The sequence below is a fragment of the Colossoma macropomum genome, unplaced genomic scaffold (genome assembly GCF_904425465.1).
Source record: "Colossoma macropomum unplaced genomic scaffold, Colossoma_macropomum, whole genome shotgun sequence".
Lineage (NCBI taxonomy): Eukaryota > Metazoa > Chordata > Actinopteri > Characiformes > Serrasalmidae > Colossoma > Colossoma macropomum.
Genome location: NW_023494803.1, coordinates 16,374,798 through 16,518,976, shown reverse-complemented (window position 1 = coordinate 16,518,976; position 144,179 = coordinate 16,374,798). Strand labels below are relative to the sequence as shown.

Here is a 144,179-nt window from a genome sequence, read left to right as displayed (position 1 = left end):
GCATTTATCCAGTTTTGTGAAGGGAACACCATTGACGACCAAATAATGGGTGGTGTTCCCTTCCTTAGAGCAGCTTTGTTGGTGTGGAGGTGATCGGAATAAAAGAGAAAAGGACTAACAGGTGCATTGAGCGTGTTTCGTGACCGCTGCCCTTCATCTCCCAAAAAAAAAGGTCTTTTTTTCATCCTCACCTTTACATGGAACAAAGGAGGTTCTCTTTTTCCCTCCCAGTTTGTTTGTTTTTCCTTTATAATGTGCTTGGCTGGCTCTAGTTAAAGAATGTTTTCACTGGAGAGCATGGAGGCAAATCTCCCTATTAAAGCGATGACAACAGTTTACACCCCATTGTCACTGGACTTGGTGAACGAGTCCAAAGTTTATTTGTAGTGGCAAATGGAGGGCGATTCCCAGGACGGACTGGGGAGGCCTCCCAGTGAAAGAGGTCCAAGATAGCCAAATATTATGACTGACTGCTTCTTAAATCCCCAACCTCGTTCTAAACAGATGGATATCGCGGATGCAGGGTATATTTGAGCTGCTTCTTCCTCACTCGCAGCAGCCTGACACAAACTGTGCACTGTCGCTAAACATGTCTTTGAAACAATTACAAAAACCGACACAAGACTGAGTCATTCATGTTGCTTTGTCATACTCATATTTAAACATGGCCAAAACAAAGGAGCCCATTCATTAGGGACCTTGTGGTCTCTTTTGTAACAGCTTTCTGAGCCTTCAGCCTGAAGAGCTAATTATTTGCACTGTAGACAGACATCTTGCACAGTCGTTGTCTTGCTTTCCTCTCTATTTTAGTGAGGTGCATAATTCAATCTGTTGTTAACTAGCTTAAGTTAATGCCATGCACACCTGACTGATAAACTGTAATTAGATATGCAGTTTACAGCTGAGTTATTCAAAATTATGCTCAAAACTGGGTGAAAACTTTTAGAACTTAACAATGTTCTCAATGAAAGTTTTGCATTACAAAATGTGATGAAAGTTAGGCCTCATTACAAACACAGTGGATGTGAGAACTAAGATCCTTCATCTGTATGACAAATTAAACAGTTGTGCAAAGCTGAGAAGCCCTTTGGTGACACAAAACTGACAGGAATCTTCAGTCTGACACATGCAGCATTAGTAGACTCACCTACAGAAGCAACGACAGGCAGAGACAGCTCTGTCATGTCAACACCACTGGCTACTTTTCTCTTCCACAGGGGGTGTGCACGTCATAGCTGAAATGACTTTGCATGTGCCAGTGCTGGCAGTCCTAAAGCAGAGTAAATCAAATATGAGTGTATGGTTTTGGATGATGTGCTGTTTTTTAAACCCTAGGCTGCTAGACCTAATCTGGTAAGCTGGTAGGTTTTGGCATTCAAACAACAACGTAACAAGGGCACTACATTAGAGGTACAGCATGCATCTTTAGCATATCTTCTATAAACAAACAAAAGCCACTCATGGGTTAGCCATAGTGTTGTTTAGTCAACTTCACAGTCCAGTCACAATAAAAAGTGCCTGAGCATCCATTTTGGTCATCTGCCTCTCAAATAGTTTTAAAAGGACTATTACAGCGATGTCTATTCAAAATAACCACAAATAAGCATCCAACATGGAACTTGACATTTATTACTGAGTGTAATGTCTCCTGCTTAAAGAAATACTCAATCCAAATTGATAACAATTAATGAAAAATAGTAGAAGCCAGTTAGGGTTATGGGAATGAGGTCATGCTAAAAGGTTTCCATAGCTTTCTTTCAGTGGTAGCTAGGCAAAGTTTTCCACTAGAAAACAGCTAGTGCTTAGAGCTGGACTTGCTGAAGCAATTCATCATGTGTCAGAGAGGCCATTCCTCTCTGGAAGGCACAGGTACGGAATGTGGGAGAGGGCGATCTCCCGTTGCCTCTTATCTCTCCGTTAACACGTCTTCATTTCAGCTGAGTGCTACATGATAACCCAAACTTTGCCCCAAAGTTTGCACACATTCCACAAGGCTTTTTAGGAGAATCAGGACACCTCAGCTGTACGTAATGGGTGAGATGGCTGGTCAAATGTCAAGCCCCGCTGATGGGATGTTTTGTAAATAATGTGCAATAATGACTTTAAATACTCTCAGACAACAGTTTTACAACGAGGGTACTTTTTCTATGAAACAAGAGGCTTTCTGGAGGTGCCTGGAGGCTAGGCTTGTCATGGAGGAGTAATAGGTCTCTTAGTTCAGCCTTGGCACTTGACAATGTTGCTGCTGCATTGAATTACAAACAGCCCATGGACAAGCCCTTCTCTTCTTCATGGATATTTAATCTGGTGATAAATTGTTTTGGAATTCAAGGCCTCATTGAACAGGCTATGTTTTCTGTTTTTTTTTTTTTCTTCTTCAGGCAGGGTTCTCTCCTGGTCTGCTCAAGGTAGAGTCTGAGGTTATGACAGCCATCCTATCTGTCAGGCTAAGCCCACTTAACAGAAAGAAGCTTGTAGGGACTAAGTGGCTGGACTAGACCTTGACAATAGTATGCATCGTAAAAGCAAATACCGCACCGACACCATTTAGAGTCATAAGGAGATAAAAACGCAGTGGCCATTATGATAATATCTACAATACTTCCTGCAACCATTACCCAGACAAAGAAATGCAGAAACGTTGAGCAGTCATGTCGAACAGTGCCTTGTCACTCAGTGCAAATAAGTGAAAAAGCACTGATTTGTGGTAAAGACTAAAGGCGAAGATGGTTTTTGCAAAGTTGAGAGCTGCTCAGTCGGCTTTGCCACTATTGTCACCAGATAAACTGAGGATGCAGGGGAAGACCCTGCCTAGCCACAGATTCTCTGACCAGATGGAGGGGAACAGGGAGAGAGAGGAAGAGAAAGAGAGGAAGAGAGCACAGTAGAGCCAGGCTACAGAAAAGGGCCATGTGGCTGAGGCGCGATAGGGCAGAAGAGGAACTTGACTCATTTGCCAGACTTTCTCCTCTGTCATGCTGCAATCACAGGAGTGAAAGTGGAATCAAAAGCATGGTCCGTTTGGTTCCTTAGACTTCGCCCTTCCACTCAGAAGCAGCCTTAACAAGGCAAGTTCTGTATGCTACTACATTAGGTCACTTTTTCCTGTCATTATCTTAATTAGTGCTGGGTGGAACAGAGGGATTCTGTGTCTTTAAACACAAGTTAATGTCAATGTGCGATAATGGCAAAGCAAAAACATATGAGGCGAAAAAATCTTATTCACGTTCCTGCAGTAAATTTGCAGCTCATTAGTGGTGAGCAAGTGAAGTGACCATCCTGGCATGTGATGACCTTGGATCATTCTGAGTGTGGGGCTTTTGGTAATATTTCCTCGTTTGTTACCAGACAGATTGGTGGTCCCTTGTCCTCCCTGGCGGCGTGTCAATGTTGTCATTCCTCGCTCGTGCGCTTGAGTAATTCTTTGAGTTTGAAAACAGATGTCAAAACAGTAACAATGGCGTGACACAGTTTGCTATCCTTTTAAGCCAACTCGACTGCTTGCACCGAAAGCACTTGGCAAAACTTTATGACGAGCGGACACAGGAGAGAGAGGCTGCACTGCTTTTACGAGCCTACTTTAGCGGCTTTCGAAAATACTTGGCATTTACACTGGCATTTAGATTTATATATTTATTTCGCTTGCATGCAATAACATTCTGTGCAGGATGCAAATTTGGTTAGTTCTTACGAAGCCATGACATTTTAAAATGTGAAATAAATTGATATGGTCCAATTAAATTCTAACTGTTAGAGAGGAGGGGGGTGGTGGTGGGGGGGGGGATCTCTCCAGCCTTTGCTGGGGCCAAAATTGCTTTGTGCTTTTGCATTTCTATTTAATTACGGCGGGCTTGAGTGTTAGGCGATAACAGTGAGATCCCTCTCACTCCTCAGCGAAATGCTCCAAGCGCTGAAATTGTGGCTGAGGGAAAGCGGTCCCACTAAAATGGCTCGCACCGCTGTGTAAAAAGCATGCCGGGGGCCACCTGCAATGCCACGGTTTAGCCAAGCCACTGTAGACTCTATTCCGTATCCTGCTATAGATCTCACACTCAGCTTGGCCAAAACACAACACACACTCTGCTGCTGGAAGGCAGTGAGATTTGGTACATTGGTAGACTTTTTGAGGTGACCTGGCTTATTTGGCCAGTGCGCAAAACCAACTACACTCAACAGTCATGCTGTTATAGGTGATAAAAAAAAGGACCAGAGGCTGGGTGGTGGTTTAAGCTTCTTGGTACAATTTAGTCATCTAACCCCCACCCAAACACCAGCAGGCGCAAAACAGTGTTGAATCTTCCTCAAACCATCTCTCAGAATTCACTCCAAAACCGAATAACTGTCCCTGTTCCCCTGACAGATGGGTTTCCCAAATTTGCAAAGACATACAGTCCCTAATGTGTGTCACATCATTTCTTTAACACAGGTGGATATGATGTGGGGTGAAAAAAGAGCGTCTTTCTACCAGGCAGGCTCCATAATAGCTCGTACTAGATGCTGGTGATGAAAGGTTTGACTGAAAGGGAGAAGCATCTGAAGAGGATGCTTTTAAAGGAAAGCCTACAGGGTAATATGTAGAGATCTTTTACTAATACCTGTTACCTTTGGGGAAAGAACTAGGTGTCAGTCTCACTTATTGTGGGGAAGGGGTTAGAAGTGTAGGGGGGGCATACACAAGCACTCATCAGAGGACAGAAATGTTCCTCCAGCCTAATGCTCTATCACCCTCATGGAAAAATACCAGCGGTTTTAAAGAATGCTCAAATCTACAGAACAAAGCCACTGAAAAGCTTGTAGAACCTGCAGAAGCCAGGTAGGGTCACATAAAAGGATCTTTACAAAATCTTACATGCAAGCTATGAGATTTAAAATACCTATACAGGTTACTGTTAGATTAAGGCATGACTTATAGAACACAGAACTTTAAATCCTTCAAAAAATAAAGACTGCAAACTTAAAGATGATGTTGAATATACCTGAAGTGGCAAACTAAATAGTAAGCAGAACTGCATTAATTTAGTCTTAGGGCTGTGATCAAAATAAAATCTTATTATATATTTTCCAGTAGAAAGTCCACATACATTCCAAGATAGATTGTTTGGATTGTAGATTTCTTGAATTAGATTACATTAGATTGGATTAGATTAGATAGATTACATAGATTTCTTGGATTTATGGAATTTTAAAAGGCCAGTGGCAAGCGCTGAATTGACTGAGAAATATTTGGGTTTCAGTGTTCCATGGTGACACAGGTGATTAACACCTTTCCCGCAGAAATGTCATTAACGTGTTTGTTAAAGTAAACAGCAAAAATAGCAGGGAGCTGCGCTGAATGGTCAGTGAGCTGACCAGCTAGGGATGAGACCAGTACAATTCATAATGTAATTAAAAAGGTCTCTTCTTTCAAGCTGAACTTCCTAATTAATGAGCAAACATGTTGCAAATATTTGCTGGACATGCACTACTGTTCAAATGTTCAGTCATTTGTGATATTAGAAATTGCTGTTATTTTATTCCATAATAACCTTAAAACAGTATATACTATAAATACTACAAGCTAGACACCAGAAAGTATGTTAAGATGTTTTATTCAATATTTTAGTTTTTGAGGGAACATCAAGAAGATAAATAATATTTATTAACAGAATAATAAATATTATTATTAATTATAATTATTTTTCAAATACAATGCATTCCGGATATTAACATAATTGTAACTGGATTCTTAATGTTATACACATAAAAAAGTTTCTTAATTTCTTACAGCTTCCTGCCAATTAGTTGGAACTCAAGAAGTTGTAGAGTAGTAGCATCTTAACAGAATCATTTGATATATCTATCTTCAACAAACTGGTCTTGTATTATTTTGAATGGTGTATACCATTTATACTACTACTACTAAAAAAATTAATAGTAATGATAATAATAATGTTACCAGATGTAAGTGTGACACAACAAAAAAGTCAGTCAACACAATAAATGTCTATACATATCATAATAACAGAAATTGTAGTTTTATTGCAGCATATTTCATGCTGTGCTAAAAATATTCTTCAGCACTGTTGTGAAAATCATAACACTGACAGTATGCGACATTATTGTTTCTTTACTACATACACATTAAAGTTTGCTTGTTTTTTTAATCAAAAGTCAAGTCTAAACAATAAAACAAGTCAATTAAACAAGTCTGCTTTGCACAGCTGATATAAACACTGCAAATGTTTTGTCTCAGCATAATTACCAGATGTTTATGATACCTGCTGCATTTTCTTGTGTCAAAATCATAATCAAACACTGGCAGCACAGTAATATTTAGAAAACAGCTTGACACCTTTTGATTTGTCATGAAGATAATGATTGTAATTAATTGCAGTTCCATTTTGTGTTTTTTCCCCCTCCTGCTACTTTTTCCTTTGTTATTTTGATAGTCACAGACAGCTGGTCCTAATACAATGGGGAATTAATAGTTCATTTGTAAAACACACTGAGGGTGTGTCATCAGAAGGGCGACGTATAACGCCTTGTGTCAAGGACTCTGGTAAAGTGCCGCCCAGTCGGGTTAGGGTGGCCTCTGTAAGAGTACTAAGAATTAACATATTCTTCTCTCGCGCCTGCTGCCAAGGCTTTTATTTTGCTTACGGCTGACAGCATCCTGGCTGCTACCGGCTTGCGTATTTGGGCTCCGTCTTTCTTTGTTCCTATCAAAACAACACGAAAGCTCTTCTGTTCCTGGGAGAGTTGTATAGAATCACGAGTATGCATCAGCTTGGGGAGACAGAAGGAGCGAGAGAGAGGGAGAGAGAGAGAGAGAGGGAGAGAGAGAGAGTAAGAGAGAGAAAGAAAGAGAGAGAGAAAATAAAATTACAGTCTGAGGTGATGCAAATGATATCCTCAGTGTATCTTCCCCAAAGCTCCTACCAGCACACTGACAGCTGATGCCAGGATTAAACAAAAAGATCAGGAACTTATGACTAATAGCTCAAAGCAATCATCTCTCATTATTTCAATTACATGGGTAAATGCATGCAATCATGGATCAAATTGCTGCTCTGAAGAGGGTCTTTTCAGCCACGCATCCCTGTTAGCAACAAAAAAGAGACCAAATGTGCAAATATTTGCATTGATTTTCCTTGTGAAAATACACCTTTGTTTGAAGAAAAAAATGATCCTGTGCTTGGAAATTGTGCCTTTTAAAAAATGTCCAAAAACACAGCAAAGAAACAGTACACTGGTCAGCACACACTGGTCCAGAGTTGACATGCGAGAAATATAGAGGACACTGGCAGAACTGGAATTTCGTGTCACTGCAGCTATCTGAGGTGAAGGGCTTCGTAAATGGCAACCATTTCCCCCAATAATAGTAGCTGCGAATGCGGCTGGGCCGGCCGATTCTGGGGTCCTCAGCAAGCTTGTGATTGATGACTCACAGACTGAGAGAAAATTGCCTTCTTATGCATAATTCATCAGGCTATCTATTTGCTGTTAAAGTAGCTGACAGGAATGTTTCTGACTGTCTGGGGGCACAATCCACTTTCAAATCACTTATAAGGAACGGAATATCAAAAATAGCAGAGTAAGGCCCAGTATCAGGTTAGGGGTTCCTTTCTTCTCAGAGATACGGAGAGTACATGAAGCAGTCTCCAGCCTTTGTGTAGGTAATGGATGAAATGCTTTGAGGACAATTCTACTTCATTTCACAACACCTGGCTGTACAGATGGAGAGAAATTTATCTAACACTGCTTATGTGTTAATCAGAAAAGTATTGCGTCTGCTACTGTGCTTTCTCTTAACTCATTTAATTGTTCTCCAATTCTGCAGGCATGCCAATGTAAAAAGAAAAAAAGACATGAGGCTGTATGGCGCTCTGTGAAAGATGGTCAAACGGTGGCACAGCAGATAAGGTCTTGTCCTCCCAGGGGCGATACTTGAAAGGAATCTGTTATAATACACCAGACTGTGTTTACAGACAAAAAGAGGGCCGGAGCAGTGCGTGACATTTCAAAAACTTATGTAAGAGACTTCTCGAAATCTATTTTGTATCGACTGGGTGCCACGGAGCTGGCCTCTGTGTAACTGAGCTCTGCCTTTGTCCCTCTGTAGTCACCCGCAACAAGCGTCCCACAAACCCCCCCACCAGATTCAGCCCAATCAGGCAGCTTGGCTAAACTCCTGTCCAGCACAAGACCCCAGACATGGGACTGAAGATGAAGAGAGGGGGTGCTGTTAGGAAGAGGGAGGGGGTGCAGCAAGGTTTGAGGGCAACCCGTCCCAATTCACTCTTCCCTTCCCTTGCATTAGCTCTTCCTGCGCGGGCTCCATCGACCTGTCACAGACGTCAGTGAGATTGACTGCCAGGGCAGATGCGCAGCTATAACAGGTAACCCGATCTTCCAGTCCCATCTGGCTCACAGCCTTCCTCAATTCACACTTTGCCTCAAGAAGACACATCAAAAGAAGAACGCTCTTTGTGCTCTGGGGAAACATTGTCACATACTTTATATATATATGTATATATATATATATATATATATATATATATATATATATATAAGATACGCACACATGTACATATGTATATATATATATATATATGTATATATTAGATATACACACACATATGTACGTGTGTGCGTATCTAATATATATATATATATATATATATATATATATATATGTTAGATACGCACACACATATGTACATGTGTGTGGGTGTAGATATGTATGTATTTGAATGTGGCCCACCTTTCGCGTGAACATAGAAGCATGAGGAGCTGCTGAGCTTTATAATCAGGAGAAAAATGGCATCCCAAAGGGACGATGAGAATTATGCAGATTAGCATCTTATGGATTAATCATCAATTAGCATGTTTTTTTTTCCCTTTTTTTCAGAGAAGGGACTTTGAAATTGCATGCATTGTGTCTTCAGTGTAGCGCTTGATTTCTAATAAGAATTGCAATTAGAAAAGGCTGTGAAAGCGCTGGGAGGACGAAGGCTTCTCAGACAGATGGAGTGTTTAATTGCACAAAGCCTGAGAAGCTCGTCCCCTTGCCCTGACAAGGAGGGATTGGGGGGTGGAGGGGGTCGGGGGGTGGGGGGGATCTGTGAGCTGTTTTGGAGAGGGGCGAAGAGGGAGGGAGTGATGTTTTTTTGTTTCACAGGCCACCTCTTGGCTGGAGAGAGAGACAGAGAGAGAGAAGAAAATCTGTGAGAGTGGTGCCCAGCAGAGTCTCTTGCAAGCATGGACAGATCACCTCATCCCCCTACTGATCGATGGAAGTGCTGTTGTCTGCCCATCACTTGTGCTGGTAATGACTTCTTCCCTACCAAAATATTTTGTCAAGCTTCAGTGCAGAGAGTCCCCACTCTCTGAATCAACACCTCAGAAATCCATCAGTGAGCTCACAATCCTGCAGGCTTTTTCTTCCAAAAGAAGGAGGGGGGCATTAGTAAGAAATTCTCTGCCTGAACAAACTCAAGCGCACATCAAGAACAAGATCTTGGTCCAGTTATGTGCAGCCAACATTTACGAGAAAAGGAAAACACAGGCGGGGGAAAGAAGAAACTAAGCCATCGTATACAAGGAAAGGCCGGAGATACTTGTCTCATAGACAATTCACTTCATTGTTCTTTGAGACACACTAACTACCCTCCCACCTCATGTCAGAGAGAGATAGTATGACACAAACAAAGTACACTTTTCAGGTTTGCAAGTTTTGTTTAAGATGTTTGTTTCCCCGCTATATTAAATCCCACATAATCCCTGCACATATTTAGGGATTACAGGAAAAATACATATGTGACTGATGTATTCTGCAAGGTTTAATCTTAATTGAAACTAAAAAAATGACAAATCAAAATCTTTTATACAGCTGGACTACAAATCACAGTATACAGAGCTGGAGTTCCGAAAGTCTGATGATATTCCTTTCATATCTGTAGATTGTCATATGGGCCAGCCTGATGACTGTGACCATAATCAGTGGTGATACTAATTATCTAATCAGCCTTATCTGTGTGAAGCGTGGAGATGTGTGAGCCTTGAATGTAGACAGTGAGCTGCCTAGCCCAGTGACTGCAAGTGCTCCATCTAATGGTGGCAAGACTACACAGCAGAAGTAGGCTCTAAGTCTCTCTCTCTCTCTCTCTCTGGAGAATCTATCTCCCCTCCCTCTCACAGACAACCAAACCTCTGCAGATCCCGCCCCCTTCAGTCCCACCCAGCCAATCCTCCCCCGGGCTCAGGGTTGTCCGCGTGCTCAGGCGTGTTTGACTGACATCTGCTTTTGTTATTGTTTGTGCTGGGGTAAAATTAATATTTGTTTTGCATGTGGGCAGTGCGTGTGGCAACGTAAGGAGCCAGGGGACCTGAGGCCCGCCCGGCGAACAGAGCAGGAAGCCTTTAATAAAGGAACCGGCTCCATTACGTAACCCTTTGGAACCGGGGCCCCGCTTCCTGAAACACTTAGCCATATCAGTGTTGTTTAGGAGTTAGCATATGCTGCCAAATGCCCCCATCGTGATGGGTGCGTCGCTGCAGACTTTGGCATTTAGCAGGGAGGACTAATTATAAAAAAAAAAAAAAATACAGGGCTGTGGGTGAGAAGGGAGCCACACTCCGGCAGCTAATGGACATACGGATGCCACTTAGCTCCTGGTCTCAGGTCAGAGAATAGCGGGGAGAGAAATTAGCGTGCCACTAGTTGACAAGGCCTTTGAATAATGCCAGATAATTTCAGGCTCACTTTTCCCTTTACCTCAGGAGCCACTGAAACGTGCACACAACACAAACCAATCTAAGATGTGTGGCGTGTAACATAAGTGTCTGATCTCTGGAAGAGAGGGAGGAGAGAGAGTGAGTGAGTGAGTGAGTGAGTGAGTGAGTGAGAAAGAGAGAGGGGAGAGTGAGAAAGGGAAACTCTAGATCTGAGCCAGTGAGTCAAGTTGAATAGGCAGCCAGCGATCGCGGTCACCATGTCAGGTCACACAGATACGCCTCGGCGAGTGACATCGGAGAACTGGCCGATAACCAATCCACAGCAGCAGCATTGCATTATAGGATTAAAGAGGGATTGCCAGGTCCCCCGGTTTTCATCATATATCAATATAACAATTTGCTTAAGCCGCTTCAAGGTGCCTCCGAGGCTCACTTTAACACATGGGGACTTCCTGAAGCGATCGACTGAAGCTATCCACACAATCTCACCTCTGAGACCTGACATTCCTCTGGTCTGCTTGAGTGCGAATGGGCAGATCGGGACAAAGCGGCCTCAGTGCTCTCGTTTGCGAAGCAGCGGCCGAAGCCTTCATCGCTGACAGACGGCCCACCTCGAGTGCCACACGAACTGCCAGTCTGGAAGTTTTTCACTTGCTTCTCCTCAGCAGAAACATTCTCAGTGCCAAACAAGGGCACCTGAGAAACACCACAATGAGTTATAGCAAGAGTTATGCAAGTGGCCACTGTGTGGGGTTACACAGTCTTCTCTGCAATTTAGAGTGGTCGCATTAAAAACAGAATAAAAAAAAAACAATAAAATAGGTTAGTAGGTTTACATGCAATTTGTTGTTACACCTGTCCTATTTTAGATCACGTGGATGAATATTCGGTCCACTGCTCAGCATTACACAAGTGTGCCGTAGACAAGATGAATATCTTCAATGTCTCAAATGTCCTGTATCGACTCTTGATCTTGAAATAAGCAATTAAGAATTAAAGCCCAGGGGAAACTGAAGGTGTAGATAGCAAGTAAAACATACGTCCCCCTCTACACAATCTCTTGCAAAAGGCCTCAAGGCCAGATTAGGCCAGGGAAAGAAATGTTACTCGCACACATTTTCAGGAAGCTGTTTTTCCTGGTGCATTCACAGCAATGCAGGTCAGGCCCATGCTACCCCTATAGTTGGGGCTGCTCATCCATGACTGAATGTTTTTCCCTCCTTGTGAGAAGGTAGACACTTAAGCTTTAATGTAAACATTCATCATTTATTTAGCAGGACATCTCTTAAACATGAACGGGTAAATGTTTTGAATACCGGGGCTTTAGTCCTCAGTCAGGGCCAAATGTGTCCCCTTGACCTTGCAAATTCAAGCGGGCGCACACAAACACTTACCTGTCACTCACCACCCCTGACTTTTACACCCGGTGGAAAATGGTGGTCTACGAAAGACCCTTGCTCTTAGCAAACCTTTGAAAACACACATAGGAACTTCATAGGGTTGGCTGAGAGCTGAACAGGCGAGAAGAGCCTGGGTTTAGAAGGGGAAGAAAGACAGAATAGACCAGCCAAGGAAGAGGAATCCTGGAGACAGATGTCACTTTGCTGAGGAGAATCAACGGCCCCTCGAGAACTGAGGCAAATCATTCAGTTGAAGGAATTAAAATATTTCTGGCGCCGAGCAGGGGAGAGGGGCTGCGCAGACTCAGGAACGGTGTTTGTCTATGTATGTTTACAACAACTGTCATTAAAGGCACAAGAAACAAGATGGCTAATGTAACGCGATCCCTCCCCTTGGCTGAATAATTAATGCCAGCTGCAAGGAAGAGAGATCAACGCATATTCTTCCTTCCCCATCGCTTGCCTCTCTCGCCCTTCTCTATGTGTCTCTAGGGATGGATGGGTTTCGTTCCTGGTCACGATGAGTAGCCATTTACCGCCTGATCTGGCCTTCTTAGTCCCGACTCTCTTCCTGTCTCCTGAAACCAAATTTGCCTCGTTTTAGTCACCTCGAAGCAGACTTGTGTGTGTATATATTTTCAGAGAAATTTGATTGTCGATATCGATTTTTCAATCGGCCCTCAGCTCGGGTTCAGAAATATGTAAACTGTTGTGTTATTTCATCAGGGCCTGGCTGAAGAACACATACCTCAGATATCGAACACCCAATACGGTGGAGGGATCTTTAAGCAAGACAACTCAGAGATAAGTAGATTAAAAAAGCCATAATGGGGAAACAAGTGCCCATTTCAAGTGCAGTTGAAGGAAATTTAAGACCTGGAAAGTTGCATTATAAATTTTTGATCAAATTGAGGATATTTTCACACTGGCTAAAGCCTGAAACCTGAACCTATATTTTCTGTCTTTGGTTTCCTTTCTTGAAGTACCCTTAATGTGCCAAAGATGTACTACTTAAGCTCGGGTTACTGTTGTTGGTTTGTACGTTAATGTCTAAAAAGTTCAGATTGGATTTGAATCGACCAATATGCATTAAAACCACTGTTCTTTAATCAAAATCGTATATGATCTGAAAGGGAGAGTAACAAAAGCTTCCCATTCTTTCAACATCCTGCTCTTTTTGGCCTGTCTAATCCAGTTGAGGTTTGAATGTGGTCTTTCTTCTCTTACAGCAGTGGAGGGTTACTGCAGGAGATGGACAAATTAGCCTACACCTCCATTCCTGAGCGAGGCTATTGTATATCGCCGCAGTCTGTTCAGAGTCTCAAAAAGAGGGCTGTGGTTCACTTGCACTTATTTGACATGTAAAAAAATTCTGTAAAGGGTGCAAAAATAAACTAGTAATGCTGTTTTAATAACTTCACCATTGTTCTGATTAGAAGCTGTCTTTAAAAAATATTTAAACATTTATATATAAATTATATTAATAATGAATTATACATTAATTTATAATTATTAATTATAAAAATAATGGGCCAGAGATACTTCATTAAATACAAATAAAAATAAAAATAATACAAATAAAATTTAAAAACTTTTCCTTCTCCTATAAATTCACAATTTTAGAAATATGAGGTTTTGTTCCAATAGTGACAACAAATATGTAGTACCAACACTATGTATTATTGATGCATCTTAAGTGAACAACTATTAAATGTAAAAACTAAAACCAGAAGGTGCAATATACAAACAAAATTATATCATTCATTAAGAAATATAGTTTCTTAATAAATAATATTAACAATATATATATAGTATAACCTGAACAAAACCTGGTATCTCCAAAATGGTAATTTTATAGTTTTTTAAAGGAAAAAAACAGCCTCAACTTATAATAGAAGTTAGTGTAAAAATACCTTTTTACAAATAAGTTATTGTGGACCATTTCTGTAAGTCCATCAAGAACTTTTCACACAATATAAAGGTCAGCTGTTTTATTTTTTTTAATTATGTAAAAGAGCAAACAAAAACAAAAATGAAGATACAAAGTTGTGTTCAGCATCAACATATGTATCTGCTGTGAAAACTACTTTGTCAAAAAGTAATAGGAGGGTTTCAAGCTATCAACTCATCACCATGATGTTTTAAGATGTAGTGGTATGAGATCAATATTTTAAAACAAACTCTCTTGGAACGATCAATTAAGATGCCTCCCAACAGCACTTAATTTTCATAATTCAGCTGCCCCGACTTGAACTGCAGTCAATGTTTTGCTCAGGCCTCCAATGGAATAAGTGTGTTGTCTTTCAACAGATGTGACTGAAAGTGTATCGGGAACACTTTGTGCATTAGGCTCAGAATTCTAAATGAACGGCTGGCTTCAGCGATCCAGCCCAAGCAGACACTTAAAAACTGACACACAGGAACCCAGAGAAATTACTTAAAGGATCAGTTACATCTAAAATGATGGAATCAATAACAATATTTTCCCTTGGATCCTATCGCACTGATAAGCAAAAAAACCCTCCCTTAAAAGCCACATTAAACTTTAATCGGGTGCAGTTTGCTCCGGCGATTAGTAATATCTGGACAGCTGTCTTCTGACGTGTTTAAAGCTTGTTTCTTTTACCATTTCAGTGTCATCTACTAATTGCCTTTTCTTTGGGACACATGATCCTACTGAATTGAATCATAGGAGTATGAAACAGGGAAAGGCTTTTTGGGGGCTTGGGTCAGAAGAAAACAGGCTGAGATGCTCACTGAGTCTTGGCTACATTTGTAGGCTCTGTCCCAAGTGGCCTCACTTAGCATCTAATTTCAAGCCATCAAGGAGTAGTTATTTGTTTACTAGCTGCTTGTGTGAAGTCTTTGCATAGCCTCATCTTAGGACAGGGCCTTTCTTTACCATTTTTCCACCCACACATAGGCCAGCTTCCCTCTTTTTCTCAGTAATCATGATATACAGTGTAAGCAATTCCAGAAAATTTTAAAATGCATCTACTGCAATTTACACCACACATTCAATTCACCTGACAGCGAGTAACTTTTTTTTTTTTTTGGTATTTGTATTGTCCTGCAGAGCAGAAATATAGAAAGCATCGTTATCAGTTACTATACATTGGGATTTGAAGCACAATAAATGACTCCTATTGTTGTGAGCAGTGGAGAACGTATGTGAGAATCCTGTAGCTGTCTGCTGTGAGGAGGGTAGTAGCTGGTTTATGGAGGCCCCAATCAGTATTTACTTGAAAAGAGAAACTTAGAAGAGGTTGGTTTTAATATCTCCTTCAGGTCCGGGGCCAATGCGGGCTGTGATTTCACAAGTGCAACCCGAGCAATCACCGCTATCCCCCTGATTGCCTGGCCTGCGTCTCCGAGGATGCAAAGAGCGAAAGATTATCTTTCCCCTGAACTTCCTCTGATTACCGACTTTGAGAGGCATGCCTTCATCAGCCAACACGCCAGCAGAACCTCACAGTCATAATGTAGTATTTATTAAAGACAGGGCTATTTAAGCCGATCGATACATTCAATCTCTGTCTGTGTCTCTTGGCTTTGAGGGTTAGAATAGCTGACACAGGAGACATCCTATATTGGCTTGTGGTGAAACATTCCTTACAAAGTGTTTTAATGGGTTTATTTGAGCCAATACTGCCAACATTTCAGAGAGAGGTGTGGTAACAAAAACTGCAAGCCCTATTCGAAGACGGTTTTGGAGTGTTCAAGGTTTTGTTATTAAGCTGTCTATGCAAAAGCCTAAAGGAAATGATGTGTATATCCTATGTGCCCATCATATAAAAATAAAATGAACAATAACTTTTAATTGCTTTAAAGACATATCTTTATTTTTTTAAACAAAAGCATCATCCAAAATTTTAACATGGCTAACAATTAATGAATGTTAACAATGCCAGTTAGCATAAGGCGAATGAAATCATGCTGATTGATCACAACATGCCTTCATTTACTGTTGTTACCACATTAGCAAATTTTGAGTCAACTATTCCTTTAAGACATGTGAATACAGGAGTTGGAGGCAAAACAAAGAGACTCCTCAAAAGAAAACACCAACGAAAGACATCTCAGGTATTAAGTGCAAGTCCATCTAATTGGCCTTCCAGAGGCACCCTGAGAAACCTGTCTTTTTGGACTCTTTTTCCACCCTCCATGGCAGGCATGGGGCAAGGTTTGATGGATTGCATTCCCTGTCTAACTATTGACTGCTACTCCAGCTCTAGCCAGGTATGAAGATCTTATCAGTTCCAAGGCCTATTGCCCCTGGCCTTTTCAGGCTAGCATGGCTTGGTTTACGGAAATATCTTTGGATCCATGCTGATGTACTGTATCAGTGAACAATAGGAAAAAGTTACACTGATTGTGTAACTGAACATTTCCACAATTAAGACAGCCAAACTTTTCATGCATGTTATCCTTATTCAAACTGATACGACACACTTGATTGATATAATTCTCCTCACAAAGAAGATTGTTATCAACTGTTATTATCTACTGATACAATTTATAAATAGTTAATATGATCTGAACTGATTTATATGATCTATATCTAAAATAAAAGACAAAGGATACATTACTGTTCTATTAAGGTTCTATTAAGCTGCAGTTGGATGACATACATCTGCGGCTCCAACTACACAAAGCTCTCTCATGGTGAGATAACTTCCTCACTGACCCTCACAGGACAGCTCACAACACATAGCTCCAACATAGCCACATGCACCTGCTTTAACTCCAACAGGAACTTATCAATTAATCTCTCTTAGAACTGCACAAGTGGGGGTAATCCTCCCATTGAATTGTTTCGACTCCTCTGCCCATAAACAAAGACGGGATAATGGCCTTGTTGGAACTGTCTTGTTTTGGTGGAGGACATTCAAGAGGCTTAAGACCAAGCTCTTTGTAGCTGCTATTTGTCTCTCTACACAGCCAATAATCCTGGCATTTGTCAGGCCATTAGGGCAAACTTAAGCTTTTGGAGTGCCGGCTTCTTTCCACCCTCAACCACACTTGAAATGTGACTTAACCCTAGAGTTTGCATTAAGCCAAAGATGTTTCCTTTTCTTCACCTGCCATCAAGGTGTAATGGAAGCTAGGCAAAACCTAGGCAAAAGCTAGGCAACACTAACACAAGCTAAAGTGTGAAACTTATTTCTCTACGGTTTATGATCACATATTGCTGTTTATTTACAACAAAAACCATGTTTATTTCTGTCTTGAACAAGTGACACTGAGCCATCAGTAGCTCCATCACTTTATGGTCTCAGGCTCTCATTAAATTAACTAGGTGTTTAACAGTTTTTAGTCTGGTGGCAAATTAGCATTCACAGTGGTATCAATTGACTTATTTCTACTGTCTTGTAGTGGGTGACTCTAATAGTAAATGAACTATAGAAGCCAGAGGAAGCCCCCTGCATGCCAGCTGTGAAGGATTTTTTTTAGGATATATTCCAATACATCATCCAGCCAGAACGTTTCAGAGTTTGAGCTGAGAGGCAATAAAGTAATTAAAGCACCAGGGGTTCAAACATTCAATATCATTTTCCAAAATGTGTTTAATTAAAATTAATCATGAGCTGCATTATATCGCTACCTGTGGTGAAAAGTGGTGCGCTGGTTCTCACTCTAGTCAAGCTTTTCTTTGAAGGTTGGAAATTGGAGCAAGCAGCGATTTTAAGACGTTGCCAAAGACTTTGAATTACAGCAATCTCTTTGCATTTCCTCTATTCCACATTCTCCATTATGGTATGTCTTTTTAAATTCCTCCCCTCTTTCAAATAATTCCTCCCAGTGGGGCAACATTAAACTCCAAACTCTAATCAAATTCCATCACTGTTTCTATAGTGCGCTTTCAGATTTCAATACTCATTTCAAGTTGGCCAATAGCTCCTTCTACAAGCACATTAAAACAATATGTTACAAATCCTCGCCTGGTCTATATGTTAATTACAATTTTTCATTACCCAAATTGTAGGTTGTTGAATCAACTGTGGAACATTTTGCACACTTCTATGAAAATGTATTGCAATTCATCTAAATCTAAATTTAAACAGGACTAAATTTATAAAAAAAGCCACATACATTTTTTCGAAATATATTGTTTTCTGTTTTTTTTTTATTATTATTTCTAAAGAACCATGTGTTAGCTCTATCTCTTTGTAGCTCAAAGACCTGAGGCAGGCAGACTTTTGGGCTTGAAAATAGCTTGTGAATCATATTGTGCCAATTAGTCCTTGTGTTTACTTGGTACAATGACACTCACAGTATTTGCTGCACGTAATGGTGTAGTAGTTGAATAAACTGTGGGAATTAAATTTGCGGCATTAGATGACCCCAATTAAAGTTCTAAAAATTTTAAACATATTACATGTGGTTCTACACAATATACAAAGAATATTCATGTCTACAGAATGCAATAAGTATAAATTATAAATTAGCCCTGCATAGAAACAGCCGAATTTCATTAGATTTTAATTATATTAGGCTATTTAAACACATATTATTCATGAGCAAAACCAGCAGACGCCCAAATAAACAAATAAATAAATAAATCATTAAATAAAATATGTGAACAATATATAGTAAGAGAGAGGGAAATAGCTGCCATACAATGCTTATTTCTACAGAAATTGAGACCTGGGAAAAATGCCCAGAACAAGGAACATTAGAACATATTGTAGAGGTTAAACATGCTGCTGTAAATTTACAGTTAGCCAGAATTTCTTCTCATTTGTGAATAGACTTCAATGGAGAAACAAGGTGCCTAGCACCATTTTCTACAGCATGCCATTTCTCTGCTAAGAGTTAGCAACCTGAAAAAATGTTCATATAACAGTGCAGACCGCAAGCAGCATGTTCAGCATCAGATTGGTTAAATAAATAAATAAACACATTTATTTTAAAAAAGGATCTTTAACAGGGCCCACAGCCTAAACGTTTCTTGGATTTTATTTTTCCCCTAAGATTCACTTATAATGCTTGGGTGGTTTTATGTACAAAAAACAGTCACAACTGCATTTTTACATGATCATTTTTAACTTCTCTTTATCCCTTAGAATTAAACAGGGTGTTTTTGTCCCTGTGCCTTTACAAGTGATGTATTTAAATGAATTCGGTTCTAATGTTGAATGTCCTGTATTGTGCCTCATTCAAAAAGCAGAAACGTTCCTTATAACTTCAGCGTGATTGGGCGGCACTAAACTACGGTAGGCTGAATAGGTGGATAGGTGTAAATGATTTCTTTCATGACACCACAGAAAAAAATTCATTCCAAAAGGGCTGTTTTTGCAGCTTAGTTTCCATCTATAGTCTGTACGGACTGGGGTGTGAATGGTATGTTTAGAAGCTTAAACAATGTTTATATACTATATCAAACTCTTTTATTAAAAAAATAAAAAAACACAAGGAAAATTGGTTTTCCACGGCATGGGCCATGATTACATCTCTACTCCAGTGGATAACATTTGACTGTGGTTCATGGCTGACGGAACTGCTTTGGTGTTTATTATCTCCCTCTTTCATAGACTGGTCATAACATAGTTGCAGAACATGATGCTGGTGTTTAGAGTAGGGACAGAGAACAGTGGGAGAAAAAACATTTCAGTCATAGTATAGATTATGTTTACAATTAATAAAAACTAAACAAACAAATAAACAAGCAAATAAATGTGTTACAAACCACCCTACTTGATTTAATTTCCATCAAAATGGCAATTAAGTACAAGTTATTCATTTTTCAAGAGAAAAACTTTATTACAATTTCCATTCTTTTTGGGAGATGTGTTCAGTTATGTACCTGCAAAGTCCAGTCTCAGGATTTGGTTGCATTTTGTACTTCTCAAATTCCATGTAATCCCTAACACATTCAGTGATGTTGAGGTTGATGGCCAGTCCACGGTTCTGAGAACACCAGCAGCTTCTTTTGTTTGATCTGCAAATTTTCTTTCTTTCCTTTTCCATTTCCTTTTCTCAATAACAGTTTCTTGACAGCTACATATCCTTTCAGACCCATACTGTCTTTTCACAGTGGAAAGATGGACAGAAACACCTGTGTATTTTCTTCAGATTAAAAAAGAGTGGTGTTTGATTTTCACCTCTCTCAAAGATAAAAGCATTACGTACTGTTTATAGTTACAGTTTTGGTGGTCTGCCAGGTCTTGCACTGTTACTGGGAGTTCAATTTTCTCCATATCATTTACTCAGTTTTTCAAGCCCAGTTTTGGAAACTCCTGTTTTTTCACTTATTTTCCATTATCTCCTTAAAAATGTCTAATTAATAACTTGTACTTAGTGGCCATTTTGATGGAAATTAAATACATGAAGGCTAGTTTCTGGCTTTTGTTCAGCACTGTACATAAGTACATACAAACTTCCAACAACATTTAACTAGCTGCACTACTTGCTTAGCTTCTGGGGGCATACTAGCTCTTGCTTGCTTTTGGGGGCATACTAGCTCTACAATTGAACAAACCAGTGGTTAATTAGTCAGTGACATATTTAGGTTATAGAGTTCAAGATTCCATTAATGGGCAATCAAATAAAGCAATGGATTCCTCTAAACTACTTCCTTCTAGGTACACATGGTTGGTACCATACACTCATGGTTGTTATCATGTTAACTCAATTTTACCAGCATTTCACCTGCATGTGCAAAAACAGTTGCAAAAATACTACAATTAGTTAGTTAGGGCAGGTCCTGACTTGGCACAAAGAGGTCTGATGAACTGACACCTGACCTATTAACAGTTCATTAGGGAAGCTTAAATGATTTTGCCACTTTTGCTACCTACTTCCTCAGACTGGACCCTAAAGGTGTCTCCTGCCAGCAAAGGCTGTAGGCATTGTGTGTTTCTGAGAAACTCTGCCTCGTCCTAATGAGTGCCTTTGTTTCCCTCCTGAGGAGGTCAATGCTGTGAGGCAGCTTAGAGCTGGCTAGAAGCCCCCCAGCTACCCCCTCCACAAGACTGGGAATCTAAGCTGCCAGCAATCTTACTTTTATTTTTATATAATCTCCACTTCAGGCACAAGTCTTCTGTCACAAATTCAATTTAATTAAGTACCTATTTTCATTTTGTGGATGTAGCTGCTAGTGGATATTCTAAATTACAGAAACCCAGAAAGAAGGGAGGTTTAATTATATTGAATTGTTCATCTAAAAGGGAATAAGGTCTGGTTCAACAGTCTTTAATTGTGACTGTACATGTGATTATCTTGAAATAAAACTTTAACTAACAAACTGATGGCTTACAGCCTTAAAATGAGTATACTGTACACAAGTTCCGCCTATATTGTGTTTTATTCAACCTTGTCCTTGCTGTCCACTTTGTGTTAATTAAGTGGATTTGGTTGCCGCACATTTGAGAAGAAAGGCTGCCTTGTTGCCAAATGAGACTCTGCACGTGTCCTGTTCTCTCTCGGCTCTACTGTTAGTCATGGTTTACTCTCCAGTCTAGCACTTACAGATCATTAGCATGTGTAACTTCCTCCAATGAGGACAAGGCCAAACACGCCTGGGTACATGATGCAACTGAGAGCCTCATGAATAAAACTGAGAAGTCCAATGAATGTCCATTCAGTCATTTAACACAGCAAGCCACAGCAAGAAACTGAAAATACACAATGATGTATAACAATCATGGACCAAATCAATGGTTAACATGATCAACAATCAATGAAATGTAAAAAATTTGGCTCTATTTTGACATTGAACAATTGTCAAGCTATAAAGTATGTTAACAGCAGGCTTATAGTAGGTAGGGCCAAAGCTGAAAAACCTAGTACTTCAAACTTTGACAAAGGTACCGGAATCCTGCAGTGGATTTCTTTCTGAGAGGACTTCAATCAACCAAAGGGACACCACTGAGCAATAACTTTCTGGGATGAATTCAGGTTGTTTCAGTCCCACTGAGTGCTGTTTTAAGAAATAAGATTGTTGTCATTGTCATACTGGGCTCCAGCACACAAAGATCATCTGGTAGAGGAGCAAAATCAATGATTTTCCCCAATCTAAAGCATGAATGCAGGAGAGTAGAAAAGGATAGCAGGCCATTTGACCTTCTCTGTGTATTAAACAAACACCAGATGGTGGACATTCACCAAGTCCATTATCTGAGGGCCTGGAGTGTTGTTCCTGCTGCTAATTCCCACAGAGTCCCTCTCCAAGCCTGCAACTGAACTGCATGCATGGCAGCAACTCTTAGACAATGAATAGCTAAGGCTCCATTCAGATTCACCTTCTAAAGCAACAAACCCGTTTCCGAAAGTAGAAAGAGCAGGTAATATTTTTGAGCTCTTGCGAATCTAAACCTACCAAATACACAAGATGTCTATCATCAATCCACATTGTTCGTAGAACCCAAGGTGTGACAACAGATGGGTGACAATATGCCACAATGCTTACTATAGGATTCTGCAGAATACTTACACAAATTTCCTGGAGATGATAGCTTGCTTCAAAGAAAATATGCAGGAGTGGGAAAGGAAGAGTAGGACCTTGGATGAATTGGGGAGAAAACATGCTGGGCTACCATTGTGCCTGCACAAACGTGGAAGGAATGCCCAGTGTGGTGATGAGAATTCAGGCCACAATGGTACAGCAGGGTGCTGATGTGTGTGCTGAACCGGAGGCTTGACGAGGAAGTCATAGCTGGCATCAGACACAGGAGTTCATTCATACATCACTTGTGAAAGGAGACGCAAAGGTGAAGGCAAAGCTATGTGGTCACTTGAATGACAGGTGCTGTGTTTTCTTTCAAGTAGCAGAAAGTTTCTAATTATTTACAAATGGTGCATTTATAATTTCATGATGAAGATTCCCACAAAATAAAGTGCCATAAATTAATGGCAAAGGCCATTAACTAGGAAGTGATCAGTTAAGACAGTACAACCTGAAAGCTTATAGTTTTATAAATGTCAGGAGCAGGATGTCGCAAACGGTACATGACTGAACTTAAAGCAAGTTCAGTGTCTGTTTAAACTAATGAAGTAACCAAGATTCTACTTTTACATGCCGTTTTTGGTTTACAATTTATGACATGAAACAAGTCACTTTAACTTGTATGATTACAATACCTGTTTTTAAATTTTGAATGTACTTAATGGTTCTAAATGTTCTAAATATACTGGTCCACTAAGAAATCATTGGTTCTAATATGATGCACAGCATACATCTAGCTTATCTATAAAGCAAAAGTTCATCCAAAACTTAGAAAGTAGTCAAACAATCAAGACATGTTTGGTGTCAGAAGTTTGCTTCTTAATTTGGCTAACATAGCTAACAAGTAATGGATGCGCTTATTAGACATTAGTTTAACTCTGTGCAAACTGGATGCATCAGACATCTGCCTTAAACCATGTTGAGTTGTTATGTGATTTTTAACAGACTTGCTTATGTGGTTTCTAACACTACATGACATACTGTTATCTAAAATGGAGAACAGCACACTGCAGAGCTGAAAACAGTAGTAGCAGCCAACAATAAGCCATAAGCTGTCTGAAACCACATAAATAAGTTTATTTGAGATTAACAACCTAATGCAGCTCGAGGCAAGTACATGATGATTCAGGCATGCAGTGTGCATAATGCTAAACTGGTGTCTACAAGATTTTACTATTCTTATTAGCTACATTAACCTTGTAGCTCTAGTGCAAATCAAGAAGCACATTGTGGACACTAAATATCTTGGTTTATTAGCTACATTTAAAATAAATTGTGCAAAATTCTATGCATGTGGTTTTTCATCATTTTTATCACACAGATTTTTAAGGTGATTCTTTATTTAGGGTGTTTATATAGGATACAAGTTGCCTCTGTAGGACACAAGATGGTTAATTGTTGAATCAGAACATGTTTTAGTTTCTTTACTTTTCCTCATTTACCAAGTACAACTATTATGCTGTGTAAGAGGATTTTTCTCCAGTGTTTGTAAACAAAAAAATAAACAATTTAGAGCCCAAAAATATAGCCCTTTGTCAGTTGCTAATGAGGATCCTGAACGTTTTACAAAACTCAGAGCCAACTCTCTGGCCAATTTGTGCAAGCAGATATAGCATATATACATTGTACAGTTTATAACCCTACAGACCTTTAAAATGAAACAGATAACAGAAAATACTGCAGACAAATTTCCCCAGAGTTCTCACACAATCACACACACAGTAATAATAAAAATAACTGACCAAAGCCTAGATAAAAAAGTTCTAATTGTCCCTGTCATTAAAAGCACGCACTAAAAAATCTTCACTTTTTAGTAATTGCATAGTGACCTCTCTGGGTGTTTGTTGCTTTTTGATAATAATGCCTAACGCTGGACATTTGAAATGGCATAGTGGTAATTACAGCCATCTAATTACACAGTGCCTGATGCCTGCCTTCAAGAGGTTAGTGCACAGAGCCCACTGACCCGTCAACTCGCTCTTTAGAAATGCAGTGAGAGCTAAATCTCCTGTTCTAATTTACTGAGCTCCAATGTGTTTATAGGGGTGAAAAACATGACATGATTCTTTGAAAAATAAGTTATTGAGATGGTAGCCTCAGACAGTTTCAAACTGAAGCCATAATTTACCCAACATGTACAACTGTGAGCTACAGTGTGTGATACAATATTCATGATCAGATGACAGGTAGTGGTGGTAATTTAACTGACCATGAGCTGAATGTTTGCAATGTCTACAGTAATTTCACTGCTGTAATTCTAACATCCTGCCTTAAAATTTTGTAATGTTAGTTCCAGAAATATTAGTTACTTAGTTTTAGCCATTTAGTAAAAGATTTTAAAAGGTTTCAACTTTAAATAGCCTCAGCTGTGTGATTCACCAAGCACAAATAGATGTGCAGAGATAGAATTTCAGTGGAATTTCAAAGGAATTTGGTCTGGGTCCCAGGTATGCTATGTATAGCTAAGGAAGAGAGAACACAATTATATACTTTTTAAATGAAGGACAGTGGATGTGAATGCTTTCCTTCAAAGTTTGACAATCGTGGCGCAATGAAAGAAAGTCACAAATATGTTAGAAATTGACCATTACTAAACTGAGAAGAATAAAAAGACATTCAATAGTTAAACATACTTTAAAGTATTTATAATTTGATTACATCAAATCCCAGTCCAATCTGAGGCTCAAAATGCAGCGGAAGAAAGCTTGTACTCATTTTGGTTAAAAAGCTGTCAATGTTTGAGACTCCGGTTTGTGCTTTTAACTTGTCATGATTTCATTATGAAGCTCATTTAAGTTGAACAACTGCTTACCAAAGAGGGTGTACTCAATATATCACTCACTTAAGTCTTTAAAAAGCTGTCACTATGGCCTAATTATGTCCTTATCAAAATAAAACAGCAGAGACGTGCTCAAAAATGACGTATGGCTTTTTAAGTGGGCTGCAGGAAATAATCCATTTCAAAACAGTTTCATTTATAAGGATTATGTATCATTCTGACTCTCATGACACAGAATTTGCCTCAAAAATTAGACAACCAGTCACAGTGTGTGAATGTGAGAAGGGAGAAAATCCTCCTCGATTCTCTCAAGTTTCTACGTTTGGAGCTTGTCCATCAACAGTGCCCAATTAGACTAAGGCTGTCCACTCACTTATAAAACAAAGTGTTTACACCAGTTTGGCCAGTGTTTACACTTGGTAAGACCCAAACATAATTGAAACACAGAAACCAGCTATTATGTAGACTGAGAGAGTCTGTTCATGTGTTTCTTGCTAGTAGAAGTGTACTAATACACACAGTTCTGTCTCTGCATTTTGTAATTCTGTATACTAGTTGCATCATTGCTAAGGGTATGTTATATTTTCAGTGATGTTCAGATTATGGATTGGCAATATGGCAAATATACACTCAAAATGAATCAACAGGGTCGTTTTGACTTACAAACTGAAAATATTTGACATTAAATAAACAAATTGTGTTGTCTTTTAATTGGTAAACATAAAATTAACAAAAATGAATGAAAGTACATTTCAATTAATTATAACTGTTTGTTATAATAATATAATAAAACATAATTTTATTCCAATGAAACCCAAATAAATTGCACTGAGATGTTTCAATTTTGTTCTACCGACATTTGAACTTTATGTTGAGGCAACAAAGTATGTGTATTCTGACTCTGTTTGATTAAATGGAAATGTGTGGCATAACTGAATACATTTAGTTCATAATATTTTTTTAATATCATAATACTTAGTCATTTTCACCATACACAATATGTAAGACAATATTTTGACATGCAGACACATAGCACCAGCAGTGCCACAATTAAACTGGCATCAAAAACTTTGCGTACCGTTAATTTTATGAAGCATTTCACATACTACACTGCTCTAAATCCATTTAAAGAAGACTGGTTTTGTTCTTTATGTAATGAAACATTCAGTTGGTGAGTGTTCTTTAAATACTGACAATGTCCACAATAGGCTCAGAAAAGAATATTTTTATCACCATAAAATTTATCACAATAACAATAAAATATCATCATACTGCCCACCGCTAGTTCAGACGTTGCTGTACTCGAGGTTATGTCATAAGCCAGCATAAACGGTACGCAGGAATGGAAAATATGGCTTGAAACACCTTCAGCACTAAACAACCTGACATTTTTGGTTTCCATTATCACAAGTACACATGGCATCTGAAAGATACTGAGATCCACAGACTTGCTGGGTGGCCAAAAATCAGTCTTAAAATGTTTTAGGAGGTTTCCCTTCTTGGTAGATGCAAGCATTTATAACTGAAACCTCTGAAGTACATTGTAGGTCCATCTGCTTGGCAGAGAAGTGAATACTAAACCATCTGGGCTTCTACTTGCGCCAGAAAAAGGATATGGATAGGTATTGTCTGACATGGATCACCTCAGGGGGTACGTTATTCCACTAAGAACACACACGCTCAGAGCCACACATACACATAAATAAACATAGCAACTCCATTCGTTTGTTTAGTAATATAGTCAAGAAAGCCTGCAAGTTTGAATGTCCTATTGCTTACTACTCTGCACTATGTCAAACATTTAATCTCCAAGTGGAGCAAAAGGCTTAAATCTCATCTCAATGACAGATCAGATAATGCAGACTTCTAATCTATTACCTATTCAGTTAGGGACTATACCCACAAATCTCTGGGAAGTTACTTATTCATGACAGTACTTAAATCCATTTAGCCCACATAAGAAACACTTACTTGTCCTCTAATATCAGCTAACAAAATTAAGCACTTGAGACTGCCATGTTGAAATGGAAGATTGTATCTTTAAGACCCCCCCATCATCTCTGGAGAGGTCAGGATAGTAACACATGCTCAAATAAGGAGCTTCAGTTGTGATTAACACTGTGACTATTTTGATAAATACGTTGAAGCTTTATTTTCTTAAGGATATGTGAGCTGGCGTAAGTTTTGGCAAGGCTGGAATGTTTGAAGTGGTGTAAGCCAGCTGCTCAAGAGGGGGGATACTCACTGAGGTTTGTTTATTCACAAGCTTATAACCATTAAGCACCATCCTTTCAGGTTTGCCCTCCCCTGAAAAAAATAACATTGGAATCATTTTCTTAACCTTCGCCGCAACTTGCGTCCCTCCATCACAGCAGTGGCGAATCCGAAAACCAGTCATAGTTTTGACAGGAGGCGAACAACTCTTCTGCAGCACAGGATACATCTGTAAACACTGGCTAAATGCAGCTGGTGGGGTTCTCACAATGAACACTCCCCTCCCTGAAACCCACACACACATACATGAACACGCACACACTCCAAAGCTCCTCCATCCATTTCTGAGGGGACTGCAGACATCCAATGGATGTGCTAAAATTCCCTGCTGTGCATGGTCCGTTAGTGGCGGACCTGTGACAAAGCCTCACACCTCGTGGCCGGCCCAGCGTCCCATCTCTGGCTCTCTTCTCTGACATCTGCTCAGGGTTGGGGTTTCATTCAAGAGGGGGGCAGAGGGAGTCAATCTGCTCTTTTTTAAAAAAGAGCCTTACAGTGCCCTGGGTGCTGATAGCGGGGTGGGGGGTGGGAGAGATGAGGAATCCGCACCATTTCTCTTGCTGGCACCACTGGTGTGCTTTTCTGCAACCCTTCCCCATCAACGCCGCCACAACTCAAAGCCGTCTTTCATATCCTCCCACGGCTCCAGATTGACAGGCCTCAGACAGTTCAGGTGATGAGGAGGAGAGGGTGCGAATGGAGATAGAGAGGTGCCATGTTTGAACACTTCCTAAAGAAGCAAGGCTGATACTCTGCAAAAAAAAAAACCCTGCTCTTTTTGGCAAGTCAACCATCATGACTATTTGAGGACTCTGACAGATTGTGCTAATGTGTTTATTTAGTTGATCAAAATGTGGACTGGAGCCGTTTTCAAGCTTTATTTATGTCGCTGACTAACTCGGTCATTGACAGAATGAGGCAACATCAATCATCTTGTTTTGATTTGAGGGAAAAAACACGAAAAAACAAATCTTTTTCCTCAGGTAGACATCCATACATTTTACTCAGGTTAGCACTGCTGAAAGCCAAAAAAACAAACAAGTGGATATCTTTTTGCTTAGTTTCTGTGTTTCCTAAGTGAGAACTCTGAGCGTACTTTTCCATCATTGCATTTAAACAGAGTTTACAGTAGAAGAAAATGACTGCACTTTTCACATTTGCATAATAATTGAAAATGATCCTCTTTTAGTAGCATAGCATAATTTGCATTCTATCAGCAAACTTTAGAATATATTGTAGCTCAAAAAAGATCTATATGTAGGCTTGCTTTATAGTTGTATTATAGTTGGTTAAGAAGCAAAGCTGCAGGAAAGGGGATCGTTTCTCTGTGTAATTCCAGTCTTAGTTGCTACTTTACCAGCTGAACACAAGTGGCATTCTTCTCCCAGATAAAAATCACCTTAGCGCATTTGTAGGACATGTAGCCACTTACTGCTCGCAAAGATTAAGACTCACACGCGCATGACTTTTAAAGGTGAGGGCCATTATTACTCTGTGTACTACACTAAGGAAGAGAGGAGCTGCAAATACGAACATGAGATTTTAACCTCAGAAAAGTGTCTGAAATCCAGATGCATTTGTATTCACTGTCACAGCCTAATACTGTTGGTAAAGTAACACCACAGCCCAGTATAGAACAGTTTTGTGTGGACAAGCTGTGACTTAGTGCTTGCACCAGAGCTGATATTGTTGGTTCAGCTGAAGAACGACTCTTCCCTGTGGGGGAGAGACCAGGCACGCTCGCAGTAGCAGCATGACAAATGCAGCCAGAAAAATCCATTAGATAAAGCTAGTTAACTGCCTAATTATTCTCAAGATAGAATTATCTGGGCACTAAATGTTCATTGAATGTACAAGAACTAATAATGACATTCATTTTCATTCTCCTCTTACTAATTAGAGTGAAAGGGCATATCAAATCCAGTTAAGAATACATCTAGATTAGTTGAGAGAATACAGCAGCAGGTAATTATGAAGAATTTATTACCCTGTTCAAAAAGTGTTATTTACTGCGCGGCAGAGTAAGTTTGGTTATTAGGCAACTGACTGTTGGTGATCAATTACAAAACTACTTCAACAAAGGGCTGAAATATTTCTTGGGAGTCATTAGACAGATCATGCTGGGATTTCCAATTGAACTGTCAATTCACCTACCCTGGTACAGCCAGCACCACTATGTTGAGCCTATTCAAGTCAGTAATGCAATCTACATTTAAATTAATTACTACGTGACTTTGACCAAATGCCAGTGATAGTCCTCTGAAAAGAGACAGCAATAACTTATTAGTGGAAAGAAGGAGATCGTGTTGGTAAAAGGATTGCATGAATTCAGTGAAAGGACTTAAGTTTTAATGGTTCAAAGGTCTTTTGCTCTTTGTTTTATTACACACTGACTGCTTTACTGTATCTAAACCACTGGACAGCTATTAAAAAAAAGATAAAAAATGTGGGGTAAAGACTTGCTTGGAAACTGAATTAAATTTTTTATTTGGAAAAGATGAGAAATAGGAAAAAAATTTGTTTTCACTAGAGGAATTCAGAAATAAAAAAACCCATATTTTGTGGGTGAACACTGATTTGATTTTAACAGCCATTTCAATAAGAGGTGCAATTATTTTTGAGTCGATCTATCTACTAATGTTATCAAGATATATATTTTCATAGAGCAGTAATACCAAAATAAAATGCATGTTAAAAGTGTATTACAAATGTATAAATTCTGATTATAACACAGCTTAACCACAGCAGGGAGGGTTAACTGGCCCTGTAATGTTCCTCAGATAGTATCCTCACTCTGCCATAAGGTTTGTAACCGCCACTAACAAACCTCAGCAGTATGTCTAGTTTAGAAAAACAATTTGAATAGCAAGCTAATTACTTTGTAACACATAATAGTTCTTTGGCCCCTGGTTTTGTCAGGTTATTAGAACATACATTTTTGCACTAAAAATATAGACTTAAATTCTGAAATTACCTCTAATGCATCACCTTTTTTCCTTTTGAATTATGAATGTTGTTTCATTGGTAGCCTTAAGAGAGGTAATCTTATTATTTTCATATTAATACCAGTTCTTTGTTTCATTCAGCAATTTCTTCAACAGTGAGGGTGCGAGACAAATAACAATACCACCCTCTGGACTGTGATTTTTGTAAGACCCGAGGTGAAAAAAATGAATCAGTGCCCATTAGAAAGGTTTTACATGCTCCAGTCCCACCACTATTCTAAGCACTTATTTGTAGCTTCCTTACAAGGTGACTTTTTATCAATATAAGCAATTCAAGCTAAGATGTCTTTCTGTATTTAGATGGGATTTTGCAGAGGCTGGTCAATAATTCTACAGAGCACAATTTCATTATGGCCTGTTTCACATCAGAGGCAGGTACATGCAGTGTTGGTGTGAGCAAACTAAGAGGGCTATGGAACCATTGCCCTCTAGAGGCCACTCCCCATGTGAGTCTACTCTCCCGAATTATGACTGGAATTTTTTAGTATTAGGAAATACATCTGGACTGAAATACGGCAGAAGCCTGTGTTTGCTTATACTGTACATGGAGATGAAACTATGGTTATTCATCACTGATAACGAAACACTAATCATCATCATGTCCCAACGTTTTCTAAGCTTCAGACTTTCTACAAATAACACTGTGTCCAAACAGAATGTCCAGCGACAAGATTCTATCTATCTATCTATCTATCTATCTATCTATCTATCTAATACACCTTTCAAGAGCAGTTAATTCATCCTGTTGGAGATTAATCACATAAGCGCCATGACGAATTGTTTTACAGTCTCTGCCTAGATGCAGAAGAAAATAGGTAGCAGGACAGGAAGAAGAATGCACCAGCGTCCACGTTTAATTAACAGTGCCTCCTTTACGATTTGCTGCCGTGAATTTGCCTTGTTTTACGAAGTGAGATCCTGTTTTTCTCATTCTTCTCCTTTTGTTTCTAAGACAGGGAACGGATCTGGCTCTATGGGACGTTTAAATAGAGAGCTAATTCAAGCAGAGGGGCTCTTTCTCGGCTGAGCTAGGCTCACTGGGCCCTTTTGTGTGCTGCCCCTCACTCCATGTGTCCTCGCTTTCCTGGCTGGTCAGATTTTTTTCTCCTTTTTTTTGTCTGCGCTGGATAATCAGCTTGGACCGTTTGAGTCAGATGTGGTGGGAACTGGGCCTGCTTGGGGCTCCTCTCTGAAGGTGTTTGTTGTTAAATAGAACAATTCGGCTGTCTCTTTAGAAAGCCTGACAAAAGCAAATACTCCCCGCTGAAAATTTTCTTAGCCCGTCGCACAAAGGCTCAAGTTTGTTTAAGAAATTGCCGCTAAAGAAAGCGTCAACCCATTAAGGTAATTATATGGAACCTGTGTCCTATAAAGGCTTAATTGATGTTAATGTTTGTCTAATTGGGGATTCAGGGAGAGCAAAGGACTAAAGGTCTTCATAGCACTTTCAGGCGAGGCTCTGAAAAGGGTCCTTCTGGTTTTCACACTTTCCACAATGGCTGCCCGTCTTTCTCACATTACGGCCTGTTTTCAGCTATTTCCAGCATTCTGCAGCACTACTTAGAGCACAAAATAAGGGTGAAGAGCCATTGTCTGGTGCAAGCACTTCTCAAAGAGTGTTCCTGACAGGAATTGTTAGAGGACTCATGTTGAAGACAAGGGGGTGTGAGGGTGAAAGCCACTGTCATGCACTCTTGTCATGTCTCCGGTGTATGGCAATGGGACTCCTAATTGCTGCATCTGTTTTTTCATAGCACCAATTCATTTAAACAAAATACTTCAGTCAGCACCTCCTGTTCCTACTCCCGAGCGCAAGTTTATCTATTGTGAACGTCAATGCATTTGCATGTGTTTGTGTGTGCATTCGCTGGCACATATTTGTTAAAATAGCACATTTCCCCATGTACATCTCTTAATACCCGCTCAAGACTTCAGCCGCAGGCTCCAACACAAATGCCTTATCACAATCACAGCGTACAATCTGTCTCAATAAAACCCGCAGTGGTACCATTTGTTTGCGAAGGGGCACCAGAACAGACCTTTCGCTATGCTGGACTGAACAGCTAATTTGTGCACTACTTTATAAAAGACTCTGATTCTAGAGTTATAGCAACATAGAGAAGAGAAATATGATGTTTTCACTTCTTTAGGTTTTAACTGATCTGTCTTGGAAAACACTTGCCTTGCTCTATTCAGACTCTCTGACCATTTCAAATATTTCTCCTTGGTCTAATTGCTAAGGTCGGTGTTAACAACCAATGCCATTTCCACACAAAGTTAAAATAGGGCCAGTGCTGAATGGCAAACTGATTGTACCGCTGTCAGCCTCCTGCATAGGCTCTTTCTGCAGATGGGAAGTGTGAAGGATGAGGGGGGAGAGAGAGAGAGAGAAAGAGAGAAAGAGAGAGAGAGAGAGAGACAGAGAGAGAGAGAGAGAGAGAGAGAGAGAGAGAGAGAGAGAGAGGAAAAGGCACTTCATTTAACTTGCACCAAGCTGATTGGAGTGGAGAAGGCAATTCAGATCTTGAGTGGATTTCCCATTGCAGAACCTTCGCTCAATCCACACCCATTTCCGCAGGCCTCCTGTCAGTCACAGCACACAAGGCAAACCCTGGCACAACTCAAAGGTTCCTCTCCACCTGCACACAATAGAGACATGAAAAAAAAGGAACGTCTGAGCATAGTAGCTATATGTAGTCATCAAAAATCAGCACTATGCTGATGAAGACTGCCTTGACCCTACTTGTATGACTTTTGCCCTAAGTGGCCTAGGACCTTGTTAGAGCACACACTGTGTGCTGGTTAGTCAGTCTCCAGCAGAGAAAGGTATTAATGTTTTCCACTGCTCCTGAAGTGTTCCTCACCTGAGCCACAAGCCACCTTCTCCTCAAACATGTCAGCAGCCACAATAATGACAAAATAACAATCCACACTCACTACCTAAAATGTTCCGATGGGTAATGGCTTGCTTTGACACATTCACATAGATACCACCCTAAATGAACAAAAGAGAGCACAGTATTCATACTGCAACTTAAAAGCAAAGATATCATTATATGTTATGTCAGTGATTTATTATCCAATAAAGCATAGACATCTTTTTAAACATCTATAATCAATGGCTGATTCATGAAAAATTTAAACCTAAAAAAATACTGTATAATTTTGTATAAATGTACCGATGTGGTACTGGAAAGATAACCGATTTACAAAAAGTGATTAAAAAACAGATGGTTCAAGAACTGTCCCTGTTCACTACCAAGTGTCTCTATCAAAATGTCAAGGAGTAACTTAATCACAGTATTTTGTTGGGGAAAATTATCTAAAATCTCTGTCTACAAAGTGTCGCATTACTCATCAAAGTACTTTGTGGGTGAATAATGACCAGGGGTTATGGCCTCTAACCCCAATGGGTGACCTGTGGATGCATGTGAGTCATTCGGAAAAAGCTTTGCGGCTGCCCTCTCGTCAGCTCAGCCTCTCTGGAACAGAAACTCGACTCCACAGCCATAATCACTTTAGTACTGTTTTTGTTCGGTGGTAAGTGGACAAAATATTTGGATGATCTTGAGCAAGCACAATAATTGAATATGTGATTTGGTAGTAGCAGGTGTTTGGAATCTTGAGCTTGTCTTTACATAATGAAGCATTCTGTAAACAAAAGCAAGTTGTTATGTTGCTTCGGCATGCTGGGGATATGCTCAAATGAAACAACTAATTTTCTTGATAGCATACTGTAATCATGCTGTTCCTCTACCACGCACTGTGCTGAGTGGTGTGTTGCCTATTAATTCATTCTCCTTCTCTCCGGTGAGAGAGAGGGCCCTCCTTCCACTAGTAAACTGCTATTATTCATTACACCTCTAGGCCTATAAGTACAAATAATCCCTGGGGTCTGAAAGAGTGAAATAATTATTGTTATTTGCTTGGATGTGGCTGGAGTATGGCTGCAAGTCTAAAATGATTTGGAAATAAATAAATAAATAAATCCTAGACATGTATTCCTCTGTGTGAACAGGCTATTTAATTACAAGTCATAAACGTAGAGACTTGACTCTATCAGGCAACAAATGAGTGCAAAGCCAGCCACACTTCACCTCACTTTAGCCTGTATTCAGGGTACATTTAGCTAACAGTCTGTGTAACTTGTACAGCGCTTGTTACAAGTTAATGGATAACGGAGTGTCGCAGATGTTTGCATATTAAATACAGCAGTTGTGAAACGGACACTTCCTCTCAATAATGTACAGAATGCTAACTGAGAGGGAACGTCAGCTAACCGTAGTTTAGCACACTCTAACTTTATCTGCCTCCACGTTGTAAAAACTCATGGCGTTACAGACTCTGCACACTGTGGTTAGGCGTGTCCGTGTCTGTTATCAGGGTTAACAGAGCCGTAACATTTCTGTTGAAGCGGTATTAGTTCTCACTGTAGGTCGGTAACGGACAGCTGCGTCACATCCTTCTCCTAAAGAACAAACGCGGAAGTTAAAATAAATAAATTATTCACGCGTAATACAGAAAGAGAGAAAACAATAAAAAATAAACGAGTAAACAAGCAAACAAACAAATCTCAAGCAGAACAAATAAGTTTGCTGAATATAATAAACTGCTTGAAAGCTGTAATTGTTTGCAAATATGTAAAATAAGGGATTAAACGTGCAGAATGGCATGTTACTCATCTACAGGAACGTCGTAACACTTTTCATGCGTTACAAGCTTCAGCGCCATATTCGTACTGCACCTGAGTGATGTCTTCTCTGAGCGTGGGCTACCACATATCTTCTACCAAGATACCGGAAAAGGGTACTAGTTTGGGGGGAGGGTAGATGTACTTACCTTGCTTTTGGCTACGATAGATCCTCGTGCCTATTAAAGCGTAAAATAAAACGTATTTTGCTCCATTTATTAAAAATGGCACATTTTGTAATATGTTAGGACGCTATATTTTTTGAAATCCAGTCATATGTGCAAGGTAGTCAGGGAGGTAAATTACAATGTAACTAAAGTCAACTCATATGTTCATATAATAGATTTAGACAAATCCAAAACACGTAGTAACATTTAAATTCAAATTTCGTATATTTATCGTTATTAATTTATTTTTAGTTAATAATTTTTTGTTTGTTATTGCTATTATTACTGTAATTGTGTTTATCCTAGCTTCCATTCATCTTATCAATTGATATTTGCAATTATTTTAAAATATCCTTTATAAAACAAAAATAAAAAAAATCCTAGACTATGTCATGGAAACAACATATAAAGCTTAAGAACTCAGTAAGTCATTAAAATTTATGATGTGGTAGTGTTGTTTGAAAAATATAGAAATCTTACATATTTCAAAAGGAATATATGGCCACCAACAGATCAGAAAATTTTTAATTTTCTTAAGTTAGATTTCCCTTCTGCTATTATTCTGTAGCCTGAACATTTTGTGGAAAATATGAACTATATTACACATGTTTATGACAGATAAAAGAAACTTGTAGAAAAACTGGATGATTATCACCCACCATCTTTGAGTGGTAGTGCAAGAAATGTTACAATTGTACTTTGTCTATCCTATTTTACTAATAAAGGCTTGTGAATAGGTAGCTAATTAAATTAGGATTCTCATCCTCACATGACTGTTGTTTCCCATCCTTCTTCTCCTTGTTTTCAGACCAGGTCACAGACCGCAGGGACAAAAGGTCCAAGGCAGGCTCAGATCCTTCCTGCTTTGGCCACGATTTGGGACAGGAATCAGGCGGCAGCCACTTGTTACACCCTGTGTGACCCTCTTTGTCCTGCACCTGTGTGCAGTCCCCACCCCCCAATGGGGCAAGAAAACAGAATGAGAGTCAGGTTAGAGGTCATGGGTTGAAGCAATGTGAAGAGGAAGTTGTTGTTTTTTCAAAACAGCAAGATGCTTATCACTCTCACCTGATTTGACAGCCATCTGTCAGTCAAAGAATTTAGATGCTTGTTTTGCCTCAACACTTTCAACACTTTCAATATGATGCTCTAATGTTGTGTAGGGAAGTAAATGGAAAGACACTTGGTCGATCAGTGTCCAGTAAAATTAACATAATGGCTAAAGCGATACGTTGAGGTGAACAGTGTAAGAGTGTGTTAAATCATGGACATTTTGGCCTTTGTGGTAGACTGTAAGTATACATCTTTTGAGAAAAAGCTAAGGCAACAGCTAACCTTAATCTCCTTTGATTCAAGTGGCCAGACATGCTGCAGTTGACATTTGGTCAGAGTTAATGGGGATTCCTGGACAGTTTGTATAATCACCTTCGACGAAGTGTTATAATTGCCAAGCCATACCTGTGTCTACTTAAAAAAAAAAGAAAGAAATCTTAGCCTTCGCTTGGCTTAGTTATCCAGTTACACTAGATTGTGGTCTAATTTAAACTCAGTGTCCAGGAGTTCTTCAAGTTCTATTCTGAATCTAATCGTCTTCATATAACATCAGTGCTTTTGTGTGTGTGCGTATTTGTGTTCTGACATCTTCAGATGAACAGCTGAAAGCTTTCTTTGAGCTGAAATTTTCTCCTGCTGATTAAGCCTGGCTGGTATGGGAGAGGCATCAAAGCTGGTGTTTACTGGAGTATGGAACTAGAGAACTAACAGCATGGGAAAGCAGAGTGTGCCTGTAGAGCAGGTGAGGTGTGGGCCTGTGGACAATGAGATGGTGTTGTGCAGGTAAACTCAGCTTTGGGACTGAAGAAATGGGATTAGTGGCAGTTGTAGAAAGCTCCTCGTTTCATCACCTGGCAAGTTGGTATCAAGTTGCCCCCATACAATGGCATGTGTTTGAAAACAAACATGACTCCACAACAAACTGCGTCTCACTTACTGAGTAGTCTGTGTGGGAAACATAAAGGTTGGAAGTAGTGTCTTGGTATAATTTAAAAGGTCAGACAAATACACTGTATCAGTGCATCTGTGCACGACTTGTTTATTTTAAGTTTCAAGCGTATATGAGCTTATATCACCTGAAACAACTTAAAGGATCATTTGCCTTCATCATACTGGGTAATGCTTTACTTCAGACTTGGACTGAATCATTTATCTCTGTTGCTGACATTTCGTTTATTGTGTTCATCCACTGGCTCTTGAATGGTAAACTATTTCTGTTCTCACCCATGAATGGGTTATTATGTACAGGCACGCATGTAATTATTATTGACAGATCACCATTGTTGTGAATGCCCATTTGCTCTGTTTCTTGGAACTCAAAGCGAGAATTACATTGTTCTGAAATAATAATGTGCAGATGTGTTTTTGCATCTAGCTAGTAATCAGGGCACAGGGACTTTGCTGCCTGCAAGATCAATCTATCACCTTAAAGCAAATTAAATACGACCAGGTACCACAGCCCTGCCTTCCTGCCATTGTAATGCGAGTGCAATTATTGCAACGATCGTTCGCTGCTTGCTGAAAAAATTGAGTTCATAATTGAGGCACGTCATAAAATTTGAACACTACCGAATGTGACATACGTCAAAATGTTGGCCGGAATTTGCAGGAATCCACTACCTTTTCTGCAAGGCCTTACAGATCATATTTTTTTTATTTTTTACCAAAAAAAAAAAAAACGTGCTATTGCTTTCTGCTATGACAACCCATCCTTGGCGGTGGGAAAGAAAGCCTAATTGGGCGAGTGTGGTTTGGCCCAAACTCTCCCACCAGTATCAGTCACTCTCAAATTGTGGCTCATGAGGGAATATGTGGGAGGAAGGCAAACACTTACCATGCCATTATTCCAGTCTCTCCCAGTTCAACCCCCCCCCCACCCCCATCCCCACCTTCCCCTCCTTCCTTTCCCCATCGGCCTCTCTGTTGCTTGACAGCAAATGGAAGGGGAGGGGTCTAGTGGTGGGCTCGGCGAATGGTGACACCTGCAGCGCCTATGAAAGGCATGCTGTTCCTGCTCACCCCGGAGCCCGCCAACATTGTATGGAGGTGGAGAAAGGAGCCGAGGCCCCGTACCTGGGCGAGAGCAGGCACTCTGGCCCAGCCAGGCCCCGGCTGGCAGATTGGTAATGAGCGACTATATGTGGTTAGGCTCGGGCCCGGGTGCTGGGGGCCCCCAGGGGGGCCGAATGTGGTGGGGGATAATAAGAGGGCTGAGACACTCAATGTGGCACTGAATCATGGAGGCTATCCGTCCGGATTACCTTTCTTATCGCGGGCACAATGAGGACCAAGTTCCCCAGGGTTAGGAACAACACCGCCAGATTGGCCCAGCAAGCCCCCTGGGGGTGATGGGCCTTTCCCAGGGTACAAACACTGCGATGCCCATCAGGTTAATGTGAAACATAAATACCTGTTTGTTCCAAAATGGAGTTGCAGTCAGGTGTGGAACATAAACACAAATGTGTGTGTTTTGTGAGGAGCAGAGGGGCAACATGTATGAACCTCCTCACAGTTCATTTCAATTTTGAAATGTACAGAGCACAAAGGAGTCAAATTGGCCCTTATGCATTATGTGGAGGGATACTTAAATCAAAATATTAGAACAGCGCAATTAAGTCATTTTTGACTATGTATGTAAAACTAATGACTTAAGTATCAAATATCATTGAAAACAAGACATTGCATTGTTGTTTTGCATTATATGTTGTATTTCTCAGCAGGCAACCTTTCCATTAAATCTTAATGTTTGCTATTAAAAACTGACCTATACAGTTGTTACAGGTATTTTACTTTTGCCTGCCATCTATGGAAGCCCATTCCAGGAAGAAAAAAATCTTATTTTCTCAGAATGAAATCTTATTTTCTCAAAATATCAAGAAAGTAAATAATTATTTTGGGATAAGTCATTGTTTTAAGAAAAGACAGAATTTGAGAAAAGACACTATTCAAGGATTCTAAGACAAAATCTTGAAAAAATGTTTTATCTTAACAATTGTTATTTCAAGAAAAAAACATTTTCAGACTTAACATATCACCATTGCGCCCACACTTTTGTGTCAAAGTCATAAAACTATGGATTGGTTTCCTGGATGAGGATCAAGCCTAGTCCTACACTACATTCTGAATGGAGATTCTCCATTGAAAAGAAAGTGCAGTCTCAGACTAGGCTTAATCACTGACCAAGAAACAGACCCTGTATGTGTTATCTTGTTGTCTTTATACCAAAACTACTTTGACTAATAAGTAATGCACAGTATGCACAGTTGTATGATTGTATGTTTCAATCACAATGCAGATTAGAGAGAACATCACACGGAAAAATAAAATATGCAATTAGAGGCACTGAACCAAATTGATACTTGTAGTGCAACCTCACAACACATGTGAACCACAGGTTAACATCAACCTAAATTGTCAGCATTGCTAATAAGGAATGAAACTAAGCAGAAGTCAGTTAACATCACACAAATAACATCATGCTCATTCTCCCCAGTAGCCTTAATTGAATGCCAGTCATGATGATGTGTTATTTTTTAACATGGTCCAGGTAGGAACCACAATAAATTTCATCTACAGTCATATGCAAAAGTTTGGGCACCCTGGGTCAAAATGTTTTGTGGTTAAACATTCTCTACAGAGAGCACATTTCTGCACATTTTAGTTACCATTGACTATGTATTTGAGAAAAAATAAAACATAAAATGTGGCCTGTGCAGAAGTTATGGCACACATAATTTTTTTAATTTTTTTTTTCCTCAATATGTTAAACTCAGAATAAAGTGGCAATACTGCACTAAAATCTGCAGAAATGTTTGTACCCTGTAGAGGATTTGTTAACTTATTTTCACTTAGAAAATCAATTAAACATGTCAATTGACCAGGGGTATTGAAACATTTGTATATGGTTGTACATGAACAAAAATCGATCAAACATTATATATAATAATGGTTAATATCTACTAGAGAATGTTTAAAAGCTAGTCTGCTGTCTCAGACCTTTAATGTGTGAAAACATTCCCCAAGTGATCTTACTTACACTGCTGTGAGCGTAAGTAGGAAAGAACAAGTAGAAATCAGAACAAACTCTGCAGCATTGGCTCTGATGGGAACAGCTACCGCTGTGCTTCATTGAAGACAAATCTCTTTCAGCCTCACCCCAGACTGTTTATCTTGTTGTGGTGTTAACAAGAGAGATGAAGTTTTAGATTTATTTTGTACTTGCATTCTGGAACAGCATACAAACCTAGACTGCTCACAGGACACATGTTTATTTATTTAAAGCGCCTAAAACAGCTAAGGAATACAAGAAGTATGAAATGAAATTTCTTGAATCAACTTGTTCAGTGTTAAATCAGCTCATACAATAAGGCTGCACACTATGAGTAGTTTACAGCTTTACAAGATAAATATATATAACTGTAATTCAATTTCATTGCAATATTTGTGCACATTAGGGTTTAGCCATTTGGAATCATCATTTGAAAGTTTGAGATCACTGTTTTCAGTTCAAAAAATGTTGCAGATAAATGTATGCAATGATTACATGCTACAACTCTTGGATGCTTCAGATATTTCAAATAATTAGCAGAAAGCTGTGAAAAAAAGTAGAAGTGTAAGATGTGTCCAGAATGATGAACAGAGCTATAAATACTTCCGTAATAAACGAGAAAGCTGTAAAACATCGAGAATGAAGTAAAAATAAAATAAACATCCACAGTGCCTCATATTTAAAACTTGTTAATATCAGGCAGATAACTATACTATATATAACAGTATATTACTATATATTACTGTAATATATACCATATATTACAGTAAAATATAATAATATACAGTAACATATGGTAATATATATATAGTACAATATATTATATCATTTAATAACATTTTGATGTTCCCAAAAAAACTTGAAATTTTGAACAAAACACCTTGAAATCCCTTCTGGTGTCTGGCTCATAGTATTTTGGTCCACACTGTATAAAACTGAATACCATAACAGCAATTGTTAACATGACAAATGGATCCAAACTTTTGAACTTTTTAACACAAATAAATCATTAGAGCTTCAAAACATATTTCTTCAAGTTACAGAACATCAGATGCCTTTGCATCTAGAACTGATTACATGTTTAATCCCTTAGACTCTGAAGGCCTGTATGGGCGTCCACATTTGAATTCCCCAAATGACAGATTCATATCTTCACAATAGTCACTGAATAATTAATTGCAGCTACTAGATAATAAATTTGAAGTTTAATAGGTTAACAATAAGAATTCAAGAGATTAAAGGGCCAACAAACCTGCAAGCCACGCTCTTGAGCTTTGTAGCAAACCAAGTGTCAGGATCCCCACTTGGCTCTTTTAAGGTCACAGACTGTAACTGTAACTATAATGCTCTTTTGATGCAAGACTAGGGGTCTGCATTCTGACTAATTTTGATTTTAGAGTACCTATAAGGGTTAATGAATGATAATTAATGCAAAGGATAACAAACAGATCATTTAATTTTTGGCTGAAATTAATATACACTCTTAAAATAGATTCTATTTGAGATTGATGGTGTTGTATGTGGTTCTGCTTTTGTTACAAGTTTTGACCGTTTTCAGTGCTATACAGAACCATTTTCAAAAAGCCATGTACAGCACATTCCACATCAGTCTGAAGAACCTTTTCACCTTTCAAAAAATTCAAGCATAAAATGGTTCTATATAGATCTCAGCTTCTAAATAAGACCCTTCTAAACAAGGCCATTCCCTTTAATAAAGAACCGTTAAAAAAACATATTTTTTTGAGTGTAGGTCTGTAGGCTTACTTTTTTGGTCACAGAACTGGTGTTGCACAAAAACATTAGCAGCATGCAGAGCAATACGCAGGAACAAATATTTTATTATTAAAAAATAGCTGAGGGAAATGGGATGAGTAACAGAGGCTGACTCAGGTGAGCTAATGAATGTATTTTCTCTCTTCTTAGGCTTTCATGTTTTTATTGCTGTATAGCACTTTGAATCAACAGCAGTGTAAAATGTGCTTTATAAATAATTATTGCTTACTTACCTTCCTGTTATCAGATAACATCAGTGAGAGTAACTTATTTAGCCATGTTAATGATAAAGCTGTGCTATCTGTGCCTTCTAAGTAATGTGCTTAACTATGCGTCCATGGCTACACAGTCATGTTAAGGTCCTCCTGTTTCAGAGCTGCAACATTTAGCTACCATACTATGCAGTCGTATGCAAAAGTTTCAACTCCCCTGATCAAATTACATAAGTGAATATATCTTCAACAGAGAACAAACTTAAATATGACATATTTCTGCAAATGTTAGTGCACAATTTTTATTCATTTGCTGAGTTTAACACATTGGAAAAATAAAATACAATTCAATAAAAATACCTTTCATGTTTTGTTTTTTTTCCAGAATGTTAAATTCAGCAAATAAACAGTAATGGTGCATTGTAGATTGTACAATGTGCTAACTAACTTTCACTTAGAAAATCAACAAAACATCTAATCTGACCAGTGTGCCCAAACTTTTGCATACAAAGAACATACTTCCTCACCACATTTTACAGTCCTGTTAAAACTAAAAAATTGACATTTTTTCATCTTCCCATGATGAAACGTAAAGAACAGTTGAATAGTGATTTCAGGATTGTAATACTGTTATCTTGAACTGAGTACTAGAATATCCATACATGCACATCACCGGGGTGATGCACAACAGGGGTGGACAAATCTAAAACTTTTTGTTTTGGGGGTCAAAGTGTAATGTTTGTGGTGGACCAAGGGCCAAAATGACAAAACAATGTACAAATAAAGAAAGTAGGTCGGTCTCAAATTGAGCTTTTTAAAATGTATTTTTTAACATTACACTGTAATTTGTTACTACAGTACTTCAAAATATATGATTAGTAAGCTTCATACAGGTAGGGTTAGAGGTAGGGTTGGAGTAACTTTCTGTCAAGGTGAATCGAACCTCCTCACCGGCCAACTTTGGTTCACAGGTAAGACTTTGAGCAGCCCTGCTCTAGACTGATGATTTTACAGGCTAACCTTCAGCCTGGCCAGGTCTTAGAAATGTATATAGAACTCCGTATGAATTACATACTGGGAAAACAAAGGGAGATCCCTCTATATATAGGACTGACATGAACGCATGCAGAGGTGAGGCTCTTGTGAATTTTCAAATTGATCACAACAGACCTTGTATTTCCAAATGGTAACTTTTGGAAAGGAAACATAAAAATGTTCCAATTGTTATGAAATGTTTACGGAATGTAAAGGGTTGGCAAAGTTTTCAGGATAGATAACGATAATCTCTGATATACCTAAATGCTCAACAAAGATGACCACTGCAGTGAAGCACACCACCCTGCCACAATTAACTGACCATCTTCTTATTCCTGGCATGGAATGGAATAATTCCTGATCTGAAGAATAAATAAAGAATAAATCATCTGAGAGAAAAAAAAACAAAACACACACACACACACACTACACACTACCACTTGAATAAGCGTAATTACTAGTCAGACTTTTCCAAGCAATATAAGCACTCCATTGGTTGAAAATAATGAGCCTTGGTGGTCTATAACTTCAAAGATAAGGATGCAGTGAAATATTGTAAATGGCAGTTTACCATTTGATAATCCTTGTGTCCTTTGTGCTTTCAATCCTGACGTATGTGTGGTGTTTTAAATAGCATAGCCAAAGCTCTCCTGGATCCGATTAGGTAGATAATTTCAATCATTTACAGATGCAAAATGTGAATGTGCTTTGTTTAGCACATTGAAATTTTTTTAATGTACTAACTGCAGGTGGTTCACTCTTTCAGATCAAAGCAGTACATCCAGAACAAAATTTCAGCATTGTTTATTACAGCTTTGAAAATGGTCTTTCCTGCATTTGGCTGTCAGACCAGAGTTTTTTAGTAGTAGGCAGTGCATTGGTAATGAGAATCCATTGTTTCTGTAACTGTTGCAACCTTCCTGCAAAGAATATGCAAAATATTTACAACCTGAGATGTTTGTGTTTCTAACTCTAGTCTTATCTGTTTGACAAGTAGCCTGGAAAGTGTGCTGTTACGGAGTAATTATTGTTTAGTTTCTGAAAGGGTGTTCAGAGAGTGGTAGTCAGTAGTGGTAGGTCACTAAAACCCACAGAGAATGGCTGCTAAAGTGCTAAAGGGCATAGTGTGTAAAAATCACATGTCCTCTGGTGCATCACTCACTACAGACTGCCTCTAGGAGCAACATCAGCACAAGAACTGTGCATTAGGAGCATCATGAAATGAGTTTCTATGGCTGAGCAGCTGCACATATGTCTAAAATCACTATGTGCAATGCCAAGTGTTGTCTGGAGTGGTGTAAAGAATGCTACCACTTTAGCGGTGGAAATGTGTTCTCTGAAGTGATGAATCATACTTCACTATCTGGCAGTCTGATAGACAAATCTTAATATAGTGGATGCCAGAAAAACTACTGGAATGCATAGCTCCAACAGTAAAGTTTGGTGGAGGAGGGATTATGGTCTGGGGCTGTTTTTTAGAGTTTGGGCTCAGCCTCTTAGTTCTAGTGAAGGGTAATGTGAATCTTTTAGTCCCACATCAGTTCCTGATCTCATGAATGCTCTTTTGATTAGGCACACATGTTCACAGACACACTCCAGAGTTTTGTGGAAAGTCATCCTAGAAGAGTGGGGGCTGTTATGGCTTCAAAAGTGGGGCAACTCCACCGAGAACATAAAGGTATGATGGTCACGTGTCCATATACTTTTGGCCATATGGTGTATTTCCAAGTAAAACACAGTATCAGGGAGGGTCTCTGAGCTAGCTGAGCATTTTTGCTCAATGATATGTGGTAGTGGTGGTAGGAAGGGGGAGATGATTGGTTAATATTATTTTTCCCCACCTGCTGGTGCATGGTGACTCAGAAAATGTTTTAGCTGCATTACATTTTGATTACAAGAAAATACAAATTTTAACTTTTAAATTATCTAATATAATCAGTTGTGCTTAATATTTTTGTTTTCAAGTTGGCTTTAATGTCTCTTCTCCAAAGTGTCTAGTTCAGACTTCCCATTTTTCCACATCATGAAACTGGATCTAAAAATCAAGAAACTCACAGAATATTAAAGAAGAATGTTAAATCAGTCCCAGTCAAGCTATCAGCTCTCACTCAGTCTATGACATATGGAGCATAGTTGTGTAAGTGGTAGGTCTCTCTCAACCAACCACAAACCAGGCACGAAAACTGTTCAATAAATAATCAACATCAGTCTGGGTCCAGGCAAGCCGACCTCCTCTAAGCTCTAAAATTTTCATAGACTGAAATCGGAGTGAAATGTGGTGTTATGGTCATTCCTGGAGCAAATACAGATGTGCTGGAAGTCAACAAGAAGAGGATAAGATAAAATTTTCTCTTTGTGCAATAATTAAGGGAAACAAAAGGAAGAATTAAAACCTAAAACAAGATGTAAGCAGCTTAAGACAGTAACATGACATCTTGTAACAGTGAGTCATATACATTCTATGTGCATGCTGGCACAATAACATATGCAATATATACAATAACACTTATTTATCTTATATCTCAAATGAAGAGTGCTGATCTAAGATCAGCTCTCCTCTGTCTATATGCACACTTAGAAATAAAGAGCTCTTTGGAGTGATGCCATACAAGAAACACTTTTTATAAATGTTTCATTGAAGAACTACATTTGTAAATGAAGAAACTTTTAAAAGTTTAAAGAAACTCCACATAATATAAAGGTTCACGAACACTTGAAGGATTTTAAAATGTACATGTAGAATTGTTTAGGAACATTAAGGAGCATAGAATGCAAAAGTCAAATCCTAATCAAACTCTTATATAAGTTTGATGAGTGTGGGCAAGTGATCAGAAGATTCACAGATGTATAGAAATGTAAAAGGATATAGGAAGTGCTGCAGGGCAGAGGATCTGGTTGCTGGTTGAAGGGCATTTTGCTCCGCGTCTCCTGTCCTCTTAGAGAAGGCATGGGCTGTTGTAGTTTTATTTACTCTTTCTTCCAGACAGCCTGTCTGTTCAGATTCCTCTCAGTGAGCAGAGATTAATGCTGTTAGATCTCTGGTATAAACAGAGCTGGACCGGGTAGCGCTGGCCATCAGAATATTTGTAAACAGTCAGTAACCAAGTGACATTTTGACACAAGTCAAAGTGATGCCAAATGTCATAAGTGTGTGTGTTTGGTTGGTGTGACAGAGGGTGAAAGCCCAAAAAAGTATTGTAATAAAGACATAGGTAGCTATATCGCTCTTAGTGACGAAAGAGCATTATTATATTACATTGCACAGTCAAAAGAAATGGACCAAACTGAGACTGTAAAACTGAAACTGTATAAGAATGCATGGCGCAGACTGATTCAATTCTATCGATTTTTCAAACATTCTGCAACATTAAAATGTAAACTAAGTCAGACTGGATGGCTTTGAAATGCGCTGTTTCAGAGAAACTTACCAAATCAGAATTGTTCACTGTGGAGGGAGAAACCTACAGGGCCCTGATGATGACATCCTGTATAAATAAAAATAATGCGTGGCCACGCCTTATTAACACGTGGGAATGAGATCCTAATGTGTGGCCACGACTCAGTAAGGCGTAGGAATGAGATGATTAAGTTGTGGCCATGACTTAATCATCTCATTCTCACGCCTTACCAAGTCATGGCCACACATTATTTTTATTTATACAGGATGTCACGAGCGGGGCTCTGTAGAAACCAAACGTCTGAATGAGTTTAATGCCTTTAAAAGGAAAAGTTATTACATGAAATGGTTATGAATATGTGATTGAGATTGACAGCTGAGACATGGCTTTATGGTTCTTCAAGGGTCTTTAGTAAAGGCAATTGTTCTATTTAGAACCAGGAATTATACATAGAACAATTTCATGCTTAAATGATTCTTTGCATAGTGAAATTATTTTTCAGATTGATAGAAAATGTCTTGTATGGATCATTCTGCTATTGTTACATCATCAAGCTTGTATAATGTCAACTCATTGTTACGGTGTCAAACTTATTTCTTACATACACATTACACGTAAAACATGTCCGTTTACTGGTTGTTTTAGATCGTAAATAAAATGGTGATATTTGCGTTGTGGACATTGTGAACTCTGGTTCCTATCACCACCACTGTAAAGAAATCTGAGTCTGTAAGTTTCTCTACGTTGGACCACTTCACATCAAACTCTGAATTACATCTCAACAATTTAGTTATGCAGACATTTTGAAAAAATAAATAAATAAATAAATAAAATTCCCCTTAAATGAAATTCCTCTTTAACACTATTAGGGAATGCACTATATTGCTTTCATGCAGGGCACACATTCAGTGAAATGTAGCCAGAGTGTTACAATGTAAAATTTTATTTTAGTCAGTCAAATGCTCCTCCCATTAATCCATTTATAGAATAAATAGCTAATAATGCAGATATCGCTTACAATATGAGTTTTCAAACATTAACAATACCCAGTAAAAATGCTATTATACACTGCACAGTGTACTACATGGCCTCCAGTCTCTGAAAGCAAACAGGACAGAATTGTCCACACAAACAATAATCCATATATCACACACCACTGAGTGTTTTGCTCAAAGGTTCATTTCACATTAGCCTGAATTAGATTTAACCATCATGAAGTTTTTGTTAATTAATGTTTGTTTCATCCTCAATTGCCTTCAAATAAGTTTTTCTACTGTTTTAATATTATACCTATTTCAAATGCACTTTTCATGTTTTGTTATTCTAACCACAAGTAGTTAGCTAGTTTATTACGTCGTGTTATATTAAAACAGACAATTAATTATGGTCAGCTTTGTGATCTTAACGACTGCCATAAGTGCATGTAACTGCAACATGTTGTGTATGAAGTGTGCTTGGTGAACAGTTTAATGTTTGTTTTGGTTGAACCTCAACAATATGTAATTTCTCCCTGAAACTTGTGTCAGTATTAAGTTACAGTATACAGATGTGTTAATTACAGCATTACTCTGAAAACATGAATTACGTATGGCACATCACTGGTGTTTGTAAACAATACTTCAGTGTAAAAAAAGCACAATTAACTTCAGTAAATAAATAATTGTGATAATATTCTGTTTTTTAATTACAGCAATCTAATTAAGGTGCTGGCTGTTAATTACTGTAATTTTACATTTTTACTGGAAATGCATACAATCAACTAGAAAAATGGTATATGATTTTACTGTGTCAAGTGGTTGCACACAAAGAAAATATTTTACTTTAATACAGTTGCTTTCTGCCTGTCTAAATCTTTGGTTTAGCTAGAGCACAGTGTTGGACTCAGCTCTAAAGTGTCTTCTTCTGAACAGATGGTAACATCAACTGAATACACTGTTGCTCTACCACGACATGCTATTAACATAGAAGTACTAAAGTAGAATCAGATCTGCATGGAAACAAATATTTACTTCTCAAAGATTCCTGTTTATACACAGATACAGCAGCAGTCACTGAGACTCGGGCACCAGCCAGGGAAGCTGTCACAGCAGCAGTTTGAAAAGGTGTTTGATATGTTGAAACATAGGTAAAGCCCCCCCTTAGTAACACCGCGGATAGCAGATCTTTCTGAACCATGTGACACTGCTTAGAACACTTGGAGCGGGAACCGTCGAGACTCACTTCATGTGACTTTCTAATTAGAGTCTTTATGCCAAGACGAATGTCAACGATGCAAACTATTTGTGACACTTGGCGGAAAAAGAATGTGTTTTGTGTAAATAGTTCAGGCCACTTTCGCTTTGGCCATTCATTTACATCATATTATTCTGAAAAATTTCATGACGTAGACATAAAAGTATATACCTTAATATGTGATAAGGATTTGTAAGTTTTTTTATATATAGTTTCTGGATGAGGTCAGCTCATCTTTGTAGTGGAAGTGGAAGCCTTTTTATCCCACTTGGATCTAAAGAGTTCACTAATCCCTAATTAGACTTTTACTATAATTTATAGACATTACCAAGGCCTCTAAAGCTCAAACACAGTCGTGTATCACACGGTAGTGTCTCACTTTGATTCCGTTTTTAAACTTTGTGGTTAAGAGTATGACTCTAACACTAAAGCCTTTATCACTGGATGCTGTACGATGGTGATGTGAATCACTGACATGAAAGGGACATATATAAGGGATTATGAAGGTGTGCACTGGAATGTATTTTTATGTATTTCGCACATTCAGTAAAATGTACCACAAATAAGCCACACTCTACATTACAAAACCTGACTTCAAAATCATCACTCAAATGACTGAATGCTGAATAATAATTTCTACTACTGTAATACTACTCCTGTAATCATTTGTACTACTGTAAAATGCTTTAACTTCTACTACTACTACTAAGAAGAACAATAGTAAATTCAGTTTCAGTGATCCTGAAAATGTAGCTCTTCTTTAAAGAAACAACCCAAAAACAAGACAATGATAAAGAAGAAAGGCAAAATCTACCTGAACATTTAGTGTATACATGGGTTTTGAGATAAAATAATCATAAAGAAAGTAAATAATAAATAGATACATTTTGAGTTTTATAATAATAAATACATTTGGAGCAGAAGTTCTGGATGAATACAATCATATGTCATATGTTAAAGTTACCCCTGGTAAAACAATGTTTTGTTGATTTTCTAAGTGAAAATAAGTGAACACATCCTTTACAGGGAACACGGGTAAATATGGCATTTTTCTGCACATTTCAGCACACAATTTAACATATTTGAAAAAATAAATAAATAAAACATAAAATATAGCTTTTGCCACACTTTATGTTTTATTTTTTCCCCAGTATGATAAATCCAGCAAATAAACAGTGATTGTGCATTAAAATGTGTAGAATTGTCTCTCTAGGAATATCCTGCAATCTGGCATTTGATCACCTTAGTACGTTGTTTTATGTATTACTTTTTTAGGACCATTCCAGACAGACCAGAGCAATTTTTGAGACAGCTCAGAAGCAAACAGTGATGGACAAAAGCAGTGTCAAAAGCAGGACTCCTTCTTTCTGCGTCGGTTTCTACACTGCAAAAAAAATAAAAATAAAAATAAAGGTTTTATTTGGTACAGAGCAATGGTTTCATTAACTCAAATAAATAGTTTGAATGAAACAATGTAAAGCAAAATAAATAGATTTGATGAACAAAAGCAACATTTTACATCAATTCAAACCTCAAAAAACTTCATCGTCCCCCCGTTACACTTTTTATAGTGAATGAATAATAGCTAGGATTTCTCAATATTCCAAGAAAAAAAGCTCTGCTAAAGCACTTGCATTCTGTAGCTTCCCAGCCATTGTATTTAGCGTCCTTCTCAATGCTGTAACATGAACTTGAACATCTTATTTTGGTATAAAGCTTTTCGCTTTGGCTTATTCAGTGCCTATTTACTGTATGCATGTGTTCAGGATGAGAGAGCCCAGATGCCCCATTAGTGCGGGTGTAGGGTGGGCCGGAGCAGAGCAAAGTGTTCTATTCAGGCCATGGTTTGTTCACCTAACCAAATAGCACCTTTCATCTTCAGCTGCTTTCACATCCGCTGAAGGGGAAGATAAACTTTGCTCCCCTCTCTCTCCTCCCCCGCTCGCCGAGCGCTTGACACCTCCATTAAGCGGGAGCTTTGCTCAGGTTGCCACAGGACAGCCAAGGAGAAAGTGCGTGAACGTATCAAGCGCTCTTTTTGAAGGAACACCTGGCCACAAGCTGGACTCCCATGAGAGAGGAACGTCCAAAGATCTGCGTGACAGCCTCATGAGCCTGAGCCAGGCGGCAAGGACAATTAAAGGTGCTGTCTATGTACAGCAGTGATATTTCCAAACCAAGTTCTCCCTTTCAATTAACCTTTCCTGCTGCTACATGACCATTTTTTCTGCTAATCCTCATCACCCCCACCCGCTCAACCCTGACCTTTGGTTATATCAAAGTATGTGCAGCCAGTCATTCCCTATGGCAGAGGAGCACTGCAACGTATAAAAATCTATCAAAACACGTTCAAAGAGGCATCAGTGAGGAATGACAGTGCGTGTGGTTTCTCTTTCAGAAATAGAAACCCTGTCTGGCGTGTCATGCAGGACATCAGTGAAGAAGATCTGCACGTTATCATGGTTGGTTATAGAGGGGGAAACTCATTTCTGCACCTTGTCACAAATGTCAGTTCATCATGATCCGCCTCCTCTCTTTTCTAATACACTTCAGTGTACTTTGGAGTTCAAAGTTAGAGCGTAAGTGTTTTTGCTGGCACAGGCTGTAATAAATTACTGAAATCTGATGGTTCTGAGCAACATCCTGTTTGAGGGCCCCTCCATCCAACTTAGTCCTATTATTTTGTATGCAAGAATGGAAGCGAGGTAGTCATGGGTGGCATATTGGTACCGATGCGTGTCTGTACCAGGCCGATATCAGCAGAAAATGCTGGGCTGGATGTCAGAGGGGAGTAATATCGAATATCGCCATTGGTATCGGAAAAGAAAAAAGTGGCATCGACCCAGTCTCTAATATACTTCATTCATTTTAATCAAGAAAAAAACAGGTGGAAGTAGAATGTTTAAGCAACTAAATTGGCTATGTAAATAAAACAGAATAAACAAACAAATAAACAAATAGAACACATTTTTTCTGCTCGTCATTACTGACAAAAGCAATAATAATAATAATAATAAGAAGAAGAAGAAGAAGAAGAAGAATAAAGGTGGCTGGCGGCGGCGGCGGCGGCGGCGGCGGGGGGTGGGGGGGGGGCGCTAATCAATAACTTAAACAGCTTACAGCCAGAAACGTCCTTTACTGTAATACACACTGGCCTAAAGCTATAGCAAGAAAGAAGAGTGAGTGAAAGAAGAAGTAAAAAAAAAAACAAATCAACGGACTTTATTATATCCTGTTCCCATCAAATTGGAGCTATCCTCGGCTCGCTAATGGGCAGTTAGCTCATTTCTTCTCTTCCTTCCATTGAAATGACGTTCATATCTGAGAAGGCTATAAAGTCTGCTGGCTTTGGCCCTGAGAACATTGGTTTATCATAAGCGCCCTTATTAAAGCCTCACTCTAATTCTCTTCTTTACCGCTTTGGGCATCATTACGGTCGCCATGGTGACGGCGGTGAGGGGCCGCGCGCGAGCTCGACGACTGCGTGAACGGGAGCTGGAGGCCGAGCCGAGCGCGGGAAAGCGCGTGCGGTTAATCTTCATATTTTTTCGTTAAAGCGGACGGACACCTGCACAAGCGCTAATGTCTCCAATAAGACAATACACACCCGCTTCATTAGAGGGGAACTCCACCGAAATCTTTGCACAATTAAATAGCTACGATGTAAACAAGGTCATTCAGAGTGATTTGATTTGAAACGCTCTGTTGCTCTGGTGAAGCAGTTTGCAGTGGTGGTGATAGGAACCAGACGTCTAAAGAGTTTAATGCCTTTAAAGCTTTCTCAGAGAAAATTATCATGTAATTCGGTTACCAGGATGCTACTTCATGTCTGAGACATGCAGTTTTGCGTTGTAGACATCGTGACCCCTGGTTCCCATCGCCACCGCTGTAAAGAAATCTAAGTTGGCAAGTTTCTCTACAAAGAACTATTTCATATTAAACCACTCTAAATGACTTTGTTTACATCTTAATGACAAAATTATACAGACATTTAGAAAAATCGGTGGAATTCCCCTTTAAGATACGCGGAAGAGCGGAACCGCGTTCAGTGTTTCTGCAAAATAATAAATAAATTAATTAATAAGCTTAGGGTTCTTGTCTTTTTGGAAGAATATGTGTTGTAAGTGACAGTATGGACACAGTGAACGCTGAAGAGTTTTGAGGTCCTTACTCTCAAACAATAAGAGACACTTTAGGTAACTAAAGTGGAGGAAATGTTTATTTCAGTTTTGCTGCTGTAATCGCGCTTTCTTTTCGGGTCGGAGTGATCTGTAAGGAGGGTGAACCACTGTTTATGGAGATCTGGGTAGTATAACCATTGTGGCAGTGGTCAGTAATGTCAGTATAAAGAGTTTCAGATGGTTGATAATGAAGAGAAGAATTAGCGCTGCAGTGGACAGATGGGGATGCTGATGCTCAGGATCTCAGATAACTTGTTGATGACCTCCGACCACAAATTATGGATGTGAAGACAAAGCCAGAAAGCATGATAGTAATTGTCTGTATTCTTTCTAAATGAACTAAGGAAAATACTGTAAATCGGCTCAATAAGTTTAAAAAGTATTTTCAGTGGAAAATGATAAAAGGACGACCTGCTGCCCCATAAACTGAGAAAAAACTGCAATCCACTAATTTCCTCATTGTTGGCAATTAAGTTGATCATCTATATGGATTATTCTACAGAATTGGTTCAAAACCAGAGCTGAAAACACATTTTGGACTTTTTGACTTGGACTTCAGACTAAAATCCTTTTGCTTTGAGTGACTCTGGACCTTATTTAGGCTTATTATGTAAAGATAAATAACAGAACATTCCTTTTTGTCACTTCCAAAACAATCACAACAGTACCGAAACCTTCCCAAATGTTTCGGTAGTGACTGTTCCGCTGTGACAATCGTAATTAACTTTGAGCATAAATCAAAAACGTTAACCAGTACATGACTAGCAAACACAGCTTTGAGCAGTTACACATAGAACAGTGCACACATAAAATCATAATATTTTTTATTAAAACTCATATTAAAAATATTTCACAAGTTGAAATTTAGAGGTTAGGGTTTGGGAAAGACACCTCTCAATGGAAAGCATCCTCTATGATGATTTTGTATGTGTTAAGCTCATGACTATCTCTAGTAATGCTTCGGGTTTAAATAGATCAGAATATAGTCATTGTAAATAAGCTATGAATACTTTTATTTATTTATTTATTTATTTATTTATTTACTGTGGGGTTTTAACCACATTCGGTTGAATGGTCCATATATATTTATGAAATGCTTTGTTCCAACACGTATTAAAGACCACTTTTCTTTTTTCATGATATATATTGTTGAAAGTGAGCTTTACACATATTAGTGCTATATTATGATTATTACTTCCTTTGTTATTACAGCTGTTATTCCATTCCATGTATATATATATATATATATATATATATATATATATATATATATATATATATATAGATATAGATATAGATATAGATACACAGATATATATACTGTGCAAAAGTCATGGACACTTAAGTAGATTATTTAAAACATCATTACAATAATTATAAACAAATATACATATAGTAAAAAGTAACAAGATTTTTTTTTAACATTGATATTTTGTAAGCTAGTTTGAAGAGCAAAGTTTGGTTCCAGATTTCTTCTGGACGCCCCCAGCCATCACATGAATTTTTTCAAATTCCGTCAACAGCACACCTGATTTAACATGAAGCACTGATTAGATAAACTAGGTGTGTTGGATGATAAATACAAATAGTACTGGGCTTCCTTGAGGAGATGTTGTTTAAACACACTACATTTTACCTTTTTTTTAGTCCTCCTTAAAACACTGCCCCTAACATAGTGTCCTTGTATGGCCTGATATGCCTGAAAGAACAGAGTATGTTATTGTCTAATGTTTTGTAGGTAATGTGCTGTAAGACAAAGCTTGGTTGCAAACAGCTCTAAAACACGGTAAAACCTTTTCCACCCTAATGGCTCCTCACCTAGAACATATACTGATGAAAGCATGGCAAAGTGTGGAGAGATAGGTAGCTGAGAGAGAGAGAGAGAGAGTTGGAGGGGCTTTTAGTAGTTGAGCATATTTTTCTCTCTGCGAAATAATGTCTAATTTTGTCTGAGTGGTTGGATTGCTTGTCAGGTACGTTATTTTAGCTGTGGACAGTGAATGACAAAACAATAGGGCACTAAGAGAGAATTGTAGCGGGAAGAAGATAGCAATGAAACACTTCCTTCTGATCCCAGGAAACTCTCCTGTGTGCCAAATTATCAAAAACTGGAGTTTTAGACCCTGAACTTGGAGATTAAATTGACATGACAGGGGGAAAGAACCGAATATCTCACTGCCATTACACAGAGATTGCACACATCTAGCTAAGACATAAAGCAATGATGGCACCGAGCTTCTGCAGATGTCCTACAATAACAGCAGAGGACAGTGTCTGAATGTCTTTTTGACACAAGGAGATCTTGATGTCATGTTCTGATGATCTGTATCATTTGACACCTGGAGACTGTAAAACCATGTACCAAATATCCCCATGCAACAGAACTAATGTATTATACTATTTGTGGTTTTATCCTATGGAAGCTATGGAATAGGTCTAACCGCTTGCCACTAGTTTTAATCCTTTTTAGCCATGTTAGTATTTTTGTATGACGCATACATTTAAGCATATGCCATTATTATTTAATCATATACATGCATCACTGTCTAATGGCATTGGCTTTCTGATGACATGCTGGTAGGCCATCTTAAACGGAAATTCCACCAGTTTTTCAACAATTCTGCATAGATAAATAAATTGTTAAGATGTAAGCAAAGTCATTCAGAGTGGTTTAATGTGGAATGCATCATTCTAGAAGAACTTACTGAGTCAGAATCTGTCAGAGCCTGTTTACAATGGTGGTGATAAACCAGACATCTGAAACTTTCATTGCCTCTAAAAGCTTTCTCTCAGAAAGCTACTACATTAAAAAGCTACATATGTGCTGCCTGATACATGAGACATTGTTTTCCTGTAGTTTTGAGATAAAGTTTTGGCCTAATTCTTATATTATGAAGCATACGTAGAATGGAGAGGTATATGCAGGGCAAATCCAAATCACTCTGAAAGACTGTGTTTACATCTCAACCATTGTATTATGCAAAAGTTGGTGGAAAATTGGTGAAATCCTCAAATCACATTGTAAAAATCCAACTTAAATGTATTTGTTATGCAAACAAAAAATGTAAAAATATTGGGTTAAAATATTAATTTCAGTTAATCCAACACAACCTGTCTCAGTACAAGGAATACACAAAATATTTCATTAGAAAAACAACTAAGTTTTGCAATTTAATGTAAATTTAGTTTTAAATTTGAAAATTTGAGTTAACTGAACATCAGAACAACAGTCTGAATTTAAATTTTTTAAAGACAACCTTGTTACTTACTTTTCAAAGTTAAAACAAGAAATCTTTATATAGAGTGTATGAAACAATTTTGCCACTGAAATCTTATGAAAAAATCAGGGGTTCCTGTCTAAGTGTTTACCCCATCATCAGGAAATCATTAGTTCGAACTCCAGCAGTGCCACAGCCGTCCATAACTGGGAGCCCAAGAAAAGGAAATCTATATAATAAAAAATATTAACCAAACTGAAATGCAATACATAAAAAATAGGAACTTTTGACTAAACTAAGAAGTTTGAGTAGGTATTGCTCTAGCATCTTCAAGTTGCAAATGGTTGTGTAATAAGTGGCCTTGTAATTTTGGCACACATATCACACTGTGGTTCTACTTAGAGGGAAAACAGAAATGCTAGGCAGCCAATTCCAAAAGAGTTCTGTGAGATGTTGCAGTGACACCAGTGCCTGACCTAGATTTGCCTTGCGTGCAATGGACTAACTGGCCTACTAAGCAGCCTAGTGCATAGTTTCAGCCAACAGGCCAACAACCAGCAGCAATGCGCTCAGGAGCGGCAGTGCAGTCACATTCTAATTGCATAACCGAAACATTCATCTCCTGCTCCAAGTATGTACCGACGGGGTGGCGGCCCTTGCCCACTAAAACTCCACTAAAATTGCCCTGCTGTGTGGAGGAAGGCTCCTAATCTCCCACTGCCACCCTCTGCCAAGCTTGTAATCCCACTAATCTCCGCTGCGTAGCAGGAAAACATGCAGAGAATCCACACACACATTGCCCCCCTCCTCCTCCAGCACAGCATACCCTATCTGCCATCCTGTGCCCTGTCTGCCATCCACCAGTTGGGCAAGGGGTGGTCTATATGGGTAAAAAAGGGAGGGGTGGGGGTTACTGGGTGGAAGTGGACCCAAGCAACCTTCCACTTCCACCCCTTTGCGTGCAAGGCCAGACCAAAGCTAACTATTCAAGTTGCTTCATAGAGACATTCCTCACTGGGTCAGGCAGAAGGACTTGTGACCCAGAATGACCCAATTTAGCTACAGTTAGGACTAGGATTAATAATTAAGGGGTATTTTTGATTCTTCCTCTCCATGCTTAAGCACCTTCACGCAGCCGAGCGAGCCATCCAGGCTGAAAGTCTGTGAGCCTCTTAGTTGCACTGTTTCCCAAACAGCTCCGCCTGCGATAACCAACAAAAATCCAGCAGTATAAACAGATTTGGAACAGAATCAGTGACCAGCTCAAACTTCGGCAAGAAGAACCCTGGAGGCGCTCAGGCACTGTTCAGTAAGGAGTGAAAACAGCAATATCTGGTCTTTGCAGAGGGGCACGTTTTGGTTTGATGTAAAACTTGCCCTTCATGCTTTGTTGCTGAGAAATGTCCCACTGACCCCCTCACCAACCTCCAATGCCAGGACCCCACATTCCCTTTGACTAACTCCCTGACATTTTCGTGAACTGTGCACTTGAAATGTTGCAAGGTAATTGATGTTGATCCTAGCATTTGTGCGGGGCTGCACCACAAATTAGGATGGAAAAGGTTATCATAATATTTAGCTAGTCCAATTTGTGAACTTGAGCAGCTTCCCTCTAGGCTAATCGAGAAGAGCAAAACATAATATTTTAAGTTGTTATATATGGGATGTGAGCTGCTAAGATGGTGAGTAAAAATGAGCACCCAACAGTTAGCCAGTGTAAAGGTGAACTGCTGCTTGGTGGAGTGACTTCACAGTAGGTTTGGAGGGCTGGTCCAAGGGTGTGAGGGAATGTGTAGAGTTCAACGACAGAAAAGGAGTTCTAACACCATATAACCCCTCCCCCATGTTTCAGAGGATCACCATAAACAGACTTATGGGCCTGGGGCTCATTTAGCTCCTCTTCTGAGCATGCTCAACAGTCCTCCCAACAGTATCTATCACTTACCGTGTGGAATGGGTATAAACTTGTTTTATATTACAGAAGGAGTTTATTACATTATTCTCATATTCACCACCGTTTTTCTTCTGCTTCTTCTTCTTCTAGGAAAAAATGAGGAATTGCGTACAATGGCTACTCAAATTCATCATCTGACCACCCCGCCTACCTGTTTCGACCACAGCGACCCCACAAGATACATTTGTGTAACTTATGCAAGCCAGAGATGAAACACAAGTATGCGCCGTTTCTTTTTTTGTGTTTATTTTATTCCCAAGTGTTTTTTTTTTTTTTTTAACAAAGCAGATCGCTGTTATGAGCGTGTGTATACATGTGTATACAACACATGTGCCACTGCGCATGAGTAAAACCCCTAAATTGGGGGTTCTGGTAAACTGTAGTCAGTCGTCGAGAGTTAACGTTGTGAATGACACTATTATTCTATTATTTTGTTCCGTCGTGTGCAAGTGTTCGGGCGCCCCTGGTCAAACGACGTGTTCTGTTTATTTTAGTGAAAATATGTACACATCCTCTCCAGAAAACACAGTTTAATGTACAATTACTGCTTATTTGCTCTGATTGAACATATTGGGTGGGGGTAAAATGAAAATAAGCCTGTGCAAAAGTTACAGCACATTTTATATTTTTCGTTTTTTCCCAGTATGTTAAACTCAAATTACCCAATATGTTAGTGTCAAATAAATAGAATTTGCGCACTACAATTTGCATAAAAATGCCATGTTTAACTTTATTCCCTGTAGATTATGTGTTATCTTATGTATACAGTGCCCTTTAAAAGTCTTAGTCAGCCAAGTACAGAAGTATTTTAGTATTTTTTAAATGTATTTCAGCGATAAGTGTGACTTTGCGGTAAAACATGTAACATTTGAATAAATACAAATAAACACAAACAATAAAAAATAAGAAGTTTTTTGTTGTTTTTAAAATGTTATTCGTATCTTGGTTAGAAGAACGCAGTTAAAAAACACAAGTTTGGCTCCTGACTTCTCACTGACCTCCAGCCAATATATTTATCTATTAAAATCCACCAGCAACACAGGGATTTTATTTATTGAAGGGCTGATTAGCTGAAGCAGGTATTAGATCTTAACTGTAAATACGGGTACCGTCGAGGATTTCCTCGATGAGAGATTTGGAAACGACATAAAATAACAATGTACACTTTATTTGTTTACTTGTGTTTATGCTCATGTTCGTGTTCTTTTGAACAAATGAATGCTTAAGCGCCTTGACCTTACATCTAATTTTCTCATACATATACATTATATATATATATATATATATATATATATATATATATATATATATATATGTGTGTGTGTGTGTGTGTGTGTGTGTGTGTGATCGTCGCTTTCATCGCGCCTCACCAAGAACTTGAACAAAGCCGCTGCTTGTTTTGTGTGTGTGTGTGTGTGTGTGTGTGTGTGTGTGTGTGTGTGTTTGTGTGTGCGCGCGCGCGTCAGTAGATGTTCGGCTACGGTGCTCCGTCTTCACATACAGACCTGCCGGTCTCTCTACGCTTTCCACATCCGTGGTTCGTTAAGTCCCGCCTTCTAGGCTGGGGGCGGGGCTTGTCTGAATACGGGTGGGGGAAATAAATAACGCCCCTCAATACTGAGCTACCTCTACATGTAATAAACTCTGTTCTCACGACTCGAGTAAAACAGTACATTTACAGAGAAAAGCATGCAGCCCTACAAGGCTAATTATTCTGAAGGACAAACAAACACCATGATAATCTGGCTAAATGTAAGCTCCTAAAATTCCCCACCGTCTCAAAACGTTTTTCTTAAAAAATAAGGCGACACGTTTAAAAACGCTGTGTGATTGTTTCAGTGTAAGAGCACCTCAATGGGCTCAACTACACGCGAAGGCTGAAGACAAAACGGGCTACTCTAAAGGTTAACAATGATGAATGTTAAAGGTATTAAGCGGTCTGGTCGGTGTTTGACTGGTTGTGGAACAGAGGACACTGTTCTGACATTGCCTGACAGATTCAGACCATTCAGATGTGTGAGACAGATGCAGGGCCTGTTTGTTTTGCTCCTGCTGATGCTGTGAGCGCAGACAGTAAGTCAGTAGGTAAGTAAGTGAGCAGCGCTTTCACCATCCAACCGCTTCCTCATCACAAACAGCAGAGCAACAGAGCAGGAGCCCGCTGACCGGCTCAGGAGCCGTTTCACACAGGCGGGCAGCGCAGAGGCGCCTGGAAAAACAGCGGCGAGGTCTTAATTTAGAGAAGCGAGGAGATTAATGGATAAAATAAAATAAAACACAAATAAATAAATAAATAAATAAATAAATAGAAGTGAATGAATGATACCAGCAATTCTTTTATCTTCGGATAGAAAGACAGACAGACATCTATCCTCATGTATCACACCGTGTCTGAACTCTGCTGAGCAGCTTTAATGTCTCTGCTGTGTTACTATGTCCACTGCACCGCCTTCATTGTGTCAAGTCTCGTCCACAGTGACTGAGCTCTCCAACAGGTCGCTGGTTAATTCTTCGTTTTGTATTTGCTGAATGTTTTTGTTGTTTTTTTAAAGCCCGAAACAGTTCAGATTCTGCTGAAACAGAAATAAAACACCAGCCATAGGCAGAGCTACCTGCTGCAGAGCTCCTGCCCAGCTGTCCGTTTAGGGGCTCCGTTTGCGTTTGAAAAATGAAAAAAGAAAAATCTAAATATTTTTTGACAAGGTTTGTTATAACTGTTACAATCTGGAAATTTGAAAAATAAGAATCATTGTAATTCAGTGTAATTAATGAATGCTTTTTTTTTCATCAAACCGTTAACCTGATTAAAAGAATTGCATAATTTGGTACAATATAACGTAAAACCGGGCTGTTTTTTATTGATCAATCATTTAAATTTTTTTATTAATTAATTAATTTAATAAGCAGACACTTCGCTTTACGTAACCTAGACCGTATCGTCAACTAATTAAAGAATGAATAATAATAATAATAATAATAATAAGAAGAAGAAGAAGAAGAAGAAGAAGAAGAATGTTATTATTATTATTATTATTATTATTATTACAAAAATAGTAGAGTAGTTTAAACGTATTTTAATACATGTCAGTAGGTTATACAGCCAGATGTCTCCCGTTTGATTGTGTTTTACTGCAGAAACGGGGTGGAGTTTCAAACAGAGAATTTCAATGAAGACAAAAAAAAGGTTCATACTCATAGCGTGGGTAACTCGACAGACAGTCCATCTGTAGAAGATCCCCCCGTTTCTTTCAGACTTGAATATTTGCTCGTCGTCATCTGCTCCGGTTTGTCACGGCTGATGGCAGCATGATTCAGACAGGCCGCTTTGCGTGGTGCTGCGGGTTTGAATGATTGCAGCTCGAATGGTGTAAAATGAGGAACTCGGGAAGAAGAGAGTTCACTCAAGGCCCCATTTCTTCTTTCATGATGCTGAGTGTCATGATGTGTCCCCGAGCGCCGCGCGCTCAACTTTGTGCTGTTTTGACAGGTGTGTGTGTGTGTGTGTGTGTGTGTGTGTGTTGATGGACAAAGTAGGCTAACCGACATACACTCAAATAAAGTGGCTGAAGTAAATTTACTATCGTATAAACTTCATTTTTCATTCAGAAACTACGTCCAACAGGTCAGTAGTCTATAAGCAGACCTCGCGCGCTAAACTGCCTAATATCGCTAGAAATTTGAACATCTACTATCTGGAGTTTTGAGAGCGAGGCTCAGAGTGAGGGTTCACAAAAATCCGAAAACGGCGGGTTTATAGCACATTCAGCGCATTTTATTGTTCCCCCGTTTTGGGCTGCTGTATTAATCTATCTGATCATTTTTCTCTCCTTTCTGAAAATGACTTTTCTGTAACGGAGGTCACTCTCAGGACTGCACCCCGTTTGCTCCTTTGTGGATGAAAACTAGATACACCTCCGTCCACGCGTTTCTGCTGCCGCTCTGAGTCTCTTCACATTGAGCTTCGTAAGTGTGGAGCGCCATCTGCCGACCGAGACCACCTCACTGAGCGAGCCCCTCAGTGGCTCACATTACAAACAGCGAGCTCGATGTCAGCACCGGCTTTAATCAGGCTTAGGTCCAGTGGAGTGGACTGACTAAACCACTAAATCACTAAATAACTAAATGACTGAGCGCCCGCAGATGAGCACGCTGGAAAAACAGTGCTTTGAATCTGCTTGATTCAAATGAGTGAAATATATGAGGCTACATCAATCACTTTCTGTCTTCAGTTCATTCTGTAATATACTGCATTCATGTGAAAACTACACATTGGAATAAGGTAAATGTAAAACACTGTTTTTAAGTGTATGGCTAGTTTGCTGTTTCCCCACTCATCTTTTCCCCTGCTTTGGCTCTCACCCTCCAGCTCTGTTATTTGTCTGTCCTCTTTTTAAGTCATTTCAGAGAGCTACTGCTGAGAAGGCATGTGGCTACACTAAACACTGAATGATAAAGGCAGGCCTGCTGTAGCTCTGGTGTATATTTTTATGTTTTCTGTCAGAAGGCCTACCCCAAAATTTATACAGCATCTATGATGAACACACCACGTAATACGTAAATACTGACCATCTTTAAATTCTTTTTTATTCCAATTGACTTTCAAGAAAGCACAAGGGAAAAAACATCTCTGCAGGCAGTGTTACTTTTCAGGCTGGCTGATTTGCACACAGGGGTATCCCATCCCCTCCAAATACACGCACAAACATACACACACACACACACACACACACACACACACACACACACATACAAACATGCATACAAAATATGCTCATATGCACCATGGCACCACACAAGACCACAAAAGCTGCAAGGACTTTCTGCTTTTACACTTTCTGTAGTAATTACGTTTCCACTAAGGCAACGGTCACCACAGCATTGTGGTGGTCTCCAACTAATTTGTGCTGCACATTCAGATTTGTTGGCTTGAGAAATTTCCCACAGGTCAGTCATAAATTATGGTTTTCACTGAAATTTTACAAATAATAATAATGATGATAATAATAATAATAATAATACTGCTGCTGCTGCTACAGTTTTACTCACTGTGTAGAGCCACCATAGTAAAAATACAGACAACACAATTTTTTTTCTCCCTGAAAAAAGATATATTTTAAAGTTCTTAGTTAAGCTGTATCTGTCTTTAATGTGCCTTGTCCAGTAAAGTGAGTCGGATGGAAATGCTGAGTTTTAGGAAAAGTGCTTTTGAATGGCTGCGAGTTGTAACACACATATAATGTAGTTCAGGCACTGAGAGTTGAAATTTACTGGTATTCCATAGCAACAAAGTTCAGTAAAGCTGTTTTAGGATGGCTGTGGACAGTAACTCTGTTTATTCTTACATTCTCCTGCCTGTATGTGTTTCCTGACATGTTGCTTTGGGAGTGTGCAGTTGGCTTTAGTCTGTGTTGTGCTCTTAAAGGGACAGGCAGCAATTTATAGCACACTGACTCGATCACTGAGCGTGCTCATTATGGCGTCTTCAGACTCTGCCTCCTTGCTGACGTCAGCGTGGGGGTTGATTAGGTGGGTGGGGTACTGCAGGCCGTTTTGCTCCGCAAAATGCTCCCAGCGCATGTCGTCACTTTCGTGGGTGATGTATCGCTCCTGCATCTTACACTCCAGATTCCGCAGGTCCAACCACATCTGGTAGTCCTGTCACAAACAACATACGACCAAACCATAGTTATGAGTTAAATCCCCCAAAAATTGTCACTCTATGCATACACTTACTCTCTAAAAAATCATGTTACACACAACCTTACACACTTTCCTCTGTAGACAGCATTTACTTTCATGTTTGACTGGCAAAATTTGTCATAAAGCATCTGAGGATGGAGTCTACTGACCAGCACTCATCTGTCAACTAATATAACTTATTTGGCTTTTCCACAAGACACTCTATACAGAAAAGTATGCGGTAGAAAGCCTCCTTCTAGTATACCAATGATACACAGTTATTCAGAAACATCTGGAAGCCAAGCATTACCCTCAGGATGTTGGTGCCCTCTAACACATTTATGCACTTAAAGGACAGTTCCAACACTTTGGCAAATGATTCCATGTTTCAAGCATCATGCAGTTGTCTCAAATCTTTTTTATCTCAAATGTTTTTAGAGACCGCTTGGATATTGGTTTATGGACTCTCCTGTCCGAAAATACTATAATTGATTCAAAGTTGGTGCTTCTGATGGTCCTGAATTCAGATAAATTATACATTCTAACAAGCAGCTTTTCATATCAGACCTACCAAACCTATCACCTCCACTGGAGCAACTAAGGGAACGAGGTATCGTACCTGCTATCGTACACGAAGTAGAATTTTCATAATATTATATTTTTATGCTACAATAACCCTAATAAACCTTCAAATATGGTTAATCTAGCATCAGATCACTCTGCAAGAGTAGTTTCTAAGGTTGCACAATGAGAACAGAATCATAGCAGATAGTTGCTTAAAAATGATCTGAAATGGACAGATGTTTAGATTTGACTATCAGTTCAAACCCATATTTTATGTCTTACTTAAATTTATTACTACACTTATAACTTTATAGAAAACATATATATATACACACAATTGTGTCAAAAAAGCAAAAACATGGGATTAACTGGTCAAAATGTCAGAGCTGTCCTTTAACGTGCCCTACATGTACATAGCTTTTTACATATCTTTTTCAGTAGGTCATATTCTTACAAAGTATTCAACAAGTAAATAACTAAAATTATTTTGTCATATGACAGCTACTCTCACCCTGATCTGCTTTAATTCTAACAGGCACAACAGAAGCTAAAACCTGTGGTCCATCTTTATTCACAAAAGCTCTTCTTTGCCCTGTTGGCTGTGCAGAGAGGAAGCAGGGGCTGACCTGTAGCCAAGGATGACTGAGGGACTTGTCCACGCTGTAGCGCTTCCTCATTTTGACTTGCAGCAGGTTATTAATGAGGTCAATTGCTGGAACAACAAAGCAGGCTGTCAGTGGCCGGGCCATGGTGGGAAAGCTGAAGGATTTGGAGCTCAGAGGGATAATGAGCAAAACCAACATCATGTTAACATTATTTCAGGGGTCACAGAGCTCTGAGAGCCGCCAAGGGTTCTTAACCTCGAGCCCCCCCCCAACTTTAGTCTCTGCGATCGGCGGGCGTTACTCACATGAATGGGCCATGACAAAAATGGAGCGCGCTCTCGCGGATGTCTTTCTTAAATCCTCACCCTTTTCTCCCGCTCTCCTTTTCTTCCCCTGTCCTCCCCCTTGTTTTTGCTCTCCTTCCCTCTCATCTAATGCCTTTTCTTTGGACAGGATGGCTAGCCTGAGTTATTGAGTTCAGCTCAATAAATGCATGGCAGCTGAGCAAGCTCTATAACTTTCTTTTATTTGGAATAAAAAGAGCCTCAAAATTGACCTGTTCTATTACAAATGTTTTGCTTTTTAAAGGTTTTATGTTATAAATAAAATAATACAATATTCCTTGACTGAAATGTATGTGAATGTATGTGAAAAACAAATGTATGAATCAATATATGAATGCATAGTATGAATAATATAATCTCACATTGTGTTTTCTCCATAGGACTGAAGCAAATATTTTCAAACATTTATTTGAGGCATGCTCAGCCTTATTATTACTAACAGAAAACAGAAATTAAATCAATTACCATGGCATAAGAAACAAAATCCTATTACAACAAAAATTACTTGATATAAACTAGTATATAAATAGAAAAACAACTGGTATGTAATTAATTTGTGCTGTTTAGAAACAGAGGCTGCATAGTCTGCGAAGTCTGCTCAGGCAAATTTAAAAGAAAAAAGTGGGCATCTTTAATTAAACAGAGGAGCTGAGATAACACCATGCAAAACCCATTTACACGAACAGCATGGTCAAGTGTGAAGGATAAATTAGAAAGTTATCTTGATAAGGTTGGAGTTTTGGATTTATACAAGATCGTTTGAGATACAGCTAGCAAGGTAAAACAAAGCAGCATTGATTCACATCACTAGAGGAACCTTAATACTGTCTGTAGCTGAGAGGCCTGTTAACATGGCTCAAATAAATGGACAGGATTAGTTATGTTCGTCAGTACGGAATGGTTTCCAATTCCTAAGCACTTTAGTACATCACTGCTACAGCCTACTGTCAGCTTCATCTACTATTGTTTTGGCTCGCAAGGCTGGCCCATAATGAAGCCAGCTCAACATAAAGACCTGAATGACTAGTTCAGGTTTATATCTGAATAAGGCAGAACTACTCCAGCTTGCCATTGGAGGTTGGATTCATTAACAACATGAAGCACTGAGAGTTAACCTCTTAAATGGCCAGGGCCTGCCAGCAGGCCCAAAGTTTCATTACACATTTCTGTAACCTAAGAATAGCTCAATCTGTTTGCATTAAAGCCCCTTTAGTTACTGAACAATAAGCCTTAGTATGTAATAAGCCTGGGATTTTAAGTGGTTAACATTATTGTTACCCAGAAAGATGGGGTTACTTTGTTTATATAGTAAGATTTCTATTCACACGGTAGTCTAGCGAAGTTGTAATCACATATTTCATATTCTTTTGCCACAGTTCTTTAAAAAAATTAGAGATTTCAGGGCTTTGGAATGATTAATCAAAAATGGTGTAATTTTTAAAGGTTAATTGCTATGGCAACAGCTTGTAGTACAATGTGATTAAAATGTTAGATTACCTATCTTACACAACGATTTAATACTGAGGTGAACCGGAAAAAAGGTAACAGTCCAGAGATTTTGCATAATACTAACATAATTATTACTTTTAGTGCTTCTAACTGGCTTGCATTGGAAAAGCAGTGCCAAAAAATTAGCTTTAATCATGACATTCTGGTGGATACCACTCTGTGCCTGGAGGTGCTTAAGCATGTCCATTGCTAGGAAGGAACGACCGCAAAAACGCCTTTTCTCCTCATTATTAATCTATGTTCTATTGATCATGGAGTCTAAACAGTCAATGCTGGAGTTCGAAAAGATGCTGTAGCAGGCTTCATATTCAAAAGAACAGACATTGAATATGGTGCTGGAGGGTTATGGGAAAAACCGTGATTACAACTTACATCAGTAGAAAAATCTTCACCAAGTTGGAGGTAGAACTTGCATTCTGTAACTGGCAAATAATTCAGCCAGTGTCTTGTGTAATTTGGTTCCCTGGCATCTTTAAAGTGCACTCACACTTTCTGTGTGTCATAGTGATCTTTGTAATCTGGATAATTGAGCTGACCTAAGTCTTTTTTAATCACCTTACTTGTATGTAGGGGGTATATAGGTCATCTGCATTCAGTTATTGAAGCATTGTGCACCTTTTGGTGTGTATTCACATTTTCTCTTGCTCACTCAACAAGAACTATTCATGTTTTCTTTGATTTTTTTCATCTGTACATAGTTTGTCCTGTGAACATTCCCGTTACCTATCAGTAAAGTTTACCATTTACAGCCTTGTGTCATTGATGAAGTTCTTTCACCACTACTACTTTCCTCAGCTTCTAATTTACAAGAACACTTTTCTAACACAGTAATGTGTACATTTGAAGAAATAAATGATGTGAAATTGTTCTTGGGATGTATATAGTTTTAGGGAAAAAAACTTTAACTGGTATAGAACATTTACACAATATGGATGTTCCTTAAATAGGCCATTCTTAAAATTTTAGAAGACAATTAATTACCATATAAATTACTGCAATTAACAAATTCATTCTTCTTTGTTCATTGCATGTAACTAAAAGTACAAGTCTAAAGTGGCTGAATTGTCTGATGAGCCATTTTACTTCCTAGCTGTCAATATTTAGTAGCTCCCAACTGATGACAGAAATACATGTATTTGCTTCAATCTAATAGATGAAAGCAATTCACATTCTGTTTGTTGCAACATTGTGAAACTGAACTGTGGAAAATAATTGTGCTTAAATAAATGTGATCAGGCAATTATGTAATAATTGTGACAGGCCTATCTTTAAACTTTAAAGAGGCTCTTCAAGCTTGCATACCATCAACAAAAACGGCTATTCTTTAAAGAACCAGGCACTGAACCAATGGTTTTAGCAGCAAACTTCAGGCAGCTTAATTTTTAAGAGTCTATTATAGATATTCTCCAGACTAAAAGACTTAGCTGTGCTTATTGAAGCAATGAATGGTTTTACCTATGCTTATAATAAGAGATTTTATTTCCCTGTGGTTAGATGCACAGTCCTTCTTAACCACACATACAACAGATACATCCAATCCAGTTCTGGCTGGAAACCTACCTTCCGGGGTCACCTTCTTCCATGGGTTGGGTGGATACATAAAGGCAGCGTTCTGGATTTGGTCGTGGATGTCCTCATCCTCGTTGAACGGAAAGGTCCCACTGAGGCTGACGTAGATGATGACCCCCACAGACCACATGTCCAGAGAGCGGTTGTAGCCCTTGTTTCTCAGCACCTCCGGGGCCAGGTACGCTGGGGTGCCCACCACCGAGCGCCTGAATGACTTCTCCCCGATAATCCGGGCGAAGCCAAAATCGCACAGCTTCACCTGCAGAAGACAATGAGTGATCAGTGAGCTTTACGCCAGAGCCTGACACTGGGACTAGACAGTTCTTTTACTTGACTGGGGCGCAACAAATAGCATCCATTATTTCTCCCCCAAACCCCTCTCCACAACAGACACCATAATGAGCAGTTGCCAAAGACTGCACTGAACTTGAATGAAATTATCACGCAGTTAAAAGCAGTTACAGTGCGCTCTCCTGCTGATCTTCCCCCTTCTCTTTTAAAACATTTACTTGCGCAGAGGAAAGAACAGCATTTGGGGAGAGCCATTACAGGACCCTTGATGCAATGCTGCAATCTCTGCAGTTCGAATGATGCCTGTTCTAGTTTTGCTTCTACATTCGTGTTTGTTCTGGGAAAAATATTTGTGGTAAATAACACAAACGCGATTTGGTTAGTATTCCTTCGAGATGTTTGCCCGGTGCCCAAACACAGTGAGTCATCGTTCTGCTCAAGCGCTTCCAGAGCAAGCTTCGCACAGTAGACGGCTGAAACAATGGGGAGATAATTTAGCAGTCTTTCATTGCAGAGAGGCACGCACATACACACACACACGCTGCGCGCCAACACACAGAATAAACTGTAATTACCATCTCCTATTGTTATTCTTTTGCTTTTATAAAAGCAGATTAATTCATGTTTATTTTACTGTTTCCCCCCTTTATTCAGTCTCTTTTTAATGGCCATGGTTTTCTGTCAGTATGCTACTCACTTGGGGGAAGGAGTCAGCAGATGCCAGTAAGACGTTCTCGGGTTTAAGGTCACAGTGTACAATGTTTTTGAAGTGAAGATGGCGAAGAGCAACAAGGATCTGAGCAAAAACAAGGAATACAACAGCTTCAGTAAAGAACATCATTCATCACCATGTCATTACACTCACTGTTACAAGATTATACATTAAAAGTATGGAATACTAGCATACTGTACATTAACCACTTAAGCCCTAAGCTACTACTCTAAATTGTTTGGTTGCTATCATGAAACTAATGTTGTTTTAACTGAAAAGACCAGCTGCCTTTTACATTGTGCAACAGTCCAGAGATGAACACTTCACAATGAATGGACCAGTAGAAATGTTCCAAAATTACTTGGAATAAAACCTCAACATATTATTTTTGAACATTTTTTTCCTTCTATTTTAAAGTTAACATGTTGGAGATACAAGGTTTACTTTCGAGTATAAACCCTTAGGGTTCAAGACGTTAAAACTACGAAATGCTGTACATTAAAAGCAAAGCATATTGAGTACTATACATTAGGAGTATTGAAAGAGCAAAAAGCGCTTATCAAGAAATGCACTTTTTTCTCAGTTAAAACAGCCATTAAGTACAGGTTATTCATTGTTCAGGAGGTATTTCAGAGGAAAAAGATACACCATAATCCATCTGCATAAGGAAGGGGAAAGTTAAGGGAAAATGCAGTGAAAAAACTGGATTTATTAAAAGATATAGAGAAAAAGGGACTCCTAACAACCATGCAAGACCTGGTAGACCATCAAATCTACCCTCAACAGATAAACAGTTAACTTAAAGCTCTCATCGTCGAGAGAGAGGGAGAGCGAGGAGAAAATCAAGCTCTACTCTTGCTTCACATCAGTCCATCTGCCCATCCTTCCACTGTAAGAAGAGCTCAATGCTCAATGCTATGGGTCTGAAAGGATGTGGAACAGTCAAGAAGCCCTTACTGAGAAAAGGAAATAGACAAAAACCAAGAACATCAGCAAATCAAACAAAGAAGCTGCTGGTATTCTTATAAAAATGGACTGACCATCCACACCTCAATATCATTGAATGAGTTTGGGATTACTTGGATTGTGAGAAGCACAAAATGCAACTAACTTCTGAGGCTAAACTTAGGAAGTTTGGAAAAATACTCCAGCAGATATCTCTGAAAAAAATGAAAGCAAGTCTCCAGAAAAGAATGGAAGCTGTAATAAGGCAACTTCACACTAAAAAAATCCAGAAAAATGACATATTTAGCTGTTGAGGCCTCTTTGTAGTTTTTGTGTTAAATTTGTTTTCTGCTGTTTCCTTACATTGATATATGAATACCTTAATGAAGCATTGAAACAAATGAAGGGTGGTCTCTGACTTTTGCACAGTACTATACTATATCAGCTTTTGTCACTGAACAAGTGGCTGTTCATTTGTGTGTATGCAATCTGACAGAGTCACACTGAGGTCAAGTGTGTCTGGCTAGTGGCTGTGTCTGAGAGACTTACCTGTGTGACGAGGAACTTGGTGATGCGCTCCGGCAGCCTCCCCTTCTCACTAGACAGTATCATCTCCAGCATGTCACCATGGAGCTTCTCCATAACAACAAACACACGCTCTGGTGTTTCAAACATGCACTCAAGGTTCACGACCCCAGGGTGGTGAAGGTTCTACAAACGATGGAAACAAATTCACAAAAATCTCTTGATACAGTATCAATATTCACTTCAGTCTATTGTTCTGTATATATCCACAGGGTCATCATAACATTATAGACTTTGTTATATGTAAATGTGTGTTTATTCACCTGAAGGATGGCAACTTCATTGCGTAGTTGGCTCTCCTGTTTGGTGGGGAAGCGCAGCTTGTCTATAATCTTGATTGCTACATCTCTGCCTGTTTTTCTGTGCTTTCCTGCAGTGTATATAAGAAGAAAATTATTTTGTATGGATGAGGCCTTAGATGTCATTTTTTATTATTTCCTATCTCTAGAAGCATTACACATACAACAACAAAGGTGCATTACTGTTGGTGGTTGGTATAGTGTAGTGGGTAACACCTCTGCCTTCTATGCTGTAGACTGGGGTTCAATCCCTGCCTGGGTAAGCACCCTACACTATACCAATAAGAGTGCTTGGGCAAGACTCCTAACACTACCTTTGCCTATATGTGTAAAATTATCAAATTGTAAGTTGCTCTGGATAAGAGCGTCTGCCAAATGCCATAAATGTAAACTTTATGTCAACATACATCTGCAACACAACATAAAACACTTAGCATACTTTTTACAGTACTGTGCAAAAGTCAAACACCACACTTAATTTCTTTATTATTTATTTGCAGTTAAAACTATTAAAGCTATTAAGTACAAGTTATTCATTTTTCAGCTTCAGGAAAAAAACATAAAACAAAATTACGCAGAAGCCCCAAAAACTAAATATAATATCAAACTTTTTAGTATTTAGCATCCACATTCTACCTTTATTACAGTTTCCATTCTGTTTAGTAGTCTTGCTTTCCAATTTTCAAAAGAAATTTGCAGGAATTGTTTTCACACCTCCAAAGTTCAGATTTAGAAGTTGGTTGCATCTTCTGCTTCTCATAACCCAAGTAATCCCAAACACATTCAGTGATGTTGATTTCTGGACTCCAATCCATTGTGCTGAGGACACCAAAATGTTCTTTGTTTGATTTGCAAATTTTCTGCTTTTTTGTCTATTTGCTTTTCTCAGTAAAAGCTTCTTGACAGCTACACATCTTTTCAGACCCATAGCGTTGGGTTGTCATCTCACAGTGGAAGGATTGAGAGAAATACCTATATTTTTTCAGATCTGGAGCAAGAACAGAGCTCGATTTTCAGTCACAGATAGAAGTTGTAAGCACTGTTTACCAGATGGTGACAGTTTTGTTGGCTACATGGTTGTTAAGAGTCACATTTTCTCTGTATTATTTATTCATTTTTTCAACTCAGTTTGTGGAAACTCCTGTTTTCTCTTATTTTTCCCTGAGTTTATCTAATCTGGTCAGAAATATCTCCTGAAAATAATAAAAGTAGGATGCCCTCTGACTTCTGCACAGTACTGCATGTGAACATTCAAAAGAGAACCACATACAGTAAATACACTAGTTCATTACCCCCATAGACAATGCCAAACTGCCCAGATCCAAGAACTTCATCAGGGAATATCTGATACACTGTGCTAATGTCCTACAAGAGAAGAAATAATGGGGAAAACATGAGAAATAAACAAGATTTAAACATTTCAAAGATTCTGGTGGTTCTTCTTATTGATCTACATTCTGCTTTGTCTGATCTGTAGATTTTGCACTGCTACATTGGCTGAATTAAGAGCAGTAGCACAGGGAGATATTACTGTATCCCGCTAGGACTCTGTCACAGAAGCTCAGGTAACTATGGCAACCCCATGGCCAGGCAGGTAATCAAAATAATCTCCAATAGAGGCACTGAGTGTTTATATCACACTGAAACTCAAGGCTACAGGTATGGGCAAGCCAACAGATTTCTCCGACACAGAAATACAGCTCCAAATGGAAAAGAAAAAGAGCTGTGGTATTCTGTATTTAAAACAACGAATTAAAACTACAGTCATGCCACCACATTATATTTTACATTGAAAATGATACACAGCTATCAATGCTATTTTTTACTAATATATCTTACCTGTACCACACATTCTGTAGATAAACTTTTAGCTGATTACTTTTTTAATATCCAAAAAGGAATCCTGACTGATGCATTTAAACAAGCTGAAACATTTCCTTCCTCTATTTAATGCAATACATGCAGAGGTTTTACACTTTTGTTTGCAAACAATCATGATTAATATAAAATATGGAAATAATACAATACATTTGTGAATAATACAATAATTAGTAAAATAATGAAAAGAGTAATCAAAGAAAGTTGTATAATTACCACATTCTCCTGAATCTGGCAATTGGACACAGAGATGCTGATGGAGACGTCTTCTGTTTACGAAGGAAACAAACATGATTATAACCTTCAAGATCAGATCAGAGTTTTTAAATGTATTCTTACACTCACTGGCTACTCTATTAGGTAGCTTGTATCTACAATTGCTGTCCATTTTATCAGGTACACTTATCAAATATGTGCACTTCATAGTTCTACAATTGAGGTGTTTTAATCCAAAATGCATTATAGATCTCTTTTAGGATTTTGTTTTATTATATACATTGTTGGAAGTGAGCTTTACACATACATGAAATGCCATATACAGGTATATAATATATACAATTGGATAACTCTTCAATTATAGATTGTAGTCCATCTGTTTCTCTGCATGGTTAGCTAGCTTTCATTGTCAGTGGTCAGGGCCCTCACAGGAACACCACAGAGCAGGTATTATTTAGGTGGTGGATCATTCTCAGCACTGCAGTTACACTGTGTAAGTGTGTGTTGTGCTAGTATGAGTGGATTAGACACAGTGTTGCTGGGCTTTTTAAACACTGTGTTCACTCACTGTCCACTCTACTGGACGTACCAACCCTGTTGGTCCACGTTGTAGATGTAAAGTTAGATACGATAGCTCATCTGTTGCTGCACAGTCCTTCTTCAGGGGTCAGTTTCTGGTCACAGGACACTGTTCGTTGGCAGACCATTCTCAGTCTTGCAGTGACAATGAGTTGTTTAAAAACTCCAGTGACACTGCTGTGTGTGATCCACTCTGTGCAGCACACACAAAATAACATGTTAGTACCACATCAGTGTCACTGCAGTGCTGAGAACACACCACCCAGATAATACCTGCTCTGTGGGGTCTTGACCACTGATGAACAGGGTGAAGAGGTGCTAACAAACTATGCAAGGAAACAGATGGACTACAGTCTGTAACAGTAGAACTACAAAATGCTTCTATGTGGTAAGTGGAGCTGATAAAATGCACAAGAAGTGTAGATAAAAGGTAGAAGTGCCTAATATAGTAGGGAGCGAGTGGACATATAGTTATAGTTACTGAACAAGGTGCTTCATTACTTTCCTTCCTGTTTTGGTCGGGAGTGCACCATAGATAAATGACTTGTTTTTAGCAGGCGGTCAGGGCAGATTTCATGCAAAAAAGCAACATGCAAACTGACTCACTCTCTAGTACAAATAAAATGCTACAGTAAGGAAAGGCAGGTCATGTTTCTTTCCTTGTTCAGCTAAGAAATTCAAATAGCTCTTAACAAAGTGGCTACAAGTCTACACTCAGTCAGTACCTGTTGGAAATGTATTACTTTCATTTGACTACTGAAAGCCATTAAGTTTTGCGTGTAATGTAGGCTATTACAAACTTGTTAGAAAAGTTATAAAATATCTTGCATTCTATGACCAGTACCCTTGGTAATTTAAAAGACCCTGACACAAAATAATGGCATAATGTCTGGGATCAAACAATTTGTGTTTGCTTTCTTTCTTTCTTTCTTTGAAAATTCCTGAGGATTCTCATTACATCACATCTAAATATACCATTATGTCAAAAGTAGTGGAATTCCCCTTTAACCTCAGCAAACATTTTTTTCTTACTATGTTCTATAAGCCACGTTCGCTTTTGAGCCTTGTTTAATGTGCCAAATATAAGCAAGCTCATAGAATAATAGTCTACTAGTTCTGAGTAGAAAATAAGTTTTGCAGTTTTTTGGCATTTTCCATGTAATGACTGAACAATAAACTTCAGAATGTTATAAGTCTGTGATATTATAAAAACAGATCCAATGCATTTCAATATCATACTGTGCTGGCTGTGCCTGCCGCTGTGGGCCATCCCCTTGGAGATGACGGGCATGAGGGCATGCTGGATGGCCATCTCCCACATCCGGGCCACGTCCTGCCCAGCTCCGCTGACCAGCATGCTGCTGCCATGGCAGTCCTCCAACCGAGACAGGTTTTCTCCTACGTAGTACACCAGAGATGTGGTAGCAATCTCAAAGCAATGTGGGTTGGCACCTTCAGGAAGCAGGTTGAAGGTCTTAGCTGGCTCCAGAGACAGAACCTCAGATAAGGGAATTTCCTTCAGGACAAAAAGAGCCAAATACAGGTTCAGGGTTTGACTAGAGAAACTGTTAGGTGTCATAACATTTTTGTTGGTTTACAGCACGGAATATAATAATCAAGAACATGCAGACTCAAATCTATGCATACAGAATATCACATATTCACATACATATCACACAAATGTTAAAAAAAGTAGTTGCATAACTAATGATGTAGATAAAATAACATAATTACGTAATGACATTTAAATAGAATATGAGATTAATAAGAATGAAAGTAACAACTCTTAACTTCTAAGGAATAATACTGATTGCTCAAGACAAAATTTTACACATTTGTCATTCTACCAAACTGGTTCAAAGTCAGAGTGGAAAACACATTTCAGACTTTTATCTGACTCGTACGGAGCCCTGATGATGACATCCTGTATAAATAAAAATAATGTGTGGCCATGCCTTATTAACGCGTGGGAACAAGATCCTAAAGCCTGGCCACGTCTTAGTAAGGCGTGGGAATGAGATGGCTCTCATCTTATTCCCACGCCTTACTAAGTCGTGGCCACGCACTATTTTTATTTATACAGGATGTCACCAGCAGGGCTCCATAGACTTGGACTAAAATCCTTTTGCTTTAAGTGACTCTATACCTTAATCATGTTTATTTAAAAAAATAAATAAATAAATGACTGAGCTTTTCATTCTGTCACTACCAAAACAATCATAACACTACCAAAACTGTACAAAATGATTAAGTAGTAATTATTTTGCTAGTGGCAATTTTAGCCATTTTACCTTAAAACCACTAGCTAGTACATGACTAGCATATATGAATAGTTACACATAAAATTCTAAAATTTTCATTAAAACACAAAAACGTTGACTTAATTGCAGTTTCAGTAGTGACAATTCTTAATGTTACACATGAATTTTCAGAATTTGTGACACATTTACTTCAACAATCTAACTGCTCACCATGTGTCCTTGAGGGACAAGGATGCAGTCTCACTTCCTGCTCTAAAATGCAGGGGTGTGGCTAAAATAAGGCTCCGCCTATGGACTAAAACTCTTTGTGTTTTGATAGTGACATGACAAACTCATGAAAAATTGAAATCATTCAATTTTAAGAGAAATAAAAAAGATGGAAAATGGAAAAGAATGTATGTAATGCATTATTTTCACAAGTTGAAATTTAGGGGTTAGGGTTTGGAACAGACACCTCCCAATACAAAGTGCGCTGTAAATGATGATTTTGTATATATATATATATATATATATATATATATATATATATATATATATATATATATATATTATTATACTTATTATTTATTTATAATTTGTGTAAATATCTAAGGTCTGAATATTGAATTTTTTTTTTTTCTTACTGTGGGACATTGGTTTGAACTCTTTCCTTAGAATGGTATGTATATTACGTGGTTACAATTAAGGGAAAAATTAACACAATATTCTATAATTTGTACACTGATTGACTGATTGATTAGACTTACCTTGTAATATTTGCTCCCAGTATCATTCTGGAACAAAGTAATGCACTTGCTATCCAATCGCCAGTAATGCCTCTTACGCTGGTGTAAAATAGGAGAATGGTATAGTTATCCATTATGTCTTTTATAATAAACGGTAAAAACCTGTAAGGTGTAATGTACCACTTTTTTTTACATATTTCCCATTAATTTCATTATTTCCTATTCATTTATTTAAAGTGTTTCCCTGTCATTTAATTTTAAACACTTTTTACAGCTCATTAGAACTGGCTCTCTTTATTCTATAGCATTGTGTCACCCTGTAGCCATGGAACACCAAGGGAGAAACATGATGAACTTGATTAAAATATAAAGAAACAGCAAACAATTTTAAGCTTCAACATGCTTCAAAATCTCTTCAATACTCTAGAGCCTTTGATTTCGTAGTAGTAACAGGCAAAAGCAGCCACTATTAGCTGTTGTAATCTATTTTAAAGTTGCAAGATTTATATTACAGTAACTATAGGGAGCCAGATTTCTCACCAATGTGTCCTTGCTGGTAAAGTGAACAAGCCACCCCTCCTTCATGACGTTGCTGCTTTTCCTCTTTGTGTGCTTGACCGATTGGACCACTCGCATAAGAGGGATGTTGTTGCTGGTGCATGGGCTTTCAAACACAGTCACAAGTGACTTATGAAACATGAAGAAAAGCCATAATTGAGCCAATTATTTGGTACCTTACACCTCACATATATAGTTTCATTAATTCTATGGTGTCAAACAAAAAGTAATCAGAAGCAGTAATAAAAAACAACTGATTTAAATATACCTTCTCAATGGATCTGAAATGATTAGCTGGCTGTTTACATGATGACCCAGTCTCTCTTACAATTAAACGAAGAGCCTAATAGACAGACAAATTTTTGTGCCTTTTTAAAATATTTTAGACTCATTTTAATACTACCCATGTTTTATGGCTACTGTTTGACTTTAAACATCCCCGGTATTCAAAAATGTGTTTTCTAAATGGTGAACTCCTCCTAGATAGCTTATTATGATTATGTAGACTGAAATTTGTATCAGATGCTTTCTCAGTACATTCGAAAACTGATTCATGGGACGACATACAAAAAAAGTTAGTATTGTACGTCACAAATGAGCTTCAGCCTATCACACTCCAATATATAAAATATGAAATATGCTACTGAGAGGATGTGGTAGGTGTAGACGAGAGCTACGAGAGGCGGTATGGGTCCAGTGCCCACCCGTGCCTCATAAACTGATGACAGCCTGGGAAATTGCATGAGCACCTGAACCTAGAGGGAGTGAAAGAGAATTTGTTTGTCCTCCCCCCCTGCCTCAGCCCTCACATCCCATGGCAATGCTGCCGGGATTGAACTTTAGGCGCTAGAAGCTACAGTTAGCTTAGCAAGAAGGCTTAAACAGCTTTACACATAACCATGTAGGTTCATTCCGGTTCATTGAGGCCTCAATCATTTAAGTTTAGACTCAAATCTGTGTGGGTAAACGTGGTTTGCGTGTGGTGTGCTGTTAGCTTAAGCTACTTGTAATTTATCTCCCTGTTAGCACCAGAAGCTAACATTAGCTTAGCGAGAAAGCTCACTGACACTGGACTAACGCAAGTTCAGAGAATAACCACTCAAATCCGAGCGAGCGAAATCGAGTGACTGGTACCAGAGTGACTTAAAGACAGAATCTTTCTGATTAGTGAAGTTGGAGTGGTAGCTTTGTTTCTGCTCTGTCTCATCTGTTCAAACATACAGACAGCATTCAAGGTAATGGGGAGGCAGCAGAGGGGCATGTACAATTGGCTTAATCATGCATATTCATTTATCTTTGCATTCTTATTCAGTGTTGAGGTTTAGGGACACTATATGCCATGCTTAGCATTTTTGGGGGATAACAACAATTTTGTGTTTTAATTGCTAACTTAGGAGTACTGAAAATACTCGTATTACTCACCAAAATAATCAGTACATTACTCGATTACTAAAATAATCAATAGTCACAGGCATACATTAGAGTATAACTGTGGTATAGGGTCTACCTGATGACTCTGTTGGACTCATCGGGATCTGGATCATGGAAGTCTACCAGTTCACCATGACCAGCATCCAGCAGGGCCACAGGGTCAGAGACCAGCGACTCCTCCATGTCATCTATAAAGGGACTGTTCCTCTCCCCATCATGATCATCACAGCCTTCCTCCATCACCACATCAGATTCAGCACCAGGACTCAACAGATCTAGAAGAGAAAGAGAAGAGAAGGAAAATAAACAAGACTAGTATCACACAAACTTAATTTAAAATTCTAATTAAGTATAAAAAAAAGATTAAAAAAAAGAACAGAGGTACCCCGAGACAGCAGAATTGGAGAAAGAGGCAAAACATGTACAGCTCCGCATATCATTTCCTCTATTTAGTATTCATTGTTTTTAATGGTCCACCACTAAATACACAATAAACGAAAGAGTACTGCAGGCTGTAGGTGCTTTCCACCTAAATTAATTTAAGTAAGACTGAACATCTCAGTGACCTCAGTGTGTACAACCAAGGTGGTGTTTTAAATGCTCTGTGGGATAAATATTGTTGTTTTTGGTGAGAAAATGCAGCGTTGTTGATCGTGACATTAAGAAGCATCTAGAAACGCTAAAGTTAGACTTGCCTCCGTTCCTTGACACCTCTCCAAGGCAGTTGTTTGGCACTTTGGGTGCACATCGTTTGTGGCAGTTGAATTTGCAATCTGAAACGGTGTGAGGAGAAAAAAGGAGATGAGAAAATTGTGGCAAAGTGGGGGAGAGACAGAGAGAGAGGGACCTGGCACACTGACATGAGTGTGTGTTGTGCTATTGGCTGACAGGCTGAGACCTCGCACATTGCAGAAGCACATTAAAGCTGTTTCTGCCAGCCAGCTGACAGCACTCTAATGCCTGACATGCAGAATACCTTATATCACAGCAGCACAGCTATAATAATACAGCTATAAAACTAATATATAGTAGGAGTGTGATGATTTTCTTATATTATATATCTGCAAAATCGTCACACCCTAACTATATATTAGTTTCATAGCTATATTATTCATAACAGTTATGAGATATGAAAATGTGATTTTTCAACATTTCTGCATAATTAAATCACTCAGATGTATTCATGGTTTGATATGCAATGCCACTCTAGAGAAACTATTTGGATTTCTTTAGAGTGGTGGTGAAAGGACTTGCAATATCTACAACACAAGTACAGGCATTTTATTTACTATCGAAAGTGAGCAGTGAACCTTCACGTCTTCTGAGATTTATATGTAATGTTGATGACAGTAAAATAGTAGTAAATCTGAAAAAATAAGCTGTCCTTGGAGACTATGCCTCACAATGCCCTACATGCACCCCTCCACCATGAACAGATTTTAAAAAATCACACTTTAGGCCAAACTTTATCTTAAAACTATCATAAAACAATGTCTCAGGCATGAGGCAACTTTTGCATAATTATTGTATGTAAGAACTTTCAGGGAGGGTGCTTTTAGAGGCAGTAAACTTTAGATGTCTGGTTTTCACCACCAGTGTGAACAATTCTGATTCTGTAAGTTTCTCTAGAACGGAGCATTCCACATCAAACTATTTTGAATGATGTTGTTTACATCTTAACAGTTTAATTATCGAAAGGTTGTAAAAACAAGCCTGGAGTTTAACTGGCTATCTCAGCCAAACATGCTAAAAATGAATGAAAGCTAGTAACAGCCAGTTAAGATGTTATCTGACCGTTGGTAGATATCCACTTTCATTCACAATGTCTGCAACATAGTAATTGTTTCACAAACTTGTGGAATAATGTCAACCATGGGGGGCTTACAGTGGAATGTGGGCAATTCCACTGCAGCAACAGCAAGTTTTCACTTGCTGGCGTTTGTGTTGCATTTACACAAATTAAAACGTGCTGCCAAGCGTGTTACGCTTGCAATGAGTAATAGCAAGACCTTTGAGGAGCTCATGAAGTGAGCAAACAGTCATGTCGACTCACATTTAAAAAGGGAAGCGTGAGCTAATACCTTTGCACTGCAGGCCCTGGCGGAACAGGCCCTTGAGGAGCTTCTTGCAGTGTTGGCAGACGGTGGGGCGCGTGTAGGAGTGGATGACGAACGTGTGCGGCACCTTGACTTTGGACAGCAGGATCTTGTCGAGCTCAATGGGGCGCCCGATGTAGGACTGAGAGTTAGAGCGCCCTCTTCCGGGGAATATATCTGCCTGGCTCTTCTGCTGAGGAAAAGCAAAACAGAGGCTGCGGAGAAGGCTGGGCAGAGGCCGCAGATGCATGATACTGCTTCTTAGGTAACCTACAGTGGCCCCAAAAAGTATCTGGACATGTTAACCATTCAACCATTGGTAAACTTTAATGAACTTCTTTAGCTTACTTCATAAGTGCTTAGCAAAATGATATTTGTTTCAGAGAAAAATACTTATAGCATAGTGTCAAAGTAGTAACACAAAATTGGACAAGAATTCCACTCAAACAGCACTGAGGGTCGGCAACATGTGGTTCTTTTACTGCCCTGTTGCGGCTCCACAGCAGAATTAGGTTTTTAGGTAAAAATAAAATAATCCTACTTTGCAGCATAATAAACCTCTGCTGAGTTTTAACTCAGTTTTAATAATAAATGGCCTTTAAACATTGGAGTTAACGTATAACTGCTAATCCACCAACCTTGGTTGGCGCACAGACTGCTGGTCAACACAGCAATGCAGACAACAATCTCGCCCAGCTAGTAGCTAATGAAAGGGCAAAGAGAAAGATTTGAGACGAAAATTGATAATTTGAAGACAAACGGACTTATTTGCATTTATAAGCTCTCAGCTGGTTTCCTGATACATTTAATTAGCAATGAGTAACTGTCAAGCACTAAAAAGTTGCAAAGCTGAAGTTCACCAGCTTCATGAATGGTGCAGCAGTAACATTCTGGTGACTGAAGCACCTTTTTAGGTGGAATGGGAAGTGTGATCAGGAAGCTGGAGAATGAGAAACTGACTTCAGCCTCGTAAAAAATCCAACAAGATGGTAAAATGGACATAAAATGTTGTGGCTTCCAAGGTGGTTTTATTTTTGTTGAAAGGACAAAATGGCTCTTCTCAATATTTGGGTTTCCAACTCCTGTCTTATATGGACCATAACAAATTAGTTCAAAGTCGCAATTTGCAAACCAATTTCAGACATTTAACTGACTTGGACTTTAGACTAAAATCCTTTTGCTTTGAATGACCCTATACCTTATTTATGTTTATTTTTATTAAAATGATGATTGAAATGATTTAACATTGTATTTTTTTACTACCAAAACAATTATAACACTACGCAAACTTTACCAAAAGTTTTGATTGTAACTGTTTTGGTAGTGACAGTTTTAGCATTTGAACTCATGGCCATGAGGGACAGACATGCAGTCTCACTTCCTGCCCTAAAATGCAGGGTTGTGACTAAAATAAGGTTCCACCTATGAACTAAAAACATTTGTGTTTCAGTAGTGACATGAAAACATGTGACAGCATCTTTTTAATAAGTTTTTTTTTTTTTAATTAAACTCAGGATAAATTTTGATCATGATCTTTAAAAAAACAATTGCAAGTATTATTTTCACAAGCTGAAATTTAGGGGTTAGGGTTTGGGACAGCCATCTCCCAAAAGACCCCTATACATGATGATTTTGCAATTAATGCTTTAAATTTTTTTAAACAGATCATAACATAATTCTTGTAAATACCTTTTTTGTTTTGTTTTTGAAACACACCAGCTGCCTTTCGAGAAAATTACAGTCATAGAATGGACTGTTTATAGAAAATGTCACTTGGTTTGACATTTTGCCTTCATAACACAATGAACATAACACATTTTTAAGCAAGGCACAAATGTCTAAATACTGTTTGGGGCCACCGTTTGGATCAACGAGTGCATTGCCAGATAATTTTTTTTGGACTGAAGCTTTTGGCTGCATATGCATTTGTTTGACAAGAATGCTACAAAATTATCAGTGTTAAATGAACACCTACAGAGTAATCAGAGGCCAGTTTACCACAGTAGGTGTTCGTTTGACACTAGCGATTTAGCTGTGTATTCACTGTACTGTCTAGACTTCATAAAACGCTGCTTTTTTCATCTCAGTTTTATTCCAGACACATGCACATACACATTTCAGACAGCTGTAAAACATCTCAAGTCACGTAAACATGTGACTACATTCTTGAAGAAGCAAACAAGAATGTTTGTCTGGGAAAATCAGATTGTAGGAGAGCGGTGGCAGATTTGCATTAAACTCAGAACAACGAGTTTCGCATCAAGCTGGTTTTTAATGTGCTGCTGATTGGCAGACGTGCAGATGTCTTACCACCTGTTGAGAATAGACCTGACATCATGCAGGTGTGCCAAATCAACTGCACACTGCACTCTAAAGAAAGCAAGCGATCGATACCCTCCTCGTCTTCATGTTGTACACATGGCCAGTGGTCTTAAGTAGCTTAATGGAGAAAGTGAGATGAACTTACAAAACAAAGCGCTTGACACACTTACAAGTCCTACAAGACTTTTATTAGCTCAAGCTTGGTAGATCCACTTCACAACTTCCTACGAACACCTGTGACATACAAATGGTGAAAAATACATCTATCTACTGTCAATTTATACGTGTCATCAGGTCTTCAGAACACTAATGTGATAATACTATTATGCAGCATTATAGCTGTAGGATGAAAGATGCTCTAATGCTGAATACATCCAGCCTCTCCACTTTATATATACACACAGAGTGTTATGGAGGGGGTGGCTTGCATATTCTTGCATTCGTTTTGCTTTTCCTGAGCTTTTGGCTTCTGCCAGTCACTCTGGCTGGCTTGTCTGACAGCTCCAGTTTATTCTGGTCCACGGTGCGCACGCTGCCATCTACACAGAATGATGGAATGCTCTACATGATGACTATATAAGAGGGCGACCCAGGTATGGTCAACAAAACTTCACGGTGGAGCACAAATACTGCTGAATTTTCTCACTTTTAAATGTCACATACGTCTCAGAAGCTGAGAGTGTTGACAAACTCCAACCCAAGATACTTGTGAGTTGCCAGTCTCTGAATTATGAAGTTTTCCATTTCAGTAAAAGAGATGTTAGTCACTCTGATCTCAACTAGTCTTTCCATTTTTTAGCCAAACTGCAAGTAAATGACTAGTTATACTGGTGTAACAGGTTTGAGGCAGTATCACCAATGTATTTGACCCTTAGAAGTCACAGATATCGCTGACAAGCATGGCATAATTCAATATCAAAGGGTCTATATCATACATAATTATTGTACATTGTTAGTGGGACGTCCACTTAGTGGATGTACCTCATTTAAAAAGCAGGCCAGGTTGAAACACTGCTTATAATGTCAGTGTGAAAGGGTGGAATTAAACTGCCATAGGCTGGATAGGCAGATATATGTAAATGTCATGCCATGTCATCACAAACCAGTGAATTAGTTTCCATATAATGTATATGGACTGTGGAGTGATCGGTACATTTTGAACAATGTATTCTTTAACAGTGTTTACATACTACATCAAACTTTTATTTCATTGTTCAGTTTTTATTTCAGTAATTTAGTTATCTGTGATATGGGGCTTTTAAATATTTCTCACTTGTAGGTTACTGTAACAAGTAAAGAAATGTATTATGATTTGAATGTAATGAAAAGCTATGAATACTGTCTTGTTTTACAGTTTTTGCCATATTTTCATTTAATTTCTTGAAATCAAAACAAACAGAATAAAGTCATAACTGCAGAATTGCACCTGTCAAATGTCAATCAAATTGTGTGCATAGCTCACAATTTGATTGACATTTGACTTGATGTATTAAAAACACAGTATATATACATGAATGGTATAGCAAAACAAAAGCAACAGCTGGATTTGTAGGGGTTTAATATAGAGATGACTGTGTGCTTTATACCCAGTAAAGACTGCACAGCCTTGTGCAGCACGTGTATTGCTGCTCCGGTGGAAAAATAAGCTGTAAGATAGCTTTACCTGGTGGGTGTAACAAATTTATGAGTAAGCAAACAATCTTTGTGCTCAGTTTTAGGTAGCACTGAAGCACTGCAGGGGTGGGCAATGTGACCATGATATATACTTCACAATATGTCTTAACATACTTTTCTTAATTGGATTTAGTCGTTAGTGCATTATATGAAACAGTCAATAAAAATCTGTTTTATAATAGTATTTTTTAAATGTGGCACTGCTGGAGTATTCTGTCTGTTCCAACATATCAAACCTCAGAAAAACTAAATATCTTGATACATTGTGTATAATAAAAATGTGATATTGCATGTTTGCTATACTGCCCACCCCTTTGTCACTACCCGTTCAGCCCATGATTACCAAACCTTGGGTGTTAGCCTGTTTTTCCAGCTTACTAGTTTAATTCCTGATGCTTCGTGTTCACATAACATTTGCTGGCATTTAGTGAAATATGCTATGAAAACCAGCAAAACTGTGGTTACATATGTGCTGGGCAGATGCAGATTTTATTGGACTCCTTGTACTGCTACTTATTCAATTTTACACCCATGAATCATTGGTAGCTACAATAACTTTTAGGGCCCACATCCTACATATCCCACTCGAGGTCCACTTATGATGTTTGTGTGGTTTTAAGCATCAAAAACAGTCATAATTAATTTTACAAGACCATCTTCAAATCTCTCTTTATTCCTTACAATTAAACAAGCTGTTTTTGTAACTGTGCCTTAAAGATTGCTATGGAAGATTCTACCAAATTGGTTCAAAGTCAGAGTTGAAAACACATTTTGGACTTTATTGTGACTTGGACTTAGACTAAAATCTTTTTGCTTTGAGTGACCCTATACTTTAATTATGTTTATTTTATAAAAAATAAATGATTGAACATTCCATTATGTCACTACCAAAACAATCATAACCCTACCCAAACCATACAAAATGTTTTGGAAGTGACAATTTAAGCTCATTTTGAGCATAAATCAAAAACGCTAGCCAGTGCATGATGAGCAAACACAGCTCTTAACAGCTGTACAAACATAAAATCAAAAGATTTTTCATTAAAACACAAAGTTTACTTAATTGCAGAAAATATGTGTTTCAGTAGTGACAATTCTTAATGCTACGCATTGATTTTCAGACTTTGGGATGCATTTGCTTCAAAACAATGGTATCTAACTGCCCACCATGTGGCCATGAGTGACAGGGATGCAGTCTCACTTTCTGCTCTAAAATAAAAGTATTATTTTCACAAGTTAAAATTTAGGGGTTAGGGTTTGGGACAGCCAAGTCCCAATAGAAAGTACCCTATAAATGAAGATTGTGTATATATTTAGCTTATCACTATCTCAATTAATGCCTTGGGAATACATCATGCTTGTACATTTTTTTATTTTATTTATTTTTTAATGTGGGACCTCAATTTGAACTAATTTGGTAAAAACTTCCATATATGTAAATGAGATCTTGTTCTGACTGGCTGTGCTATATTGTGCCTCATTCAAAAAACAGTCCAGGCTGAAATCTTGAAATGTGTGGTTTTCATGACATCATAGAAACAATGATTTCAGCATAGTTTCCATATATGGAAAATACATATATATGTGTGAAGGGCAAGTACTGTATACTGCACACTACTCTTAATAGTAGTATACAGTACAGTATTTGGTATATGACAAAATCTGCGTCCCAAACAACAGGAAAGGGGCAGGACTAGACTGTCAACAATAGGAACTGAGTCAATCAGACTGACCTCAAAACCTCTCTTTTCAGGTCAACACAAATGGAAATATTTTGGTCAAGAGATGTGCCTGCTGAGTTTTAAAAGATAATAAACTGTTCGAAGATAACCAGGCGGTTACAACAGTGAATACATCCTCCTGAAATGGCCGCAGGATGCAGTACAGCACGAAAATAACTCTGGCTGCATACTGGTATATTTTGAGTAGTATGTCATCCATGTATTTGCAATGTACTGGAGAAATTCATGTTGATCACATACTGCATAGTACTTACTACTTTTGGGTGCAATCAGTGAAAGAGAGGTATATAGAAGGCCATTTTGAACACAGTCCATATATGTGTGAACTGGGAAGTGAATGTTACATTTTGCAAGTTTAACATCAAACTGTACGTAAAAAAAGGGAGGAAATCTAATTGTCCATGATGAAGACCCTTTAATTTTGTTCAACCCCTAGCCTACATTGCACCAGAAACTGGGCTGAGACATTGCAATAGTAAGGAAAACAAGCAAATAAAGGTCATTTCTGGATAGCAGATCAATAAATTTTTTGCAGTGGGTTTTCATTTGATCCTAGGTCTTGAAGTGCAAGTACATTTCACAGAAACATGAAAGAATGTTTCATAATAGCAAGGTGTCTGACTGATATTATACTTTTGCTATTTTGGCCACCCCTTTGTAACTATGCCTTCAGCTCATGGTTACCAAACCTTGCACTAGTTTTTCCAGCTTAGCAGTTGAACCCCTGGTGCATTGAGTTCACATGAAACTTGATAAGCTGTTTCTCTGGGATGATGTTACATTTAGTGAAATACGCTACTAAATCCACCAAACCTGTGGTTGCATAGGCATTGGGAAGATGTAGATTTTCATGTAGTGATATATTTAATATAAAGCACGTTTTCTCCCAGATCAGCAGAAATACAGCCACGGCTCATTTGCTCTAATCTGTCTTGCGTGAGGTAAACTGGGTGCAGTCGGCAGATGTTGGTTTTTGCAGTCAACAGGCGATTAACAGTTTCCTTTAAACAAACTTGAGTGTGTATCACAGCATTTCTGGTGTCAGGGTAAAATGTTTCAACCTTTGGGAAAGAGGGATTTGAAGCTTGCCACATGATGACTGCAACAAAAACCGACAGAACACCTTCGAATGCTTAGAAAATTTCAGAGGCAAAATTTATGTCCACTTGTTTAGCTGCACAGATCATTAATGATTTTTAGCAGTCTTGTCACCCATGTGCCATAATGTTTATAGCCTTAAGAAACATTATATTAGACTCCTAATCTGAGACGATACACATAAAACCTGTTTGAATCTTAAAATTGCCTTTTTCCTTAATATAAGGCTGTAAAACAATTTGGTTGGCATACTTGGTTTAGTTAGAAGTTATGTTCGATTTGTTAAGCTTTTTTTTGCAGTAGAAAGGCAGTACTTACCTCCATGCTAGGGCTCACAGGAGACTGGAAAAAACAGACATAGGAAAGAAAGGAAAGAAAAAACACAATTAGTGAAAACCCACAGATTAATTTGGACATTTTGAATGACCTATATAAAGGGAAATGTCACCAAATTTTCAAACTTGGCCATTAGGAGGACAATGTTAAGAGCACTCAGTGCAAACTGAAAGATGTTAAATATGAGATTGTGTCTATCAATTATAGATTACTAGGGCCTTACAGATTCTTCGTAGAGTAGCATTATTAAATAAATTAATTAAAAATGAGTACTAGGCAGAAATAGAGCTTAAAGGGCAATTTCATTTCTGAATAATTAAATCATTAATATGTAAACAAAGTCATTCAGATTGGTTTGATGTAAAATGCATGAATGCTGAATTGATCTCAGTGGTGATGACAGGAACCAAATGTCAAAAGCATTTAATGTCTCTTAAAAGCTCCCTCACATAAAGTTATTACACAAAATGGTGATGCATATTCTGCCTGATACATTGTTTTTTTTACGATACTTATGAGATCTTTTGAGAGATTTGGTATAAAGCAAATTTTAACCTCACTCATGGCAGAGATGTACCTGCAAGGTATTATAACTTATTTTTTCAGATTTATCACTATTGTACCATCATCATTACATATAAAACATGTAGTTACATATAATAAATACTCCATGCACACTCACACAAAAGTCTGCAGTTACACAGAATTATGTTGTCAGGGATTTCCTAGTGTGCCTGCCTGTTGGTTTCTGCCCCTGTCTAGTTTGTTTTCTTGTCCATGTGTCTTTGTTTTCTTGTTCCATGTGCTTTTGTTTATGTCAGCCATGTGCGTTTGTTGTTGTTTTGGTGTGAGCTTCGCTGCTGTCCTGTCCTGTCTTCAGCTCTCACCTGTTCCTCGTTTCTAGCCTCGCCTTCGTTAAGTGTCCTCAGGTGTTTTTTTGTCTTTTGTGCTTGTACGTATACACTTTTGTTTCCTTTGTTCCTGAGCCAGCATTGTTTGATCTATGTCCATGTTTGCTTTCATGCTGTTTTCCCTGCTTGTGTTTTCTTTATTTGTTTTAGTGTTAGTGTTTTCTGTTTTTTTTATTAACTCTGTTTATCTCAGTTCTTAGAGTTTTCATGCTTGTGTTTTCCTCCTCTGCCTAGCCAGACACATCGCTACATATGTGTAGACTTAAGCTTCTGCCGGCATACATGCTAAAAAAGTTAGAATTAGCTTCATAGCTAACAAATAAACATTATTCAGTGCTGCCCTCTAAAAATAAGGGCACGAAGTCCCATGAAGTCTCAAGGAAGGCATTTACTGCTTTCTCTGATTTAGGTTTATATGCCTCAACCCAACACAATCAATTCACATTTTGTTTGTTGCAGCATAATATGACTGTGAAATCTAATGAACTGTAGAAAATGACTTATGAAGTCAGCTTACATACTTGTGTAATCATCTCAAATAATTACAGTTAGGTAATTATGTAATAATTGTGACAAACCTGTTTACTAGTTGTTTTAGATAAAATAAAGTAAATAAAATAGCTGTATTTGCATTGTAGACATGGTGACCCCTGGTTCCTATTACCACAATTTTTTTTCAGGAAGTTCATGTGGTAGTAAATTAGTTGGTTAGTAAGTTTCTCTAAAATGCACCACTTCATGTAAAACCACTCTTAATGATTTTGTTTAATCTCTATTATTGAATTATGCAGAAATTATGCAGAAAAAAAGATGTAACTCCACTTTAAGCACATCTTACAATAAATACTTATCAACACGATGCAATTTTTTCAATGGTTTGTAATATTTTTTTTTAATTGACCCATTTGTTGTACACATTTGCACATGTGCAACATTTGCATTGTTGGTTTTGTGTTTACCATGCTTTAACATGTCCAATTTAACACATGAAGGGCTCGATCCAGATGCGTCACTTCACTAAAAAGCAGTACTGTGCGCTCTACACTGCGTTATTTGAAACTCACCAGTAAGGCTTCATCGGAGGTGGTGGGTGAGGGTTCAGCAGACACAGAGCGAGTGTTGGTCAGGCCAGTGAGGGACACATTGGACAACCTGCGCTTCCGAATACCACTGCAGTTGTTTGGGATCTTAAAGGCACACCGCTTGTGGTAGTTTAGCCCACATCCTTAATCCATGACACAATAACAAAAATAGAACAAGAAGGTGTTCTAGCTGAATTGTTCCTAAAGCAATGACGCATGTAACTATGCATTAAATTAAGTGCAGTGTGTACTAAAGGAATGCTAATTACTGTTAATGATTAATGAAAGCTAGTAGATTACAGCTGGTATTATGCAACAAAATCATGCCACCTGGGCCTGGCTGCTTTCATTGTTCGTTTTCAACTGTTAGTTGTATGATACAGCATTCACATGTTTCTAAGCATTGTACATAGGGCACCTCACCTTCACACTTGAGTCCCTGCCTAACCAGGCCCCATAGCATCTCTCCACAGTGGTCACAGAATGCTGGAGCACGGTAGGAGTGGACAAATAAAGCATGAGGTCTGATCTGAAAGTCCTCTACTGTGGCTGAAGCTAAAGGTTTGTAAAACATAAAAAATACAGATATACAAAGATCATTATTACGTATTGTTTGAAAACGAAACATTTTCAATAAAGAAGCAAAAAAAGAAATGCCAACATTCATTTAGCTAGCATTTTTTATCAAACTACAATTATCAAAACAATAGTGCAGCTCCTGTTGAAAGAATAATTAGCACATACAACAAATGTTGTACAAAATTAAGACAAATTCATTTTAATACACATGTGTAAATGGTTAATTTACAGCACAGAGGATTTTTTTCCTTACTTTTGTAGTTGTGTTTTAGGAATATCATTGAATGTTTTTAATTGAGCAGTAGAAGACATTCCATTTTATGTCAGCATGTCTGATATAAAAATATATATATAGTATAAAATCTAACTGTCTATGTATAATCTAGCTGTACTAAAGTCAAAGTGCAGCCCTTGTACTGAGAAACTAATGAACGTTGTGATGCAATTACCACCTGTGCAGGTGGAGAAATCACATAGGGGCCTGTAACTTGGGAAACATATTGGACCCCTTTTACTATTATTTATGTTATTTTACATCCATGATTCATTGGTAGCTAAGATAACTTAAAAGCCCCCTATTCTATATGTTTTTTTGGCATCTGATGTCCACTTATGACACTTATGTTTTTGTAACTGTTTCTTTAAGACTGATATATGTAAATGGGATTCTGCTCTGATTGGCTGCGTTGTTTCGTGCCTCGTTCAAAAAGCAGTCCAAGCTGAAACTTTTTCTGTTTAACTTTATCAAGAGTTGGCAGGGTTAACGTGCTGTACAATGAATGGGTGGATAAAGGCAAATGCACTGCTTTTTGCGACATGACCGAATAAATTGAATTAAAACAAGCTGTTTTTACAGCTTAGTTTGCAGATTTAGACGTGTGGGGAATGAACAATAAGTTTTGAAACTTTAACAATGTTTCTGCACTACATGTACTACATACAAAATTGGAGATATCCAATTTTCTATCATATAGCCCTTTTAATATGGTTTAACCCTTATTAAAGCCCACATTACAGCACCAACTAATTTTTTACTCTTGGGTTTGCATTGTGGTTCATTTGATCATAGTTCTTGAATAACAAGTGGGAAAACAGAAATGTGAAAATATGTTTCATAACAGCATGACGTCCTGTCTTAAAAAAGAAAAGTTTAATGCATGACAACACCCTTCAGCCTAAATCATTTTAGATTCCCACAACCAAAATCTTACTCGATTTGTTTTGCTCACCCCGCGGCTGCCTATCACATCATTTGGACTTTCAACTTCAAGAGGGAATTCGGATCTCAAAATCCCTGCCGTTATGAATAAACACGCCATGAGTTTTTGAGAGGAAAAAGGCAAACAAGTGGTGCAGAGGGAGATATATTTTTATTCGATAACTCCTATTGCGGGGCCCCCTCTGGGGAAGTGCGTCTTTGGAGGGGCAGATGGACGGGAGTCCTGGCCAAAGCCGATCTGTCAGAGGCCAGACTGGCGCTGCTGCTGCCGCTGCCTGCGCGGACCCCGGGCGGCCAGCTCTCCACGGCCTGGACCCCCTCTCCCAACAGGAGCAGGGCGCATGTCTGTCGGGGTTAAACGGGCTGGAGATTAGTGGCTCCCCAAGAGGGGCTGATGGTCAGTCGCAAATTAATTAAGGGTTTTCATTTGGGCCATCTGAATGCAGTAAAAGTCTCACAGAGGAGCCAATTTGAAGCTCGGTGACATCAATTTGTCTCTCTAAAGTGGTTTAGGGAGCGGCTTCCTTTTTAAAATATACTGCTGAATTTCAGAAGCGTATCAGAAGGCCCAGATTCTTTGGAATATTGTAAAACAGTGGCATATGAACCAGCAGTCCTGGTAGGACAGTACTGGGGCTTGTAGCACCCCTAATATCTTTATTGGACCCCTTATATTGTTACTTATGCAATTTTACTCCCATGACATAAGGGCAGCTATTAAAACTTAAAAATATATTTCAACAATTAACCTACATTAGTGCACCAATTTGTTTGAGATAATAGAGAGCAGGGCTCAAAAACAACGGCATCTGCTTAAACCATTTTGAGACGCTTCAGGGACAACTTACTTTTGTGACTTAACGCTTAATGTCTGTAAAATACAGCCACACACTCTAACTGTACTGTACACATAAATGAATTTATGGACCATAGATGTGTTTGCATGCACTGCATGTCTATATGTGTGTGTGTACACATGTTTGCTAAGCATGTATTCTGTGATTTGCTATCTGACAGTTGTCAGCTTTCAGTCAGTTGCTTCTAGGATGGTTTTTAATATAGTTAATCTGAAGCCTTGAAAGAGTAAGCAGGCAAATTATATTGTCATTATTTTATTAAATAAAGGTCATTTTTGTATGGAGGGGGCCTTTTTCTGTGTATCGTAGTCATACTACCAATATAATATAAATAATTAAATAAACAGTACAAACTGTTGGAAAGTCTAAAACAAAATGTGAACTCCACCAAAACAAACCCAGCTTTATTTACATTTGTAAATTGTGCTATGAAAGAGTGGCTTTTTGGAGAGACGGATGGAGTGTTTTGATTGGCTCTTGTTGGCTACATGTCGGTGGGACCAATAGCGGCTGAGTGGTGAACCCAGCGGGAGGACTGCTTGCTTCAGCATGCGCCCGTCGCCTCCTCTCCAACATGGCTTCTCCACAGCCCGCTCAAGTAGAATACATTCTGATTAGCCATTCTCCAGCTAAATTGCCTCAATTCATTCAAATTATTGTTTTGCCTTTTGTTTAAAGGCCAAGATATGTTTGCAAGTTTGAACTACCTGTAAACTGTCATTAAATGCTTCAGGGAAATGAGGGTGGCACGGAAAATGCACCCTGAGCTGACTTAACATAAATACGTGCGTGTGTTTGTGTGCGCGTGTGTGTGTGTGTGTGTACCCACAGGCATTCCAAGTTTGTCATGTTGCTTGTTGAAATTATAATATGTATGAATCTTGTTAAGTTGGTTTGTGACAAAATAAAGGCATAAATAAAGAAAATGTTGCCGCATTATGTCCTGGTATGACGCAGAACACACAAGAGAAAAAAATGGATCCTCCCTCTAATGTGAGGGCTAATGGAGCAGTGACTCAACCAGCGAGAGCATCTTCATTGTGCTCGTCACTCCTTCGAAAGACACAAGGTCACTCTCAGCTCTTTCCTTCTATAGCATTCGCTGCAATTATGTCAATCTGGATGTACAGTAGGTGTATGTGTCATCAGCTGGACACTTTTGCTACCTGCACAGTACAATGTGTATTGTTATGCATGCTACAGTCAGGGTCACCGAGTTCGCCCTAATGAAAGTAAGAATTACCTTTCAGTCTATTTGTGACTCCAGAGCTAAAATGGTCAAAGTACGCTGCCTGTACTAATCACTCTGAGAGATATAATGAAGGAGTTGACATGTATTGATGAGCTCACTGGAGCAAAAAACTCTTTCGGTCCACCTGTGATTAAGCAGAAGGCAGAAGACCAACCCTGGAACTAAGATGCTTTTTCCAGCTATTTTTAAAACTTAAGCTTGACATGTACAAAAAAGGAAAGCAACATTTCTAAAATACTGCAAAAATCTTCCAAATCTACACTACCATTCCAAAGTTTAGGAGAAACGTTTTCAATACTATTAAACCAATTTTGCTGCAGGTCTATGTACCTACCTTATTCCTGTCCCCCATGATGCTTTGCGTGGCTTATGGACAGAACTTCCTTCAAAGTGTGAACAGATTATATATGTTAAATGTAGTGAAGCATGCCGCAGGAGTCAAGTCCTCGACTCCATTTTTACCAAGATGATAATAAAGGGAAATAGTAGCAATTTAACTATAGTTTACCCAGTTTTTTAGTAGCCACACACTGCAATGACATGATGAAAATCCGTAGATTATAAGCACTATCAGGTAGCTTCACTGCTGACTCATGTTTGAACACATCTTACCATAAGACAAGTTAGCCTGCCCATTTCACATAACAAGGCTGCTGAAGGCTGCTGAAGGACAAGAAGAAACGGAGTGATGTAATGAAAAAGACACTTCTGAGGTCATAACTCTTTGAAAATGAACCATTACTAACCAGTGAACCAGCTAACCAGATGTAACATAAAGTTTTAGTTTCCAGAGCAATTTTCTTCTTTTCCTCTTTTAATGAGGCTAACGTTGGCTTCTTTTTCACTTTTCCAATCCACCTTACAGTGGCATGCAAAAGTTTGGGCACCCAAAAATTTCTTTACTGTGAATTGTTAAGCGAGTAGACGATGAACTGATGTCCAAAAGGCATAAAGTTAAAGATGAAACATTCTTTCCAACATTTTAGGCAAATGTAGAGTATTATTTTTATTTTGTACAATTTTAGAATGAAAAAGGGAATGGAGGACGATGCAAAAGTTTAGGCACCCTAAAAGTTTTGAACTCTCAGATAACTTTTACCAAGACCTCAGATCTCAATTAGAGTGTTAGGGCTATGGCTTGCTCACAGTCATCGTTAGGAAAGGGTAAGTGATGCAAATTTTAAAGCTTTATAAATACTCAGACTCCTCAAACCTTGTCCTAACAATCAGCAGCCATGGGCTCCTCTAAGCAGCTTCCTAGCACCCTGAAAATTAAAATAATTGATGCCCACAAAGCAGGAGCACGCTATAAGAAGATAACAAAGCGTTTTCAGGTAGCCATTTCTTCCGTTCGTAATGTAATTAAGTAATGGCATTTACCAGGAACGGTTGAGGTCAAGGTGAGGTCTGGAAAACCAAGAAAACTTTCCAAGATAACTGCTTATAGGATTGCTAGAATGAAAAAAACCCTGTTTGACTGCAAAAGACCTTTGGGGAGATTTAGCCACCTCGAAGTGGTAGTGCGCTGTTCTACTGTGCAGCAAAACCTGCACAAATATGACTTTCGTGAAAGAGTCATCAGAAGAAAACCTTTACTGTATGCTCACTGTAAATTTCATCATCAGAAGTTTGCAAAGGAACATCTAAACAAGCCTGATGCATTTTGGACAAGTCCTGTGGACTGATGAAGTTGAAAGAGAACTTTTCAGTTGCAATGAGCAAAGGTATGTTTGGAGAAAGAAGGGTGCAGAATTTCATGAAAAGAACTGTTAAGCACAGGGGTGGATTGATCATGCTTTGATCATGCGTTGGTGTGGTTACTAAGTACTGATCAAGCAGAGTACCCAAACTTTTTTTTGAAACTGTAAAAGCTAGAAATAAAACTGTAATCTTGCTTACAAAATTAAAGAAGTGTGTCATCTTTAACTTTACGCCTTTCAGAAATCAGGTCGTCTTTTACTCGCTTAGCTATTTACAGTAACAGAAATGTTGACCAATGATGCCCAAGCTTTCGAATGTACCTGTAAATGAAACAGCAGCTGGCAGACACCACAATGTACCAGAATGTAACAGCAGCACCATTTAAGGTGGAGTGGAAAAGAACAGGCATAAAACCATAAAACAGTGGCACTACATAGCAATGTTTAATGTAGAAAAATTGGCTAATTCACTTAAGAAGAGACTGTTAGCAGCAACCAGTGATGTTCAAATGGCAGTATTCGTCTGGTTGGATTTTATGGGCACTGATTCCAACAATAACAAGTGAGCTTTTTCAAGGTGTCATTACGAAGACATGTTCATATGTCCTCTGAATCAGTGTGCTTTCTTGAGAGGTTAATGCTCTTAACATTGATGTTGATGCAATATTGATACAAACTGCATGTTGTCCCAGAAATGTCTCAGAGACATTTCATTGGACATATATTAATAGCATATCAAGTAAACACGCATTCCTTGACTTATCTAAAACAGTGATGGGGATGTTTTGGTCATAATATTGAAATACAAAAGTCAAAAAAAAATAACGTGGATACAATGATTTTAATATGATGCTACTGCTCTGTAATTGCACAAAACTAATTTGTAGGAAGCTGTAAAAATGAAGCAACAATGTATCCAGAACGACAAACTGAGCTGTAATTGATCCTGGAAAGATTGAGAACGCTGTACAACATTAAGATTGAAGTTATGATAAAATTAGCATCCAAACTTTGAAAAGTGGTGATCAAATCTGGAGGCAAATAACTTATCAAGGCATAACTATAAATAGATCATTACAGTACCATATTTATCATTTAATACACTTTTAATGGTTTCTGCAGAAAACTTATATTAATGCATAAAAAAATGTTATACCTCTAAGTGTCTGGTTTACAGTAATTCAGACTATGCTGTTTAAGTTATAATAATAACAGCAAAAACACCAAGTGGCAAGTGCTTCCAATCTCATATAATAATATAATAATATAATATGATAATATAATAGTCTGATTCCTTCATGCAAAGTTAAAAAACTGCATCTTTTCTAAGTAAAATAAGTTAACACATCTTCTACAGAGAACCCAATTCTGCACATTTTATTGTATAATTATTCTTTATTTGCTGAATTTAACATAATGGGAAAAAAATAAGATGTGGCCTGTGCAAAAGTTCTGACACGTTTTATGTTTGATATTTCATTTTTTTTCCATATGTTAAATTCAGCAAATAAATACAAGTCTGTTCTCTGTAGAGGATGTGTACTTCAAGCGTATATTCACAAAAATCAACAAAACATGTTATTTGACCAGGGATGTTTAATCTATTGCATACGACCGTACATAAGTGTACTAAAGACATCAAATCAGGTAATGCAATTGTATTATTGGCCATCTGTGACCAGAGGTCCACTGGAACACAGCACTGTGAGTTCTCTGTCTGCGTGAGCAAAGGACAGCAGGTCAATCTCTCGCCCATCACTGTGCGCCAACCAATTGTGCAACTGGATCATACTGTGACAGAGCAAAGTGCTTACTAAATAAATTTTGTAGTTACATTTTTTCCAGTTTTCATTTTTTGACACCATTTAAAACATTACTTGCTCTTCACTTTGTGTGAACATCTCATGTAAAGTGGACCAATAAAAACGTTTTTTAATTTACATCAGCAAATTTAGTTAATAATTTAAAGTCCCTGGCAGCATGGTTTCAAATGCTTAAATTTTGTTTTAAAAGTAAAGAAAGCTGCGCCTAATTTAGTCCTGCCCAGCTCAAAATGAACAGAACAGCAGAAAAAGTCATTTCAAAAATCTCTCAACAGAAAAGACCAACAGATTTCTTTCTATGCCAGTTCATAGTAAAAACACCAGAAAAGCTATAGATAATAGCATGAAAATAAGTAGACAGGGGCTTTAAAAGGTTTTTCCCTTCTCCTTTGAGATTACCTTTTCAGAATACAAGGTTTTCTTATGACAGTGACAATATTCAGGTGTTCAGCAATGTGGTGACAAGTTTCTCACACATAAGAGGAGCCATGTACAGCTTTCACATTCTCACATTTAGCTGCGGATATGTGATGGGAAAAGAACACTGCACTAGGAACTGTGACTGAATTGGTAGGTAAGGGGAAAAGGTTATGTAAGTTGCTACAAATCACACTAACTTTGTGCAGCTCCCTACAGTGGATTTTTCTTTCATGGAAAAACACTTTTTAACCCTTTAAAGAAGCTGTTTAACAATCGTCAACACCGTTGAGTCAATCCTGTTGTTGCATTTATTTGATATTTATTTGATATGTGAAGAACATTCATAGATTTTATGTTATTTATGTCACACACTACCATTTTGAGCAATAAAGCTCACCATGCTCATGCATTTTCTGTGCCCAATGTGGACATGTACACTGGTACACACTTAAAAAAGATGGTTCTTCAAGGGATCTTTAGTAAAGAAAATGGCTCTATATAAAACCATAAACACTCAAGAAACCCTTTGTATCATTAAAGGGTTTTTGCATATTGAAAGAGTTCTTCAGATTGATGGAGAATGTGCTGAAGACAGTGCTATATAGAACCTTCTATAGGTTCTATATAGGGTTCTGTATAGCACCAAAAAGGGTTCTTCTATTGTCACACTGTCAAGCTTGTAACAATAGCACAACCCTTTTTGGTGCTATATAAAATCCTTTTCAAAAAGGTACTATAGAGCTAACGCTTTCACGATGCAAAGAACCCTTTAATGATGCAAAGGATTCTGTGAGTGTTCATGGTTCTATGTAGAACCATTTTCTGTACTAAAGAACCCTTGAAGGACCTTTTTTTAAGTGTGTAGGTATTTCAGGCCCCCTGAAAATTTTATGTATTGGCCTCTTGCCCTCCCTCATTTCACTTAACAGAATCTGTCAACGGTAAAATGTGCCAAATGTTTTCATCAATAAAATAAAAGGTATGTCAATAAAATAAATAAAAGAACTTTTGGTTGCCCATCACTGTATACTGTATTCATTTTATAAACTTGCTACTTCTTTGCTATATAATAATGAAATCATCATAATAAAGCAATGTTACTGCAGACAACTATTCTTATCTTATAAGTAGTTTTCGCTCACCTAATTACCACCACAATCATAATGCTAATTCCTGCAAGCATCTCAATGCAATTTCCTGTGTTGTGTTAGTACACAGCTAACAGTGTCAAAAGCTAAACCATTTTCCCACACTGGCAAATCTAACAAAAGGCATTCTGGTAACATATTCTTTCCTTTCTATCATTCAGTAAATAATAATTAAAAGCCTGAATGTTAATGTTAGCCTGTTTTGTTCTATCTTTTCAGAAAATAAGCCCCTCAGTTTAGCCCCCAATAAGCCCAATCTCACATCCCTGTCCTGAGTTCATTTCCCAAGGACCCACACCCCATTTTCACTATTATACAAGCTATTACAGTTAACTGCGAAACACATCACTGATTTTAATTCAGTTGTGTGCTAGTTTGTTGTGATTATTTATGAATATATGTAAGTTCAAAACAGGTCAGGCACGTACATATATACCTATGTTCCTCCCAGAATTGTTGTTTGACAGCTCTGAAATGGATGACTCTTCCAATAAAACTGCGAAAATCATGACTGGAAACCAGGTGAAGTAAGATCAGGACAGGAATGTATGATTAGACTTCACACCAGGTTCTTACTTCTTCCATCAATACAGTCAAATAATACAGTATTCAACTGGTCTGAAGCAGTCATAGGTGTATGGATATCTGTTCTATACAAATGAGTTTGGAAGCGTAGTGTACATTAAATTAATCGTAAAAAATCAGTAACAAAAAGGTGTCTGCTGTATTTTGAAGAGGCTGCAAGGCTATATCTTTGCAGCAGTAGCTAAGTGGAATATCTTTTGTAGTTCAACAGAATCCAACTTTTGCGTTGCTTGTTAGCAAAATTATACCCCCAGAGGAAAGTGACGAGACAATCATTATAAATGATTCTGGCTGACTTAGCTCTCTCGAGGGGGAGTCATAATTAATAACCATTGATCTAACTTTGTGGCGGTCATGTCGTCCTATTATGTTATTTTACAGTGAGATCAGCTGCCGGGTGTGCTGTTTGAGGAGTGTCACTCCCAGAGGCTCATCTTTGAGACTATGCGCATCTGGGCGTGTTAATCACCTCTTCTCCTCCCTAACAATCATACATACACACACACACACACACACACACACATGCAAACACAGAGCAGCCAGAACACACTGGGGGGAAAATGTGGGGAGGTATACAAAAGGTGTCAGTCCCTCTTTATCTTCTCAGAACAGACTCCACTCAATTACCTGTCATACCGCAGTGGAGGGGAAGAGTAGGTAAAAAGGGAAAAAGGCCTGCCAAGCGTTTGTAGAAACACTTTAGCAGTGTCAAACGCGATACCTCCACCGCTTCCTCCTCCTGGATGAAACAGCTCCGGCTTTCGCACCGGTTACGGCAGCCAAACTTGGATGGGCGTCAAAATTCCCACATGCCAAATAAAATGGGGGGAGGGGTACAGCCATAAATGGTGCAGTGTTGCTGTGTGCAACCTTGATGATTGAAAAAATCTGCACTTGCAAAAAAAAATTCACAGTATATTTTATCATTTATATGTGGTCTTGATATTTAAGCACAGACATGGTGACCATTGAAATGTTTGCACTGTACTATTAAAAAAACAAGACTCCTATAAGAAATAACCACAAAAAACTCAACTGTGCTGCACTCAAAACCATTTACACTGTATGTAGATTTACTTGTCTTCTAAGAAAATTCATTGTTTATGTTATTTATGATTTTACCACCAAGTCTTGTTTAGGCAGATTGTGGCTTTCCTTTTTTTGGCAATTGCTCAAAAAAAGCATACTGTATGTTGGCATTGGTTTTTGCTTCTATAATCATAATTGCATCGCATCATGTTGCAAAATCCACTACACATTTCTGTGTATTGTTACACTCCTACTGTGTGATGGATAGTTTAATTTGGCAGTTTTCAGTTAATTTCTCCACAAATTCATTGGTAATAAAAACAACTGTCCCTTCTTCTGCAATGCATCAGACATTATTTGAAGTATAGCTTGGGCATCCCCCCAAAAAAACTTAAAACTTAGAGGCTTCAAGAAGAAACACAGTACACTGGATTTGTTTACAACTTACCAGAGAGCACTACCTCCACCAGGTCTCCTTCCATGATGTCGGATGCACATTTGACCAGCTGCAGGATGTTTTCGGAGGTCGGATCATGACGGAAAAGCAGGATCTTGTCATACATCCCATAGAATCCACACTCTGGGAACTGCAAGTAAAAATAAGCCCCATTAATCAGGTGTTGGTAGAGGTGTCTGTCAAACCATGTACACTGCTTTCTGGGCCTGATTTTATTAAAAGTACCTTTTTCAGTTAGAGAAAGTATTGACATGGTTGACATACCTAATATCTTTTATTGGACTTTATATTAGCAATTATTGTGACCACAAAAGGTTCTACTTTACTGATTTTTAAGTAACATCTGACAGTTTTTTTAAAAGAGTTATTGGTTTTCACTGGTTGGTCTGAATGCTTCTCTCTAATGATTGGGGTGTAAGAAAATATGGAAACACTTGACTATTACAATGTTATGTTTTGTGATACTGTATTGATTCTAAAAAAAACATGTATCTCCAAAACTTTTATGGAGAAAGAAATAAATGTTCTTAACTTGTAATGGAAGTAATTTTGGACCATAACTACTGCAAAAATTTCACACAATGTGAAAGGTAGCTGGCATTAACAAATTATGTAAACAAACAAACAATGAGAATGGAGATTATTTTGTGAGTGTGTGTGAGTGTGTGTGTGTGTGTGTGTGTGTGTGTGTGTTTGTGCACGTGTGGCAAAAAATACATATAAATGTTACATGTTTGTGTCTCTCAGGCTCTCTTTGCTTCAAGATGCATGGTCTTCAATCAAATTTTCATGTGAAATTTAGTCAGTGATTTATGATTTTTTAAATTGAGTGACCGTCAATCAATAAATAATAACAGCCCTAGTTGCAATTGTCTGTTCTGTTTCTTGCTATTTCTACACAAAACCGTTGATACTCCATCATCCAAGAAAGGAATTTCAGCTCTGTCCACTGCTTTAGCTAATACAGAACACATCAGGCTGATTCTGTATGCAAAAACCACCACAGCCCTTACCACACACAAAAAGCGTGGCTCAAAACATTCTTTATTTATTTCTATTTTTTCCCTGCACTTCCTAAACAGTTTTACGAACAACAGTCTCGCAATCAATTCAATGTCAAAGAAGAGAGCAACATATTGACTGACCCATGTAGGCCGCTGGGGAAACGGCCTGCTAGCCTCATTCTCTATTGATCGCCACTGAGCTGAGTTACAACGCCACTGCAGAGAAGGCCTGCATGGAACGGCTATTCAAACGTGTACCATTCACAAAAGACGCTCATACTGGGCCTATTATTGGGTCTATTTACATACTGCAAACCAAGGAAACTCAAATTTGTACAATAATTACTCCATAGGGTTATTTAGGCACCACGTACCAATGAATATTTGGACTCCAGTTATCAAAACACTGTAATCATATACAATATTTTATTGCTATTCTATTGCTAACACGTAATCATATTCAAAATAAGACTTATAATGTCACATTGTCATACGCTGTTCTATTCTGTTTCAGTTATAGCTGATCTCTTTGTGGTTTATAATTATGAGGTTGACACATGCGTCTTAGATGTTAACGAAAAAAGTCTGGAACCATCTGCAAAGTGAATTCTTAAAAGTTCAGCTGTCATACACAGAGGAAATGAATAGATAAAGTACACAGTTTCACTTAAAGTGAAGCATTTGATAGAATACAGGTTTTACATAAAAGGAAATGAACAGCAGTGATTGTTTATCAAGTCTTGTTAAGATTGTGTCTGTCTTCATTAAAAATATAGACATGCCAAGTTATTTATAACTAACTTATGGTCATACATTACAATCTATTACTTGTTCTTGTCCCAAGTCTTCAATGTGAAGTATGTAGTGTCCAATTTATATGTATACTCTTAAAAATAAAGGTTTTAAATGGTTCTTAGTTATAGGAGGTTCTTTTAACTCTAAAAATGGTTCTTCACACTTATACATCCCATTGACAACACTGGTTAACTGAAGAAACATCAATTAGTTCTTTAGAGAACTAAAACCGGTTCTTTTATAGCAACACTCTAAAGCACCTTTTTGGAATCTATATTTTTAAGAATATATGATTTATAGCACCGTGCAAAATCAGAATCCACCCTTTCACTCACTTAAATTCCAGTCAAAATAGCCATTATGTACAAATTATTCTTTTTCCAGCATCAGGGAAAAAAAGCAGAAAATTACACAGAAACCTAACTAGATATAATTTCAAAAGTGCTTTTAGTGTTCCAAAAAAGTGTTTTAGTTTTCCACACACTATAAAGTTCAGACTTAGAAGTTGGTAGCACTTTCTGCCTCTCATGATCCAAGTAATCCCAAACACATTCAATGATGTTGAGGTCTGGACTCTGGGGCCTTTTTTGTGTATTTTCTATTCTCAGTAACAGCTTTTTGACAGCTGCACGTCCTTTCAGACTCATAGTGTTGAGTTGTCTTCTCAGGATGAATGGAAGGATGGTGTTTTTTTCAGATCTGAAGCAAAAGTGGAGCTTGATTTTTACTGCTCAAGATGACAGCTTAAAGTTCTGATGGTGACAGTTTAGGTGGTCAACAAGGTCTTGCTAGGATTCCCCACTTCTCTACAACTCTGAATGGAAACATTTATTTTATTATTGATGAATCATCTTGTACTTAATGGCTATTTTGACTGGAATTTAAATAACTGAAAGGTGGTCTCTGACTTTTACACAGTCCTGTATAATGTGTGAAATGTATATTTTTTTCTTTTGATTGAAGCAAATTTGGATTATACAACAAAAGTGGAAAGAAAATTAAATGGCAGCACAGCCAGTTTAAAGGAATACTGTAAAATATCTGAATCTTTTGAAGACTGTAAACAACTGATAATACTAGCTGTATGAGTTTTAGATTTTTTCCAGCAAAATGAACTTAAACAGCATTTACACATAATGTCAAAGCTATTACTATGTTTGACTGCTACGACAGCAATTCCAACAGGGTTGAAGTGACATATAACCAAAGACGACGTAGGGTAAGCCATCGCCCAAATATTAAAAAAAGACCATCTTTCTGACATCTACTGTAGAAGATTAATTTGATATTCAACAGACTGATAGGACAGGTTCTTGAATTTGAACTTGTCAGATGTTACATTTCTGTTTATTATTTCGGCTCAAGACTGTTATTTTTGTGAAAAACTGTTGGACAAATTTCTGAGCAGTAGTAGATCTCCTTGCCTAGAACTGTTCCTCTGTTGGGTGGAGGAATTCCTCCAAAAAATCCCTCGAGTGTTGCACCAGTACTTCACATATCTACAGCACAAACCACCCTAAAGAGATATGCTGTTTTCAAAGCAAACCATTGCAAGTGCACCTACTCTGTTGCCATCCCAACAGGCTCCAATAACCTCAAATCAAGTGTATGCTACATTGTGTCAAGGATGAAGGCAGCTGAGAACGGCCAATACAAATGCAGATCCTGTTCTATTGCTGATAATACGTTATGAACGATCTCTGCTATTAACATGTTTTCATATGATTCAAATCCTCACCGCTGATGGGTACGAGCATTTACGTTTTTTTCCTCTCTCTAGTTAATAGCATGCCCCCCCCCTCCCGTCTAGCGCTAATGAGTTCTACACAATAAAGATACACAGAGGCAAGTGCGCTTTCGGAGGTCACCATGACAGCAGCCTCACTGTAACAGTGCGGGTTGTCATGGCAGCGGGAACCCAAGGCTCTTTCCTGATTGAGCACTATTCATTTATTTGAGACAAATGGATGCACACGTATCTGCTGCGCAGTGGAGCCGTCAGAGCTGGGAGTGACACACACCAATCCTTGTCATTAACCCCTTGGGAGATGCCTGGCTCCGAGCTCAGGAATCTTCTAACAATAACTGTCATGTTACTACCTTTGAGGGCCCATACCATGCTGCTCTTTCAGCACTGTCATTTTCCACCCTCTTTCTCCCTCTCTTTTCTCTGCCAGTGTTTTTGTGGATGACAGACTAGCCCAGCGTGAGGGACATCAATTTGGACGTTGTCTTCCCTTTAAACAACTGGTTGCTGAAGCTGGTTGTCAAGGTGGAACGAGTGCGGCTGAAAGAGGCAGGTGTGCTGATGCAGGGGAGGGCAGGCGAGAGAGAGAGAGAGACAGGTACAAAGAGTGAAAGAGAGAGACAGAGAGCATTCTGAAAGCTCCTGAGGAGAGAGGAGTGAATCATCCGTTCCGCTTTAACTGCAGACCCTCGCTCGCCCACGCCTCGCCACTCTCTCTCCGTGTGCTGCTCTCCATGCTCAGCCACAATCCCTCCATCCCAGCACCCATCTCACACCATTCACGGCCTGTTTCTGCAACACTTATTTAAGCCGACTGATTGTTGAAATCAACCTGCTGTGTTTCAAGGGACCAAAGGAAATAGGATAAATTAACATGTTCTTGGAATACTCCGTTAATCCTTTGTCTGCCGCATCTGTATCATACAGTCGATCACCACAAGTTGTTTCCCTGTATGTAAAAATTAACTAAGCATGCAGTCTTAAAACACTTATATATATATCATAGGGGCAATTGCTTTAGGACCTGCATGCAGATCCTGTGCAAGCAGGCCTGTGCCTGATGACAGTTGACGGAGTTACCGTGGTAACAGGCCCAAGTGACTGTAAAAGCTTTCAGATTTACAATAAACATTGTTCACAATGTTCATTTACTGATTTGTTTCAAGCAAACCATAGCAATACACTAGTATTTCTACACGGGAACATAACCGAACTTGTTGGGTGAATTGGTGTCCTACATTAATACCACATTTATTTTATACTGTGAATATTGTACATTGTGTATTGTCTGTCAACAATTTGTACATTGTTTGTATAGTGCATTTAAAACTAGAGAGACACCAATGGCTGGAACCAAATTCCTTGTGTGTGTCAACATACATACCAATAAATCTGATTCTGACATTTGAACTCTGCACAACATAGATGAGATTGTCCTAGAAATGTGGCTGGTAAACACGCTTGGCGCTGCAGGCAGACATCATGGCTGTCCAAATGCCACTTTTGGTATAGTGTACAGTATAGCACATCCCCAGAAGATGGTGTCAGATTTCACACATCAGGCCTTAGGAGAAATAGCTTCAAAGAAGGCATTCTCAGGCTCAAGTGGCTTCAGATGGAAACGTCTGTGTGACATCTGCAAATCCGGTTAATTACAGTTTCAAGGTCAAATTAAAGATTTCTACAACATAGTACAGCCATAAGTTTTACTGAACTTTGCTTTTATTATGTTCTTTAATTTCAACTCACATGCTATTACTGTGCTACTACACCAAGTCAGAATCGGTGCCAGACACTGCCTCAAGATTACAGACAAAAACGTTTTGCTATCATTATTCTATTTTGGTTGTTGTTGTTATTATTAGTACTATTGCTATGCATGTAAAAGGAAAATAATACCTCCACAACCACCCCCACTCCACCCCTGAACAAGGTTAAACCATATACCTTGGACATTTTCCACACGGTTACCCAAATAAGTTACTGGTACAGGCCTATCTGCAATCAGTGATTGTCTGCGGACATCACGAGACACTAGGTATCCTCTCTGGTGCTGCTCTACCAGGCCTGCAATGCTGCCATTTCCTGCTAGTTTCAGTATCTCTTACCTTTCTGTCTTGTCTTCACTAAGTGAAATGCATGCTTAGTGTGGTTTGGGTTGGGTAATTTGGCTTGACTGTGTGTAACTTCTGTAAGTGGGTCACTTCCCTAAATCATAAGAAGGTTTTGTGAATTTGGCTCACCCTAAGAGCAAGATATTTTATAAAAGAAAGCGTACGTCTAGATTGAAATTCAATGAATTACAAACTTTTTTTGATAACTTCCCTCTATCTCTTCTTTGAAAGGCTGTGTGGCTACGACTGAGCCCGGTATTAGAGAGACACAGCTAATGTAGAACAGCATGAAGTCAAGGCAAGCCCACACAACTAAGAGCTTTAGTCTTTCGCCTATAGGCATAAAGCCCATCGATGGCTTATACGCGGTCTGCACTGACTGAACCAGTATGGGAAAGTCTGGGGCTTCTCACCTTGTCATGCATTACATCTCACACAGCAGATGAATGGGACATGAAATAGACGAGACATTACACAGATGCAGGCCACAGGCCAAAATAGGCTGGAAATAAGCTGAAAGCATTTTTCATTTCCTCTGACCAGAGCACCGACCGGATGATGATGATGTCACGTGTGCAGAGAAAGTCAGTTAGCATATAAACAGGTGCTGGGGGGAGGGCATAGATTCGTATTCAGAGCTTTGGACAGGCCCTAAAACTTTAAGCCTGTTGTTGTCAACAAAAAATACCTCCTTTAGTTTAACAACATTACTCATTCCATGCCTCATGTAAAAGGACATCTGTGGTCTCCTAGAACCCCTAGGTAAGTTGATGCTGTAGAGAACAATTTTTTTAAAAATCCTTAAAAAGAGAAACAGAACACTCCACAGCTTTGCTGTCAGTGGGTGATGACAGTGTGTCTCTGGTCATTGTTAGAAGCTCAGTGCTGAGTGCGTCCCATGGCAGGATGTGCGGAGCCTTTGCCAGAGCTCGCATGTTTTCTACAGGTGCGGAAACACTTTGCCATTACACCTGGAGGAAACGCTGCACAGCTCGACTTCAATCTGATGCATGCAGCTCTGGCATGACAGAGGCGTGAAATCCAAGGTTTAATCACATAAAGTAACTGTTTGGGTGACTTCACACAGTGCCGCAGGTACCAAACATGTGAAACATGGTATAATGAAGTTTTCACAGTACGGGTGCATCGTTTCAGTATTTTACAGACCAGTGACAATAATGTTATTAGTATCGGGCCATCTCTGATGGGAAAGTACCCCACCAATATTATTTGAAAAGTAACCTCTGTCATCCCTGCCTCCCTGGGTGGAGGCAGAGTGAGGGATTGACTGACACTGAGTTTATTTACATTTAACACTGTTTAATTCAGTAGGGGATTGTGAATTAAGGGAAAAGTTTAGCAAAAAAATAAAATGTACACAATTTTCCACTTGCACCAGATGTTTTCAATTAATGGAGAGAAGTCAGATTCTGCAGGGAAGTCAGAATCATCTGTTGTTCAAAAAGGCTGCTACACACAAAGTTTTGTTCATTTATAGTTTACAGGAAGTCATACTGTGTCCTAAACCACATCGAGAAGTCTGCACGACCTTAGTAAAGACCTCAGTGAATTCTGACAGACAATTTGGTGCTGAATTTATGGAGATTTGGTCGACTACTGACTTTTCTGACAAAATTTGAACACCAAACGTCTTGGCTCATCCACTACATCTGGAGTAAGTGAAAAATTATGTAAATTTGATTTTTGTCTAACCAATAATTTTAAGAACATTGGATATTTCAGCAGTTGATTAAGACGCCAATCAGTCTAAGGTTGAAAGAATGAATCTATCAATCTATCAATGAGCAAACAAATTTTTGTTTGAAATATTAATTAGTGCTTCCCCATCTACTCCACTCAACATGAATCTGTCTCAGTGTGCAGTAGCATTTATAGACCGGTTACTTTCACATTTGCTCAGAGTGGTGCCTGTGGGCTACGATAAAGTTTCATTCAAACAACAAACCCATTTTCCCCAACACAAACATGTCACTCAGAGGGGAATCTCTGTACACAATGAAAACAGCACAAAGGCGCTTAAGTAATTAGTTCAGCAGGGCCCACTCCCGCCTCCTCTGCTTTAGTCAATCTCCTCTCTGATCATACAGCACACCTCCAACACTGAAATGCTTTTAAAAGAGTACCAGCAGAGAGGACAAGAAGAGTTGTCTGGCACACTGAACAGCCTTCACGTTCTAACCTACACAAAGACAAAAACATTTAGACATTTACATTCACATTCAGTCAACTAGACAGTGACACAATTGTTGGTGTCTGTATTTTAGCAGTCTTCAGTTCCAAAGTATTTCCATCTACACCCTTTAAAGTAAATGTAAATAAATGTTTTTTGGCCAAACATACAGTTTAACCTTTAATTGTTACAGAACCTTTACACATCTCATTTACAAAAATAGCTGTTTAAAGATTTACACTGAAAGGTTCTTTAGGGAGTGTATAAAGAACAAAGTACAAATTATTCATTTTTAGGAGATACTTTAGGAAATGTATTTACTTGCATATGGAAGGGGAAAGTTAATTGAAAAAAAACAGGTGTTACCAAAACTAGAGTTAATGAAAGATGTAACAATCATGCAAGACCTGGTAGACCACCATAAGTGTTACATCAACTGTTACAGTACCTAAAGCTTTCAACTTTGAGAAACAGAAAAACATCAAACTCCACTTTTGAAAAACAAAAAAGAAGACAACTCAGTGCTATGGGTCTGAAAGGATGTGTAACTGTCAAGAAGCCATAACTGGGAAAATGAAATAGACAGAAAAAAGGAAATTTTCTAATGAAAAACAAAAAAGCTGCTGGTGTTCCCAGAATAATGGACTGACCATGCCAGAGGCCAAACCTCAGCATCATTGAAAGTGTTTGGGATCATGAGAAACTGAACTGTAGGTGTGCAATTGCAGATTTCTTTAAAAAACCGAAAGCAAGTCTCTGGAAGGGATGAACCCTGTAACAAAGGCAAAATGTGGACATACTACATGGTGAAAATTTTGATATCATAGTTATATATTGTTAAAGCCTCTCTGTAATTTTCTGTTCAATACTTGTTTTTGTGTATCTTTCTATTTTTATATTTTCTATTAAATATATACTTCACTGTTTTACTCAATGATCATTCTTCCATTTGTACTCAATGATCAATTTCACTGAAAATTAAGTAAATCAAAGGGTGGTCTCTGACTTTTGCACAGTAATGTACAAGCAGAGCGTAGGTGTGGCCTAAACCAGAAATAAGTGTGAGGTACTGAAACAGACTGCAGACTAATCAAGAGGCGCTGACATTAATAACACGCATACAAAATGTAATTAAGTGAATCACCAGTCTAGATTTTGGAACAAGCATGCGTCAGGTCTCACTGATGTTGATAAGACTGGTATTAAATGCTAAAACTATTACTTATTTATTAAAAGTATTGGTATTTAATGACTGCATTGAAGTAACTGTGTCAGTACTATTAAAGTATGGAATTTCAATACCGAGCCATAATAAAGAGTGAACCATACAGAAATAACAGCCCTTTTATATTCATGTCCAACCATTTCAAAGGGCCATAGACCCTTTGCACTTTGCAGATGACTTCATTAAGCCCAACTCACAGATCTCTAGATGCTGAACATCTCCTCTGATTTTGCTCAGTCAGCATTATCCATTTTTTTCCATTCAGTCTTCAGTAAATGAAGGCTCAGTTGGGTTCAGGTTGGGTAATTAACTTAGTCCATCAAAAACATTCCATATGAAGAGTTTGTGCCTACATCCTAGGTAGCGTTCTTAATCTTATTCTTCACTAAAAGTAATTTTTAATCATCCACTGCTGTTGACTTTCATTGTCTGGTTTATTGTTTACAGCTGGCAAGCTCAAATCTTACTTCTTTGTTATACCAAATGTGTCTCCTTAGATCCCAGTTTATCCTGTTTATTCCTTTTGGGCTTATGAAAATAAATGCATTAAAGCTAACATGCTGTCTTTTAACCTCGTGGTATTCTTTCAACTGAAATCCAATCCAGACCCAAAATAAAAAAATTAGGTCAGTGTCCAAATATATATGGGCTGTACCATACAGTACCATACAACATCAATATAGATATACCTCCCTTTTTTAAGCCACTAGACTTCTGTACCAGTCCAGAGAGTTCATGAAACCTGTGAGGAGTCTTTTCTCTCAGCAAGTCTCAAGCATCCCCATACAGAACAGGCCATAGTGCACACACACCATCAACCAATCAGGGCCATTCCTAGCGATGTGTAGTCCGCAGGCTAGCAGGTGCTAGCTGTGCTGTGACAACCACTGGTCAATAATGTTGGAGAATTGTGCTTTTGTTTTTCTGCCCCCCTCTGTGCCTATGAGGCCAAAAATGTCTGAACGTTTTGCCAATGGCAGGCATGGGGCCACATTCAAGGCCTAACAGAAAGAGCAAACAGATAGACTCTGAGCTCTGTGAATGCCCAAGCCACTTGACATGCAGGAAGTACAACTACATTGAGAAGTCTGGATTAGAACATTTGCAATATTTATTCATATAGTTTTAGAGGTTACTGCAGAGTAAATAAACCCCCACCAAACACCAACACATGCTAATACACAGAGCATAAGCATTTCTGTTGGGTCATTCAGCCCTAAAGGTGCCAAACTCAAACTCCACAGAGAGATGTCACTTGCATACATTACCATGTTGTTAATACTGAGGGGGACAACCTGGATGAAGAGAGTGCTTCTCATTTAAGGCAAGACTACAAACTGTATCTAATTAAAGCACTCTTTTAGGCCTGCTAAGATTCTCATTGTCACCTTAATAGCTGTATGTTCACACTTTATTAGTGAGTGTTTTGCAGCTCTCCTCCTCGGCGCCAGCATGCCCACTAACTAACCCCTGGCACAGTGCGCTCGTGCTAGAGTGTGGCACAGGTTCTACTGGGCTTTGAGGTGCTATGGCGGATCATTAAAATTACATGACAGGCTTAGCAGGTGGTACGCCTCTAAATTGACTGTAATTCTGATATTTTGCTGATGATGAGCTTTATTGGACTCCTCTGCACAGTATGTGGTGTAACAATCGTTAAAATGAATGATTTAGACTTGTGTGTGCAGGCCCTAAGGCATGGGAAGAAGTTGTGCAACTTTGTTTCAGTATGAACAAAAAAGAATCGAACGCAGGGCAGGCAAATAGTGTCATCTTTAAATATGTGGAACGCACACTGCTGCTTCACTGTTCTTGCATGCTTGATTGATGGACGTTCTTTTGTCACTTCAGAAAATCCAATTACTTTGGCACACGTCTCCAACAGGCACAATATTCTTGTTTGTTCGGCTTTATGTGATTGGGCGATCTGTATTCTTCAGAAGGCGTAAGGAAGCATTTGTGAGATGAAAGCTCCGTGTCTGGGCCTGAGAAGCCTCAGCACGTTTCAAGCAAAGAGATAATTGTGTTTTGCAGGCCCTGCCTAAACAGCCATGGAAATGAGGTAACCTCTTCAGAGAAGCGCATTAATGCTGAGGGGAACTGTTGTGTATTTTTAGCCATATCAGCTATTACAACCTGCAATGTTTACTTTATTATGGAAAGTAATTAAAAGATTCTTTTTTGTTGGCCCTCCCTGCTCCTCTCTGTGTGAAAGAAGAAGAGTCCTTATCTTGGAGCAGATGAATAGAAGCAGAGAGGGGAAGCTGAGCCACTGTCTTTGATGAGTAACATCCCCTTTGAATATTCCATCTAACTGCATCATACATGCCATAAAAAGACCACACACTCCAGCTCCAGCCATCTCGTGATACACCAAAGAGAGCTTTTGTAGCGCCGACCTGTACCTTTGGGAACTTTTGAGGGACCAGGGCAATGGGGCAGTGACCCTCCAAGATGAGTCACGTGCACAAATGTGCACTCGCACACACACAAGCAATCCACGCATATACACACGCTATCATGTCTTTCATGCTAATGAAGGTAGCTCTTTGAATGCTCTTCAAAGCAGCTGCTCCACAATGGCCTCTGTACAGTCCTCATCTTCTGCCTGTATGTGTGTGTGCGCGTGTGCATGTGTGTGTGAGTGCATGACCCCACCGCACATGGCTCTCGTCACCATAATGGCACTCAGATGAGTACTTCACAGGCAATCATAATCAGTTGCCAAGCAACTAGAGGGACCACTTTCCAACTCGCACAGAAAGACCAATGTTGGAAAGATGACCATATAAGCTAATATCGCTAATTCACATGTAATATCTCTGTCAACTTGAATATATAATTTGCTCTAATGTCATCTTTCAAAGATGAGGACACTGTGTTGTATGAAATGTAGCCAATTTAAGCTATGCACAATGGTTAATGGTAGAATATCACTCTCTTTTATCTGAATCAATGAAGAGGCACTGCCAGTGCAAAATCTTTGTCATTAAAGCTTAGTCTTCGGACAAAGATGACATCATTTCAACTCATGTCAGACACGCTGGAGTGACATGAAAAGACCTGTCGAAGTAGCACAGCTACACTACAGGGCCATCAAGCGTTTTCTGCTCATTCGCCAGCCGTGTGTATGGACTGAGCAATGGGAGTGGTTAGCGCTTAGCATGAGGAGCTCAGCAGCCCCACTGATTAATAAGAACACTTGCAATAGTGGTAATGCAAAAAGGTGCAAACTTGAAACAAAGGCGCCATCACTTTAATTAAACCTGATAATCCCGAGCACTAATGGATTCACAGTCTATTAGGCAGCCCCTTGATAGCACTAAGGACTTTTGTCAATGTGAGAAAAAAGATGGTTCAGAGAGCATTCATTTCTGGAGCCACCACTACAGAGCAGGCCAAATCATGGTCGGTTGACCAACAATAGACAGACGGTTGTGCAAATGTATTGATTATTGCTCTTCAAGATCTTCTCTGAGGTTATAAAGAGTACAAAAGAGTAGGATATGATATAATTTCAGACATGGAAGACTTTATTGCACCACCAGTGTGATCACTAGCTTTAAAACTGCACAACAATCTATTCACAACAGAATGGAGTGGAATCTAAATCTGTTCTGGGAAAATGGTTGTGTAACTCTACCTATACAACCTGTGTTGTCTGCCGATTTTTGGCACACCAAAGCACTCTTTGTCTCGCCTCACGCAAGAGCAAGGGATTATCCCAGTTTAACAGAGATACCGAGGCTAGTCTCTTGTTGACAGGCTTATAACGTACATTACCTAATCCTGTGAGGTTAGGGATACAGTTAAAGCAGTTTATGACCATAGTCATTGATCTGAAAATGTCAACCTGACAGAAATCTGTTTCAAACCTTTCTTATTATCACAGGTACCACACAGTATACCCCACACACTAAACCATTAATACAACTGTCTTAAAACCTTCTGCTCTCTGTGAACTAATCTCCTGATTGCAAAATGTCAACTATTCATCCACGCACATTTCATCAGGGCAAATTCAAAATTCTTTTGAATAACTTTGTCTTGAAACCCAGCTTCAACTGAAGCTTTGTATAATTGCTATCTTTATAATTTGGTGCCCAATTGGTCATGTAGTTTTTAGTTGAAAATTTCAAAGGAAGCATCACTCCTTGTAAATGTACAAACCTTGACAGAAATCACATAGCTGACAAAAGCTCACAGTCAACCATAGGGTGGAAGTGTGGGTGCACTAAATCTGTAGTCTGTCTTCTGCTGCACCAACTGCTTAAAGATGTTGCAATCAGACAATTTAACCTTCCTTTAGAATCTCCTTCAAACTTCACAGTCTGTTTTTCCTGTGACACTACACGGATCTATGATGCCTAGTCTACTCAATTATTACATAAACGTCTGATCACAATTATTTAAGTTAATCACAATTAGTTATCCCGCTAAAATCCCAGGCTTATTACATACCAAGGCTTATTATTCAGTAACTACAGGGATGTCAATGCATTGCGTTTTCATTCATGGGGTTGAGGCAAATACAGAAAAAAATGCATTTATTGAGACACATTATGTGTCTTACAAAAACAAAACATTTTGACTGGTCCTCTAATGTTTAGGGGGCTGCAGTGAGTAATGTTTGTTCATTTGAGGTTGAACTGTTTTTGGATCTGTTATCAACAGCAGGAAATAAGATAGCTCATCAGACAATTTGGCAGTGTAGGTGTGTAGATACAGCTTAGGTGTGTACTTTAATAGTTGCACACAACAGACAAAAAAGACAATTAAATTGTTAATCGCAAGAATTTATATGATAGTTAATCGTCAGCTTCAGGATTGTGACAGGCCTAGGGATACTATTTCTAAGAAACTATAAAGCTTCTACCCAGCTGGACTGCTGGGTCACTCATTTCACCCCTTACACGCCCAGGGCCGACTGGCAGGCCCAAAGCTTTATTACACACTTCTGTAACCTAAGAACAGCTCAACCAGTTTGCCTTGAAGTCCCTGTAGTTAATGAATAATAAGCCTTAGTATGTAATAAGCCTGCGATTTTAGCAGACCTGAAGAACCAATTTTCTGCATATTTTGTTGTCTTCTATGCTGTAATGCACCTGATCCAACTCATGATCTAATGAACTAGCCCCTCCTGAGTTACAATGGGTGAGTTAGAGCAGGAAAACAGTGAAATGTGGAGGACAGGGGTACTCCAGGTACAGTGGGAACCACTGTTCTTTCGCCTGCCACAGAAATTAGTGGGCAGCCAACCAGTAGCCTTGATCACTCGTCCACCAATCTCATCAACAATTATTCTTCCTTTTATCAGCAACGTGAAAGGACAGTACAACAGCAAGAAACTAATTTCCAAACTGTTGTTCAAGATATTTTGACTTTTGAGTGGTGCTCCTGTTCTTATTTTAAGACTACTTTAGGTTGGCTAGCTGGCAAATCAACCAGATGCAGAAACCACACCACAATTATACTAATAACACTTGTATGTTAATTAAGTAGCATTTTATATACAAGGCAGTTTATAAGGTAAGTAGCGCAGCAGGTGTCATGTGAGGCTGGAACACTGAACACAGTGTGCCAGACTGCCAGTTAGTGGTGGTTCTGTTGTCATGTATACAGCACATGGATGTTTGATTGCTTCATATTGGACAAACGCATCTACAGGCAGTTTACAAGCGCTGTAATATTAGGTTAAATTTTCCTGCTTAAAATTTGCTAAGACAACGTTGTTAATAATGTAGACTACAAAAATTGCAGCTCTTGTGATTTGACAGTTGCATTTATTCAAATGGCAAATTTAATTTAAAAATTATTCATTCTTACGGATATAATGATTTTTGTACAACATACATTTTTAGTTCAACATACTGCATTGAACTAAATCCAGTTAACTGGGCCTAATTATGCTCTCTTTGTATGAACGACATGCAGAAAACAATTTTCTATTGTTAGTTGTGCTTTGGACCCCCTGAAACAGATGGGTTTGATAATTGTGAGCCTGGTGAAAGAGTATTCAAAGAGACTTCAGTTAAAACTTTGTGAACATCATGTCTTCTGAGAATGTAAGTGAATTAACCACTATTGTCATCATATCAGTATGTTGATTTTGCAATTAAGACCTAAACATCGAGCCAGACCTTTTTCTTGAGCCTGTGCATATAACGTTACTACATAAAGATGTATAACATGGTCCAAATAACTCCCACAAAATCCAACCTGAGACCTTTGATTTTTAAATTATTATTTTTGGCTTTACAGGGTGACTCACAGGAGCACACACATACCATATCTTAGTATGTTTTTTCTGACTCAGTAATTCTACTTCTTTCAATGTTCCCAAAAAATGTACATAGTACTGCTTTAAAGTATGTAAAGAAGATACCCACAATATGCTGAGAATGTAATGTGACATCATTTAACAGGTTACTGTGATGTAATGTGACATCATTTAACAGGTTAACAATATATTGTCATATTGTTACAGCAAAATATAACATTCATGCCAAACTGTGCAGCCTAAGCCCATAATCAAAACAAGACATGCGTTATTTTTCAACTTGTATTCCTACTGCAGCAGCAATAGCACTAGGAGGGTTATCTAGGCTAATAATATTGATGGCAAAAAAGAAATCCAGAGGAAACACTGTAACTGGTTCAACTTAAACTGTATCTCCCACAAAGAAGCAACCATTCTGCAAAACTTTATATTACCACTCAACATTCAAATAACACCATGCTGCCTCAGCACTCTCGTCCAGCCGTTTGACTCCCCCCATGGACCCTCTCACCAGCAGTTTCGCTCTTCCAAGAGAGCATGCGCCACCCTCGTGCACTCAGGTCTCTTGCCTTGTTCAAGTTCAATTCAGGTTTCCACAGCACTTGAGTACACTGTAGCTTGAGACCTCAAGAGACATTGGAAATCTTCTGATGCACTTCACCTAGCCGCCTACTCGAGTCTTGCATTGTGCCAAGCTGAAGTAGCATCTCATAGGGTTGCATCTGACTGAGGCTCAGTTCCTGCAGCAAAAAGCGTGAAAGTGTTGAAGGCCATTTACCATTGTTTTTTATGATTTTATCGTTGCTTATTTTACTCAGTAGAGCTGCATATATTTTCTAGCGTGACACTGCAAGGGCATTGAAAGCTGAAAAGAACAGTGTAATGGCTAGTTTTATACTCATCTGTTTTCACGCACTGTTATCACCTATCAGTTTTGCAGCCCCATGCTGTGATATATATCTCACTAAAGGAAAGCTGAAGACAGGTGTAACCTAACATGTAAGCAGAGGGAGTGAATACAATACCAAAGTCTAAAAGGGGAATTCCACTGATGTTTCAACATTTCTGCTTAATTAAATGGCTAAGATGTAAACAGAGTCATTCAGAGTGGTTTGATGTAAAAATGCTCCATTTTAGAGAAACATAGTGAATCAGAATTGCTGGTGATAGGAACTAGACGTTCAAAGTCTTTAATGCTTCTCAAAGCTACCTCACAGAAAGTTACAGATACACTGCCTGATGCCTAAGATGTTATTTTACAATGGTGTTGAGAAAAGGAGTTGGCCTATTAACCATTGTTTGAACTCGGATGAACAAAAATGTACCTGTACAGTACAATTTTTCTAACAATGTACAATTCACCATTTTACATCAAAGCACTCTGAATGACTGAATTTGTTTACATCTTAACCCTAAAATGATAAATGTTTTTTTAAAAAATCAGTGAAATTCCCTTTTAATCAAATTGACCTGGTCGTGGTCCACAGTGAAAAGAGAGAAACCAATGTTTGTGACCTTGTGAAAGTAGTCATCCATATAAGGTCTTTACAGCTTGGTAAGTACTTGGTAAAACAGAGAGGAAAAACAATTAATGCACGCACACACACAGACACACACAACATGACAATGAAACACCATTTTCTAAGTCTGTCTGTACAGCACTGTCGGCGTCATTTTCATGCACGCATATCAACATCTCACATCTGACTATTTAAAGTGATAAGAGCTCTGAGCTCTTATACTCCCAAGACCCTCCAAATCTGAGAAAGCGTCTACAAGGTGTTAAAGAAGTTAAGGTTAAATCTGTTGTTCTTACCCCCTCTCCTTTTCTTTCAATATATTAAACACATCCTTCTATTTTTCCAAAACACAAGCTGACAGCCTCACGCCTGTTAAAAAAAGAGGTGTTCCTTGTTCAGCTTTAGATGATTACGCTTATCAAAATGCTGTGCTGCAATCTAACACCTATACTTCTAAAAACAGACTGTAAACTTCTGTAAAACTGGAGTTAAACAAAACCATAATAAATAAGCACACTGCAGGAGCAGTAGTAAAGTGGAAATTACTTCAGTGCCAACACAAAAGGAATAAGTGCTGATTTCCTGTCTGAAAAAGGAGAAATATCAGTCAATTAACCACAAACATTACAATAGTGCAAGTGAGTTCAGAGCTCTTAAACTAAATGTAGACACTTTTCTAAACTGATGTTTTTAGTCATTTGTGTAAATGCCATCATACTGTATAAACACTAGCAGAGGCGGTGATAGTCTGGGATCATCTGTGATCTGCATTCTGAGTTCTGAGTTTACAGCTTGCCTGCTAGATAAAAGGCTTTACTTTTCGCTTCTTTATATTTAAGAACTGGTTAATGTAAAGCACTAAGAATTCCAAGAAGTTACATGTTACAGCAAAACCTAGTACAAGCTGTTCTCAAAGAAATAATGCATGGAACTGACATAAGACAGCACAGCAGAAATATTGAGAATGCTCAAGTCAGCATACCTGAACACAATGTTCTTCTAAACAGTCTATTTACAATAGATGGTGGTTGAAAATGCTGAAGAACTTTTCGTCCAGCCGAATAGGCCTTTGAGTTCCTCAGCTAAATAATGCCATTCACATCTGAGAATGGTACCAAGCCATAATGTACTTCCAATGTTCGTGGTACCATTAAGAGTATTTTGTGCACTCTGTACTCTATAATGTTGATGGTCCGCATTTGCATCAACTCCTATATTTCCAGAAAATAAGAAGCTCATGACCATTTGCTATTCCATCTGTACAGAGTATACAAACTTAAGGAGCGTTCGGCTAGGAATGGGCAATACCACTAATTTTCTGTTCATTCCAATACAAACTAATACCAAGGCTAACATCCCAATACCAGTACCAATACAGATACTGTTAAAAGTGCCCTTCTGCAAAAAAGAGTTAAAAGAGTTCTTTTTGATTTCTACAGTGGAAAAAATATACTTGAAAACCTTTGCACTAGTGCTAAATAAACTACCATACAAACTGACTGTTTACAGAAATAACTTAAAGCATTCACAGGCAGAAAGAGAGGGTGGAAGGAAAAGTAGTTCCTGCTCTACACATTTCTTTTCTTCATCTTTTTTTCACTGTCTGTTTAACAATTCTGATGCATATTAAGCTTACTGCTTAAAGGACTGTTGTGTGAAGACTGCTTCTCAAAAGAAACACCAGGATCGGAAATATCTATATTTTAGCATCAATCTGCCCACCCCTACATGCAGCTTTCACTGTAGTATAAAAAGTAAAATGATGGTGGCCACTTTCTTTTCCACTTAGTGACTGTGGAGCATGTGTGTTCTACTTTTCTGTAGACCTGACAGACCTATTTTACCCCTCACAGAATGAGACATGTACAGTCCTCTTACTGACTAGCAAGGTCGTATGATTCAGAGTTTCAAAATAGAACTCAGGCATTTCATCAATGAGAGAAACACTGGCTTACTGAGTCACAGAGAACACTGTAGTGTGTGTCTGTGCCAGAACTGCAGGCCAGCCTCTTCAGTAACTGCACAACGTCAGAACGTGTCGTCACCAGTGACTTTGGATACTGAAGTGTGGGCTACTTGGTGTTCACATATAGTAAGAAACGCTGGTTTTCTCATCTTTTAAGCGCTAACTTAACTTGAAATCTGACCCATATCTGATATTTGAGCTTCTGACCTCCTTTTAGTTCATTAAAGTTACCTCAGAGCGGTCATAAAAAGTAGCTTCCACTGTAAGTTACTGTTCACGTAGTTCCTGTCAGTTTCTGCTTAGTCGAACTTCTGAGTACGAATGACCAGTTTTGCACCTAAAGCGTTTTAAATGTACAAACGACATGTAAAGCAAACGTTCAGGTCCATCTTGGCTGATGAATTTCTAAAGCCGAGCGACACGGTAGTGTCTAAACGCCGAGTGAGTGATTAAGTGAGTGAGTGTGTTCGAATGGCGGTTCTATGCTAACCGGCATCACCACAAATAACCCGTCCGCACTTCAGGGAAACCGAAAAAAAGTTCACTCGACACTTCGTCCAGTGAACTTCGACACTTCGACATTCCAGTCGGCCTTAGCTAATTTTTGGTGTGACGAGAACGTCGCGGACCTGAGGTGAGGAGAAACGGGGGAGTTTTTACCTTCTGGTCCACGATGGAACACGCCATTTCTCGGACCTGCGCGAGGCTGAAGTCGCCCGAGTCGAGCAGCACCGGCTCGCGGCTCAAGCCGATCTGGATGTGGAAGGAGACGCCCTGAGAGCCCGGGACGGGGCTGGGCGCCCGGATCACCGGAGGGACACTCATGTGAATCCCCGAGCGGTCACGGCTGGACAGCAGCGGTCAGTCTGGGCTCAGTCGCGGTCAAGCGCGCTCCGGTTCTAGCGAAAAAAACTTCGATTCGCCCCCAAATGCCGAAAAATATCCTTAGAGGTAAAATGACGCGCTGGAAATATAGCTAATAAATCGGACTGCATTTAGAGGCACTGGAGAGCAACGAGTTTTTTGGTCATTGAGAAACGATGATGATGGAGCCATAGACGTCAGATATGTTTAATGTTGGGCTCTGATAGACACCGCCTCCTGCTTGTTCCGGTGATCAGAGCGAGGTGCCTAACGCTGAGCTTTATGTGCAAGACATCTATACAGCCATCTTTCTGTCCTTTCAGAACATGTAAAAACCGTTTGCAGATATTTAGGTTTCTATTTTATTTTGCCTGACTTGCTCGAAAAGGATGCTTAGCCTACATTATAGTTGTTTGTTGCTTATATTAAAGTTTACTGTATTCAGTTTGAACTGCTTCTTTGAATATAATGTAGTCTCTAGGGTACACTTAGTGTTACAGACCTTTGGACAATAATAAGAAACACAACATGATTATTCCAGTTTCAGCTGACTGCTTGAGCAAAGGTTTAATAAGTTCAGAGTTAACGGTAAAAGGCATGGGAAGCTAGGAAAGTAGTTTCTTGTGGAGACTACGTGTTTAGAAATTAATGTTATTCAGAACCTCGTCCTTGTCCATATTACGATAACTCACACATGATACCAGACACACTGTTAGGAGGGGAAGTCTCAGCGCGAGTTTGCTGTCTAAAATTAAGCTAGTTTTTTTCACAGGCTAAACTGAGTGGCCCATTAGAGCAAGTGCCTTTTATCTGAATTGCAACTTTACACATTAAGATGTAAATATCTCAGTTTGACCGGGCTCGAGTGGGCCAACTGTGCTCCCGCGTCAGCATGTGTGCCGGCATGTTGTCAACAGGAGGGCTGGAGGACTCGCGGTTGCTAAGGGAGACGGGCCAGCTGAGGCTGCTCCTCCCACGCCCGCTGCAACCTGGGGCGCTTTCAAAACGCACATTTGCGTTCTGTGCACTCGCATACTAACAAGAGTGCGAAAGTTACATCCGGGGTTTTAAACTTATTTGCATATGCAAGAGTTGAGCAACCGTTGACATGGCAACTCTTTAGCCTACGTTCTGAACGTTTTGTGTTTATCACTGGCGTCGTCCAAAATCACATACTACATCAATGAATGCACTTCTAATGGCGAGCTACTGTTTTTGACATACTACGTAGTATGATGGTATGCAATTTTGGACGAAGCCACAGGTTCAGCTATTCTACTGTTTCAGTCACGTGACGTTATTTCGTGCAGTGGCCATATTAATGAAAATGTCTTGAAAATGTACTACAGTCGGAGCTATGATGAAGAATTAGAGTAAGAAAAGTGAATATAGAAATTACATTTAACATGCCACTGACATATACCAGTCTCCAGCGGAACATGCCAGTATTAAATAGAATAATAGTCGTGAGTGGAACATGTAATGATTAAAGAGTTCACTTTCATTTTGCTAGAAAAAAAGAAATGATACCAAATTCTACATTTTGAGGGTGGCCTTTGCATGACTACTATAACTGAGCAAAGATGTTCTAAGGTGGTTTCTTAGCTGAAACATTGCATAGATATTTAGTTAGCTTGTTTAATGTATGAAATGCTAGCTTGGCCATCAGGTTATTCATCATCAACTGTAATTTGATTTAAGAACATAAAAGTTTCTACTATCATGCATCGCTTCATGGATCGTGAGTTATATGAGTACTTAACATGAATTCTCCATTCAGTTAAATTAAGTCGGTAAACATGACTGGCTCTAGACTTATCACTTCCACTGTTACAACACAAGCTGTAGTCTGCAGCCTGTGAAGACTATAGTTATGTCAAACCCTGCTACTAGAGATCGACACCTCCTACAAAGTCTAGTTCCAGTTAACATACCCTATTCACATGTTCCTGCCTTCTTTGATTAAATGGATCTTTCCATGGGCAGAGCTATATAGCCCTGGTCTTAATAGAGTATTACACTGCTTTCACATTTTCCCATTCTAAATAGTGCTTCCTAGAGTACAGTACCAAACACCTCTTTAACATGAAACTACATTCAGATTAAGCTTCATGGAAGAACTTAAAACATTAGTGCTATGAACATTTGTTTGCAAAAGTTTGGGTGCCTCTGGTCAAATGACACAATTTGTTGATTTTTTTAAACACATCCTCTACAGAGAACACATTTGTGCACCATTACTGTTTATTAGCTGAATGTAAACATTATAAAAACAATAAAAAATTTGGCCTGTGCAAAAGTGATGGCACATTTTATATTTTATGTTTTATTTTTTTCTAAAACCTGACAAATAAATAGAAATTGTGCTCTAAAATGTACAGGGAAATGCCATATTTAGGTGTGTTCTTTGTACATGATGTGTTAACTTATTTTCACTAAGAAATGAAACAAAACCTGTAATTTGACCAGGGGTGTTCCAATTATTTTAAAGTAATTGGGTGGGGGGACTGGCACAGTACTCTCAGTAGTGGGCACTCTTCTTCAGCTTGAATGCATCATATATATATATATAAAAAGACCGCAACAACAGTTTGTTCTGTTTCGTGGCTTTTTTTCTTTGGGAAGTTGTTTGTTCTCTAACGTCTCTCAATTTTCGGGTCGATTCCGTGTCTTCTGCCCCTTTTTTGTTTGTGTAATACAGCATTTTCCTGCAGCAGCATCACTAACCTGCAACAGCACACAGCACACGTGACTGACCTTGTGCAACGACTGAACGTCACTTTGCGCTTTAATGCCCCAAAGTCTTTTTAATGACATGCAATTTCTGGTTTGACAAAAGCGGCTAAAATTATTCCACTCATAAGCCCGTAAAAATAACCTTCTTTAAATCAATCCAAATTACAGAAGACGAGAAGTCAAAAGATTATCCGCGCATGTCACACAGAAAAAAAAATACAGTCAGGCACTGGCATGTGCCAAAGCACCCCTCTGATGGATAATAAGGTTTCTCTGTGTTAGGAGTTATTACAGGTCAGGACCCCCTGGTGCATGTCATGATGACTTCTAATTGCAATTTACGTAATAAGTGGGAGAGAGTTTTGGTAACTGGTCGAAATGGAGAAGAAATGATTAGGGACTTGTCAGAAATGACAGTTTTCAGTTAAGCAGCCCTTTCTTTTCTTTCTTTCTTTCTTTCTTTCTTTCTTTCTCTCTCTCTCTCTCTCTCTCTCTCTCTCTCTCTCTCTCTCTCGCACTCTCTCTCTCCCCCCATTCTCTCTTTCTCTTCAGTTTCAGCTGTGTTAGGGTCCCTCTCACAGCAATTAACTCAGCTCCCACTGGAGCTTCACCCCTGATCAGACTGACAGAGCAAACATCTATATTCATTATGATGGAGACAGAAGCAACCTTTTTTGACGGACACTGTAGTAGCATATTAGGCAATGTCATTTTGTTTGGGTTGTTGCTTGATTTCTTTTCAGAACAAAAATAACTCTGAGTGCCTGTATACAGTCTGCGCCAAAGTCAGAGACCACTCTTAATTTATTTAAAAACAGCATCAGGAAAAAAACAGAAATTATATTTAATAGAAATGTATACTGAAGTCTCAACAACTGAATATGATTTTTTTAAGTATGTAGTGTGTGCACCATATGTCTGTGTTATAGCCTCCATACTATTCGGGAGACTTGCTTTAAGCTTATAAATCTGTATGGATATTTCCCCACACCTCCAAAGTTTAGTCCTAGAAGTTTGCAGGTTGCATTTTCTGCTTCTTACAATCTAAGTAGTCCCAAAGACATTCAGTGATGATGAGGTCTGGACTTTGGGGTAGTCAGTCCATTATTCTGAAAACACCAGCAGCTGCTTTGTTGGATTTTGCAAATTTTCTTATTTTTGTCTGTTCCCTTTTCTCAATAATGCTTCCTGACAGGTATTCATCCTTTCATACTCATAGCATTGAGTTGTCTTCTCGCAGTGGAAGGATCTGAAGCAAGAATTGAGCTTGATTGTCTCCTGTCTTTCAAAGATGAAAGGTTTAAGTATGATATTAACAGTTTTGGTGGTCTGGTCTTGTATGGTTGTTAGGAGTACCATACTTTGCCCTTATGCAACCAGATATTCTATCTAGTCTCCTCAGAGCTATCTCCTGAAACCACTTAACCCGTTAAATGGCCAGGGCACACCGGCAGGCCCAAAGTTTCATTACACACTTCTATAACCTACGAATAGCTCAAACAGTTTATACTGAATTCACTGTAGTTACAGAATAATAAGCCATACTATGTAAGTTGCCAGGGATTTTAATGGGTTAACTTGTACTAAATGACTGTTTTGACTGGAAATTAAATACATATTGGTCTCTGACTTTTGCACAGCAAAATTGGCTAAGCTCATAAGCTTTTTGGAAGGAAAGACAAGAGCAGGGTGGAGGTCTGTCTTTTTATTCTTGTGAATGTACTCACAGCTCATGATCTTTGTTTTGGTCTGAGCAAGCAAATTCAAAAGTGGTCTTTTAAGGATAAGACTGATTAGGTTTCTAGTAGTTGATTCAATCTGATTTCAAGCAAGGTGCCTTCACAGCAGTGTATTACAGTTGTTTTAGTCCATCTAGGTGAATGTTCCAGACATAAAGTATACTCAACCCAGCAGCTGCATTACAAAAGCTAGGCTGCAGCCGGGAAAGGTCCTCAGAAGGACTATCCTATATATTCTGCTTATTTTTATTACATAATGCAAAACGGAATGGTTTACCAAGGCCATCTTGTCATGTCATCAGAAAATAGTTGCCATGCAAAATTTAATGAAGAAAATACTGCTGATGTGAAAGATAAGCTGGCAAGCAAAATGGTCATGTGAATGATGTAATGCATGTCAGACAAAATAATTTGTTTGAAATTATATGCTGTCCTACGAGCTACGAACTGTTAAACTCACTGGAAGCAAGTGCATTTCTTAGCCTGTATTCAATTTACACCCTCTTGAACAGATACACAACTAAAGAAAAAGTGTACTGTATATGTTACTATATATTGTACTGGCAGTTGGTTTCATCTGCTGGTGTTTCTCTTGAAGTTTCATCAGGTCAGGCACGTGTGAAAGGAATTATGGATGACAAAAGAGTGTGAAGGATGCTCCAGTAGTGTCCTCAAAAAATGTTAGAATGTAGGCTGCCTTTCTTGGTTGTATTCAAGGGATCCTTCTGATTTGAAAAAACTTGGATGATGTAGTGGTCTAGAAATGCAGCCCACCTGGACCACAGCCTAGCTTTTGGAACGCAGATAATGTCTAACTGTCCAAAGTATACAAAGGAATGTTCTACATAACAATAGTAATTGACCTTTTCTGTGCACAACTGTCGCACATTTGGACCAGCTTTACAGAATGCTCTTACAAATTTTACTCAAGCTAATGAAAAAATTATAGCACGACATTCAGGTTGCATTAATAATTCCACATGCATAATATTTATTTTGCATAAGCACCAAAGGTTACATGGTTTGTTGTCTATTTCTAGTCCAGTCTTCTAGTTTTTAAAACTGGAAACTTAACATTGTGTAGCAATTCTAAACTCAACCCAAAATTTATTAGGTTGGGATTTTTGCCAAAGCTTTTGTGAAACTTGTCCGATCTAGCAACAGTTGCTACAAAAGAATGCATTTGTGGGCGAAGCATCAATTGCCATCCTACAGTGAATTATTCAAATTACCCAAGGCCATGTTATCAGCATCTAGAATAATGGATTTGTTCTGTGGTTCATCTTGGTGCTTGCGGCACGGTGGCGCAGTGGGTAGCGCTGTCGCCTCACAGCAAGAAGGGCCTGGGTTCGATTCCCGGCCAGGCGACCAGGGTCCTTTCTGTGTGGAGTTTGCCTGTTCTCCCCGTGTCTGTGTGGGTTTCCTCCGGGTACTCCGGTTTCCTCCCACAGTCCAAAAACATGCAGTCAGGCTGATTGGACACACTAAATTGCCCCTAGGTGTGAGTGTGTGTGTGAATGTGTATGTCTGTCTGTCTGCCCTGCGATGGACTGGCGACCTGTCCAGGGTGTATCCTGCCTTCCGCCCAATGACAGCTGGGATAGGCTCCAGCACCCCACCGCGACCCAGAAGGATAAGCGGTTTAGATGATGGATGGATGGATGGATGGATCTTGGTGCTTTTCTAGTCCATGTCTCAAATCCAGCCCTCATCTTCTAGCAACAGGCTGTGGAAAAATCAAACCCACTAATATGATGCTAATATATGATGTGTCTTAGGAAACAGAGGCAACGGGCTACAGCTATCATAAAGTGGGCACATCAAAGGGAAGTGAGCATGACTGATGCACGGCCAACGCTGCACAAGAGCCACTCATCAATCTTTCATGGGCCTCCTTCAGCCATCATACCTCCTCGATACGCTTCCTCTCATTCATTCGCTTATTCACCCACTCTTTTGTTTACTTTTGACTGTCTACTCCAAAGAATCAATCAAAGCCAAAGAGAATCTGAGGGTGCAGCTGAGAGAGCTAACAGCACACTGAAAAGGTGTATATATTATATGTAAACGTGGTCAAGATATGTGAGCTTGATGTTTTTGCTCGACTCTTTAAGCCCGCTTTCAAAGCAAAACACAATTGCTGTCAAGTGCTTTTAGATTACTTCAAACCTAATTATAAGGAGTTATAAATACCTCCCTTCATGTGACCAGAAAAATAAAACCTTGGTAAACCTTTATGTCAGTAGAAGCGCCTTGTGAGAACTTAATTTTTTTTTATATTTGCTTGGTTGAGGCCTAGAACACCATGCAAGACTTCCTTGGAACAGATCTGCTTTGTCCGCTTGTGTTTGTTTTACGATATGATGGCTGTGCTTTGGCAAAGCTTAAAATCCCCATGGTGAAAACACACTTTCTGCAATGACACCTCTGAAGACTCAACAAAAAGGTCCTGTTTATAATGCCATAGTTTGCTGGGTGAAATTCAAATAACAATGGGATGCATATATACTGCCTGCTATAATGCCAGTACCCTGATTGAAGTGTGAAGTAAAGTGTTTTGGATAGGGTCTGAACAGATTCAGTCTGTTCTTTGCTCCAATGCTTGACAGCACTGCTGGGAAAAAAACAATCTTTGACCATGTTTTTTTGCAGAATCAGAATGTTTTCTTTTATGCTGTTGCTTTGAACAGTAAACTGTTGGTTAGTGTGTCTAAAAGTATGTTGTGTTTTAATTAATTATAAAAAATGCAAGGGTCTGTATTTGGTCCTCAGTTTCTTACTGTTATAGCTAGATACAGTTTGGGCAGCCCTGGTCAAATTACATGTTTTCTTGAGTTTCCTAAATAAAAATACACTTCTACACATTTTGATGCATAATTACTGTTTATTTGCTGAATTTAATAAATGGGGGAAAAAAAAAAAATGTGACATGCCAAAGTTACTGCACATTTTATAATCAATGTTTTATTTTTTCCAATATGTGAAACCCAGCAAATAAATATATTTGTGCACTCAAATTTGCAAAAAAAACATTGTATTTAACATGTAACTGACCATCTTACTAAATTATTCATAGTTATCAAATTTGTAGGGGTTACTATCAAATAATTTGTAGTTACTTAATTCAGTAGTTTATGAATAAAATAACTGAACAATAAGCAATGTGTTTAATTTAGCAGTGCAAAACTCTTAGGCACCTAAGCAAATTGTGACAGCAAAAACATGTCAGTGCATTCAAATAAACATAAACACTGTAAAAAGTAAGATTTTCTTGTTTTTAAAAAGTACCTGATATCCTGAGATGACCCATCATCAAATCCACACCTGATTTAAGAAAGCACTGATTGAGCCATGATTTATTTTATTCAACAATAATTTACATACTATTGATTTGAATAGTATTTTACAATTTTGTATTTTTTTTTTTTTATTTAATTGAATGGTTTTTTAGAAACAGTAATATGTTGCTAATTTCTTATCAAATTTTCTCTCTTGCAGATTTGATTGCGGCTTTTCAAATATGAGGCATTCTGAATAATTTTACTATATTCTTATTCTCAATGTTATACAGCTTTCTCAGCCATTGCAGTATCATCATAACATTTGTTTATACATGCTGGAGTTTTTAAATACTTGTGTCCACTCACTGTCCACTCTATTAGACTCTCCTACCTTGTTGGTACACCTCGTAGATGTAAAGTCAGAGACAGCATGTCATTGGTTGCTGCACAGTTTGTGTTTGTCATTCTCTGGTCCTACATCAGTGGTCACACGATGCTGCCCACAGGATGCTGTTGGCTGTATGTTTTTGGTTGGTGGACTATTCTTAGTCCAGCAGTGACATGGAGCTGTTTCAAAAATCCAGCAGCACTGCTGTGTCTGATCCACTCATACCAGCGCAACACACACTAACACGCTACCACTAAGTCAGTGTCACTGCAGTGCTGAGAATGATCCACCACCCAAATAATAACTGCTCTGTAGTGGTCCTTTGGGGGTCCTGATCATTGAAGAACAGGGTAAAAGGGGGCCAACAAAGTATGCAGTGAAAGAAATGGACTAGAGTCTCAGTAAAGTGCACCTATATGGTAAGTGGAGCTGATAAAATGGACAATGAGTGTAGATAGAAGAAAGTTCCTAATATAGTGCCAGGTGAGTGTATATTCATTCAATATTACGTAAGTGAAAAACAGGTCAATGTTTCTACAGGTAGATCTTGCTGCAATGTGACACACAAACAGTGATTGTGACAACAGTTCAAACGGAATCAATGATTTAATGAATGATTTTCTTCCCTTTCCCTGGATCATCTGTTTAGGAAAGGTGTGTGTTTACTATTAGTTCATTAAAGTAAAATCTAGATGATAACTGCCATGGGCACATTGGGCTCTATTTGATTCTTCCTTTTTGCTCTGTTGTGCTGTGCACAACTCAGAGACTACCGTTTATTTATTATTTCCAACCCAAATCGTTTTCAAAACTGGAGTTGAAAAATATGATTAAAAGATATAGACAAAATGGCATTTAAAACAACTGTGCAAGACCTGGTAGAGCACCAAAACTGTCACTGTCAGATAAACAACACTTAAAGCTCCACAGGTGTTTATGTTCATTCTTCCACTGTGGAAAGATTCAGCACTATGGGTCTGAAAGGATGCAAAGAGTCAAAAAGCTGTTACTGAGAAAAAGAAAAAAACATCTGTTAAATATATGTGTTTTTCTGTTTTTTGCCCTGATGTTGAAACATAAATGATTTGAACGTGATGGCCTTTTTGACTCAAAATTAAATAAATGATGGGTGGTCTCTGACTTTTGCACACTACTATATGTGAGAATGCACTGATGTAATATCTATTCTTTGGATCAGATCAACACATAGCAGAGCCCTAATTAAAAGCTGTGATTCTCCAAACCTCTTCTTACATAACACATTTTTATAAATTAATAGCAAATTAATAAACACTGTGATGTATTGTTTTTATTCTCGTAATGGTTGGAGGGTGTGTTTTTCTTAAGAGGAGGGCTCGAAGGAAGTGTTTGTGTGTGTGTTTTTGTGTGTGTTTTTGTGTGTATGTGTGTGTGCTCTGTCTTCTCAGTCACATGGTTATGTTTACCACTGCTGGAACACTTAATTTAAGGCTCTGGGAATTAACTGATGAAATCTTGGTAACATTAAACGAATTTGCCTTGCAACACACATACACACACACACGCGCACACACACACACACACCAGACAGCCCTCATACAGCCTTCCAAACATCAACCATGAAATTGCATTCATAAAAGCAAAGCTTACTGGGCAGTTGTAAAAGAAACAATGTAGGTGAAACTGATGCCATTCTACAGAAGAAGGAATTCAGTTTTCATCTAAAACTAATTGCATTGTAGACATGACACGTTTGTAAAAGGCCACAGTCTGACATCATGAAAGTCTGTCGATTACAATGAAGAACACATTGTAATCTCAGAAATGTTTTGCAACATTCATATATTTTTTTTTATTTTAGCAAAGCAAACATATTTTAAGAATACTGCGATTATGTTTGTGTTAATTAGATATAATTAGTCGTATCCCAAGAATGTTTGCAAATGCAATATACAATATGTGTCATGACTTGTATAACTTAATGAAGAAAAGTTTTACCAACATAGTTTTTGTCTAAGATTTCTGATATTTATACTGGTGCCTTATTTGCATACATGGCTCTACAGATTATGTCAGATGTTTAACCATATGACGGTTGTATAACAACAGAGTCCTAATATAAAAATAGTGCCACACCTTATTTTGGCCAAGACATTCACCAGCAAATGTCATACATGTTTATACTTAAAACCACTCAGCTCCTGTCATGCCAAAACATGGCCAGAGCAGTGCGCAAACAGGCGATGCGATGATTACGCCGCTGCCGCATGAGGAAGCTGTTTCTTCATTATGCTGGCCTGCTCTTATTTTTGATACTTAACCAGGAAATTGAATAGCAAACATCAGAAAACATATTGCAACACTGCCAGGGGCAGCCCTCGGCGCACCCCAAATAAAAAACAACAGAGAGCACCTTTAATTATTTTGCGTCTCCCAATAACAACTTTAATTGGCTCGTGGAGGCGTCCGGGGCCCACGGAGGCAGAGCGTTTGTTCAGCGGGGACTTAAAGGCGACCAATGCTGTCCCCTAATGGCTTCTCTCGCTGGTTGTGGAGTTCACGGGCCGCTAATGACTCAGTTGTCACCACTCTCGTTATCTTGGGGCCGACCCCAGCAGGCCATCGCCAGGGACAGGCTTAATTGGGAAACGGGGTGTGGCTAGAATTAGAGTGGATGGCGGTCACTGTTGCATGGATGAGCAGACTTGATAATAGACTCCCGGGAGACCATATTAATCTACAGTTTCAAACCTGTAAATTGAACACCCAGGCCTGAAGGCCTCTCTGGGTTCCGCCGGCATCCCGCGCTCTTTGCTGCATGTGCGTAGGAGTTGTTTGTGTAGGGCATGACATCTCTGTTTGCTTTAGGGGTTTAGAAGGACCAGTGAAGTTGAGGATAGGGCTGCATGATGTGAACAAAACACTACATTGCGATTACATTAACAGCAATATGCCTTGCAATACTTGCAAACACACTGGTGACCCTTTATAAAACATGGTTAAAAATTGGCCTACATTGCTGGAACCATATTTATTTATTCTATTTGCATCATCTAAATGTATATAAACACCCACAGAGAAAATCACTAAGATCAGTAAGGTCTGAGGAAAGAACAATGGCTTTGTTCGAGGATTATTTGCTTATTGTAGCTTTCTGCAATATTAATATCACAATGGATAATATCAAGATAAAGAGTAATGATTTATAGCCCTGGGCAAGATTTTCAGTGTAACATTGTTACTACATGCTAGCCATCAGTTTCCAGCTGTTTTGCTTCTTTCCTTTAACCACCAGATTGCTGCATGTTGCGCTTCGTACTGTCCATCAGACTGAAGTTTTTACTATAGTGAAAGGCTCATTATTTGATCCGTATCAAACCAGACACTAATTAAATACATTGTGTTTTTTTTTCTCAGCTAGCTAGCTAGCATACTTGCTATCCAAACTACTTGCTTCCCATCCATTTCGAGTTGTTTTCACTCTTTCCTTTAAACTCCACATTTACTGCATATGATGCTTCATTCTGCCCATCAGACTGATGTTTTTTTTCATAATGAAAGGCTCGTTATTTGATCTGTATCAAACCGGCCCCTCATTAAATATATTTAGTTCATGTTTTTTTCTCAGGCTAAAATTTAACTGGTCATAAGTCAGAGTGAGAGAAGAGTTGTGAGTCATTGAAGGCCAAGTCGAGTCACGAGTCAGTGAATGTCAAGTCAGTGACTCAAGTGTGAATCGAGTCCCCATCTCTCTCTTTAGATTCTGGAGAAATTGTTTAGGCCAAAACCCTGGGACCAGGTCAGAAAACCTTGTTTTTTGTTGTTTGTTTTGTTATTCTTTAGACTATAGAGCCTCCATATAGAGCAGGGGTTCTCAATCTTTTCCGTCTTAAATGCTTACAGAAAAAACAAAACTCAACATTTTTGCTTAAAAATTCAATTTTTGGGAAAATTGTCAACAGAGCTGTATTTGAGTACGTACCTCACAATATGTGGCATGTATCAGTGAACATAAAATATCCAGAAATAAGGCAGAATGCTGACAAATTAAGTAGAATGTTTCTACAGCTGTTTCAACAATTGTACAAATGTTTCTGTCACTTACGAGTCAAACAACTGAAACCTCAGGGAATGTGTATTTTGTTTCTAGAAGCGAGGGGCAAAAATTTGGTAAAGCTACCTTTGTGTGCCGTTGTTGCAAAGATTGCATTAATGTTGTTTATCATATCATTTTAGATTTATTTTTATTTGTTAAGTCAGTTTGTTTTTCACAGATTTTTATGACAAAGTGCTATCACCAAACAACCCCCCCCCCACACACACACACTGCCGCGAGGAACACCAAAGGATGCTTCATGGCCCACTTGAGCCTGTGGCCCACTGGTTGAGAAACCCTGATGCAGAGGAATAGTTCAACAATACAAAAATGGCAGATAAATGTGCAAAGTCATATTTCCCATCTAAAGTGTGCTTGATATCTCACTAACCCTGCATGTGTTAGCTGGGCCAATAAATAACATGCAATTAAAAGAGGGAGAATTTCGCCGCAAAGCCTATCATCCAGTAGCCATTTTGGCAGATGTTGTCACAGTGATGGGAAATGTGTGGACATGCCTGTCAAGATGCACAAGTGGATAATTCTGCTCTCAGCAGCCTCGGGCCAGCAAATAAACAACAACATGTTTTCTGTCAGATAAAAATGGGACATAGTATGAGTTTGATAAGATCAAGCCTCATTTAAATTGGAGGAAATTTGAACATTATGTTTACTAACCAACTATGAGTAAAAATATCCTTTGGAAAGAGGCAACTTTACACGTTACATAAGTTAAGCATTTCAGGAAAATGCAACATATTCAAAAACAGAAATGTGACTACATGCAAATTTCTCATATTTGCAAAGCTCTCAATTTACCTTACACTAAAAAACAGGCTTTGATTGATGCCATAGAACAAACACATTTGATTTCCTAAAGAACCATGTTTGAAATGGAGGTTTGTGAGTGTGAAAAACCTTTTAAAGATTTAAAGAACCTTCACAGAATGTAAAGAAGATAATAATATAATTACGCAATAATGCCACACACGGTGCACGGTGTAACCTGTTTAGATTTTAATGTCTATTTATATTGGCTAGTGCAATTCAACACAGTTTAAATGTTGTTTTAAACAGACAACGTATCACAAATGATGTATTTTTAATAAGGCTACGTTAGAAATATTCCACTCAAGATGTTGTAGGTTACCTTATCCAGTGTTGTCTGGCTTTCTAATTATTAGACTTGTGTATAATCTGTAATGAGGCAGCCTAAATTAATACTTTCTATAGCCTGCCATTGTGATGTTTTGCTTAAGTTGTGCTTAATGATGTGCACTGAAAAAGTGATTTAATTTAATTTAATAAATATACCTGATTCAAAAAGATGAATATGAGACGATAGATCAGAATTGCAGTTTTAATTTCCTGTTGCTTACATGTAGATGTGTCAAACAACTTAGACCATGGCACGTTCACCCAATTGTAAGGTGAAAAGTAAGTAACACTTACTTATATTTGGTTGCATGTCCCCTGCTTGCAATAACTGCATCAAGCTGACGATCCACTGACATCCCCAAACTGTTGCATTCATCCTTTATGATGCTTTTCCAGGTCTTTACCACACCTTCTTTCAGTTGTTATTTGCTTTGGGAGGTTTCTTCATTCAGTATCCTCTTTAGGAGATGAAGTGCATGCTCAATTGAGTTAAGGTCTGGTGATTGACTTGGGCAATCTAAAACAAATCCACTTTTTTTCCCTTAATGAAGTCCTTTGTTGTGTTGGCAGTGTGTTTGGGGTCATTGTCTTGTAGCATGATGAAGTTTCTCGCAATTAGATCGGATGCATTTCTCTGTAAATTGGCAGACAGAATGTTTCTGTAGACTTCTGATCCCATTCTGCTACCATCATGAGTTACATCACCAATAAAGATTAGTGAGCCTGTTTCAGAACCCATGCAAGCTCAAGCCATGACTCTACCTCCACCGTGTTTGACCAATAAGCTCATATGTTTTGGGTAATGAGCAGATCCCTTCTTTTCCCACACTGCCTTTCTAGCAGTTTTGGTGTTCCAAAACTTTTGTGGGTCATCTCTGTTTCTGTCATCAGTTGCTGTTGTTTTCCTTGGCCAATGTCTGGTTGGAAGCACACTAGTGGTTTCTTTTTTTCATTCCAAATTGTTGTATTGGCTATGCTCAATGCTTGTGCAGTGGCTCTCATTGATTTGAACACTTTTCTCAGCTTTAAAATGGCTTGCTTTTCTCCATACACAGCTCTCAGGTCTTCACATTGGTTTATCCTTAACAACAAATGTAGTCTTCACTGGTTAAATCCAGGGCTCAAACTATGAGTAGATATTCAGAGTTATTAATTCTTTACACAATCAATCTATCTAACAGGGCACAACTAGACAACAAGATACACCTGTTAGTCACATGTCCCAATATTCTTGCTCATTTGAAAAACAGGTGGGTTCAAAAGCTGCCACTTTCTAAGTTGTATAACACAACTAAATGTAAATATCAGAACACAGAAACTGAAATTCTGAACATCTCATGTTCATTTTTCTATCTCAAAGCCAAATGTGTTCAGTGCACAGAAAACAAAAGAATTAGCCTGGCCAATTCAAGAAGTGTCATAATTTAACAATATTCACACTCCAATCCTTGCTCTTACCCTTATATATTTCAACTCAGAGTGATACAGTTTATAGATATACTTATAGGATTAATTATTTGAATGCATCTTATGACTCCTTTCCAAAGTGCCATGTTGTTCAAACCCATTCAATTTAGGCTGTGACTGGCTGTGAGAAGCCCCACCCTTCCTTCCAGGCATACACTGTTGCCTGAGACACTAGCTTTTGCTTTTACACCAAACCTCAAAGCCACACCTCCTCACTGGAGGGAAAGCATGTTCAGAAGGACTCCCACAGAGACCCATTAGGAGGATTTGATCACTTTCAGTTATGACATCAAAGTTCTTCCAAGCTGTTTTTTTCCCTTTTATACATCGCTGATACATGTATACACATGAATGGCTGTCGTGCTTGTTGTCCTGTTGCTGTTGCTATACATGTGGATTCTCTGGAGTGATTTTGAGGCCAAGCTGTGCCTTTGTCCCCAAAGCTGGGCTAATCCTAACAGCTTTGTTCGGTTTTAACATCTGGACCACAATGCACCTTTCCTTTCGCACGTTACAGGCAGGGTTCACTTGTTATTTACAGCACTTGCTTTCAGGACATCATTACTGGCTTCGTGAAATGTTTCAGTTGACACATCATTCAAGGCAACAGTTAAACAAAAAAATCAACCTTAACCCCTTAAAATCCCAGGATTGTTACATACTAAGGCATATTATTTATTTAGCAAACTGGTTGAGCTATTTTTTGGTTATAGAAATGTGTAATAGAACTTTGGGCCCATCGGCACACTCTGGCTATGTAAAGCGTTACTGCAAGTCATCAAGTTTTGCAGAAGGCCTTCAAAATGCAATTTAAAGTAGGTTGTCGATTTAAAGCAAACCTGAATTCAAAATTTTTATTTTTTAGTTCACATCTCTGGTCACGTTAAGCTTAATTCATCCTATGATATACATTAAATCCTTGTTTTCTTGTAAACTTTTGCCAGCCTTGAAAACATCTTCTGAGTTTTGATTACTTTACAATTTTTTTTCCTCTTACAAAAACATTGCTAAAGTCAGGCCTTATCTCACACTGTATCATGCTATATGTTAGTCTGTCTAACTGAATATGCTCAACAATGATGTCTAAGATCATCAAACACAGGATAACTATCTGTTTCTTTCTCAATTAATTTACCTTCACTGTATTTTGTTTCTTTTCTTATGCTGGCTTTTACTTGCCTTAATCATTGAAAAGTGCTGCATTGCAGCTGCTACATAAATAAGGTTTATTATTATTCATTTATATCACTAATATCACCTTTCCCCTCCCTCTTCAAACCTCCCACATATCATCAAGCAAAATGCTCAGCTAGCTCCAAGACCCTCCATTTTACTCAATATTACTAAATATTTAGCATTGACTCCAAGCACACAGTCTGCGTATTGCTAATTAGTGGCCATAAGTTTTCATTATTTCATTAGCCTTATAGCTTAAATTAAACTTTAGACACCAAACATGTCTTGGGGACAGTTCTTTAAATTCAATTTTTCACTAAAGTATGAATATACTGTCCAGTCGTAAAGCATCTAAAAACTGTGTGGCTGTGAGTGAATAAAAGAGAATGCTTAGTATTGTACACAGAAGATTAGATTAATCTGAAAGAGTAATGAAGGACATAGCTGTGAAAAGTCTTTCATGTATGCTCTTCCTAAAACTAATTAGCATGTGAGAAAATGGCATCATGTGCTATATGCTTACATGGGGAGGGGCTATCACTTTGGGGTGGAGCCAGTGAAGGCGTGAAGCTCCCCACAGCCATCCATTCCCCGCTGCCTAAAGGTCTGATTAACAAAAGCTTGAGTGGAGTGTTTCCCCAATAAACTATCATCTGTGTTCACCTTCAGCTTCACTGTTCTCTATGGGCTTATTCTTGGGAAACCAAACACTCAAACAAAATTAGCAATCTGAAGCAACATAGGCATGAATATTTGTTTAAATCCAAAGAAATTCATTATGGATTGACGTGGCAAGTTTGTTCTCTGTTCCATTGTGTTCTTGTGTCTTTGGCGTTTGAATTTCAGCAGCTAAGCAGCGTTAAAGCTGCTGCTATCCTCAAGTGTAACAACAATGGTATTATCCACACTCACACATACACACACACTCAGCCATCTGCCGTGTCTGTCAGAGGACCTGACAGTCTTACCAAATATCACAGAAGCTGCTGTGTGATGTCACACAAGAAAAAGCTTCCAAAGCAATCTTCCACCTCTTCATCGGTGTTGCGCTCACTGCGTTTCAGCATACAATGAGTGTACGTTTTATGCAAGACTGTGAACACTTTGATTTTTCTTTGCTTCCTGAGCATGTTACCATAAACCACTGCAGATTTGTGTGTTACTTGACCTCACAATACCTTCCAGTCATTTTTCCTGACATCAAAAACACTTAAAGAATTAATTTACATTTACATTTATGGCATTTAGCAGACTTACACAAGTGCCTTGTTGTCCATTCAGAGAATGTATCCTAGCTAGAGTCCAAACTACCCTGAAGCTCAGATACTGCCAGAAACAAAAGTAAGTGCTGATACCTAGAACGATACAGAATAAAACACAGTATAAGTACAATACAATACATTTAAGTAAGTACTTAGATTAGTGCTCACTTAAGTACTGTACAAAGAGATGAGTCTTTAGTCTGCATTCGAAGCCCGAGAGAGAGTCTGCTGTTTGGAGAGCTAGTGGAACTTCATTCCACCACCAGGGTGCCAGGACAGAGAAGAGTCTAGATGCTTGTCTTCCATGCATCTTGAAGGATGGTGGGTGAAGCCGATCTGTACTTGAAGCTCAAAGGGCTCATAGTACAGATCAAGTTTTGACCTTTGCCATAAGGTAGGGAGTGGCTGGTCCATTTTTGGCCTTGTGGGCAAACATCAGGGTTTTAAATCTGATGTGGGCAGCTACAGGAAGCCAGGGAAGGGACCTCAGCATATGTTTCAGTGGCCTGATGGCCCGTATAGGAAGACCAGCTAAGAACGAGTTGCAGTAGTCAAGCCTTAAAATGACAAGAGACTGAACTAGTACCTGGGTGGCCTCCCGAGAGAAAAAGGGTCGAATCCTCTGGATGTTGTACAGGAGAAACCTGCATGACCAAGTCAGGTTCGCAGTGTGAGCTGAGAACGATAACTGGTCTTCCAGAATCACACCAAAATCAAATCAAATCAAATCAAATTTATTTGTATAGCGCTTTTTACAACTGATGTTGTCACAAAGCAGCTTCACAGAAATCCGTTTAGAACAAAGTTTCAACATGAAACGTAAATCCTCCAGGTGAGCAAGCCAGGGGCGACAGTGGCAAGGAAAAACTCCCTCAGTTGAGGAAGAAACCTTGGGAGGAACCAAGGCTCACATGGGGGGACCCATCCTCCTCTGGTCAAACTACGTACAAAATTATTATTCTACTAATATTAATAGTAATAGTAGTAATAGTTAGGAGACTTCACAAGACTTCTTGCATCTTCAGACGGAATAACCAACGAGTTCTCAAATGAGATGGCAAGATCATGATGAGCACCTGTAGTTCCAGGGAATAATAGCAGCTCAGTCTTGCTAGGATTGAGCTTCAGTTGGTGAGCTGTCATCCACAAAGAGATGTAAGGCAGACATGCTGAGATGCGACTGGAAACCTGAGTATCACAAGGTGGGAAGCAAAGCTTTAGTTGGGTGTTATCAGCATAAAAGTGGTAAGAGAAGCCGTATTATGTCTGATATATTATGTGTAGAATATATTATGTGTAGAATGAAAAGAGAAAAAGACCTAGTACCGAGCCTTGTGGGACACCAATGGAGACCCTTAAAAGTTCAATTAATTTGAAATTTTAAGGCAGCCCAGCAACCATCCTTTTTAAGTTAAAACACAATTTTTTTTTCAGTGTTGCTTTTAGAGGCATCAAACACTTCAGACGTCTGTTTCCTATGACTATGGAAGCATATTAGTTTTTGCATATTTGCTTTTAAATTTCTGAGTCCTACATACAATGTTGGGCTCATGCAGTTAAAATGTATTTCCAGAACTGCATTGTTGCGCACATTTGAAATTGCATTATCAAAGAGAACACCATGCTAGAAAGATGGTAAAATTCAAAGGTAAAAAGGGAAACAGCGCCTCTCCTCTTTGCAATTACATATTTTGCACTCATTTTGTGGCAAAAATATTTTGGAAAATGTATTCGACCGGGTTGTGTTTTAATTTTTATAGACTTACACCTGTCAATAATCTCATCAGGGCGGGGCCCTTTTAAGTTTACGTTTAATTATGCAGAAATGTTATAAAAAATTGGTAAAACTCCCCTTTAACTGTGTCTTTGCTCTCCGAGACCCTGAACACATTGTCTCTCTCCATGCCATTTAAACAACAGCTCTAAAAACTATTAATTTATTTAAAATGTATATTCATTTTCTCAAATATTGTTCATCAGCCAAGGCAGGTTTGTTTTTTTAGTTTTGTACTGAAGCTGCAAGGCTAAGGCAGCAAAACAAGTAATGACAGCTAACACCCCAGTAATTAGCATAGTGGCATTAGCATGCCTATATTATTACACACGTCTCAAACTGTGTCACATTGTTAGGTCATCTCAAATAAACTTGCTTATGTAGTTTCAAACACTCTATTACATGCTGTTACCTATAAAATGGACAACAACACAATCTTTGTTTTTAGTACTTTTGTCCATTTTTACGGATAACAATACACTCTTAAAAAAGAGGGTTCTTGGAGAGTTCTTTGGTAAAGGGAGTTCTATATAGAACCATTTCATTATTAAACGGGTTCTTCTATTGTCCCAAGCTTGACATTATCACAATAGCAGAACCCTTTTTGATGCTATATAGAACATTTTCAAAAGTTTCTATATAGAACCATATATAACACATTCACCATCTAAATGGCTCTAAACAGAACCATTCCTTTTACTGAAGAATCTTTGAAGAACCATATTTTTCAAGTCTATTTGAGGTTCTTTAACAATGTAAAGCAGTTCATGGTGAGTATATGATGGTTTAAGAGTGGATACTGCACAGTGCTAATTGCTGGGGCTATAAGTTTCCATTACTTGTTAGCGACATTAGCCTTGCAGCTCCAATGCAAAACTAAAGAAGCAAACATCAGACACCAAACATGTCTTGGCTGATCAACTACACTTGGAGTAGGGGGAAATTTGAGTAAGCATGCCCATTGTGGCTTTAAAACGTTGCCAGTTTCATCACTTTTGTCGATACACAGCACTCAGTACTTCAGTAGGACCATGCTGCCCATCACATGCATCTGCAAATCTGAAACAAATCACTTTCCGTCTCACTAAACCAGAGGTTTCCCATGAGGAGGATGTGTGAATATTCTGGCACCATTTTGCCCAATCTCCCCTTGACCCCTCTTTTACATGCCCACCCCGGCTCCCCCACCCCCTGAAACCAGCCACCAGAGCCTCCTGGCACATACAATATATAATATGTAGCCAGTTAATTGCAAATCATCTGTGATGTACACGACTGCCTCACTAATTGCCGCTGGAAGCTGTGCTCATTAGCTCATCTCATCTGGCTCGGTACACAAGCTAAACAACCTGCAAACGATCCAGCAATTACTGTTATTTTACCACTCCGACGCCAGGCGCGCATGAAAATAGCTGTGGTAAATAACAAAAGACATTTGGCTGCAAAATGTCTAAAAATGCTTCACCATGAGAAGAGGCTCATTAAGGAACATTTGTGTGTTGTTTTTTCCCCTCCTTTCCCCTTAAAACCACACAGCAGGGCACTCCTAAAGGGGCACACTGAGGTATTCTTAAGGGGAGCAGCACGCCCACAGATCATTTATTGACCAAACTGAGTTTTCTTGTTTACCAATAAAGTGGTGCTACATTGACTATGTGTGGGTAACATACATCTTGCACGCGACAGCCCACATCTCAACAGAAGCAGAGGCTATTACAGCAGTGTGTATGTGTGTGTGTGTGTGTGAGAGAGAGAGAGGGGCATGTTTCTCTGTTACATTAAGTGTGTTTTCCGTCATGTTCTCACATAAGGGGCACACTCTCGCACACACATACTCTTTCGCACACTCTTCCAGATGCCCATGCATTTATTCATGCATATGAAAACAGGCAGGCCCTGCTTTACATGGAGAAATATTCACATGCAGTTGTAGAAAACGTGTTCACGCTCATTTGTAGAAAGCAGCTTTGCACCACACCTCTGGCACGTAACCAACTTCTCTCCAAGATAGTTGTTTGATTCCCATACAAACGTGAGGAACATGCTTTGGCTGCATGAAGGTTTTGTATATGAGCCTTATGGAGGAGACTGGGCATTCTGCACTAAATGACAGTCAGCACACCTGTGTTAGTGACTCACTTCAGCTGGAACTGGGGAAAAAAACGAGAAGACGAGAACGTTTTAGCTAAGCAGAAAAATGTTCTTCCTCAACAATAAAATGAGCCTACTGAAAGCAGTACTTTAATTATAAATGCATATCATCATTGAACAAAACCTTGTATCTCCAAAAAATACAGGAGAAAGAACACACATTCTTAACTTTTATTCTTTTAACTTTTTATATATATATATAAACAAAAAAAAGATACAAAGCTTTGTTCCGACAGTGACAATATGTTGAGTGATACGAGTATGTCAGTGAAACCACGCTAATCATCCCTAGTTTCTGTTCTTTGTTAGACACGTTTTAATAACTGAGAATCTGAGAAAATGTTCCTTAATATGATTTTGCTCTACTGATATAAAAATGAACATTACACTTACAGATCTACAACATATTGCCAAGGTGTAATGACAATCTACCAATTAAACTAATTTAATACTTAAATATGGTGTAAGTCTAATGTCATGGCAAATTTCACAAATAAAGGCTTTTGAATTTATTAATCTTTCGATGCTGAGAGCTATTACTTTCACTTTGCTATATTATTCACCCTTCTGTTTTTTGATGTTAAGTAAAGACAAAGCTTCCTAAAAATGTGAAAGGTTGTTTATCTTTTTGTAAACCAGGACTATTGCAAAATAGCTTTTCATCAAATTTAATTCATAATAAAATATCCCTTCTACTTATAAACATGTTTGTGCTATTCACTGTAAATACTGATTCAGTGTTTTAACTTTAAAGAAATTACTGATCTGGTTGCCTTAGAAGTTTGAGTTCATTTAACTTTGAATAATAAGTTATCAAAATATATATTTTTTTCTGTTAAATAAATGAAATTCCATGAACTTCCATGCCAAGTGACTTACTTTTTTTAGACATTGAATCATTTTTTCACAGTGTTTGAACTTTTTTTTGGCCTCTTCTTTTTTACCACTGTTTCTAAGCCTTCTATTAACATCTATCCAGTAATGTCCATTTTCACTGTCCACTGTGACCCACCATCAATCCAGCAGTGCATCCAGATATAAGTAGACAAGGCCGCTCCAAATGGGAGGTTAAATTCATCAGTGAATGAAGTGCTCTTGTACAGTTCAGAAGTTCATGTGTTCATCCATGATAATGCTGGTAACATGCTGGAAGGTGGACAAAGTTCAAATACTACACACAGTGTAATATCAGGCACACACTGTACACCAGCTTCAGCACCACCCTGATGACATAGGGTAACTTTTCTGTGCAGTTGTTTCCTTTTGAAGATGAGTTTGGTATGGACTTTCTGACTTTTATGAGACTCATAGGAAGAAAAAAATCAGGTTGCTGCTCTGTTTTTAGTCATACACCATACCTTTCCATTTTCCCAGATAACAGTAGGTCAGATACAGTGTCAGAAACCATAAGTAAGTCTAGTGTGTGTTGTGCTGGTACGAGTGCTGCTGGAGTTTTTAAATGCCTCAGTTTCACTGCTGGACTGAGAACAGACCACCAACCAAAAATAGCTAGCCAACAGCATCCTGCGAGCAGCATCCTCTGACAACTGACAAAGGACTAGAGATGACCAAGACAAACTGTGCAAAATGGACAAGCTATCGTT

At 38.7% G+C, this 144,179-nt stretch overlaps 1 protein-coding gene across 2 annotated transcripts; it reads right to left on the bottom strand.

Annotated features, from left to right (window-relative positions):
• Positions 1-63,941: 63,941 nt before the first annotated feature.
• Positions 63,942-121,502, bottom strand: prkd1 (protein kinase D1). 2 transcript variants are annotated; one of them, XM_036594021.1, is made up of 19 exons: positions 121,165-121,502; positions 101,654-101,792; positions 91,017-91,148; positions 90,576-90,736; positions 88,583-88,606; positions 81,414-81,621; positions 80,028-80,105; positions 79,409-79,607; positions 77,884-78,007; positions 77,365-77,442; positions 75,597-75,873; positions 73,779-73,831; positions 72,977-73,049; positions 71,649-71,755; positions 71,350-71,511; positions 69,841-69,939; positions 68,844-69,111; positions 65,452-65,537; positions 63,942-64,237 (listed from the first exon to the last, which is right to left on the bottom strand). In XM_036594021.1, exons 1-19 carry the CDS (start codon positions 121,327-121,329, stop codon positions 64,019-64,021), a joined length of 2,652 nt encoding a protein of 883 aa, XP_036449914.1. In that variant the 5' UTR covers positions 121,330-121,502; the 3' UTR covers positions 63,942-64,018. The 2 variants fall into 2 exon arrangements, with proteins under 2 accessions (XP_036449914.1, XP_036449915.1); XM_036594022.1 differs by having other exon boundaries at positions 81,414-81,618.
• Positions 121,503-144,179: the final 22,677 nt, after the last annotated feature.

What these genes read in the sequence shown, in the direction of transcription:
- prkd1 (XM_036594021.1), bottom strand. Translation starts at nt 121,329, where the DNA reads ATGAGTGTCCCTCCGGTGATCCGGGCGCCCAGCCCCGTCCCGGGCTCT. An exon ending in GTTCCATCGTGGACCAGAAG is followed by an intron (nt 101,793 to 121,164) that starts GTAAAAACTCCC and finishes TTTTACTTGCAG; the next exon opens with TTCCCAGAGTGTGGATTCTA. An exon ending in TCAGTCATCCTTGGCTACAG is followed by an intron (nt 64,238 to 65,451) that starts GTCAGCCCCTGC and finishes TGTTTGTGACAG; the next exon opens with GACTACCAGATGTGGTTGGA.